Source organism: Pseudorca crassidens, chromosome 18 (assembly GCF_039906515.1).
Source record: "Pseudorca crassidens isolate mPseCra1 chromosome 18, mPseCra1.hap1, whole genome shotgun sequence".
In the NCBI taxonomy this organism is placed as follows: domain Eukaryota; kingdom Metazoa; phylum Chordata; class Mammalia; order Artiodactyla; family Delphinidae; genus Pseudorca; species Pseudorca crassidens.
This window is the reverse complement of record NC_090313.1, coordinates 23,945,158-24,089,336: the sequence shown is the minus strand read 5'-3', so window position 1 is coordinate 24,089,336 and position 144,179 is coordinate 23,945,158. Positions and strand designations below refer to the sequence as shown.

The 144,179-nt window shown below is 36.0% G+C and overlaps 1 long non-coding RNA gene across 1 annotated transcript; it reads left to right on the top strand.

The window, feature by feature from the left end:
- Positions 1-23,581: 23,581 nt before the first annotated feature.
- On the top strand, positions 23,582-117,850 carry LOC137211333 (uncharacterized). Its single transcript, XR_010937033.1, has 3 exons — positions 23,582-23,881; positions 51,946-52,030; positions 117,784-117,850. It is a non-coding gene; the product is annotated as an uncharacterized lncRNA (long non-coding RNA).
- The last annotated feature ends 26,329 nt before the right edge of the window (positions 117,851-144,179 follow it).

Below are 144,179 nucleotides of genomic sequence, written 5' to 3'. Positions count from 1 at the left end.
AAAAGATGAAGAATTTGATCAGCTGTGGCTGAAAAATGGCATATATGGTATATTTTAGTTTGAATAGTCTTAGCAATAGTAATTCAAGAGTTATCAATTTTAAAAAATATAAAAGAAATTCTTACCACCATAATAAGGTTATCAAAAACAAGCATTTTTAAAACCTTGCCAAATTATTTGGATTTAATGTACATTGCTATTACTAAATCTTTCAAAAGTATATTAAGCTCAAGGAAACTCTAGCTAGATGTAATCATGTGTAATGAAAATTCTTCAACCAAAAAAAAATACAACCAGAAATTTAGGGATCTGAATTTTAATAATAAAAATCAAATTAATAAAGAGCAAACAAACTCTGCTGCCATTAAATTCAAGAAGGCAAACATTGCATTCTGTATAATTAGCTATAATTTATACAGTGTTTAGAGGTAAATAGGGAACTATCATCACTGGCAGCATTAATTTTGGGCAAAAGTTTAATATAGGGTACCTCAAAATCCAGTTTCTTCATGACCAAAATTATGTCAAAGTTTGAATAGATACAATTAAAAAAATCACAACTCCTTATCAAATTCATATTAAATAAGATAATTATCCAACTTTATTAAAATTATCACATATAAATGTCTGTATTTTAACAATATTTATGAGGCCCTACTGTTCCTATAGAATATAAGTTAAAAAATCTTTCTTTATAAGAGACTGTAATATTGTTTCATAAAACTGAAATTGCTTATACCTTAACATTTTTTCTCAAAAATTTTACATATTTTACTCCAAGCATTTGTATGACCAAATTATTAGATATTTGGAGTCAATCCTTAAATACACATTCAGTTGTTCAGTAAACATGAACTATAAGCTGACTACATGGCATTGACCAAAAATGATAACAATTTAACTGTATATGCTAATAAATGATAAATTATGGTGTATCATTAAAATATGTATGTTCAAATTTCTTTAGAAGCATAGAAGATATAAAGTTCATTTCCTTAGGTACATAGTGAAGGGCATGGTGAAGAGAAGAAATCACAGTTGAAAAATTGATAGTGACTCTTGAAGGAGTTTGATTAAGTAACTCCATGGAGAATGATCAACATTTATTTCAGTTGTGAGACAACAGTGTAATGTGAACATGAATTTAGGCAATTTTTATGGTAGAGTATATCCTGAAAAATTGAACTAATAACTCTAATCTCATGACTTGACTACCTCTGAAAAATAATATTTTCTTCTGGATACTCTATTTGAAGAGAGAATATACAACCTGAAATTCATTCAGTGGCAATCAGCCATAATTATGAGTGATTTGTAATCAAGATAAATGTGGTAGTTCCTGTTATTTTAGATTTTCAACATTATTCTGAATGACAAGTAACTAATACAGAGTTCTGTTTATTCTCATGGCATGCGCTCATGCACACACACACACCTCTCTTCCTGTATCTTCCACTCATAACTATCACAGGTTTTTTGTCTACTTTTTAATACTAGAAATTCAAAGGCAAAGTCTTAATATTCCTAGTAGTTCTATTCATAGTATTTCTTGAGATACAAAGAAAATCTAAATCCCGATGCTTTATGTTAATATACTGTGTTATAAATTCACTTGCATTTTACTTAAAATTGCAAAAACTATATTGCAATTCAAGGCAATAATGAACACTTCATTTTATTATTACTATTATCATTATCAACATCTTGAGCATTCTTATATTCATAACCATCATCCTCACTGTTATCAATACCAATATTAAGAGGTCTGGGACAACAATATACAAATCTTATGTCAAAATTCTTACAGTTCTTTGATTGTTCTATTGGTTTATCTATTTCTTCCATCTTTTGATGAGTTGATTTAAGTGCTATCTCTCTAGCCTTTATTGCCAGATAGACATTCTGACTCCAGTCATTTTTAAATTTGTGTCTTTTGATTTACTGTCATTTAGATGCCTGATGGGACAACATTTGAAACAAATTTTATTAAACATTTATCAATATAGCATCTGACACATACAGGCACTGAATGAAAAAGTATTAAAATTGTTGCATGAGGGCTTCCCTGGTGGCGTAGTGGTTGGGAGTCCGCCTGCCGATGCAGGGGACACGGGTTCGTGCCCCGGTCCGGGAGGATCCCACATGCTGCTTAGCGGCTGGGCCTGTGAGCCATGGCCGCTGGGCCTGTGCGTCTGGAGCCTGTGCTCCGCAGCGGGAGAGGCCACAACAATGAGAGGCCCGTGTATCGAAAAAAAAAAAAAATTGTTGCATGTGCTACCTCATTGAATTCTCATAAAACCCTACAAATATAGCCCTACAATCGAATATTATTATATACATTTTTAAATGAAGAATATGAGGCATAAAAAGGTTATGTAACTTCCCTATAGTTACCTATCGGGTGGTGGAAACAAGATTATAACTTTACATTGATCTAATACATATCCAGAATTCTTACCCATCTGACTCCACCATCTTCATTCATGGTGCATGATGTCTGTGTGTTTCTGTATGTCCCTCAAATCTTCTTCCACGACAGGATATGAAAGGTAGATTCTCAGAATGATCTCCAAGGGAAATAGAAGGCATCCCGTCTGATGATATAAATTGTGTTTACGTATTATATTAGTCAAACAAAGAAAGGATATTATAGAAAATAATTACCAAAGGTGAGGAAAAGGACAAAGAGAAAGAGAAAACAAGAAAAGTAAATGATAAAGAGAAGATAGAGCAAAAAGCGAATGTGAGTGCATTTGTCTGTTGCTCCCACAGTTAGAGAGGTTCTTCATTAGCAAGACAACGGGTTTCAGCCCAAGCTGCCCTTCAATTGTTATCTCTGTGAATGAGCCTAAAACAGATGCCCTGCCAGATTTAAGAGCTTAATTATTTGGAACATATGCTAGTCATGTGCCTTCTTATAGGTAAATGTGCGATGTATTTCTTCAGAGAAAAATGCCATTTATAAAAATGTTCTCTAGTCTTTAGTAAAAAATGCCCTGTATAGAGTTTTTTTGCCTATTTTACCTTTTAAAAAAGAAATCACTCAATATTTAACTTTCATTAAATCTCACCTTAAGTTTTCTTTCTAAATTTTTGTTTGCTTTAAATTATTTTTGTATTGAATCTTCACTGCAGTTCTTTTTATTAGTGTTTAGGATCTGCAAAAATTTCAATATAGAGTCAAAGTGAGTATTCTACAATGTTAATTAGTTTCTACTCAAAATTAGTGTTCAAAAAAGAGCATGTTACTGAGTATATCTCAGCGTTCAAAATATAATTCATCTATGATTTACATATCATATAATCAGTGTTCAAACACACAATTTCACCTGTAGATTTTAATACCAATGGTAGGCATAATTTATTTACTCAATTTATTTTATTTGCTGATCAGTCATTTATATTAACATGACTAGGTAATTCAGTTAAAGAAGAAATGTGATTTTCATTGAATTCATCAGTTGTACCATTAATTTGATTTTAGTTTATTGCATAAAGAATCACAAAATGTTCTTACATATATATTGTTATATCAGAGGAGTCTAATATTTAGAATTTACATTTAAACTTTTCTCTTCCTCTTTCTTCTTAGTATTATCTTTGTCAATTTTATTTGCTCATGGTGCTGAGATATCCCAGATGTGGTAATAGGTTTTGAAAGGCAAGTTTATGGAAATTAGAATTTTACATTTTCTTCACTGAGAATGAAGTGAAATATATATTTATATAGGTATATGAGGGTTGTTTTTCAAATAAATCGTTCTTACCTGAACACGTTGGTAAGTGGTGGCTAAACAAAAAGCTCTAATTGTTTTATAATACCACTAATGCATGTTAGATACTTAGTTTTGGATTTCATATGAATAAAATAGATGTCTTTTTTGTTTCAATTTTAAATTACACTAAATAATAATTTCTTTTTAAAAACATTGTTAAACTTGTCATATGAATACACTCTAAAGCAGAAAAATATAGAAATTAGCCAAGTAGGTGGAGGTTTCAAAAAGATATATCAATTATGATAAACATATTTAGAATTAGGATAATTGGGGGGGAATTAAATTAGAGAAAATAATTATTCAAAGGTGTGGGTCATGATTTTAAAATTGTTGAGTGTGATGCATGAGAATAACTTTTGCTTTAAAAGGCAACAAAATTGAAGATTTCTGGGTAAGAGCAGACAAAGAATCTAAGCTGTGGTAGTTTACAGACTTTATTAAAAACAACAGACATTATCTACTTCAATAGAAACTAAAAATATTTTAAAGTCTAGTGATCACCAGGCTCTAGAAATTTCACGGTGACTGATTTTGCTCATCAGGATTCTGTTCAGGAGCTCTTGTTTTTACTTTGCTGTTGAGGTTCCATAACAAATAGTGTATGCGAATCATCCAGCATTCCTCCTAAGACTGTGCATTCTACTTTATTGACTCCAGTGCTATTGTGCAAGACATTTTCCCAGTAATTGAAATTCCCATAATCAATGTACAATGTATTTTATGGATGCTGTTCTTTTCTATTTTCCTGTGTACCCTTTGTTACCTTATTTTTCTTCACATTCTCTGAGAGATCAAAATGACTCAGTCCCACGTTATGTAAATGATAATGCCCTCTTGGGCCTGGAGAACTGTAGAGCTTTTATCATATTTGCTAGCTCAGGGTTTTCTTCCATTTGCTTTAGCGTTTTTGGAACTCACATTAATTTGACATATATGACATAAAATATCTTTATACATGTGATAAAAATGCCCTTAGTTTTTATGCTTCATTGCTTGAGCCTTGTTAGTTTTCTTCACTTTTTAATATTTCTCATAGTTTGATGATTATGCAAAATCATTTACCTGACAAATGTTTCTATTTCAAAATGTTTTTAAAATTTTGAAAATAATTCATCTGTTTCATTTGTGAAATGAGTCAAAAGGAATGTTCTATAATAAAGTTGGAGAAGTTAGGCAATTAAATTAATCTTCTATTATTAGATTTATGTTATGTCATTCTTTACATTTGACTAAGAATTTATAATATTATGTGGCTTTTGATGTCTAATAAGAAAGCATAAAAAATATTGACTAACTTAACACTTTTGAAATTACAAACATTGAAGATTTAGTATTACTTGCTTTGCTTTAATAAAACATATTATCTTGACATCACAAATTTAAGTGTTCTTTAGGTTAATTTTTCTGCTGAAATTCACTTTTTTCCAGACTAATAATTTCATCAAAACTGTTTTGGTTTAATTGTTAGTTTAAAACTAAAATCCAAAATTGGAGAGCAAAGGGCTATCATTATTAACCATAAAACAAGATTCCTCAGTAAAAGCTAATGAAATCCCCAACTTATAATCAAACTTTTATAAAAAGTGAATTACATTAGTTTTAGATGTAAATGATATACATTTTTTGAAAGAGAAAGTAGACCTTAACCAATGTTTGTTGTCTTGGAGATACAAAAATAGTGCCTTTACTCTAAGTTCCATTTTCCATTCCTTTAACTATTGCTATTTCTCTTCTCTGAGTCATTTTCAATTTCTTTAGTTTTCTCTTAAAATATAAAACTGGACTTTATATTGAAGAAAAGACTAGCATTTTGATATATTTAATTTGCAGCAACAGTCTACCATACAAATCAATGAGGCAAAGAAAAACTTTATTAGAAGCAGCTCCCAAAACTTTGCTTATTGAGCAAACAGTCACAGAATTTATCTAGGTGCTGTAGTAATTAAATGGGGCCCCAGAGACTGAAGCAACTTATTTTTATTTGACAAATCAAGCACCAAATGGATGAACTATGGTAAAGAAGAGAGATAGGCGTTTCTGTGTTTACAAATCTGAGTTATTATTCTCTTTGAATAGTAAATAAGTTCCTGTTATTAATAGATTCATTAAGCTGTAAACATGTATCTACTGTTTGGTCTGGGTCTCTTCCTGGATTCTCCTAGAAACTCAAAGCCTGAGTGGAAGCCTTGACACAAATTGTTTCTTTGGAAAGTCTAGAGACCAGGAGTGGGGGACTAGGGAAAATTAGACAGAAAATAGTCAGTATAAGAGTGTGTTATCAAGCTGGTCCATCAATGTGGGCAGCTGAGGCTCAGTCCATCTGGGATCTTTCAAGAAGCAATATAGAATGAAATTTAGAATAGTCCACCTAAAGTTCAAAAGAGCAGAACAGTTTTGAAAGAACCCTTTATCCAATGACTCCTTCTGACATTGATCAGGAGTTGCCTAATGGGGTATTAAGTCTCTATAATTCTTAATTTGTGTGAGCTCAAATCCCCAGTGTTTCCTGTAGGTGACCAACTCTGGTGCCAGAGAAGTTCTAAGACAGATAACTGGTCCATCTAGATGAGGTGCCTGTATTTCAGTTGTTGGAAGCTGATGGCCAGAACAATGTTTGAGGTAAGAGTTGTTAAGAAGATGATAGAAACATTTCTTTCAGTCTTAAAGTTTCGAAGAAATCTGGAGATTCATGGTTCCCAGGTGCATCCACTCAAACGTTCTTACCTTTGTCCCAGGGTTCCACTAGTTTTTACTCACAGTCCTGAGTTAGGCATAGGCGATATGTTAGCATTGTTCATTCAGCACCTTTGTAGTCATTTGGTCTCATAATAAATCCCAGTCTTGATTTTCAGAGTCTGTTCTGCAGCTGCAGTCAATAAGGGTCTTTTTCATACTGTCATAGGGGTATTTTGATTTTTACAGAATTCTTTTGACAGTAGCCTAGCCTGAACTTATTTTTTATGGCATCTGAAGTCATTCCCCCATACAGGTGTTCAGGTGCCACTGCTGCTATATAAATCAGTGCTTCACTTTCCACCTAAAACTCTTTCTGATTCTCAGCCAGTGAAAGTCTTAATAACTGTGATGCTACTGCATATGCTCACTTTCTTTTTGCAACTCATCCCAACCTGCCACCAGGGAATATGGTAGTAATTGTGATGTTCCTGTGTATCAGAGGTGACCACCACCCTATTTACCATCAGCAATAGATAGTATTGCTAATTAACTGTTGAGTGATCCAGTTCCAGAATTTCATACTGAAGGTGTGCTTTCAGTAGTCCCTTCTGGTACCAACTGTTTTACCCGGGGGTCTCTCAGAAAGCAGCAAATGATAAAAAGTTTGAATGTAAATAGTTTATGTAGTATTGTGTAGTTTATTTATGTAATATTTATGTCAGGGATGAAGATTGGATGACTGAATGGAAAAACAGATGATACTCAAATGAATTGAAACCTTATGTGCACAAAGAAACCTGCACATAGATGTTTATAGAAGCTTTATTCATACTGACAAAATTTGGAAGTGACCAAGTTGTTCTTCAGTAGGTGAGTGAATAAATAAATTGTAGTACATCCATGCAACAGAATATTATTCAGCACTAAAACAAAATCAGCTATCAAGCCATGGAGAGACATGGAGGAACTTAGATGCATATTACTAATTGAAAGAAGCTTATCTTTAAAATTTTATTTTATTTATTTATTTTTTATACAGCAGGTTCTTATTAGTTATCTATTTTATACATATTAGTGTATACATGTCAATCCCAATCTCCCAATTCATGCCACCGCCACCACACACCACCCCCGCCACTTTCCCCCCTTGGTGTCCATATGTTTGTTCTCTACATCTGTGTTTCTATTTCTGCCTTGCAAACAGGTCATCTGTACCATTTTTCTAGATTCCATATCTATGCGTTAATATACGATATTTGTTTTTCTCTTTCTTACTTCACTCTGTATGACAGTCTCTAGGTCCATCCACGTCTCTAGATCCATCCACGTCTCTACACATGACCCAATTTCATTCCTATTTATGGCTGAGTAATATTCCACTATACATATATGTACCACATCTTCTTTATCCATTCATCTGTTGATGGACATTTAGGTTGCTTCCATGACCTGGCTATTGTAAATAGTGCTGCAGTGAACACGGGTGCATGTTTCTTTTTGAATTACGGTTTTCTCTAGGTATATGCCCAGTAGTGGGATTGCTGGATCAAGGAAGCTTATCTTTAAAGGTACATAGTGTATGGTTTCAATGACATGACATTCTGGAAAAGACAAAACTATGGAGTCAGTAAAAAGATCAGTGGTTGCTAGGGGTTAGTGGAGAGGGGAGAATAGAAGTGGAGCACAGAGAATTTTAGGGCAGTAAAACTATTCCCTGTGTTTTCTATTGTCATTGTACATTTGTCAAAACCCATAGAATGTATGACACCAAGAGTGAACCCTAATATAAACTATTGACTTTGGGTGATGATGATACGTCAATCAATGTAGGTTCAGCAATTGTAACAAATGTGCTCTACAGTGAGAGATGTTGGTAGTCAGGACGGCTGCACCTGTGTGGGTTCAGGTAGTACTTTCTACTCAATTACTTATTTATTTATTTATTTTATTATTTTTGGCTGCGTTGGGTCTTCGTTGCTGCATGCGGGCTTTCTCTAGTTGTGGCGAGCGGGGGCTACTCTTCATTGCGGTGCGTGGGCTTCTCATTGCAGTGGCTTCTCTTGCCGTGGAGCACTGGCTCTAGGTGCATGTGTTCTAGAGCGCAGGCTCAGTAGTTGTGACGCACGGGCTCAGTAGTTGTGGCGCACGGGCTCAGTAGTTGTGGCACACGGGCTTATTTGCTCCATGGCATGTGGGATCTTCCTGGGCCACGGCTTGAACCTGTGTCCCCTGCATTGGCAGGCCGATTCTTAACCACTGCACCACCAGGGAAGTCCCTTTCCACTCAATTTTGATGTGAATCTAAAAGTGCTATAAAAAATAAAGTATATATTAAAAAAGACAATAATGGAAATTTAATACAAGTGTGCATGATCACTTTGGTCAGCAATGTGTAGGCAACTGGGGCTTAATTCCACACGGAAGTGTTAGCAGAGATCTGGGTCTGAAACTGAGAAATACATGGCACAACTTGGTGGAAGAATAGTCAGGTTACACCTGAGAAAAGCTGATTGTCATTGCAACGGCTTGAGTAAATGCTGAACTCAAAAGGAATAAGGTAAAAATAAGAAGTGCCCAATATACACCCCCCTCTCCCTTGCTTTCTTCATGTAAGATGAAATTAACTTAAATATCACATATTTTTAGGATTATTTTTGGTAATTTTAAAATATTTATTCAAGAGGGCAATTTGCTCAATTCATTGAATGGCCAAACTCACTAGCCTTTGACACTTTCCATATTTTGTAACTTTCTGAAGTTATTTTATGATCCCTAACCTTTTTTTTTTTTTTTTTTTTTTTTTTTTTTATGGTACGCAGGCCTCTCACTGTTGTGGCCTCTCCCGTTACGGAGCACAGGCTGCAAGATGCACAGGCTCAGCGGCCATGGCTCACGGGCCCAGCCGCTCTGTGGCACGTGGGATCTTCCTGGACCGGGGAACGAACCCGTGTCCCTTGCATCGGCAGGCGGACTCTCAACCACTGCGCCACCAGGGAAGCCCCGATCCCTAACCTATTAATATAGGACAGTTGGAAGATATACATGTCTAGTGTTTCAAGTATTTAAGTATATTATTAATGGAGTATAAATGAATCATAAACTATTCAGTCTTGTGCACCAAGAATATTCCCCACATGATCCATGTGAAGTTCTGAGTAACTTCAACTTATAGTTAAAACAAATGCAGTTTGTTTTAGTAAAAGAAAGAGAGGACTATAATTTTAAGCAGATAAAATTTACCAGGAAATCTCCTGAAAACATCTTCTTTATTCCTCATGAAATACCTATTTGTATGGAATCATTATCCCTTTTATACATATAGCCAGAGATCTGTGATGGGTGTGAAGGAGATTTAGCTTCCCTGTGATATCAATCACCTCATCCAAGCCACTTTTCCTTCAAAATGTAGTAAGGCTATATTAGTTCCAGTTATTTCATTTTTCATTAAAATATTCAGCAGAAAAATCAATCTGATAACTCCCTTTTTCCTTTAATAAAACTGAAAAAAAAAAAAAAAAAAGCTTTTTCTTTGTATCCAACTGGCAGGTCTTCCGTTCATTGGCGTAAATTGGTTTCCATACTTAAACCTAAAATTAATCATAGGAAAGGGTATGTTTTTACAAAAGCATATGACATTGGCTTTTGAACTGAGAGTTAGGACAAAGCTGAAAGGCCTTTGAGGGGATGGTTAATTGAAGCAGGTATGGCACTGATCAGAGTAAATACTGAAGTTTAAATGACCTAGAGGCATTATCAGTAAGGCATTAAAGAATCAGGAACTTATTGAAAGCTGTTAGAAAGGAGACCCATGTTATAGTGCCAGGAAGTGCAGCTAAACTGTGACCTGTGCTAACATGGAAAATAGAAAATATACCTAATAACTTGATGATCTTGCTCAGGACACTTCTAGGCAGAATGTTGAGGCTACCACCTAGAGGAAGTTTACAACAAAAGGAATAAGGAGAGAGGTATACTAAAGAATGAGTTATTCTGCATTGGAATGACATTTGGAGAAAATGTAAAGTGCTCTGAATAATCTTTTCAGCCAGCAAGAGTTCGAAAGTAAGAACCTTAGTATAAAAATCAAAATCAGAGTGCGATTGTAAAATCTTTTGTTAAGGTTTCAGAAAGGTTTATACAAATGACTCACATTTTCAAATAGACCAAAATCCTTCAATGGATCTTAAAGGCATGCCTTCAAGATCCTTTCACTTAAACAATGGAGATTACAAGAAACCTAAAAACATTGTTCTGTAGCAACCTCACCCAGAGCCTAAAATAGGAAAGGATTTGTCTCAAAGAGATTGTTGGTTGTTCCTTTTTTCAAATTAAATGTACTCTAATACAATGCAATAAAAAAGCCCACACATTTTTAAGATTTTTTTTTTTCCTGGTGGAGATTACCTATGGCTAGAACTATAAAGTTACAGAAAATATACAAAATGAAAAGGGGCCTTTGGATCCACACACTTTTATTGGCAGGGAGCATGGTGAGAAGTCGACTCAGTTGCAAAGTCAGTTTTCTTATGAAGAGGAAAGGATTACTTACAAGGTGCAATCAAACGTATAGATGACAGAGCCAATATTCACAGACAGAAATTATCAAATAGGACTGAGCCCTAATCAAGAAATTAGCAACGTGTGACCTGCTGGATTTCATAAGTGCTATGGACATTGCTGTGTGCTTTTCCCTTTCTACTTTTTGAATGGGTGTTATCTATAGTGGTCATCCTGTCCTGTCATACCACTGAGTGTGTGTGTGTGTGTGTGTGTGTGTGTGTGTGTGTGTGTGTGTGTGTGTGGTGGACTGGGGGAGATAACTTGTCTCTTTAGCTCCCAGATCTTCTAAATAAGAAGACTGATGTAGAAAGAACTGTACCAGAGGAGCTCATGATCCCCTGGACCTGATTTAGAAGTTGACTTCTGGACTTCAAGCTGATTCCTTAATAGAACGAGACTTGAACGGACTTGGAGTGGGGGGAGGAAAGAGTGTGTATTGCATGTGGGAAGGATATGAATTGTTGTGGCTAGAGGGTGAATGATAGAAAATCATATTTTCAAAAGATGAGTGCAACCATTATACATGGACCCACGTGGTCTTCTACAATGTGACTTTACCACTACCCTATAATAGGGAGTCTAAATCCCTTCAACGTGTATCTAGGGTGGCCTATGACTCACTTGTAACCAACAGAAGAGAACAGAAGTGAAGGTAAATATTTTTGAGGCTATATCATAAAACGTAATTCAAGTTCTGCCTGGTTTACTAGGACACTTGGTTTGGAAACCTAAGTTGGCAAAATACAAGGTCCTATGTCATTAAAGCCACTATACTGTGAGAAAGTCTAAATTAGCTCACACAGAGACACCACATGCAGAGGTCCTGAGGATGTACAAAGAAAGATGACCAACCAACTCTCATAACTGCAGAGTGCTAATTTCAAAGATAAATCCTTTATTCAGTATTACTCATAGTAATTCTACTTCTTTGACCAAACCCTAAATAATACAAACCATAATCCAACTTCTCATAGACCTCAAAAAATTCAGAAAAATAAATTAAAATGTTCTTTACAGGTTAAGGCAGTTTCCTATTAATTTATCAGGAGTATTGAACATGTACCATGTGCTCACTTTAACTGTGCTGGAGATAAAGTCTATACCTTTGTGGACTTTACAATCTATTTCAGAATACTGGTAATAAACAATAAACAAATAAATCCATATGGAATATAAGCCCAGACAGTGATAAGAGCAATGAAGAAGACAAATAAAGTAAGGTAATTTAAGAGAATGGAGAGGTTAAGGGGTGATATTTTAGATAGAGCAACTTGAAAGACTTCTTTATGGTATTATTTGAAGAAAGGATAAAATTATTTAAATAAAAGGGAGGGATCTTTCCAGAGAAAATAAAAGTGTAAATTGAGTTGTGAGCATGCTTAGAAAGTAAAAAAATTAATAAGGCGATAAGTATAATTTGAACATTATAAAATGAGCATAAAGATCAGAGATATAATAGCAGGACGTGTGAATCATGACAGAGGATTTACATTTTCTCTGAGAAATCCTACTGCGGTGTTTTGTTCAGGATGTTGATATAAACTGGTAACGTTTCAAGCAGGAACTATTGAAAAGGAGAAGGGGCATGACAACAAATTGATTTTGTAGGAGTCTTCCAAGTAAGTTTTTTTTTTTGTTTTTTTTTTTTTTTTTTGCGGTACGCGGGTCTCTCACTGTTGTGGCTTCTCTCGTTGCGGAGCATAGGCTCCGGACGCGCAGGCTCAGCGGCCGTGGCTCACGGGCCTAGTTGCTCCGCGGCATGTGGGATCTTCCGGGACCGGGGCACGAACCCGTGTCCCCTGCATCAGCAGGCGGACTCTCAACCACTGTGCCACCAGGGAAGCCCCCGAGTAAGTTTTGAGGGCTGGCTTTGACCAGAATATTAGTCACAAATTCTGTGACTAAAATCTGAATATATTATAATATTTCTTTACAGCTTGGATATGGAAGGTTAGCCAAAATGAGTAGTCTAGGTTAAGGCCAAGGTTTTTGCCTCATAAGTGACATAGAAAGCACAGGTTTGGGTGGGGAGAGGAATCACTGAATGATGAGAACTGAGATTAGAATGCTGAGAATGGAAAGGTTTTAGGGGCAAGAAATCAAGAGTTCAGTTTTGAATACGCTATGCGTGAGATGTCTGCTATACCTAACATGTAAAGATATTGGGAAAACATTTGGATATTCATTCTCAGATTTCTGGCATTTCTGGAAGAAGTTTGGGTTGAAAGATTTTTAAAAAATAGATTGTTCAGATTATAAGTGGAATTTCAGCACACTGTCATGATCTGGTTTACTTAGGTAATGACCATAGACATAGTGAAAGGACGAGAAGAGTTTGCAGGTCTGAGCTCTATAGTACTCAGCAACTTGGAGCAGGAAAAAGGTAGCATATCCATCAGAGAAGCCCGAAAACAGCAAGCTAGGTAGAAAAATAAGTACTGAGAAATTGTGATTTCCCAGAATCTAGATGAAAAAAGTGCTTCAGGGAGGATGGTGAGATCAATCGAAGCAAAAATGGCTCAGAAATCAACAAAGAAAAAGGTAAAGACCATTTGGCCTGACAATATAGATATCAGTAAACTCAATGGGAGTATTTTCAGTAAAGACATGGGGTCACTGCTGTATAACATAGGGAACTCTACTTTGCTGTACAGTAGAAACTAACACAACATTGTAAAACAACTATAACCCAATTAAAAATAAATAAATAAATAAATTTTTTTTTAAAAGACATGGGTTCATAAGACTTTTTGAAGTAGAGTAAAGAAATAACAGATAAGGTGGGACCAGTAGTGTAGGTTTGACATTTCTGGGTGTTTTCCTATACAATAATTGAAGAAATTGACAGCAGATTTTTTTTTATTTTTTATTTTATTTTATTTTTTTTCCCGGAAGCCCCCAGATTTTTTTTTAATAAAAAAATAAAAAAAGCTTTGGCAGCAGCTTTTTATTTTGATGAACATGCTCCAGTAGAGATGAACATTAATGCCATAGTAGAGGATGGGAATAATTTCCAGAGCAGTGTCTTTGAGTAGAAATCGATTGTGCCAGAGAAGAGATTGCCTAATATAGAAACTGTTGAACCAAGAGGGAAGACAGAGTATGTGGTAGTAGGTGGAGAGAGTTTTAGAGGGAAATTAAAATCCTCTTCTGATTGATTATATTCTCTTAGTGAAATAAAAGGTAATCAAGAGAGGGTGAAGGTGGAGAAAGGCTCAAGGAGGAAGAGCGGGTGTGAAATACATACTTGCAAGTGAGATAATGAATTCACAAGGGAAGTATAGCAGGTGGGGCAGCAGAGATACTTCCCATTTAAGATTTGTGGTTAAAACCTTAGAGTAAATCCAGTCAGCATCGCTATGTGAATTCCTTCAGCTTTGAGAAACCTCTCTGGTGCAGAAATAAAGTAGGCTTAGTTGAATTTAAATACAGTTTAAGTAGGGTTTTGCTGGTAATCTGGGGAAGAAGGAAGGCAAGAGAGTTGATGATATATACAATCAATTAATTCTGTTGCTGGATCATGGATTCAGTTGTACTAGGAAGTAATGAGAAATACAAGGTCGTGAGTTACAGAGATTAAAAAGGTATCAGCCCCACAGGATTGGAAATCTTGGTGGGGTTGGATAATTTTACTAAGAAGAATACTTAAAGAAATGAATACAATGGAACAGAATACTTGATATTGGGATTTGGTATTGAGGTAATTATTAGTTAGGAAAAGATTGTGACATACAACCATAGTAGTGGATGGCTGAGGCAAAGTATAGGACACAGTTTTTGGAGGTTAATAACCTGAGACATCTACCTGAAGCCCAAGCCATCCTAATTTTTACAATTTTGAATTTGTCAATTCATATTTATCAGCTGGTCCAGGTTTAATCAACAGCAGAGGAAATAAACATTATTAGAGAATCTATATTTTCTTATGTAGTAAGGCAGTTACTAGAGATAAAAAGAAGTGTAAAACTCTTTTTATTCAAGGAATTTTATCTCTTTGAGATAAAAATAAAGATGTAAGAGTAATGGTGAAGAAGCAAGACAAACAGGAAATTGATGATTTAGTATTTTTATTATCTGTTCGTAATGACCATCTTTGCTGGTTGCCTAATAAATTTTATTTTGATTTCTGTTTGTAAGTTATCTCTTCTAGTAAGTTACACACAGTCACAGAGTATCTATTCTTTAAATAGCATTGCAGGTAAAAAGCAAGATACACATATTGGAAATAATAGCCATTGACAAAAAGCTGATCATATAGTGTGCATTGTTAACACATTTTTCTAGACGTTTCAACAGAACTGCTAAAAAATGTCAGCGTTAATATAGTTTGTTATTTTTATGTAGTTCAGTGTCTTGATCCATTAATCTCTGATTTTAAATTTTTATTATTGTGTTAATAATATTTATTATTGACAGTGGAAGAACATCAATGTATATAAACTTTTGATTATAGACCCAGAATATTATCTTAGAGAGAAGGACTTCTGTTGCATCTTCAGAATATTGATGTTTAAATGTTGCACAATAGAAGGTAATAATATGCAATGTGTGTATGTATAATACAGATTAACACATACTACATTAATTCAAAATCAAGGGTATATTGTGAGCAAATGTGAGAAAATTTAAATTGTATTTAACCAAAGAAAAATCATACTATACTTTATGCATAACATGGTTCTATTTCCGGTACCAATGAACAGAAAATGACTGTTCCCATATGGAAAATAATTGGAAAAATTTAAACACTGGAATTTTTTTTTAGCAAATAATTATATGACAAAGACATGGTAAATTAATTAAAGAAAAATAATTACTCAGATACTACTATAAGAAAGAAAGTTGCCTCAATTACCTGTTTTTTTAAAATTATTTTCCACCTGAGTTATTTCACTGATATTCAGGCCTTCTCTTACTTTGCAGATGATAGCATTTCTAAAAATTTATAACCTCTATTTTATTCCCCAAGCCTGTGTTTCCACATTTATTTCTATATTCAAGAGCTACTCATTGAGCAGTTTCTAAGGTGTATGGCATAAATTTGAAATAACCTCAAATTTAAAAGGCATTGCTCTTTCATAGTGAATATTTTACAAAAAATATATGTATGTAAATTCTATAATACTGTACTGTGAGTTCCAAACCTGCCCCCACCCCCATCAAAGAAAATCCTGGTCATCACAAATGAGGCTGTGATGATCTTTGCTTCCGGTGTGGTAGGTACTGGTTTCAGGAAGGACTTGAGAGAGGAGGTCGTGCTAGAGCTCATTCGGCAGACAACATTAGAGTGCAGACAGCTTTAGAACTGGAGGATAAGGTTATTAAATTTTTCCTCTCACGCTCTTGTTTGTTGGTTCTTTTTGCCGTACGCGGGCCTCTCACTGTTGCGGCCTCTCATTGTTGTGGCCTCTCCCGTTGCGGAGCACAGGCTCCGGACGCGCAGGCTCAGCGGTCATGGTTCACGGGCCCAGCCGCTCCGCGGCATGTGGGATCTTCCCAGACCGGGGCACGAACCTGTGTCCCCTGCATCGGTAGGCGGACTCTCAACCACTGCGCCACCAGGGAAGCCCCCTCTCACTCTCTTAATCCCATTACTATTTGGCTTTGCCTCTCACCATTGTGCCAAATTGTTTTATCGACATTTTAATTAAGCTCCAAGCCAAGGTGGATTTACTGTGAACCGTATTACACTTAAGGTTGGGGACCACTCACTTTCATGGGCCACTTCTATTTCTGTAATTTGGAGGGTCCTAATTAAAATATGTTTAAATAAAATTTGGAAAAGTAGAATATTTTACCTCAAATTGCTAAGACCAGTCCCTCTTCCCCTTCCATATTTCTTCTTCATACTTCTCCTTGAGTTGGAGAACAGTGGTCCTGGGCATTTTAGGAATCCAGCCAAGGGCAAGTTACTTTGGAGACATTGAATTTTGGCTTATTAGGACATAATCATATTATCTATAGTCACTTCTGTATGTATTTGGTTATTACTGGCCAAAGTGCGATAGGAATACCTTCTAGGAATACTTTCTTACTTAGTTTGCAAATTCACCTGCAATTGTGACATAAAGGTGCAGGTGAATATAGCCTGTGCCTCTGAAATTTGGAAGTATGTAGGCAGTATAGGAGTATAAATCTTGAAATATTCAGTGCTAGATGCTAGACTGTGGAAAATATATCCAGTCAACAGATGTGTAGAATTTCAAGCAATGTTTTAGTTCTTATAGATGCCTAGTCAAAATGAATGTTCTCACCTGTCAGGAATATACTTGACAATGCAGAGCAAATAAGTATATAATCACTGTACTTTTTCCTATGTGAATTGTGAAAAACAGAATTTATCAGAAATCATATGTTTGCAGGGCCATAATATAAGCAGTAAATACATCTATGTGTGAAGTAAAATTTTAATGAATCTTCACCTATTGGATTGAATCTGAGCATATATGATACATCATATCTTGAAGAGTATGGTGATTCTACTCTTATAGTAAATATGCTTAAAGAAATAAAAATTCTGTGGATAAAACGTCAAATATTTACCAATAATTCAATGTGTATTACATAAAAATAAGTCGTTTGAACATTAGGTTACTTAATAGACTATAGTTACAATTCATTTTATTTGAATTGTTATTTTTTGCCTTAATTTCAAATTAATATTCAGAATTATTGGTCCTGTACAAATTCACATGTGACTAATAAAAATAAAAAATGTAAAGTAATAGAAAGAAGGCTGGTAGAAACTTTAATGCCCAAACTCATTATATCTCCACAGAAACCTATGAATTTTATTGTCAAAATTCATGAAAGAAACTTTTCTAAATGATAATGAAAATTTAAAAAAAACAATTAGAGAAAAGACTAATGTTTTTACTTCTCTTCAGAAACAATACTGCAAAATCCTTGTCATACATATAAGACGTTAACAACGAATATGCAGACAAAAATGTACAGAAAAAAATATAGATTATGTCAGGTGGTTACTTAATAAAAACACTGTATTAGTTTTCTCTGGATTTTATAATATTTGTGGTATGTGCCACTTCCCTAAAAAAGTCTGTAATATGATGTGAACTCTTTTGTCACTCTAAATTAACATATAATATTGTACCTAATTTTAAACGCAATGATTCATATTATAAAACATGAACTTCAAGGCCCATTCCTGGAAGTGACTCTGGCTCCAGGCAGCTGCAGCCACTGACGATTCTCAGTCCTCACAACAGCATTTGTTCTGTTGATAACGACTTTCTCCTGAATATACTTTCTTCATTTAGTTCAGGGCACAACACTCTCATGGTTTTCTTCCTATCATACTCTTGATACTTTTACTTCTCTATTTAAACCCACTCCCTTTTGAAATGTGATATTTCATCTCAGAGCTGGATTGATGCCAACAAAATGCAACACAGTTGGTATTTCAACCCCCAAAGTTTCACTGCCAACCGGACCTCTCCAAGAACTCCAGACTTTTCTACTCAACTCTTCTCTACTCCTACTTTGCCTTTCTATGTGGGTATCTACTGAGCATCACAAACATACCCCAAACTGAATTTCTGATCTTTTCTCCAAAGCCTACTCCTTCTACAGACATCTAATCTCACTTAACAGCAACTCCTCACTAGCCATATTTTGCCTTGTATTGATATCTTTGCATCAACCTTGATTTTTTTGTTGTAGTATCTCAAACACATCAGGCATTCTTCTCCCTCAGAATACCAGTGTTTTCACTCTCTTTTCTGGGGATATGCTTCCCCCAAATTTACAGATTACTCAATACCTCGCAAAATTCAGGTCTTTATTAAAAATGCCACCTTCTCAATGAAGCTTACCCTGGCTATTTAAAATTGAAGATCCTATCCTAACAGTACTTAATCCCTTTTTGTGATTTATTTTCCTCATCTAATATATTATGTGTTATATTTATTGATTTTGTTTATATGGTATGTCTTGTTTATATATTTGGTTTTTTACATTTATCTCCTCCCATTAGAATGAAGGTAGGAGTGTTTTTTTCTTTGACTGTTTTGTCAGCTACTGACATTGCAATGTGTAAAGTCGTGCCTTGCACATAGAACTCCTTAAATAATTTTTGACTAGATATTAGATAAGTTAAAAATATTGTTTACTTACATATTCCCCAAAAGTTTTTTCATTGTGTACCCTTGTTTTAAAGATGTATCTCAAATTTCAAAAGGTAGAAAGTCATTTAAAACCTCTATAATGCATGAATCACTGTAAATAATAAATATTCTTTTACTTAAATGATGTGATGTTGATAAATTTTCTAAGATTATGCCTGCATAAGTACTCATTATAAAATCTAAATGGCAACAGTAGAAAAATTAAACATCAGAGAACCATATGCACCTGATCAATTTATTGATATAAACATACATAAACAAAATATACATGTGTTATGATCCTAGAATCCACACAGAGATCATCATGAACTCTAGATGTCTCAGGATATAATTAAGATGAGTTTCACTTTCATTATCCCTGAAAAAAATAACTGAAAGTTTGTGTGAGTGAGGCTAACACAGGATTTGAGATCCAGTCCAGGCTTAGATCCAATCCACTTCCCCTAGATCTGAAGTGGGTCTCTTGTAGACAGCATATATATGGGTCTTGTTTTTGTATCCATTCAGCAAGCCTGTGTCTTTTGTTTGGAGCATTTATTCCATTCACGTTTAAGGTAATTATCGATATGTATGTTCCTATGACCATTTTCTTAATTGTTTTGGGTTTGTATTTGTAGGTCTTTTTCTTTTATTGTGTTTCCCACTTAGAGAAGTTCCTTTAGCACTTGTTGTAGAGCTGGTTTGGTGGTGCTGAATTCTCTTAGCTTTTGCTTGTCTGTAAAGCTTTTGAGTTCTCCATCAAATCTGAATGATATCCTTGCTGGCTAGAGTAATCTTGGTTGTAGGTTCTTCCCTTTCATCACTTTAAGTATATCTTGCCACTCTCTTCTAGCTTGTAGAGTTTCTGCTGAGAAATCAGCTGTTAACCTTATGGGAGTTCCCCTGTATGTTATTTGTCGTTTTTCCCTTGATGCTTTCAATAATTTTTCTTTGTCTTTAATTTTTGCCAATTTGATTACTATGTGTCTCGGCATGTTTCTCCTTGGGTTTATCCTATATGGGACTCTCTGTGCTTCCTGGACTTGGTGGCTATTTCCTTTCCCATGTTAGGAAAGTTTTCAACTATAATCTCTTCAAATATTTTCTCTGGTCCTTTCTCTCTCTCTTCTCCTTCTGGGACCCCTATAAAGTGAATGTTGTTGTGCTTAATGTGTCCCAGAGGTCTGTTAGGCTCTCTTCATTTCTTTTCTTTCTTTTTTGTTTATTCTGTTCCACAGCAGTGAATTCTACCATCTGTCTTCCAGGTCACTTATCCGTTCTTCTGCCTCAGTTATTCTGCTATTGATTCCTTCTAGTGTAGTTTTCATCAGTTACTGTATTGTTCATCTCTGTTTGTTTGTTCTTTAATTCTTCTAGGTCCTTGTTAAACGTTTCTTTTATTTTCTCCATTCTATTTGCAAGATTTTGGATCATCTTTGCTATCGTTATTCTGAATTCTTTTTCAGGTAGACTGCCTATTTCCTCTTCATTTATTTGGTCTGGTGGGTTTTTGCCTTGCTCCTTCATCTTCTGTGTGTTTCTCTGTCTTCTCATTTTTCTTAACTTACTGTGTTTGGGGTCTCCTTTTCACAGGCTGCAGGTTCATAGTTCCCTTTTTTTTTTTTGATGTCTTCCCCCAGTGGCTAAGGTTGGTTCAGTGAATTGTGTAGGCTTCCTGGTGGAGGGGACTGGTGCCTGTGTTCTGGTGGATGAAGCTGGATCTTGTCTTTCTGGTGGGCAGGACCCCATCCAGTGGTGTGTTTTGGGGTGTCTGTGACCTTATTATGATTTTAGGCAGCCTCTCTTTTAATGGGTGGGGTTGTGTTCCTGTCTTGCTAGTTGTTTGGCATAGGGTTTCGCACACTGTAGCTTACTGGTCGTTGAGTGGAGCTGGGTCTTAGCATTGAGATGGAGATCTCTGGGGGAGCTTTCAGCCATTTGATAATACGTGGAGCTGGGAGGTCTCTGGTGGACCAATGTCCTGAACTTGACTCTCCCACCTCACAGGCACAGACCTGACACCCAGCCAGAGCACCAAGACCCTGTCAGCCACATGGCTCAGAAGAAAAGGGAGACAAAAAAGAAAGAAAAAAATAATAAAATAAAATAAAGTTATTATTACAATAAAAAATAATTATTAAAATTAAAAAAATAAAAAGTAATAAAGAAAAGAAAAAAGAAAGAAAGAAGGAAAGAAGAGAGCAACCAAACCAAAAAACAAATGCACACATTGTAATGAGCGCTAAAAAGTATACAAAAAAAAAAAAAAAAGGACAGACAGAACCCTAGGACAAATGGTAAAAGCAAAGCTATACAGACAAAATCACACAAAGAATCATACACATACACACTCACAAAAAGAGAAAAACAAAAATATATATATATATCTTTGCTCTCAAAGTCTACCGCCTCAATTTTGGGATGATTCGTTGTCTATTCAGGTCTTCCACAGATGCAGGTTGAAGCTGATTGTGGAGCTTTAATCCTCTGCTCCTGGGGCTGCTGGGAGAGATTTCCCTTTCTCTTCTTTGTTTGCACAGCTCCTGGTGTTCAGCTTTGGATTGGCCCCGCCTCTGCGTGTAAGTCAGTGGAGAGCGTCTGTTCTTCGCTCAGACAGGACGGGGTTAAAGGAGCAGCTGATTCGGGGGCTCTGGCTCACTCAGGCCAGGGGGACGGAGGGGGACGGATGCAGGGCGAGCCTGTGGCAGCAGAGGCTGGCGTGACGTTGCACCAGCCTGAGCCCCGCCGTGTGTTCTTCCAGGAAGTTGTCCCTGGATCACGGGACCCTGGCAGTGGCGGGCTGCACAGGCTCCTGGGAGGTGAGGTGTGGATTGTGACCTGTCCTTGCACACAGGCTTCCTGGTGGCTGAAGCAGCAACGTTAGTGTCTCATGCCCGTCTCTGGAGCTCGTTTAGTCGGTGCTCTTAATCCCCACTCCTCGCACCTTGAAACAATGGTCTCGCTTCTCCGGCAGGTCCTGGCTTTTTCCCGGACTCCCTCCCGGCTAGCCGTGGCACACTAGCTCCCTTCAGGCTGTATTTACGCCGCCAACCCCAGTCCTCTCCCTGGGATCCGACCTCCGAAGCCCTAGCCTCAGCTCCCAGCCCCGCCCGCCCCGGCGGGTGAGCAGACAAGCCTCTCGGGCTGGTGAGTGCTGGTTGGCACCGATCCTCTGTGCAGGAATCTCTCCGCTTTGCCCTCCGCACCCCTGTTGCTGCGCTCTCCTCCGTGGCTCTGAAGCTTACCCCTCCGCCCCGCCATCCCCCATCTCCACCAGTGAAGGGCCTTCCTAGTGTGTGGAAACCTTTCCTCCTTCACAGCTCCCTCCTAGAGGTGCAGGTCCTGTCCCTATTCTTTTGTTTCTGTTTCTTGTTTTTTCTTTTGCCCTACCCAGGCATGTGGGGAGTTTCTTGCCTTTTGGGAAGTCTGAGGTCTTCTGCCAGCGTTCAGTAGGTGTTCTGTAAGAGTTGTTCCACATGTAGATGTATTTCTGATGTATTTGTGGGGAGGAAGTTGATCTCCATGTCTTACTCTTCTGCCATCTTGAAGGTCTCGCCCCAATCAAAAACTTCCTTTTAAAGATATTATTTATATGAATTTTTTAAAGTAATAGGTATTTGCATGTATGTGTGTGCAGCTCCAGCATTTTTATGACTTTACACAAAGCTTTAAGATTTGCCTAGATTCTTTGTTAGAAAAAGAAATAAAATGTATATTCATTTGTTATAATAGGAGTCCATGTTTTGTATCTAGATATACTCATCAAAAAAAAAAAAAAAAAGTAGTTCTTTGAAAACAACTAACAAGAATTGTGGAGGGTATGAGATGTTACCTTAATGCAACCCAACAATTTATTTCGCCACAGTTTCTTAGATGTTAGTAGAAGACTGGTGACTCCTGCATCGAAAGCAACAGCCTGACAGTGTGAATTTCACGTTTGCATCTGTTTTTGTTGTCCACCAATTCCCATAGTGGAAGATGCCGAGGAAGACCCAGGTAGATACTGCACACACAGTGGGTTTGTGTCACAGGTGAGGAACCCTGAGCATAGGAAACCCCAATCTTAAAAGGGGGTAAACTCTCCAACCTTTGCTCTGAAGGGAGCTGTTATCTTTATAATCCTGGATAGGAAGCATCTGCTTTTCATCCCAGAAGAAACACTGTCACTAACTTCTAAGGCCCTTATATTGATATATACAAATATCCTAGAAAAAGCAGTCCAGAGTATAGCTATCAGTGCTTCTTCACAAAACATATAGATACACAAGAATCTCATCAAAAATTATCTGCAGTAATCTTATACAATTATAATTGCATATAATCCAGGCATATTAGTTGCTTTCAAGACTCACAAAACCTTCAAAATTTGAATGTTAATAATTTACTCTCAGTAGATAAACCAAAGGCCACAATTTCACAAGCTAGGCCAAATGAAAGAGTCAGAATAGAACAATCTTTACTAATTAAGGTTTTAAGTGTTTTCTTCCATAATAAATTAGATTTTGAAACCTTTAGGTAAAAATTGGGCTTTAATCACTTTTGTAATTCTTTAAGGTAAAACAGTATACCTGGTACTTATTAGCTGCTAGTAGTAAATGTCTCTTATTTTCAATTTCTCACCGTCAATTACTTTGGATAAATGCCCACCTCTACACCGAGTGACTCTGGTAGACTGCCAACCACCAGACCCACAAGAGACCAAAAGGCTTAGAACAGTAACTGGCACAGAGCAAGCAGCATGTAAGTATTTGTTACATTAATAAAATTAAATCAAAGTACTCTACATGATGTCATGCTTAATAAAATTTTGTTAAATTTTATCAAATCTTTATTTTCTCTATATTTGTAATAGACAATTTGCAATTAATATTCAAAATATACAAAATAAAGCAATTCTTTTACATATCCTGGTCCCTCAACCACCCAGGTTTCCTCATTATAAGCCAACGATATTATTAATGATTTTATCTTCTGGAGAAATTTTATGCATATATAATAAAAAAATGCATATTCACGACTATACAAACTGCTGTTTTTCATTTTAAAAGAAATGATAGCAAGCCATACCCAGTATTCTGGTCTTGCTTTTTTCTCTTACATATGCATCTAGGAGATCATTTTACATTCAACACATATGGAAATTTCTTATTTTGTTTTACAGACCTGTGTTATACCATTTTATGGATTTATAGTGGCTTGTTAAACCATTTTTTATTGATAGACGTTAAAATAATTTCCAATATTTTGCTATTATAAACAAAATCATAATGATAAATTTACAAGCAACTCAATTTGGATCTGTGCAAGAAGAGCTGTAATTTCAGAAATTAAAGCACAATTTACAATAAAAAAAGTAGAATAAATTTTTGGAAGTGGAATTTCTTGATCAAATTACTTGGATTTTTTGGGGGGGAGACACAAATTGCCATTGATGATATATGTAGATTTGTATTATTTAAACTTTCTTGAAGAATCCATGAGAATGCCTGTTTCCCTGTACCCTTGCCAACAAAGCATGCTATAATATGTTGAGTTCTTTCAGTTCAGAAAGTAAAAAATGGGATGGTAATGCAATTCCATTTTGCATTTTTCTTACTATGAATGAAATGGATCATATTAATTTATATAATTAAGAGATATTTGTACTTTCTCTTTGGATAATTATTTATGTACTACTTTTGAACATATTTCTACTTTCTTTTCAATGTGGAAAAGCTCTTTGCATATTGGAGAAATTAAAACTGAGTTATACGTGTTTAACTTAGTTATACATGTTTCTTTTTATTTTTGCCATTTACTTTCTGTGTTAGTTTTCTAGGGCTATTATAACAGTACTATAAACGGGGTGACTCAAAACAACAGAATTTTTTTTTTTTTTTTTTTTTTTTTTTGCAGTTCTGGAAGCTAGAAGCCCAAAATTAAAGTTTATTCCTTATACTTGCTTTGGATAATTTTCCACAAGTTAAGGGTGGAATTCTTACAATATGCCACCGTGTTTATTCTGTTTATATTACATTTTAGCAAATAAATTTAAATCAATTTTTAAAATTTACTGCATATTCTATATACTCCAGTATATCTGATAGAGTTAATTGGATACCATCATGCTTGACATTACTATGCCAGTTTCCGTTTTCCTTCCTATTATTTTTTTAAGATTCTTTCAAAGCTTTCACTGACTTCTAAGCCTACCTATTGAGATTTTCTATTGAAAGCACCTTTATGTTTCAGTTGTAATGAAGGTATATTAACAAAGCAAAATAATATATATGTGAGCATCATGCCTCTTGTGATAGGCTGAAAAAATGGGCTCCCAAAGCTATCCACACACTAATTTCCGTGTGACTGTCTTACCTTACATAATGAAAAGGACTTTACAGATGAAATTAAGTTAAAAATCTTGAGATGGGATGATTATTCCAGATTATCCAGGTGGGCTCAATATAATCACAATGGTCATTACAAGAGGGAGGCAAAAGTATCAAAAGTAGAAGGAGATGAGACAATAGAAGCAGAGGCTCGAGTGATGCCCTTAGAAGATAGAGGAAGTAGCCAGGAACCAAAAAATGCAGGTGGCATCTAGAATCTGGAATAGAGAAAGAAATTCTCCCCCAAAGCCTCTAGAAGGAACATAACACTGCCAACACCATGAGTAAATGTCTGACCTCCAGAACTGTAAGAGAATAAATTTGTGTTTTTTTAAGTCACTGTGTTTGTTGTAATTACAACAGTGACAGAAAACTAATGCATCACTTAAGATATAAAATTGGAAATATAAATACACTTAAAATAACATGTGTATCCATCTCCACTCTTACTTCTCTCCATATGTTCTGTATATATATGTAAAACAACTTTCCTAATTTTGAAATGTATTATTTCCATAATTTCTATAAATTTACGATATACATGTGTCACAGAGTGATACTTATTCCCTTCGTTCACAGTAAGAGTAGTAAGTCCACGTATAGTTGTCCAGCTAGACTGTAGTTTCCTAGTTCTTTTGCTCTAAGTTGTTGCAGGTGACTGAGTTCTCACAAACGGCATATGTACAGAACCAGTGGGCTCCATTTTTGTGTCTGAACATTAAGATGTTAGGCAGATGATTCTTCATGGTCTATTTTTTCCTCTTGCAGCTAGAAAATTCACATGTGGAATTATTCTGAGGGTTCCATATATTCAGTGCAAACTAAATTCTCACGCTTCCCTGGTTTTCCATGGTAAGGAGGTATGCTGGTGGAGAAGAAGTGGGACCTGATGTATGGGATAGAGATATCTAAGTAGATACTGAGAAGCAGAAAAATTGTGACCACAAATCTACATGAAATTCTACAAACTAAGGGGAGAAGCTCCTCCAAATTTATCTAAGGGAAACTACAGTTGTCTGCCTAAAGTCTTTTAAGCATTATACTCAGGGCACTGGTGATACTGATTCTCTTCAGGATAGATCGTACCAACACATTTCCTCTGTGTCCATGACTTAAGTTGGATACCCAGTATTTTAGTCCTTTAGGGGACTGTAACAAAGAACCATAGGCTGTGTGTCTTACAAACAACAGAAATTTATTTCTCAGAGTTCTAGAGGCTGGAAGTCTGAGATCAGGGTGCCAGCATGGTCAGGGGTCTCTGCTAAGGAGTCTCTTCTGGGTGGCAGACTACCTTTTTCTCACTGGGTCTTCACATGGTGGAAGGAGCAAGAGAGCTCTCTGGGGTCTCTTCTATAAAGGGTATCCATCTCATTCATGAGATTCATGAGGGCTCTGCCCTCATGACTTCATCATCACCCAAAGATTCCACTTCCTAATACCATCACATTAGTGGTTAGGGTTTTAACACATAAATCTGGGGGGACACAAATACTGAGTCTATGACATCCAACATAGTCTATTGGGAATTATAAGGAAAGCTCATGGACCTGATAACTATACATGGAAAGAATGACATACTTTCACAGGCTGTGTCAGCAGAGTACACATGGGATTAGATACTAAAGGTGTTATACCAAGGAAGAGTGATACAAGGCTCAATAAGATTATTGTATTAATGTGGAAGAAGTTACTGTGGATTAGAATTTTAGTACCTTGTCTGAATCCCAGAGGGGAACAGTTTTAATAATCTGATGAAGAGAAATTGAACTTGGAGTCAATGATGGCCTATAGTAAATAAGCTTGAAATGTCAGCTTCTCCCTGGCACACAATAGATGGTGGCCCAGAGAAATGAGAATGTTAGAATGGATATATTATATAGAACCTGCTTAGCCATCTCCTAAAAATACTGTCAAAAGAACTCACCAATTTTTAAACAAGTTAATTGGTGCAGAGAATGCAGCATTCTTATACTGCTAATTCTCTGTAGCTCAGAGATGATGTTAGGAATCCTGAAATGGAAATAGATTCTTTGCTATCAATAGAAAAAGGAGGGTCACAGAAGAAGTAGAGGCCAAGTTGTAATGAAGTATGAGGGGTTTATATTCTACATTATATTTGAAGTGGGAGAATATTCATTGTATCTCAGATGAATACAGCATGCATGTTTTAATCCCCTGACAACATAATAAAATATTAATAAATAAAACAAAAACATGTATCTAAAATACAAATAGAAGGGATAAAGTAGACTATGAAATATAATTGATCTAATAGCAAGGTGGACAGAAGGATAAAAGGAATAAAAGACAGATGGAACAAATAAAAAATAGGATGGAATAATTGATCCTAATAATATTGATAATATGTTAAATTTAAATAAACTAAATATTAAATTAAAATGAGAGACAAAATTTTGCACTTGCACCTCCCATCCTGTAGAAAGAGAAACAGTACTTTGTAGATCGCCTTTGATTTTGGTGACAATATTTTCTATATGGCATCCTGGTCTAACCCCTTTACTGGACTACTTAATGACTGTCACTCTTGAATGTGACCTGAAACAAAAAAGGGGGTCTGCAAAAAATTCTGGTTGTGACAGAAGATATTCTCCCATTTCTTTGTTACAGTGTAGCACACTCCATGGAATAGGAGTATCTTTGTTAAAAAAAGATGTTGTAAAGAACAGGGAAGGTGGGAGGGAGAGAGATGAAAGAGGGAAGAGATAAAAAAAAAAAGAAAAAGAAAAAAGAAAAAGAACAATGGCAGGCCCCAGGAATAATTATAGTGAAGGTCTGGGTTTTAGAGTAAGGTCAGAACCTCTTCTGCTGATAATTAGTATCCACTAAAAAGTAGTTCCTGGCTTTTTCCTTCCAGTCAGAACATAAAAACTGGTACTTGACTCACCCTGCTGCCTTTCACATCGATGAAACTGGACAAAATATATGGTTCAGTTGTTTTCAAGCATTGTGTAAAGAGCAGTAAAAATCTTTGGTCCTTGAGAAAAGAAAAACAAACAATGTAAGCCACACAAACATCCCAGCCTTTCATGTGAGGAAGGTGAAGTGTAATCTGAAAAGATTGGTGCTGTGAGCTGCTGAAGATTTCAGCTGAAATTTGCTGATCAGGTAGATGAGAAGTGGCAGCTGTGCAGGTGGAGAGGAGGGAGTGGACAGAGTCTGAATGGAGATATACATAGTTTTATGGTCCAAGGTTAGAATGTCTTTGGACAAAGGTTGGGATAGAAAAATCTAAATAGAATGCTATGGAAGCAACCTAAGTGTCCATCAACAGATGAATGGATAAAGAAGTTGTGACACATAGATACAATGGAATATTACTCAGTCATAAACAGAAATGAAATTGAGTTATTTGTAGTGAGGTGGGTGGACCTAGAGACTGTCATACAGAGTGAAGTAAGTCAGAAAGAGAAAAACAAATAACGTATGCTAACACATATACATGGAATCTAAAAGAAAAAAAAAAGGTTCTGAAGAACCTAGGAGCAGGACAGGAACAAAGACGCAGATATAGAGAATGGACTTGAGGACACAGGGAGGGGGAAGGGTAAGCTGGGATGAAGTGAGAGAGTGGCATGGACATATATACACTACCAAATGTAAAATAGATAGCAAGTGAGAAGCAGCTGCATAGCACAGGGAGATCAGCTCGGTGCTTTGTGATCAGCTAGAGAGGTGGGATAGGGAGGGTGGGAGAGAGACATAAAAGGGAAGAGATATGGGGATATATGTATATGTATAGCTGATAAACTTTGTTATAAAGCAGAAACTAACACACCATTGTAAAGCAATTATACTCCAATAAAGATGTTAAAAGATACATAAATAGAATGCTAAAGATATTTCAATAATTTAAAAGAAATAATTACAAAGAAGAAAGATGGATTTAAAAACAAATAGAACAAAAAGAAAATAAAAAGCCATTATATGGAAATTACATTAAATATAAATGTACTAAGCACTCTAAAAAAAGGTAAAAGTTGTCAAACTGAATAAAAGAGCGAGATCCAATTTTATTCTGTTTCAGAGGCAAAAAGATAGGAGAAAAGTAAAAGTATAAGGAAAACATAGTTCATGGAAAGAGTCAACAGAAGAAAGGTGATGTAGCTATAAACAGTAGTATCAGAGACAGAGAAGGATATGATGACAATGCCTCAGTGCACCCGGAAAATATAACACTCCTAAATATAGGTACATAATATCAGAGCTGTAAAAATAGAAAGACAAAAATTGACAAATCTAAATTGAGAAATAGATAAATTCACAATCACAGCTGGATACTTTAACATCACTAACTTAGTAATTCATGGAACATATAGACCAAGTATAAACAACACAGCTGAGCCCAGCCCCAAGCCTGTAGACTGATAGAATGTAGTTACATGAGTAAGTCCAAAAGTACTTCCACCTCCTTGTTCTTTCTCATTTGTAGGTTAACCGAGTTACTTAAGTGGAACAACCCTTTAAATTAAAGCATTCTTTTTTTTTAAATTATTTTATTTAATTTACTTAATTTTTAATTTAATTTTGTTAATTTTTTTATACAGCAGGTTCTTATTAGTTATCCATTTTATACATATTAGTGTATATATGTCAATCCCAATCTCCCAATTCATCACACCACCCCCACCCCCCACCCCACCACTTTCCCTCCTTGGTGTCCATATGTTTGTTCTCTACATCTGTGTCTCAACTTCTGCCCTTCAAACCGGTTCATCTGTACCATTTTTCTAGGTTCCACATATATGCATTAATATACGATATTTGTTTTTCTCTTTCTGGCTTACTCCACTCTGTATGACAGTCTCTAGATTCATCCACGTCTCTACAAATGACCCAGTTTTGTTCCTTTTTATGGCTGAGTAATATTCCATTGTATATATGTACCACATCTTCTTTATCCATTTGTCTGTTGATGGGCATTTAGGTTGCTTCCATGACCTGGATATTGTAAATAGTGCTGCAATGGATATTGTGGTGCATGTGCCTTTTTGAATTATGGTTTTCTCTGGGTATATGCCCAAGACACTGATGAAAGAAATTAATGATACAAACAGATGGAGAGGTATACCATGTTCTTGGATTGGAAGAATCAATATTGTGAAAATGACTATACTACCCAAAGCAATCTACAGACTCAATGCAATCCCTATCAAATTACTAATGGCATTTTTTACAGAACTAGAACAAAAATTCTGAAAATTTGTATGGAGACACAAAAGACCCTGAATAGCCAAAGCAGTCTTGAAGGAAAAAAACAGAGCTGGAGGAATCAGGTTCCCTGACTTCAGATTATAATACAAAGCTGCAGTAATCAAGCCAATATGGTACTGGCACAAAAACGGAAATATAGATCAATGGAACAGGATGGAAAGCCCAGAGACAAACCCACGTGTCTATGGTCAACTACTCTATGACAAAGGAGGCAAGGATATACAATGGAGAAAAGACAGTCTCTTCAATAAGTGGTGCTGGGAAAACTGGACAGCTACATGTAAAAGAATGAAATTAGAACACTCCCTAACACCATACACAAAAATAAACTCAAAATGGATTTGAGACCTAAATGTAAGACCAGACACTATAAAACTCTTAGAGGAAAACATAGGAAGAACACTCTTTGGCATAAATCACAGCAGGATCTTTTTTGATCCACCTCCTAGAGTAATGGAAATAAAAACAAAAATAAACAAATGGGACCTAATGAAACTTCAAAGCTTTTGCACAGCAAAGGAAACCATAAACAAGACGAAAAGACAACCCTCAGGAAGGGAGAAAATGTTTGCAAACGAATCAATGGACAAAGGATTAATCTCCAAAATACATAAACAGCTTAAGCAGCTCAATATTAAAAAAACAGACAACCCAATCCAAAAATAGGCAGAAGACCTAAATAGACATTTCTCCAAAGGAGACATACAGATGGCCAAGAAGCACATGAAAAGTTGCTTGACATCACTTATTATTAGTGAAATGCAAATCAAAATTACAATGAGGTATCACCTCACACAAGTTAGAATGGGCATCATCAGAAAATCTACAAACAACAAATGCTGGAGAGAGTGTGGAGAAAAGGGAACCCTCTTGCACTGTTGGTGGGAATGTAAATTGATACAGCCACTATGGAGAACAGTATGGAGGTTCCTTAAAAAACTAAAAATAGAATTACCATAAAACATTCTTAATAAACTGCAAAACATTGCTGGATCCCATATTCTAAAATATAAACATAATAGTATATATTAAAATTTTGAATGACAAACAAACAAAAGCATACGTTTCAACACTACTAATTTGATCTAAATAATTTTTTTTTGCAAAATAATTAATTTTTATAGCACAACAGGCACAACCACTACAGAATACACATTATTTTCAAGTGTATATTGATGACTCACCAAGACAGACTGCCTTATGGGAAAGATAACAAATCTTAAAAAAGTTCTTAAACTTTCAATCTTACCAAGTATGTTTTCTGTTGACAATCATATTAATTTAGACTTATCCTTCAAGAGTAAAGGTTACCTGTGGTGATTAGACCCACTAAAAATCTGTTTTATCCAGATGGTTTTGGTAGATGGTAAGGTGAACATAGACTGGATTTCAAATCCAAGGAGCTATAATTTAAAACTTAAGCTTCATGACTATTTGCAGAATACGAGTATTTAAAAGTATTGTGGTTTTAATTTGCATTTCTATGAGTTTTAGTAAGTTTTGGCAACATTTGTATAATTTTTAATAGTTTATTTCTTTCTCATATTCATTGTCAATTGCATCCTGGGTGTTTATTTTACTTTTAAATACGTAGGAAAGTTTACATATTTTAGCTTATTTTGAAGTTCTTTATATTGAAAATATCTTCTATTCATATTGTAGGCTGACTTTTAATGCCTCTCCCGTGGCGGAGCACAGGCTCCAGACGCGCAGGCTCAGTGGCCATGGCTTACGGGCCCAGCCGCTCTGCGGCATGTGGGATCTTCCCAGACCGGGGCACAAACCCGTGTCCCCTGCATCGGCAGGCGGACTCTCAACCACTGCACCACTAGGGAAGCCCCAGAAATATTCAGTTTTAATGTAGTTGCATATGTAATATTCTTTATGTTTGTCTATTTTGTGTCTCTTTTAAGAAATTCTAAGCTACTTAAATACAATAAGCATATTATCCTATATTATGTGCTAAAAGTTTTGCTTTTTAATTGTAAATAATTGTTATCATGTGGTATATGTGTTTGTGTCTGTGTGCACGTGTGTGTGTGTGTGTGCGTGTGTGCGTGCATGCTTGAGTATGATATAAGGTAGCCCATTCTTTCCTACACCAAATTGCAATGTCAGTGCTGCCAAATATGAAGCAACTGTACATGTTTGGCACAGTACTATTTTTGAACAATTATTGGGAATGTTATTTAAAATATTATTTTTCTAGTTACCTAATAATGAATAATTGCCTAAAATAAGGCTTTTATGATTTTTGTAATGATTCACATTCATATTCTGAGTAGTCCCTGTGCCTTTCATTTGAATTGAATTTGCTGGTTCTTCCACATTTCAAATTTTCCTCTCAGATGTGCTTATAGCTGAAAAATTCTGTGATTATAGGTTCAAATGTAAGAGATCTTGGCCAAGGGAATGGGAGAAGAGAAAATGAGAGAGGAGAGTCAGTTCCTTGTGGACAGAAAGATGCATGGTTTTTACTGTCCCTATATGTGTGTGGCATTCACAAGACCATTTGAAAGTATATTTAGAGTAGAATGTCTCTGTATGAGTTGAATATAAGTGTATCTCCAGAAAAGATCAAATTGTATAGATATTATGTTTTTTTAAAAAAACTAAGACAAAATTAGACTATCCAGGTCATTTCAGGTAGATTTCAGTTAGTAACTTGGAATGGTGTGTATTTATATCACTTTTTGGAAACTTTTTTGTGACAGATTTTAAAATAGAAAGACTTTTCTAAGAATACTGCATTGTAATAGTGTCTATAACCAGATAATGGAGAAGGAATACTAAATTCTATTATTCATGAACATTCTCTACAAGAGTAAAATTTAGAAATAACGAATTTCAACCCTTCAATACAGTCCTAAAATTAGACCACTACATTTTAGAGGTAGAGTAAAACCCAAGATAAATACAGTGTTGGTATCAAATGAAATCTTTAACAATGCCTGTTAATGGTGCCAGTAATGAAAGACAAAATTACACTTCGGGTGTGGAGGGCTGAGACACTTGGATTGAAAGAGCTAAGTTTAGATGAAAACGAAATAGCCAGATCGTTGACCCAGAAATGAACACTAAATATATTCTTTCATTCACAATAGAAAAACATGTGGTTAAAAGAATTGCAGCTCAATTGTCCTCCTCCATAAAAACTATTTCCAAAAGTAGAAAATGAAACTGCTTGGTTATTTATAATAAAAGATGTGAAGACAAAAAGATTAGCAAAGAAAAATGATTAGCCTTTTGGTGAAAGTGGCTAATGTCAATGGAATCCAGAAGGGGAGACCTTTTAACTAATTCTCAGTGTCAGTATCATACTTTCACATTATTTTTAGTGACGATTATTATTGTTGCTAACATGGATTGAGTATTTATTCAGTGCCATGTGTTAAGTATTTAGATAGACCCTTTCAATTAATTGAAAAAATTCTGTTGATCAGGTGGTATTCATATACGCATTATATCAATTAAGTCACTGAAGCTTAAACAGGGTTCTTTGGCAGTATCATATTGAGAGAGAGTGATGGATTCAGAATTCAGATCCTGGCCGAATGACTCAAGTGCCTGACTCAAGTGAGTGACTTTTAATCATGACACATTTTTGAACCTTCTTTTTCCTAACGAATCATAATGGCAAATTTAATGTGTACGACTGAACAATGGAGGAAAAGTAACCAAACTTTTCAAAGATGATTAAATACTGACTCTGAGCTAACAATAGCCCCTATGAACCCTGAATTACCACTTTGAACTGCCAATATGAGTGAGAGTTTGTGGGTGCCAGATTATAAAAGATACTCTAACAGAATTCACCTAGCAGTAGAGATTTTAAAAACACTGTGATTATTTCTCCAGCTCTTGGTATTACTTTGGAATTCAAGTGGCCAAATTCCATGTTAGCTTCCACCCTATGGCATAAGGACTATGCTAGTTGAATGTTCCAAATGGAAAGTTTCAGAGCTTCAACTTACTACACAAGTAATAAATCAAAATTAAATGTTACATCCCTGGAGATATTATGAGAAATTGTAATTCCATAAAGATTTCAAAGATGTGCATGAGATTATTCTGGTCACATATTCACATAATTTTTCAGTGTTTCAGTGAAAAAGACTAAGGTATCTTGTAGAATATGGTAGGTTAATAAATATGGTATTGATGACTCATATTTCATTTGCTGCCCCAAATCAAATCAACGGCTGCCACTGGGCTTGAGTCTATTGATGTCGTTAATAAATGTCTATACTTTTGGAGAATAGGGACCTCCAGTAGTTTTTGTGTGACAAGACCATCACTGCAAGTCTTCATACTGTTTTATTATTATGTAAGTTTCCCTGCTCTGTAATTCGCTAGATTTGTTGCAAAATTATTAACATTTTCCCCTGTCTACTGAACATTTATGTTCTCCAGGATATATATAGTAATATGTATTTAGAAAAGTGTAGGTAGCTTGGATTTCTTGATAAGACGTGTGTGAGAGGAGCAAGAGTTATATCCTATTTAAAAAACAGGAAATTTCCTGGGGATCCTGTGGCCTGAGTCATATAGAGGTAGACTCTAAAATGAAAAAGCTGCCATAATAAATACCCCTTATCTTTATTAAGCGAATGTACTCCTTTCCAGTTCTATTTTTGATTGTATGAAGTACCATTTAACACATTTAGATTTGCATTAGTAACTGTTCATCAAGTGAGTCCAAAAGTTAACAACTTTGACTGGGATTCCTGAATAACTGAAGGCTAGAAATAAGTAGGTGTGACAAGGCACTATTCTGGGGATGGTCTTCACTGAGGCAGGGGATTCAGGAAATGGACAAAATTTAAGATGAAAGATGAGTTGAGTTGAGAAATATATATTTTCAGTAAAATTGAGTAATTCAAGAAAATATATTATAGATTTAGTGTCATAAACATCAAAAAGGACAATGAAGCCATGTTTAAAAACTAGGTCTCTGGGCTTCCCTGGTGGCGCAGTGGTTGAGAGTCCGCCTGCCAATGCAGGGGACACGGGTCCGTGCCCCGGTCCGGGAAGATCCCACATGCTGCGGAGCAGCTGGGCCCGTGAGCCATGACTGCTGAGCCTGCGCGTCCAGAGCCTGTGCTCTGCAACAGGAGGGGCCACAGCGATGAGAGGTCTGCGTACCGCAAAAAAAAAAATAAAAAAAACAAACAAAACTAGGTCTCTAAGGATAAAGCATGTGAAAAAAGAATTAGTGGGGGTGAGGAAAGAGACTTCTTTTGAATAGTGTAGGGGAGGAAAAATAATTTCCCTTCTACCCTTCTGAGTTCTTAGCCAAGACCTCTGCAATAAAAGACAGGTTAACAAGAGAAAAACAAAGTTTATTAACATTTATACATTGTGTGTACATGGGAGATACCCATGGGAAAATGAGGCAGCTTAGAATTTAGATTTAAATATACTATCTTAAGAGGGACAGGGAAGGAGGGATATAGGCCTCTTAGAGGAGAGTAAATGATTTTTAGGAAAGATGAACGGGCCCTTAGAAAAATAGATGGGAGTTAGGGTAATTTATGACAAAGTCTGGTTGGATGTGATGTCCATTTCTGGTCTCCTCTCCCATGAGTCAGTCTTCCCTGGTTGATGAAATTCCCCAAGAGGGGATTTATGACAGTTGACTTCTTTTTGGAAGATCTGTCTTTAGACAGATAAGGGGAGTTCAGAGAAATCCTCTCCCTGCATATGCTGTTTCCAAGTGCCTACAGCTCAAATAATCAATATACCAAAGCAGCATATTTTTGGGAAGCGTGTTCTCAACTCCTGCAGCCATATTTTGGGGTGGCTATAGACTGCTATACTTCAGTAAGTAAAAGTAGACAACTAGTCATAAGGGTGAAAAAAAGGACCTTGAAGAAATAGAGGCATCACTGGAACAAGGCAGGTTTCCAGGTGGAAACATAGTATCAAATACTATAGAGAGAAAGATCAATGAAATTCCACTGGGTTGTTCTAGTTAACACATCAGTAAATTTTTGCTCCTGAGTAGAGGTAGTAGGTTACGACAGACTGACATTTCCACTAAAGACAGCTGAAAAAGATAGATAAAACACTAAGATCATGTAATGAAAGTCATCAGGTAACTATGTATGCAAAGAGAATCAGCTTGACTAAAATTCCAGAGAGAGAATGCTTCTCAGAAGTGAGCTGAGGACTGCAGATACTTTTCTCCAGGAGCTTTCTGATTATGGTTGCAGGCTAGAACTGAGGTTTGGCACAGGCAGGACTCCCTCCTGGCAGAAAGAGTTCCCAGAAAATCTTGTATTGGCTGTGCAGGGCTGGAGTGACAGAATTGGAGATTTGACAATCTTCAAACACATGGTGGGTTTCCCCCTACAAGATATTTTCTTAAGTGGCTGAGAGGAGGTTAGAAGCTGAGTTGAAAAGCTTCTCTAAATTATCATGTAATAGTCCACATCTCAAGGGATTTAGGAAACAATGAGCCAAGGACAAGGACAAGAATTGCCAAGGACAAGGATCTGAAAATAAAAGACATGAGTTGAAAATCAGAGAAGGAAGGTCGAATTCACAATGAGGATCTATAGTCACTTGCCACTTTCCCACCCAGAATCCCTTACAGCTAGAGGCTTAGACTTCAGAGCTGGACCTGCAGGACACAAGAACTCAACACAGACTTCAGCGTTTGCACAGGACTGGAATGAGGAACCTTGACCCCTGGGGCCAGCTTCTCCCTCATGGCCTGTGTAAGTTTTGAAGCTGAATGGGGCAAAAATGCTAGATGATTAATCCTAAAATCTCTGAAGAGCAGAAATGAGTCTCCTTCAGTCATTTAGGTCTAAGTGGATAAGACGTGCCAGGCTCTCAGTTAAAAGCCTTGCATAAACATACTGCAGTAAGGACAACAAACTAGAGCAGAAACTAAACCTTATTAAAATTGCAGCCCAGCTCCCACCCAGGTCAGTTCCTGATTAGACTTAGAAATAAATTCTCTCTCTCTTTCTCCTGAAGATAGCAGAACAAAGTCTCTTTTAAAATACATAGTCACCTCTTTTCAGTTACTTAATGAGTATATGTTTTTTCCTGGTATTTTTGCTTTGTACCTTGGAATTTTATAGTTGGACAAATAATGTCTTAGTGGTCTGGGCATAATATAGAAGATTTGGTTTAAAAGTCTAAGGGGAAAAATCAATTGGGAGGCTACAACAATGGTGATCCCCATGATTTTGAAGGAGCACCTAATCTCCTGCTTAAGTTTGTTGATGAAATTTTGATCTATACCCCCTCTATCAAGCCTTACTAAAACTTATTGTAAATTTGCTACATGATATTTGGTATCTATTGAAGTTCGTGGGGTGGACAATATCCAGAACAAACAGGACAGGTAGACAGAAGGGACCTATAGAAGGGTTGAAGTAGGCCATTGTTTTTAGGACAGCCGGGATTACCAAAAGAGGGTGGAGGAACCGTTGAAAGATGAAATTTTGTATTCTACGTTTTGTTTCCAGAGATATTATAGATTTAGGGGAGGATGGAAAAGAGTCTCTTAGTTCTTCAAGGCTGCTCTTTGGTTTGAGAGCAGTTTCATGAGAAGTGGCTTACCAGAGATGTCACATCTGATAGGAAGGAACCAAGATGCTCTGTGGACTTTAATGGTTTAAATGGACCGTGATGGCCAGTCAGGTTTATATTATTTTACTGGAAACCTCTGGAATTGTATATTAAATTAACTTCTGGGTAGAATATAACCTCTTGCCCAAGACTTCTTATGAGACACCACTGACTTAACTTTGAAGTATAGCCAGGACTTTGCAGAAAATAAGCTGCAGTATATAATGTTATAAGTGACCATGGTACTTCTTCGAAGCCAGATTCCATTTACCAACTTCCTAATTCAAGGGATATATTTATAGTGACCTGGAGTAACCCAGAAATTTGGGATAAATTAGTGTTGGTGTGTGTCAATGAGAGTTCTAGACATGGCAATATATGGACTTTTCAGACTTCTCTGTTATGGTGATTAAGATGGAAGGAGCAGCTCTGATGGAAGGTACCGGCAAGTAGCAAGGCATGCTTCTGTCTCAACGTTTGGAAAGGCTTCTCTCCATCAATTTGAAAAGGCTGCAAGCATAGGAACTTGGCCAGTTTGTCAGTCAAGGTTCCCTGAGGTCTTCCCAGAGCTACAACCAGAAGACTAGGGCATTTCACTCCATCTCCAAGTCAGAGAAACTGAAGAGGGTGGTGCTAATCATCACAGAGAGTTGATGCCCAAGTGATCCTTGCTGCAGGGAGACTCTAAGAATAGGTTTTCTTAGAGTTGGAGGAGGACAACTTGCATTTTCTCCTCCTCTTCTCAAAGCAAAAATGGAAAATACTTCACGCACTTGCTGTGAGCCCAGAGCTGAGAGGTTCCTATGCTGCTGTTGCTGTTGCTGTGAGGAAAAAAGAGGGCAGAGTGTTTGGGGCTGAAAATCCCATCTCCCCAGAACCACATCCATCAGCACTTCTAATCCAGCCTCATCTCCCTACCTCCTTCACAGATGTCACAGGGCTAGACTGGCTCTTTTCAATTCCCAAATTGGGCTTCTATATATGCTTAATTGTAATAAAAATGAATGAGGTTGCAAAAAGTTACAGAAATAAAACCGTAAACATTACACTTTCTGTCTAAAGGTAACATCTGGGTAAGGAGAAAACTTATTACGATAGTAATATTTAAGCTTTGGTATGTTAAAATATGAAAAACTACATTGTCCAGTTTTACTGAAGAGAAGAGAAAGAATTATTCTTAGGACAAATTTGGATGAACTGAAATTGGGATAACTAGTGATTGGTGATGAAATCTGTTCCAAAGTTTATCACACTTCCGTACTCTGTGCTGCTTTTTTTTTTTTTTTTTTTCCGCGGGCCTCTCACTGTCGCAGCCTCTCCCGTTGTGGAGCACAGGCTCCGGACGCGCAGGCTCAGCGGCCATGGCTCACGGGCCCAGCCGCTCCGCAGCATGTGGGATCTTCCCGGACCGGGGCACGAATCCGTGTCCCCTGCATCGGCAGGCGGACTCTCAACCACTGAGCCACCAGGGAAGCCCTGTGCTTCTTTATGTCTACATTTTATCTTGACATTGATTTGTTAAAGAACTATGATCTCATTAATTAATTAACCACAATTAATTAGTAACTGTACATAAATTCACAATTAATTGCCATAAATATGGATATACCCTTACTTTAATAAAGATGAGAGTGGCATTAAATTGTAAACCATATTTTTGTTTAGTAAATATAATTGCATGGGATTGTATTAGTTATCCATACTTGAGTTGTTTCCTGGGTTGGTTTCATTATTTGTATTAATAATAAATAAAAGCTGGACATCAATGTGCACATGATTCAAATACATCAAGAACCTGATTCCTGGAAGGAAATATAATTATCTTTTTATAAATTCAAGTATTTGGTGACAAATGTCACACAAAGGCTTTAAAGTCATTTTATTCTTTGCCAACTTAAAATTGATGATGTTTTACTTAACATATTTGAAGAGACATGTTTATGTTGTTATTTTTCTTAAAACAGCTAATGTGTCTATATCAAAGAATAACTTATATTTATATATAAAGTACCACCTCTTTATTTGTCTCTAAATATAAAAATAATAATATTATAGTGCTTCTATATAAATTCTTGTTTATTATTCATAATAATGTTGAGAAAGAGGTGATGTACCCATTTCACACCTGTCAAAAAAATAGAGAGGTTAATTAACTTGCCTGTGGTTAAGCAGATGGTAAACAGCTGGGATTTAACCCTAGTTCCCAATAGTCCTGATCATGTTAAGGATAGGAGGTTGCCTCTCTGGCTTAGATAATTATTATTCAAAGGATGAGAATTGTTTGTTTTTAATGCCTTCAGAATATTTTTAAAACTGTAGGACATGCATATTTTGGAATCAAATAAATAATGAACTCTCAAGCCTAACTTTAAATAAAATGGTTATATAAACAATGTAGACATTTCAAAAATTCTAACCTCATGAAAAAGATCATCTCAGATCCATTCTGTTTGTTGTCCCGAATATTAATTATTATGGAACTAGCTCAAAGGAGGAGCTGAACCATTTCTATCAGCAATCTGTAATGGATGTTTTTCACACTGCGCATAGGGCAGTTAGGGTGCTGGTTTGGATAATGACTTTGCTTCCTATCAAGGTGTAAGGGAAATTGTCAAGAAACTAGTCCTCGAAGTTCAAAGTGAGAACCAGATAGTGAGAAGAGGGGAAGGATCAAGGGAGCAGAGGGAATTATCATGGTTAGTGGTGCACTAGGATATTGGTGGGAGATGAAGAAAAGAGGGAAGAATGAAGGAGGACAAAATTTTAAGTCTCTGGTGTCTTAATGCTGGAAGCAATTAAATCTGAAGACCACATAAAAATGCCTGTCACTTTCTATCACACTTACTGGGATTTTCAAATCCAAAGTAACTCGAAGCAACTTTACTCTAGAACAGTGTTCCAAACCTGGATGCCCCACAGTGTTATCTGGGAAGTGAAAGCTAAAAAAAAATACTAATGCCATTCCTCCCTGTTATGAGTCAGTCCAATTTGGGAGGGGGCAGAGGACCCAGTTCCTGATTGTAATTAGAAGCCAATTCCACAAGGTATGTACATATGTATGTATATTTATTTATTTATTTTCTGCTGGCCTGTGAAGTTTCATCTGTGTGTTTGGGGGATTGAGAATGCAATCATTTTATTATCCCAAGATACTCTCTTTAATAGTCTATCATCACAGGATTCTGTCCAGTCTTTATTATGGAAGTAGGGCAGATTTGAGGCACTGTTTGTAGGTCAAAATTATATCTTAATGCTTTCATATTTAATACCTAAACACTTTAGATTTAAATTAATGACATTTGCCAAATGTGGCAAAATAATATTGATCAGCAACAGCCATTTTCCCCTCTTCTGCTTTGCTAACAGGAACTCTGTTTTGTTTCGTGGTGATAATGTTCTCTGGGAAATTAGGGGCAGCCATTGACTCCTGAATAAACCAATTATGTAATCAATTATGGTAATCCTTTTACCCTTTTACCAGTGATTGGTTTACAGTGTGCACCTAATTTCTGACCAATAGGATATAAGGGGGTGGGACTCATCTGGCGTTTCTGAAAAAGGTTTTCCTCCATGTTACGAAGTTGGGATCTCTGATGGTCTCTTTTTACCGATTTTGGTTGCTGTTTTCTGAGTTTTATGATGCTTGGAGTTTGTGATATTTGGAAGTACCGTCACCATCTTAAAATTATAGAAGAGGACGTGGCCAAGACAATGAAGGCACAAAGGAGAAATACGCCAAGAGCCATGGTCCTGTGGCTCACAGGAGGAACCAGTCCTGCCTCTGCCCATCTCTGAAGGTATCATAAGGGAACCAGTCCTGCCGGGAACCAGTCCTGCCTCTGCCCATCTCTGAAGGTATCATAAGGGATCACACATCTTTTCCCTGTTCAAGTCACTTTTGGCCATGCATGATTTTGTTGCCTCTGGTACATTGATTTACATTTTCCCCTTCCTAGCAAGATATATTTTACTTAATCTTGTTCAGAATTTTGAAGCTATAGGATACTGCTCGGCTCACCCCAGTACCCCATGAGTCCCTTTGTCTTTATTTTAGCTGCAGCAGCATCACGCTGACCTCACAGACATTTCCCCCAGGGCTTTCAGACACCTCCAACTGATGACTTCAGCACAGGTTACTTGCATTTTGTTCAAGATGACTAGATTTTAAAAAATAAGAATCCTGGTGTTTTCCATATGTGCTGATTAAAATGAGCAGCAGACCAAAGTGAGTTTATTAAAAACAGCAAGGATTGTAGCATGGAAGAGAAAAGCCAGCAGTAGGGAAGACCACAAAATTAAAATTACAACGTGACCAAGCTGTGCTGTGAAAATCCAGTGAGTTCTGTCTCTTAACTCCAGTGTGGAAATGTGAGGAGGCTGCGGTGAAAAATATTTCTGGGTCTGGAGACCAAAAGGCAAAGTAATTCCTAGCTAGAGGAAATTAGTTGAGTTCAGTGGGGCCTGCATGCAAGACGCTGGAGGTGGCAAGAGAGGAGAGAGCTGATTAAGAAGATCCATCATTCCGTGCTGTCCGAGCTGGGTCTTGGGGAGGAAGGCTCAGGTGCAATCAGTAAAACTCAAAGCAGAAGTGTAGCCAACCCTTAAATAGTTCTGGCGTTGAGAAGCTGGGATAACTCAGAGATGATTCATTTCAGGGGGTTAGCTGCATACCCTACTAGAGGAAATATGATCTAACAAATAGGAATATGGAGAAGCTTAAATGTAACACGTAAACTGCTTAGCACACTTCCTAACCCATAATAAGTATGCAATAAATGTTATGTATTTTAAGTAAAAAAAACCCATAAAAATGTGCATCTTTCTCTAGAGTTATATCTGAAGGAGGATAGCTATTTGGGTATCAAAAGTGGCAGAATAATTAATACTTAGGTATTTTAAAAAGTGATGAAACACTCTATGATTTGGTCATGCTTAGTTCGGTAAAACAGAAAATACATAACCGGAAAGAAAAAGGACAGTAAGGTTGTTCACAGAAAATATTTTAAAAATTTTGTGTAATTATAATACAAGGATAATGCTTAAAGTATTTTTTATCTGCGTCAGAATGTGACTAATTTTTCTTCTTAGAGCAAAGGATTTTATAGAGCAGAATATTTTACAGACACTACTCTTAAATCAGGGATTGATCTTCCTCCCCAGGTGACATTTGGCAATATCTAAAGACATTTCTGGGGAATTCCCTGGTGGTCCAGTGGTTAAGACTCCGTGCTTCCACGGCAGGGGCAGCGGGTTGGATCCCTAGTCAGAGAACTAAGATCCCGCATGCCACGGGGTACACCCAAAAAAAAAAAAAAAGGAGAGACATTTTTGGTTGTCACAACTGGCCAGGGATTGGCACTTGTACCTGGTGGGCAGAGGTCAGAGATGTTGCTCAACATCCTACATAGCACAGGACGGCCTCCCCACTGCCCCCAGCAGAGAATTATCCAGCCTCAAATATCAATAGTGATAAGTTTAATAAACTCACCTTAAAGTGATTGAGTTTGTTTTTATTTATTTTTTTAAATTGAAGTATTGTTGATTTACAATATTAGTTTCAGGTGTACAACATAGTGATTCAATTTTTATAGATTATAATCCATTTAAAGTTATTACAAAGTAATGACTATATTTCCCTGTGCTGTACAATATATCTTTGTTGCTTATCTATTTTATACATAGTTTTTATCTCTTAATCCCCTAACCCTATCTCCCCCTCCCTCCTCTCTCTCCCAATTGGTAACGACTAGTTCTCTATATCTCTGTGTCTGTTTGTTTTGTTATATACATTCCTTTGTTTTATTTTTTAGATCCCACATACAAGTGATAACAGAATATTTGTCTTTCTCTGACTTATTTCACTAAGCATAATATGTGCTTAGTGAAATAGCTAGGTCCATCCATGTTGCAAATGGCAGAATTTCACTTTTTTTTATGGCTGAGTAATTTCCCATTTTTTATATATTTATACACGCTCACACACACACACACACACCGCAGCTTCTTTATCCATTCATCTGTTGATGGGCACTTGGGTTGCTTCCATATTTTGGCTATTGTAAATAGTGCTGCTATGAACATTGTGTGCATGTATCTTTTCAAATTAGTGTTTTCATTTTCTTCGGATATATACCCAGGAGTGGAATTGGTGGATCATATGGTAGTTCTATTTTTAGTTTTTTGAGAAACCTCCACACTGTTTTCCATAGTGGCTGCACCAATTTACAATCCCACAGTGACTAGGGTTCCCTTTTCTCAGCATCCTAGCCAACTTTTGTTATTTGTAGACTTTCTGATGATAGGCATTTTGACAGGTGTGAGGTGACGTCTCACTCTGTTTTGATATGCATTTCTCTGATTAGTGATGTAGAACATTTTCTCAAGTGCCTGTTAGCCATCTGTATATCTTCTTTGGAAAAATGTCTATTCATTTTTTCTGCCCATTTTTAATTGGGCTGTTTGGGTTTTTTTTGATATTGAGTTATATGAACTGTTTATATATATTGGATGGTACACATAAAGAAGCACATAAAGGAGCAAGTTTGTGTAACATATCTCTCTTGCCCTTTTCAATCATCCTCATTTTGATATGGTCTTCCGAGTAGGCCATTTACATTTTTGGTTTCTTTCCCTGAATGCTGTGTACAGGTAATTCCATATACCATTATTGAAAAGAAAAGAACAAAACAAAAACGACTTTTTAGATTGGTGCTGGTATTAGTAGCCACTTTTCTCTCTTGGCTATGTATTTTAAAACTTTTTTGTTTTTTTTAAAACTAATGCCCAGAAGAAAAAGCATTATAATTTTAGACTCAATTATATGATATGTCTTGCGTCTTATTAGCTTAGCAGTTGGAAACATTTAGTCTTTAGGTGCAAGACTGTTATAGTACCAAGAAAAACATGTTGAGTGTGTTATGAGACTTGTTTTTTCAAATAGAAATATGCAATAAAAAGAATTCATTTAAAAATATGACCCTTACTGGTCATATCATTTGCAAATTTTAACATTTTAACAATAATTCTTCCAATCCAAGACATGGGGTAAGTGTTACTGTGGGGGGTGTGTGTGTGTGTGTGTGTGTGTGTGTGTGTGTGTGTGTGTGCATGGCAAGAATAAAGACATGCAACAAATAGATAGGTATTCCATAGGCAAGCAGTGGGAAAAAGGAGAAAAAAAGGAGCCTTGATAATCACCAAGTAGTCTGTGTCACAAAGCCTATTACTTGCATTCTGGAACTCACTGGATTTAAATGGCATAATCAGGACTAAAATATAGAGCTTACTGCTCCTAAATAAAGGCATATTCCCTGGGATCATATTTCAGATATTGGTATCAGAATTGGCTATTTTTGTTTCATTAAGGCTATGGTAAACTCATTCAACTTTTAATGATGTTTTCTAAAATGGTGGTGATGATATTTCTTTATGTTGTAGCACATCAAAAGCAGTTGTTTCTGTTTCATTGTACATGTTTTTATAGACTTTGGGATTCCTGATGAGATAGAAATACATTCATGAATATTCTAGAATCTAGCTGCTGTTGGATTTATAAGATAAATGCAGCAATATATCACAAACATAACAAAACCTCTTCTTCATGTCCTTTCTACTAGTATAATATAATGAAAGTTTGTGTGATAACTCTTTAGACCTTACATGTTGACTGTTTGCAATTATGATCACTCTGAAAGAAAATATTTCCTTTGTTAACTGTAATTTCTGACTCAGAAGCAAAATTAATCACTACAATAAATACAACCTTCACCTTTTTTTAAAATCTGTATTTGTAAGGTATGTTGTTTCCCATGGTATAATAGGGTTAGAGAGTGCCTACACTTCACAGTGAGACATAGCCTTAATAATTCAAGCTGCTTGTACTTCAGGGAAAGAACGCCCACTCCTGAACTGCTCTGCAGTCTCCTCTTGAACCAGAGCAAAGATTTACAGGACTAGAGCTGGTGGTCCCACAGCCTCTTAGTGACCCCATGTTTCTCACTGGCTGCTGGGGGCTGCAGTCTGCTGGGTCTGTGGGAAATTGAATACAAGCATAGAAAGTAGAAGTTCCTTTCTCCATTTGTCAGCAAAGATTGCAAACCATGAAAGCCACAGAAGCTGAGCCATGAGGGCGTTCTTGGATGCCCACAGGTTTGGATATCAATTAAACTCACTGATGATGAGATCTCCATCAGTGGAAGTTTTCAAATATATAATAATATGGATGTATGTCTTGGAAGGGACTGAAGCATTGCACGAGTGACAAGAAAATCTCTGGCATTTTTTCTATGCCTGACATTTTTAATCAACATTTTATGCTACATACTTTCAATATTATATAAGGAAAACAAATATCACTAGCAAAAAATGCATAGGAATACAGAAAAAAGTACCTAAGGCTTTTATTTATAAAATTAGTAGGTAATGTGAATTTGCATAATTACTTTTATAAGAATTCATTATAATTTTTTATGATTTTCATAAATATTGGTAGTAAGGAAAACTAAATTTATATAAATCATGTTTTATATTACTTTCTATTGTTTTGAAGTTATTACTTTCTATTGTTTTGAAGTTACCTGCTTGTGGTAAGCAGGATAATGATCTCCAGAAAATTTCAATGTCCTAATCCCTGGAACCTGTGACTATCTTATAGTGCATGCAAAGAGGAATTAAGGTAGCTGATGAAATTAAGGTTGATAATCAGGTAACCTTGAGATGGAGAGATTATCCTGGATTATCTGGGCCATACCATGTAATCACAAGGGTCCTTAAGTGTGGAAGAGGAAGGCAAAAGAGAGTGATGCAACGTGAGAGAGTCAGCCACTGGTGGCTTTGACGATGAAAGAGGGCAACAAACCAAAGAATGTGAGCAGCTTCTAGAAGCTGGAAGGGCAGGAAAACAAACTTTCCCTAGAGCATTCAGAAAGGAATGCAGCATTGCCAACACTGTTTTTAGCCCCTGTGAGACCAGATTGCTGACTTTTGACTTGTAGAACTGAGAGAACTGATTTGTGTTAAGCCACTTCTTTCGTGTTACTTTGTAATGGCAGAATAGGAACCTAATGCAATGCTAAATAAGAACAACCTGTTGTATGTTTCTGGTTGTCATTTTGGTTGCAGGTAAAATACAACTCAAACTAACACAGGTGGAGCCTCAGAAAGAACAAGGGCTCTTGGGCCTGAGAAAATCATGGATTCAAGCACCACCATGGTGATTTTGTCTCCATCTCTACTCTTACTGCTCTGTGTTGTCTTCATTTTCTCAAGTAGCTGCCTTCTCCACACCTAGAAATGTGACCACAGGCAGATGCCAGGCATAAATAGCTTCAACTCCAAATAGAATTTCCAACTGAAAAAAAAAAAAATTCCCAGATAAGAGCCCACCTAGCCCATATGTTCCCTTGTCCAACTCACTAGTAAGGTAATGTGAGTCATCATTTTTTAAGGTCTTCAGTAGAAGAACAAAGATAGAGTGGGGTAGCTCCCTGAATGTTTATAATAGAGAATGGACTTGAGGTCACGGGGAGGGGGAAGGGTAACCTGGGACGAAGTGAGAGTGGCATGGACATACATACACTACCAAATGTAAAATAGATAGCTAGTGGGAAGCAGCCGCATAGCACAGGGAGATCAGCTCGGTGCTTTGTGACCACCTAGAGGAGTGGGATAGGGAGGGTGGGAGGGAGAGGCAAGAGGGACGGGATATGGGGATATATGTATACGTATAGCTGATTCACTTTGTTATATAGCAGAAACTAACACACCATTGTAAAGCAATTATACTCCAATAAAGATGTTAAAAAAAAATAAGGGGAAATGGTGCATGCAGGTAAAAGTAGAATGTACAACACAAGGTTTCATGAATCCTCTGTATACTGAATAAAAACCAGATCAGTACTATCCAAATTGTAGCAGTGGTAGAAAGAAACAAGTGATTACATAAAACTGCTAGAAATAAGAGAAGAAATATATATGTTGGTTCCAGACACTCTAATTGTCTTCAAAAATTGATTTAAGTGTTGGAGGAACTAGAGGTAATTGGAAAGTCAAGTTGTAACATTTTGAGCTTTAGGCTATTATGGGGTTTGTGTTTTAAAGTGTCTCCTGTAATGAGTAACTAGTTTTTTGGAAACATTAGGTTACCTAGTTTTAGTGCCATTTGATACAGGACTGATTGCAAAATAGCAAATGTAATTTAGAGAGGCTAATGTGCTCCATTCCATTTATTTACCAAAATGAATTTCATTAGATTTGTATTTGTAACCTTCAGTTTTATATTTTTTATTCTGTGAACCGTTCCTATGATTGGGGTCTTCCAAGAAGAGACTCGTACATTTGAAAGCTTTGTTTTTCAAGACCTTATTTTGAAGTGATAATCCCCCCACTTGGCAGTTGTTCTACTTTATCTGTCAAATAGCCCCTAGGGTGTTATGCCATTTCAGCGTTTGAAGGTTTATCTTGAAGATAGGTACAGAAAGACAGTCTTTCTTAGTAGATTTTTAAGGTTTCTTTTTAAGATTCTTAGCAGTTCATTCTTAACTTATGTAACCTTGAACCACAAAGAGAATTATAGGAACCCCATGTACTGACAATGAGTATTTATGTAAAACTTTCTATAGAATAATTAGTTTAACACCATTGTAAAAACATGATAAACTGAAGTGTCTTCTGCAAAATTTCTGAAAATGCTTACTACTCCAGATATTAAAAAGCTCTTTAGTAATTTCAAATGTGTTTTACACAGGATTATCCTTTAGAAGCAAATATTAGGTTGGCCAAAAAGTTCGCTTGGGTTTTTGTAGGCTGTGGGAACACCGAACGAACTTTTTGGCCAACCCACTATCACATCTCAGCACAGTTTTTATGACCAATAAGTATATATTCTGTTTATTTTCAGAAATAAATATCTCTTTGCTATTTATAATACTACATTTAAAGTTTGATTTATAAGTTGATATTAACCCTCCTAAATCTATGGAACATCAGTTCTTACATAATGCTTGACTTTTATGTTGTAAAATTAGTAATGAAATTCATAATTTTTAAAAATGAAAGCAGTATCAGCTTGAAAAAACAGTGTATTCTCTAGTAATATGAACTTAATAACATAATCACACTATGGAGAGCCTTAATATACCTTGGAGTTTTTTTTAAAGACACTATGTTTTAATCTCAGTGTACTGAATTTAAATCCCAGAGCTTTTCATGAATTTAAGAGCTAAATTGATACCTCTATAGTAAGAAAAAGTGAAGAAAGTGTGAGAACTTTCTCTCACAAGAACGCAAATTCTTTGGGGCCTGTTACAGACTACTAGATCGAAAACTCAGGTTTGGGGCTCAGAAATCTGTCCTTTAAAAAGCCATCCAGATGATCCTGTTTCATGCTACAGTTTGAGAACCACTGTTCTTAAGGAAAAAATTGTACAACTCTTGCATGATTTACCCAATCTGCCCTGAAGAGAACTGTGCCCATTTATGGAGGTGACGGTGTACCAGAAAACGAATATACTCACATATTTTGGAGATTTTTAGATATTCTTTTTAAACGCTCCCCACTACTTGGGCAGCCAAAATACCAAGTTTGGGTCCAAGTTTATCTCATAGAAGCCCCAGTAAGTCTGAAGTTACCTCTTTCCTGAAGTTACCTCTTGGGTCATTAAAGGAAAAGTTAAATTAGACATGCTCATCAAATGGCATAATCTATACTTGGCTCTCTGATCCAAGAAGTGAGCCCTGCTATTGCAGAAAAAAAGTAGAAACCCCTGGGACTGTCATTTGCAATAGCCTCAAGGACTTGAGAGATAAAGAGCTGATATTCTTATTACACAGCCTTTTATATCATCGGTCTGATGATCTGAGACCAAAGAGATTGCAGTCAGGTAGTGACTGTAATAACAGTTGAGGCCAGTGTTATGGCATTTTTGCTGAAGTAAAATCAACAGTCTCTGGCACCTGGTAGCTACTGGATCTGGCAAAGTCATTCTTTTCATGACAGTCAAAAAAAAAAAAAAAAAAGATATCACAAGCAGTAACAGGGGACAGAACTCCAATTTAATTCTCACTCCCCAGTACTAGCTCGACTTTGCTGCTCTGTGTCTTACATAGCCTTCAAGGACCTTGGTTATTTAGACATCCCATATTAAATCACATTAGCCTACTATATTAATGACGTCATGACATTCACATAGAGGGATCTGGTGAGCAGGAGGTATCAGGTACCTTAGAAGCCTAAGAAAAGTGCATGTGCTAGAGCTGAAGTGCAGAGAAAAATCATGACAAATACCCAGCAATGTGTTCACTGCAGTGAATTTTTTAGGATTTTAATGTGGAGACTGTTGAACTAGGAAAGGTGCTTTTTTAGATTTTGGAGGCAACATATTTAGGTGTGCTGTTCTAACCCATATACTATGTGACCTATATTAGGAATCTTAGTAAATTGTAAGGCAAACCAAGTTTTCCTTGTATAAGCGAATGCTCTACAGTAGTTACATTACAAGAAAATGTGCCATTTTTGTCTTAATGACATTGCAGATATAGCACTGCTCGAAGTATCACTGATAAGAATCCTGTATGGGGTCTTTGGACAGCCCCAAAGGAGATTCACAGACCAGATGCCTGCGAAAAGCCAGGCCTTTTCCTGCTGATAGCCATTCTTCTTTTGAGAAAGAAATGGTCTGAAAGAATGGTGGAATGGCCAACAAAATCCTCAGTTATGGTGCTGTTAGGGAGAAAACACACCATGACTGAGTTGTTCACTGGTTCATTCATATATTATAAGATGCTGTTACTAGAAGAGCAGAATATGTAAGTCAAGGGACCAAGGGGTAGAAATGTTAGTGGCCCCTCTTTCTACCTCAGTGTTGTATCTAGTAACACATTCAACTTTGGACTATACTGTACAAGATTTATTAGTTCCCGAGGAAGAAATCTTTCTTACATTGGTCCTATTAAACTTGAAGTTGAAGTCTTTCTATCTATTTGGGGCACCTCTGTGTCACTCAAAAAATACAGAGAAGAGGGTTTCTTTGCTGGCTAGGGTGATTGGTCTCTATTACGAGCATAACTAGTATTTAAGAGAGCTTCATGACCCGTTAGAAAAATAAGACTGTGGCTTCTATGCATAACTTTGTAGTGTAGCTATACATACATACATATATTAATCAATTTTGATTATGACTTTTCCTCCTTTTACTTTCTCCTATTACTTTGGATGAGGTGTGTTGGAAGTGATTAACTTACAAGTGGTGAATTTATAAATTCAGAGATTATGAAAATAAATGGAACCACATCTGGACTTCATGGGGAAGATTGCCTGTTACATGAGCTCTTGAAGTTGAGTTTGTTGTAAAGACTAGTGGAGTTTTGTGGCTCTCACTGAAAGAAAAAGGGAAGGGAAAAGGAGTGAGAGAAGGACATCTTTAATGTGATAAGAGAGTTGACTCACGTCAGGTGAAAGCATGTTGTTAAGTATGGGTAAAACGTGAAAATGGATGCCAACGAGTGAAAGAGGAGTATTCTGTGGTTAGATTTTCCCTCCCCCTCCCCTGATCTGCTTTGTATCTTGGCAGGAACTTGGAAGAATAGGTGGAGTAACTATTGCTTTATTTTATTTTCCAGACTCCAGTATCAACCAGATTCTTATTGGGAAGTACCAGCAAGATATTGGAAGCCAAGGTATCTCCATGCTTCTTCTCTACATCAGGTAACTTCCCTGGGCAACAGTTTTCATTTATGTTCCCACTCCCACCAAGCAGACAAACGTACAGGGGTTTTGCTGTTTTCTATTGACCAAGACTCATGAATATAGGAAAACCATTACCTCTGTTTACCTTTCGTGAAGGGACAAAGGTAGTAGCCTCTTGCTGTTTTTTAGTTCTGGATGATGTCATAAGCCTTTTGTAGCTTTCAGATTTTCCACTGTTTACAGCAATAATTCCTTCCCTCTATTCAAAATTTTTAGAGGCTTCTCTATTCCTCGCTAAATCATGACTGGTAGAGATCTTGAAAATTGCCATCCTATTGCAAAGCAACAGCTTCAGGTGGGGTCAATACAGGATTTTCAGACCAGCAGAAGCTACCTTATGCAGAAGGAGACAAACAGTAAGAGGGACTTGGTGATCATTAAGTCTTCATGGCATAGGCTTCTTTGAGCTACTACATATGATTACTGCTTTCATTCTGGTGATGGTTATTTGAGGAGTTCATGTAATCTTTCTGGCCAGGATATGATTTTAGTGTGTCATGCTTTGCCATTCAAAATTGAATTTTTATAAAATTGGAATGTCTGAACAATATATATATGTGTGTATATTTTGAAATATGTATATTTGATGTACTTGGAAACTTCCCTTCTTTCCTTTAGAATAGGGATGTAACTGTTCTCATTGTAATCAATACATATACTTATTCTGATTATTGTCATGCCTCCTGTATGCAGTGGTGTACTAGTTTGCCAGAGTTGCCATAGCAAAATACTGCAGACTGGGTGGCGAACAACAAATTTATTCTCTCACAGTTCTGCTGGCTAGAAGTCTGAGATCAAGGCGTCAGCAGGGTTGGTTCCTTCTCTCCTTGGCTTGAGGTAGATGGCTGTCTTCACATCATCTTCCATGTGTGTCTATGTCTGTATCCAATTTTCCTCCTCTTATAAGGACACCAGTCATACTGGATTAAGGATTGCCCTAATGACCTCATTTTACCTCAACTCTCTCTTTAAAGATCCTGTCTCCAAATATGGTCACATTATGAGGTACTGGGAATTAAGAGTCAATATATGAATTTTGGGGGGACAAAATTCAGCTCATAACAAATGGAGACAGTATTTGTTCCCCAGAATCATATCCTTTTCTATAGCAAAGACCCAGTCAGGGCCTTTGTCATCTCACCCAACACCTCCTTACCCCATGTATGGCGTTATTACTAGTTTCTGGCAAAGGAATACAACTCAAAGTGATGAGTTACTCATTGCATTAAGAAAAATTAGTGGATCTATAACCAGTTACACAGGCATTGAAATTTTCTGTATCTATGAGATAGTTTTGTAAGCTGTTATGCTTCTATACTGTTGGTATTTAATTTCAGATAACTTTAACCTAGTTAATTCATAAATAGGTAGTAGAAGTTGAGTGCTGCCGTTGGCATAGCAGTCACGATGCAGATGATTAGATAATAGTAACTACTGGTTAAAAAATTGAAGCTCTCTATTGTGCAGTGGCCAAATATTTGAGAAAATGGTTACTATCTGCAGTAATTCAGAAGGCAAACCATACCTTGAGGAAGTGGTTGGAAAAGGTGAGAAGGCTCATGTTTGTTAGCTTTTATTTGATGTTTCCGGAAGGGGTTAAAGAAGAAGAAAAGGCAGAAATTGACTAACTTCCGAGTAGAGGTGGGAAGAAATAATGGTGAGAAATGTGGCGCCACACCTATTTGAAAAGCGCAAAGGCTTAAATAGTAAGAGATGATACTCTAAAAAGGATTTGCATGACAAGGAGCCACTCAGATTTCTTAGTTAGAGAGTTTCAATCTTCCTACCAAAATTATAGTAGGGGAGTTTTCTTACCATCTAAGCTAATTATTTCAGAGGTATGATGAAAGGAAAAAAAAAATCCAGGCTTAAAAATTATGACTAGGAAAGAGCTTTGGTGTGTTTAGTGACTAGTAGCAAATAAATTAGAAGACTACTAAGCTTTTTAAGAATAATATTACCAAGGTTAAAAAAAAAGCCTCATTTAATTATCTTGCAGTTCTAAAACAACCCTTCGGCTTTATAACTTTGCAACAGAAGGAATCGCCCATCTCCCAAGGAGGACATACTCTTCCTAGACCTGAGTAATGTGTTCCAAGAGAGCTGGTGAACTTTGAGATACAAACAGTACCTTATATGGACATTGAGTTTTCTCCTTTGAGTTAGGGGGAGAATATAGTACGTTGAGTTGGAATAAGGCTGCAAATGAATTCTTATTGACCAGGAGGACAGACTGGAAGATGTGACTAACTGTTCCTCCTAAAACCCACCTCCTCTCTCTTGAGTGCATAGCGAGATTACATCTCCCAGAATCCCTTGCAGTTAGGGAGTTCATATCATGGGTTTCCAGCCAATGAAATTTTGGTAGAATTGTTATGTGTAACTTCCAGGTTTTGATCAAAAAACTGCTCACACAAGATGATCCAGTATCTCTCTCATTCCATAACTTGGATGTTGATTCCTAATGCTTCTTTCAGCTGGGTCCCTGAATTTTTTGTAGCAGTGTCTCCCTTCCCAACTTCCCGCTGACTGGAAATAGCCACATTGGACTTTGATATGAGTGAGAATAACTTCTATTTTGTTAAGACATTAAAATGCAGAGATTCACTAGAATGGCTAGCGTATTGTCCTCATTATCTTCCGTTCATTTTGTGCAACACCCTGTATTACCAGTAGAAAAGTAGGGTTCCAGGAGCAAATTTGTTGATTTCTTCAATATTTGTTATTTTTATAATTTTTATTTTAAAAATCTTTCATTGATAAAAATCCAGTCTTTAATGTGAATTTGATGATTAACAATGGCTTTTGGTGATGAAAATATAAAGAGGGCAGAAAACTTGGGAAAAAATAGGATTAGTAGTCTAGAAAATGAATTCTGTGTTCTTTAGGGTTTGTCTTATCACTAGCTACACACCTGCACACCAACAGAGAATTCACTCTAGTTACCTCGTTTCAATTTTATGTTTACCGTAGTGTGTCTGACTGATAACATGACTAGATTGGAAGCAGTAGCCATCTACACTTTTCTTGTGTGGCCACCATAAAAGGCTATGTGGGATATGTGTGGTTCTCTGTGTAAATAGAGAAACAGATTCCAGTTGGGAATAGGACTGTTTTTCTTTTGTGTCTCTGGCTTTCACACTTCTGGAAGGTAAATAGTCACAGTTATACTAAAAGAAAAGAGTTCAGTGGTTACGATGTATAAGAAATGCAGTCTCCCTCTTTTTTTCAGTTAGTTTTATTCTTCAGTTAATCATGATGTTAGATTATCTTTAATATTCCCTTTCCCAATGTTTCCTTATATTGCTTTTGCACCTGAAGTCTCCACTGTTGGGGAATAATTTAAGTCATAGGTCTAAGAAATAATAACAACAACAACTGCATGAGTTTTAAATGTGAAATTTTTGCTTCTACCTGTGATGCAGGAATCTAGCCTTGTTTAATTCCCTTTGGGTATGTATGGGATGCCTCATTGTGTGTCTGACCTGTTATCATGAAAAAGTGAGCTCTTCTTACATTTCTTTCTTCTATCATTACCTGAGCTACAAGTTTTCCTGGGTGCTTTTGCTCTGTAAGGCATCAGCAATTATGCTGCAGCTGATGAATTGTAATCTTTGCAGTAACACAGTAGTGCTGTGTGGTCTGGACAGAGTCTGTATACAGACACATGTTGGGATCCACAGAGAATTAGGGGAATATCACAATAATCAAGGCAAGTGTTACATTTTCCAAAGGAGAACACAGTATATATGCATGTGTTCCTAACACAGAGACTTTAAAGGAACATTTCTGTAAATGTTTATTTATTTTCATCTTTGTTTTTCCAATCAGCTGACTCCTAGCTAAAAGAAAAAGAATACCTCTACTTTTTTTACCTTGTTAATATTGCAAAATATTGATCCACTCGTGTTAAAGTGTTTATGAAGTATTGCTGTTTTGTCGTAGACCCGTGTGTAGTAAACTATACTTTGTATTTCAAAGATTAAAACATTAAGGCCAGAGAATTTGTATGGCTTACCTACAACAACTGTATGAATTAGTGGCAGAAAGAAAATTAGAACCCAAGGCATCTGCATCCATGCTTACAGGCCTGCAGACAGAAAGCTTATAAAGTGAGCTATTTAGGCAATGGCTATAAAAAACAAATTTCAAATGTGACTTCTTTCAGTGATCTTTTCTCTTCTCAGTGTTAATGCAATTAAATGTAGTTTAATAATGGTTGCCTTTTCTCTGTAAGTAGCAGAATGCTGTTAGAATGAGTCTAGCATAAATCTCTGTTCAAGAGCATGTGCCAACACAAAGCCTTTCACACAAGGGAAAAACTCTCCGGAGCTTAGGCTGACACATCAAAGAATAGATCGAAACAGAAATTGCTTAAATGAAAGAGCTTCAGGCTTTTATAAGATTAAATGTTTTTGACTATCTTTACATTGTATATGGATGTAAATGTTTATTTTAATGTAATATTTTAGGTATTTTTATTCACTGCTAGTAAATGGGGCCAAATTATAATCAGAATGTTGAAATTCATTCTTTATACTTCATTTGAGGGTTTGAATTTATACTCTTGTTTATGCTGTGGAAATTTGGCTATCCAATGTTTTATTGTGAACAAACTAAATGTAAGCAATATACTTCTGAGTAGAAAGAACTAAGTCCCTGTAGCATTCTGCTTTTCCACATGTAAACTTAGCACCAATGATAAACTCATTTAACTTTAGAGAATCTTATAATAACACCAATAAATTCTTAGCTTCTCATAGGCACAATCAATTCACCTTGTTAACTTTTCCTAATGCCAACAGTAAAATTCAATAAAGTTCTATTTTCTTTCCTGTAAACTAAAGGTAGATAGGTCTTCAAATTTTATTTATAGATATTGAGAGAACAATAATAAAAAAATTGTAGATTAGGTGTAGAAAATACAAAGCAGTTAATGAAATTTAAAAATAAGACTAAGCCACAGTTCTTGGGGTATTTAGACTTCATGTATTCAGTGTTTCAGAGAGTAAAATAGTGAAAAACAGAAATGTTACCATGGAGATAAGATACTTATATAGTATGTGTATGAGGTGAGGTGTGTGTGTGCATGTACGTGCACATAGGTAGATGTGCAGTATGGGTAAGCATTCTGCTCAGAAGTTATTTCGGATATATTTAAAAAATAACTTCCACTTTCAATGAGGGGCCCACAAAAATTACTGTGAAATATGGTACTTTAATTTTCAGTGAAAAATATTGTAAAGGACGTCTTATGTTTACAATAATGTTAAGGCTTTATTTGGTATAGTGTACATAATACAAAGGGAATTACAATGCAAAGTTCATTTCTAACCTCTCATAGTACTTTGAATAGCTTTTCAACAGTCATCTAAGCTTTTTAATGCAGTCTCCATCTCAACGCCTTCCGTCAAGTCTCGCTCAATATAAAAGTTTAGTAAGTACCTGAGGAATTCATAAAGTTGCTATCCCTAAATAAGTCTCTTTTGTATGTAATTAATGGCATAAGGAAAGAATTATGGAGTGCATATAGGAGTTTTGGCTTGGAAGGTGTATCAGATATTATGACATGTAATACAGGGAAGTGAAGTGAATGATGAAAACATACCTAGATAATGCTGCCATTTTCCTCATCTCTAGCTGTGTCTAATAAAATTCCCTTTCTAAACCTTACATTGCTTGCTTAAAATGGTTTTCTTTCAATGTTTTCTTCAAGGGATCATAAGCCAATTCATGTCTTCTTTGCATATAAGATGTATTTACAATCTATTTGTCTGGCAAGACCCGCCACCATTTAAACTTGTGCAATATAAGAATTATTACATTTGGATGGGGAGATGGGAACATGAACTAGCTGACAAAGAGATGACTGTTCACATTTTAATCTTTGTTCTTGTTAATGAGAAATATTCTTAAAACATAACATGGTACGTAAGGCAAATCTTCTTAATGAACTTCTATGTAATTGGTTAAGTATGAAATAAAGCAAACAACAAGTTCAGGCACTGGAGCAGAGAGGAGTATTAAGTACATGGACGCTGAAGCCAGAACTCCTGGGTTTAAATCTTGCATTTGCCACTTACCAGCTCTATGCCCTTGGATAAATTGCATAACCCCCTTCTGTCTCATTTTCCTCCTATGCAGAATAGAAATAATATATCTGAAGTGCAAATAGTGTATGGTAAATCATAAGCACAGTTTAGTTGTAAGCTATAAATCTGGAAAGAATGACCTGTATAATATTTAAAGGTACATTATATAAGCCTTATTAAGTTGTATTTATTAAACCCAAGGTATATTTTAATCATAATTAAGACCTGCGTCTATGTAGATCTGTGTGGTATAGAATGTACCGGGTGTTCTAGGACAAAGAGGAAAGGTAACTAAATGTGTATTGTCTGCTGTCCAACATTTAAAAATTATATTTTTATATTATATAAGAATATTATATTTTTTAAAGTTGGGTAAATATCCTCTTAATTCAGGAAACGCAGTTCATATTTCTATATGGTATTCACAGGAAGTACAGACTTCTCTTGTATAGCACAATGTTTTGCTACTGTTTTTCTTTTCTTAGTCAGGGGTGCTTCTCCCCTGTCTTTTCATCACTCCCTACCTTCCTTTACACCTCAGTTTAAAAATCTCTTCAAAAGGATCTTCCTTATGACCTCATCTAAAACAACTACGACCCCTCGGTTTTCTTTAAAGTGCGTGTAAATACATGAAGTCATCATATGCGTTTGACTGCTAACTTGTTTTCTGCCTTTTCCACTAAGAAGATAATAATTTCTGTTTTGTATCTTTATATTCCCTAGTGCCAAGTTTAATGCCAGGCACATAGTACGTACTCAACACATATTTATTAAATGAATGAGTGAATGATGTCAGCTAGTCATGCTTGTTCTTATATTGCAGTGTTTGGTTTTGGCTGTTTGCTTCTCTTAGATTTCACCCAGGAAAACCTTCATCTATATTCAGCATTTTCATATATGCCTGAACTATTTCTCTCTCCCCTCTTTTTTTTGCCCCCAGCACTGTTTCAATGCTGCTGACCTAAGTTAATTGACTTCCCAACTTCCAAGTGACCTAGAACCAAAATGCTTTGTATGTAGTAGAGAAGAGGGTCAGGTATTTTTATCTGGAAGAATGAAAGTTATATACAAAAACAACATGCTTATTTGATGGAGAATGTAGATAATAGACTTATTATAACCCTATCTGAATTCTTTTGACAGCTTTCACTACTTTCACAAAAACTCGGCCGATGGCTGCCACTTTCCATTGAACTGTTGACTATCATAACTCAGTGTTTAATTATATACATTTTGCCAAATGATGGTTAAATAATGAATATATAATTGAACATGAGTTCTGTGCCCCCCCCCCCGCAAAGTAACATGCTCTATTTGTTGTCGTGGTGTTCTCTAAGTCTTTCCCTAGGGAGGAATATTGTCTTTCATTGTGCTTCTGTGGCTTTCTTTCTCTTACCTATTTCTGCTCAACAAGATGAAATGTGCACATCTAATTATCACCAAGTGCATGGTCGTCCCAAGGTTGCCTCAGTTATCTTCATATATATTTGTAAATATGCCACCTTTTCAGACATCCATGCTAATGTAAGTGAGCATTGATGTAGATATACCATATTTGTTTGCTAGGGCTGCTGTAAAAAGGTATCAAAAACTCAGCAGTCTAAAAAGCACACATTTATTGTTGCACAGTTCCAGAGGCTATGAGTCCAAGATCAAGGTGTCACAGTTGATTCCTTCTGAGGGAAGTAAAGGAAAATCTGTTCCACGTCTCTCTCTTAGCTTCTGGTAGTTTGCTGAATATTTGACATTACTTGGCTTATGGATGCATCAGCCCCATCCCTGCCTTAATGTTCATGTGGCATGCTCCTTCTGTACATGTCTATCTCTTCACATTTCCTATTTTTGTAAGGATACCAGTCATCTTGGATTAAGGCCCCACCCTGCTCTAGTATGACCTCAACTTACATCTGCAACAACCCTGTTTTCAGGTAAGTTCCCATTGTGAGGTACTGAGGAATAGAACTGTATCATAAGAATTTTTAGGGGACAGAATTTAACCCATAATAGCTATATGACTCCTTCATGATATTTAAACAGAAGACACCCAGATTTTCTTTATCTGACAACTGGATGTTCACTGAAGAGGGAAAGAATGTTAATCATTCATTTTAGGATTTGGCTTATTTGTTGCAAATAAATAAAAACCTGAAATTATTCAACATTGTTTACTTACTTCGTGGACACAGTTTGTCTAATTTGTAATTTGTTAATGTGCTTGCATATATCTGTGTCATATATACTTCTATTTCCCACCTACTTTTCTTACTCCATAGATGTGAAGAAGGGAAGTGTCAGAAGTTTTATTACAGTGTTGGTATATTTTTATTATAAGAGTATCCTTTAAGTTTCCGTAATTAGTATTTCTTCTACACTCCTTTAACACTACCAATTTTGCTTTAGGTTTTAACTTCTACTTCTCCAGTTTTTAACTTTGTTCTCATTTACTCTCTCCAAAGATATGTATCGATAAGTAAACACAATTAGCAAATATACTATGAAGCTACATAATTCAAGAGGTGAGGAACTCTCAAAACCCAACCACTAGAGATTACCCTTAGGTAAATGTAGGCAGTAGGCTACTTTTTCAGAAAATAAACTCATAAACAGTACCTTGACATACTTTACCTTAAGTGTACTCAGAACAACCAAGAGTAGGTTGGCCTTGATATGTGAAAGTCATTGATTGGGTATGTCAGAGAAATTCTCTTTAAAATTATAGATTCCTTTTCCAAATAAAGAACTCCAGTTATCTGATTTTAATACCAAAGAAAATATATGCCTACATTGTTAAAAATGAAAGGAAAAAAAAGGCACTTGAGTGCACTTAGAAACCAGCTAGTGAATAAAATTTTGAGATGTACAATATACTATCCTTTAATAGAAATAGGCTTTCATCCCTCACATATATTTTGAACACCATATAATATGCAACTATGGTATTTTTTTTTCTATCTGTACTGCATGTGATCTGTTTAAAGTCAATACACTGACAATGCTTTGGTGAGGCTAATTAAAATTAGAGTCTGTGCTTGTATCAACATTTCACCAATTCATTTTTTTTTTTCTTTTCTGAATATCTTCAGGAAAGTTACTGCATCAAAATCAACTTTCTTAAGGCTGGAATAATGGCAGGTTATACAGTAGTTTACTTTCAAGTCTCCAACCCTTCTTAGATTTTAAGCCTTGTTTTTATAAGTGCACCTAATGAGATCAACAATCATCAAATAGAGAATAGAAATGTCAGCATGGGCTAAATCTGACAACTTGCTCATTACTTACTGTCAAGAATAGCTTATGAACTTTTAATGGTAATTCCTAGTGAGAAAACCCCCCAAACTGAGAACAAAATAATTAGAATAAATGAGACTGGTCTATGTGACAGACTCATATATTACACCCCTATGACTTTACCATTTTATGAAATAATATGTATAAATTTTTTAATAGCTCATTTATAATAATATCTATGGCCTTTGGAATTACTGTCTCTCATAATCTATGCTTGTTTATGTTGCTAACTTCTAGGTCAAGATTAGTCATTTTTTTCCTTTCAGAACTAAAGACAGAAAGTTAAGTTTAAATAGTAGAAACCCATATTCAAAACAGCTGCTATTTATTAAATTTGCTTAATTTTCAAAATTTCTGCTGCTTTTCAACTCTGTATAACATTTCACTTACCCCTGCTGACTCTGTGTTCCAGGGGTCACACCTGTTCTTAAGGAGATGGGTGGAGGGGATTGGAATTTGAGAGAAACACCTGGGTGACCTTTGCTATAAAGGATTTTGGTATATTGCTGAGTCTTTTCACTTGCTGCCCCAATGCCCTTTCCGTGGACCGCAGCAACATGCCTCCTGCTGCCCCGTGGGTCAGAATTCTTCCTTACAGGCAAAATAACAGTGAACAGCTCTACTCTAAAGAGAATATTGAGCGGTTTTTGCTTTCAGTGAAAAACTCAACAGTGGGAGGACAAACATAAGGAAGGGGTTTTGTTATAAAATGACAAACATTGAAACATAAAGTATGTGTGTTACTAGTGTCTGAAGCATTGTAACCTTCAGCTAGTTATTTATACTATGCGTTGCGGACTTATCTTTATACATAAAATAATAAGACAGACTAGGTGATGTATAATGTTCTATCCAATTCCATTCGTCTGTGTTTTTGAATGTATGACACTGCAATATGTATGGGCAGTTATTAGCTTGCAGGTGATTCTTCTGGGCTGCTCTATCCTCACTTACCCAAAATACAGCTCTATTGCTTTTTCTTTAAAAATTTTTTCTTTGCTATTAAAGGCATTGGAAGAAGCATGGAATGATATAGTTACAGAATCAGGGGGTAGAGGTTGACAAAATTAAGAAGTAGTGATAAATTGATTAAACTTAAGTAAATGGATCCTAAGAAGCCAGAACACTGTATCACCTGCGTGATGGTGATATTTACCCAATACCTACTTTACTCTGTCTGAGATTTTTAATTCTTCTCTGGTCATCTGTCTAATTGGCATTATATCAATTAGACATGCATTTGAGTCACCTTCACTTAAAATCCTGAAAATTAGTATAACACTAAAGTGGGGAGAATGTTTGATATAATGGTTTGCTTGACCTTAGGAATGGGTGATATAATGGGTAAGAATAGTGTTTTCACCACTAGCTAACATTTGCCACGGGTGTATAACATGCCATGCACTGGACTATCTTACTGAAAACCCACAAAAATCATATGGGGTAGAAATAATGGTCTCCATTTCACAGATGGTTAAGCCAGGGATCAGCATGTTTATAGTTTGCAATGGTCACATGGTGCTAATAAGTAATAGAGAGAGGATTCAAATAAAAGTCTAATGTAAATACCATGCTCTTAACTGCTATGAAATCATAGTAGTTAGTTTTAGGTAGCGAGAGTTTACTATACTGAAGTCAGTTTGAACAGTATCATTTTTTCCTTAAGCTGTGAATAATTTTATGCAATTTTAGCTTAATATAAAACAAATATTTTCCACATCATTAAAAATCTTAAGTACACTTTAATTGATGCCTATTTTAGGTTTATATTGCTGTTGTTACAAATTGCCACGTTTTGTGGCTTAAAACAACACAGCTTTATTATCTTCTAGTTCTGAGAGTCAGAAGTTCAACACTGGTGTTATGGGGATAAAACGAAAGTGTTGGCAGGGCTACACTTTTTTTCTGAGGCTCCAGGAGATATTTTTTCTCTTGTCTTTTCCATCTTACAGGGGCTGCCTGTGGTCCTTGCCTCATGGCTATACTTCATTTTCAAATCCAACAGCAGGGGGTTAAGTCCTTCTCACATTGCATCACCCTGATCTACATTTCTGCTTCCCTCTTTTACTTTTCAGGACATTTGTAGATACAATGATAATTCAGAATAGCATTGCTGTTTTAGGGTCAGCTGATTAGCACCCTTATTTCCATCTGCAAACTTAATTCTCTTTTGCCATATCACCTAACATAATTACAGGTTCTAGTTACTGGGGTATAGACATCTTGGCGGTGGGGGGAAACTATGCTGCCTACCACAGTGTCTAATATTATATTTTAGAACAATATCCTAATGCTTTATGCTGCCAGGATCCTATCTCTCAATATGTTATCAACACTGCTATTATTAACACTGATATTGAGGAAATAGCACGCTTATGAATGCTGAGATTATATGTATCTAACTAGTAGGAAATCACACGTGTTATATATTACTTACCTACTACAGATTTCCCAATTCTTGAGTTCATAATTTTGTCTCATGGGTTAATCATTGGAATATGTTTTGTTTTATTTTTAAGATATTTTTTCAGGATGTGCGCACATCTGTGAATATATTTATGTTGATTTTACACATAAAAGATTAATTCTTGATGTGTAATTCATGGTTATAATTATTTCCCATTGAAGATCTAGAAGAATACCATTTTTCCTGTCATGCCATTTCATAGGAGAAATATGAGGCTAGAACAATAGAAATCTTGTGGGTTTGAGTCCTTAATCTGTGGGATCTGATGCTATCTTCAGGTAGATGGTGTCAGAATTGAGTTGAATTGTGGGGCACCCAGCTGGTACTGAAGTATTGTTAGGTGGTGTGTGGAACCCATCTCCCCGACCTGCACACACACATTGGAATGGGGTGCAGAATGCTTTACCATGAAACAGTCTCCAGGGTGTATTTTTGAGTAAATGCATCAAGGTGCTGAAGAGTGCTATGTTATGGTCACATTTGTATAAGGGCATGTATAATATACTATAGCGCATAGAATTTTTCTAAATCCATGTGTAAAAACTGGTCATGTTGAATATTTCTGGGAAGGGTGTCATGGTAATGGGAAGTCTAGGCTGAGAAGGAGACTGACTTTTTACTGTAATTATTTTATATTATTTGAGTTTTAACACGTACCTATATCCCTTTTCAAAGTAGTCCTTTCCAAAGGTTTTTTTCCCCTTGCTTATAATCAAACTGTCCTCCAGAAATTTTGCAACAATTTACATTCCCATGAGAAGTTTAATTTTTCTTTTCCTGGAATAATCTTCTAGAATGTGGATATCAGATCCCACTCACCTCTGTCCCCTACACCATGTGTACAAACGTACCCAAGTACTTATAACACATCTGAATACATATGTGGACATTTATGTACTCCAAACTTATATTTCTGCAAAAATTCAAAGAGTGTCTAGTATCTGGGCAATAAAGACCTAAGATCTGGGAGGGACACAAATAGTACCTTTCGTATTGTACTTACAATTTTAATGTGTAAAGCACTAGGATGGGGGCATTAACCGAATGTATTGAAAAGTAAAGTGGTGATGGGAGGCTTTCATGATAGGACATTACATTCTTTCTAATATGATTTTAATTAGAGTGGAATTAAATCAAATTCAAGTAAAATGATGCTATGAAATATTAGACTAAGTGGGCTGTGTTACAGTTCCTAGTGGTAGAATATGGGGAAAATTTAGTTTCCTTTTGATGTTTATCTCTATTTTCTATAATCAACATGAAATTCATTGTCATCAGAGAAAACTATTTTAAACAACATACACATAATCAGGGAATGGCAGTCCCATACTCTGTATTCACCATTGTTAACCTGAGTAGAGATAATAGGTGTGAGCAAGGGCTTTCCATCTTTTAGCGATGACCATTGATGGTGTTTTCCATTCTGGTTTCATAGTCCTACTTTTCTGGCGTTGCATTCATTTTTCATGTGTTTTTATAGCATGCTAGTTGGAAGTTGCTGGATACTCATGAGTTTTCGCTAACCACCCCCTGCTCTGAGTCCTTCTAATTCAAAACAGGAATATTGATTTGTGTTTTTGGATTATGTGCAACATGCAGCCTATTCAAAGTAGGGTGTGTTCTGTTATAAAGAATAATCATGGGATAATGCTCACCTTACCTGAACTGCCCACTTTTGGCTCCAGAATCAAGACAGCTGTAGTAGTCAGGTGGAGTCCATCCAGCTTATTATACTTCTCTCCTGTAATAATAACTCAGATTTATTTAACTCCATATTTTGTGATGTAAAAATATTAGTTTTAAGTGCATAGACCCTAATCAGGGAACAAGAACTAAACATGTATTTACGTAAGATTTGATGGAGTTTGCCATGAACATTCAATTATACTTTACCAACACTTATGAAAAGCATTTTAGCTAAGGGATGCCTTTTACATTTCCTTTTTCTCTTGTTTTGGTCCAGTTAAGTTTCTTTTCTTGCTTTGTTTCAGTTTTGTTGATCTTGTATACTTGTAGAATGATAATGATACCTGAGATGTCCCTTCCCTGTATGAGTATTCTTATTATTCTTTTATTACAATTCTAGATATGTATATCTCTGATTAATTAAAATTCACTTTGAGTTTTGTATCTTCAGGGAGTATTCTGTTAGAAGGATAAGCTTCCCTCCAGTGTGTGCTGTAAAATCCCTGCCTCTAGTTATGCATTAGTGAAACAAGATTCCTTCTTTACATAGTCCTGAAGCTTCCTGAGTGTCTCTTAATTTTCTCTGCTGCTAGCTCCGTGTCCTACATGTATTTTGGTGCTAAGGATGGCCTTAAACTCTTCTCCTTTTATAAGGAATAACAACTGTGTTGAAAATAAATCCCACCCTTTTGCTGAAACGTGTTCACCGTGACCCTTTAGGAAACTATCAAACTTACTGACTGTTTGCTGCAGCTTAAAATTAAAAGCTTATGTGCAATATCAGGGCTGCTATGTACAGTTGGGCCAGTTGTGCCCTATGTAATGACAGAGGAAGCTATTCATAACATAAACTTCATTGATTTGGATATTTTGGGGGACGGTTTTTGAGAGATGATGGGAAAGTGTTTTAATGCAACAAAATTAATACATTCTGACAATACTCTGATATATGAAATTGTCTTAAGGAAGAGACACCTTTTTAAAATGTGAACAAAGGATCATATGACTGAGCATTGAACCTAACCGTTGTAACAAGGAATCTGGAGATTCTATTCGCTCAAATACCTTTAGACAGACCATACAGCAAAGTGGTTATGAGAATGTTTTTTAGAGTCAGAAAGACCTGACTCAAATCCTGATTTCTTCATCTCCTAGCTGTGTAACCTTGGGGGAAATATTTAACATCTCAGAAATTTGGTTTCCTCATCTGGAAGTATGAGCATGGATAATAAAACTTTCATGAGTTAAAACATTAAATTGCTCTTGAAAAATTAGCATACATTGATAAAAATGGACAAAAAGTAGACAGATACTGGGCCAGCCAACTGGGGGACTGAGGGACAGTTTTCACATAATGAATACAAATTCATAGAAATTCAAAACATTGGCCCAAATGGCCAGAACTGCTGGAAGATCAGAGGGATAGGAGTCAATAATGGCAAAGCTATGGGTGGGAGTCTTAGTACCAGAAGCTTTGGGTGCATCATATAGAGTAAGTTGTTATAAATATGGGCAGAGTCCTCTGCTTCCTTTAGGCAGAAAATGCAGATGCTCAAGTTTTCCCCAGAGGAGTCCCTAGCAAATGATAAACTCTATGAAATCCAGGAGAAGATGCAGACTTAAGAAAAATCTAAGAAACTGCCATATGAGAAGAAAGTTTGCTAAAATAAGAAGCCCTTTGGGCTTTGTTCTCCTCTCAACCCAAGGCAGAAAATGAGTTATAAAATTCACCTCCAGTGAATTTCCCTGAAGTGAATTTTATGTCTTCTTGTGTGTGAAATAAGAGGGCATTGAAAAGATATGAGCAAGGAGTGATAGAAAGGTACAGGGAATTACCTCAGGTGGAATCATTTAAGTGGTGATGTTACATGAGGAACTGGGATCTTTTGGTGCCCAGGAGAAAATTTAGAAATATATCTAGCAAACAACATTTTAATCCCAAAATACCCACAGAAGTTCTTGAGACAGAATAGCTGATTGAGAGCAGATGTGGAAATTTGGAAAGAGAAACTGGATGAGGCATAACTTGAATGTGACTATTGTATATAAAACCGCATCTTTCAAGAAGCTTGTTTTAATTTTTTAGTGTTTGTAATACTGTGTACTTTTCTATCCCAGCTTCTCAAAACGATTTCTTTTCGTGGACCATCAGAGAAGGGATGGAAGCCAGAGAGAAATATTCAGTCACAGCCCAATGTGATTCTAGGGAAACCTTTAGAATTAGACATGTGGGAATATTTGTGTTATGGCTTGGATTTCTAGAAGCAGATACTCAGATGGATTTGGGTATAAAATCTTTATTAAGGAACAGCACCTGTGAAGGAAAGGAGGCAGGAGAAGGATTGCGCAGAGGGAGAAATTGAATAGTGATGGAGCTCTGACCAAGCCTTAACCGGCCCGATAGGGAGCCCTGCAGTGAAACCTGCCCAACGGAGTTGTGTCAAGTTGGCCTGAAGTGTCCGGGCCTTTTATAGCCCACTTTGTTCAGTCACTGGGTGGAATCTGCCTTTCTCTGCCTTGCCCTACACTCAAGGGCAAGGCCTCAGGCAAAGCAGTTTTCCGCAGCTGAGCTAGACCAGAAGCAACTGAAAACAGGAGGCTGTTTATTGACTGTACTTCTCCAGCTGGGTATCGTCTTCCCTTGATGGGCAATCTGAGTGGCACAGGTCCAGGTTCATCCCTCTTAGATAAGCATTCTAAAATGGCATTGATAGACAAAAACTCAGCCGACTTCTATAAATCTTGACTCTATCAATTCTCCATTCCCACGGAAACCTTGTTTATTGTCTTCCGTGAGATCAACAAAGATCCTATAGTATCTATCTGAATTATGCAGGCTTCTAAATGTCCACCAGGTATATATGATCCATGTTTCCCACCCAATATTTAGACAGACATGGCAGCATGTTTATTTATTTCTCTAATATCACCCTATTCATTATCTTTACAGTTTCTCATTTATTTCCTTTTATAATGTAGAGATATACATCTTGGACTCATACTTTTTCAAGTGCAACTAGGAAAGGTAATGCTCTCTGTGGCATTCTTTTTTTCAAATATTTTTGAAAGATTAACAATTTACTATATAGAATTATGATAGATAATACTGGTCCAGAAAATTCTAAGAAGTGTTATAGACTTGAAATCTAAACCTAAAGTAAACTTCAAACAATTCTATGTGTTATGCTTCATATTTTAATAAATTATTTCTCTAAATAATATCTGAAGGGCTAATTGCCCAAAATGAAGGCCTATTTCCCTGGGAAAAATAAAAGTTCTTTTTTAAAAAAATCTCTTAATAAACCAAAGTTCACACCTAATGTCCCTAATTTAATATCTCTAATTTAGCATAGTTTATTTTTTAAAAATAAAGAAATAAAGAGATCGCTGACTGCCATGATGTTGACAGCTTTTTTCTTGCCTTCAATCACAGTTCTGTTACTCCTTGACCATTCTAAACCTCGAGGAGACCCTTCAGGCAGGAGTTTTACAGGAGTAGGCAAGCATGAAATTAATTTTCTAAAGTGAGGTAGCTTACAGACGCCAGAAGCTCATAACTCAGTAATACTGGTAAATCCCTAAATTAGTTCTTTAGCTTCTAGGTTGTTTTTGTTGTTGCCGTTATTGCTCTTACGATTTAACTGGGTGAATTCCTTCAGTTTTTGTTTTCTTGTGTAGAAACGGCGGATTACACATTTTCAGGCAAGGAAGTTATTTTCCATTATTGTGTGTGTGTGTGTGTGTGTGTGTGTGTGTGTGTGTGTGAATATTCTGGCTATATTCTTTTGCTGTAAGGCCTAGTTATCCGGGCGTGCACCATTTTTTTTAATGTTAATAGGAGATGTTTCCTTTCACATTGCATTTTTCCTCTCATTCTGATTCTGTAAGAGAGAGTACTGTGTACGGTTGGTAGCTCCATAGCTGTACTCTCTAAGGAATATAGATTCTGATCTCCGTGTAAAATCATGGAGGACTTCAACTTGAGGGATTGTAATAATTTTATATACACTGCTTATTTACAGATAAACATATTTAGATGACTATATTAAAATGTGTAATTTTTAGTAATGTAACCATTCAGAATATAACTTCTACTTCGTGTGTATTGACCTGAATATACTATTACTTATACTACTGGTAAATATACTACTATGTTAACTCTTAAAATGTGATCGTTATTATTATAAATGAGTCCCAGCCAATCATCTGGAATAGTGGTTGTAGTTTGTGTGTGTGTGTGTGTGTGTGTGTGTGTGTACATACATACAGAAAATTCCCCAGTGATTTTTGGCTATAACAGCTAATTTAGAGGTTATTAGTCAGGTGTCTTGCTGTGAATTCCATCTCCTATCTTGACCTACATACAATCAGCTGTGAAGCACTGATAGATATTTTATATAATGTACTATATTTTCATGACCACAAATCAGACACAAACCAAGTTGGGAGTATGAATCTCTGCACTAATAATTTTCAATGAATCCCCTTCCACTCTCTTTAAAGCACTATCATCTCCTTTTGTACTGTAGAAGTATATGGAGCCTAGGAGATAAATGGCTATCTGGTCCAAGTCCATCTCTCAAAGAGACCAGTGGGCCATGAATGCTATGTTCATTTCTGTGGTACCTTAGTATGTAATTGGGACGGATAGACTTAGAGTTGTAAGAATATTCACATTCATCCCAAGACATGTTAAATAAGAACAAAACAGAAGATCCAAGTGGAAGCCCTAATACTATATTCTTACACCTAGGTCAAGGTAAAAAACCAGAAGCAATATTATGTCTAGGCAGATGGCAGAGATTAGCGCCATCTTTGTAGATTTACAGGATTCAGTGTTAATGGTCTCCATCATATCTCAGTTTCCAAGATAAAAACCAAGTCATTGCACCTTGCATCTGCTACAGAGAGGTACAGCACTTGTAGACTTCTTTGTGTTCTGAGGACTGCACATACCACATTTTGGAAAATGGCTTTAAACTATGTATCAGTGCTTTGAAAAGTTGTGTGTCTTGAATGGGCACAGGGGGATAAAGTGTTCTGCGACACATCTAATCTATGATATTTGTAGCCCTATCAATTAGACCACATTACCCAGGAGATCTCAAGTTGCTAGAGGTGATTATGGTAGATAGGAATGCTTTGTTGTGTGTCTTGAAACCTAGATTCCTCAAAAGTACTGGACCATAGTTAATATAAATTTGCCCATGTTCCTGAAGGAAGTCCATGCCAACAGCAGCAGAAACTATTGCTCATGTAAAAAGTAGATCCTGGCATATTACTGGACTCTAGTAGAGACTGAATGCCTAAGGGGCAAAAATTAACTGCAGTTGAAGCCTCCCATCATGAGCTGGGCAGGGCAGACCTGTCAAGTCATAAGGCTTGATTGACAGAGCATCAACTCATTACACAAGTGAAACAGTGCATACATATTTGGTCCTGAGAAGGTCTAGTGGACACAGATTAGTTTAAAAAAATGTGGCTTTATACCCATGTCACTAGCCTCTGTCACATACACTTTTTAGATCATACTATGGCCCAGTAGTGTTTTATGTATGATCAGATGATTGAGAAAAGTAGGGGAAAAATGTCCTGGTTCGTTGAAGGCATTGTTCAGTTCTATAGTACAAGAAGAAAATGGTGCATGGCTGCTCAGAGTATCACTTAGAGGGGACCCTGCAAATCTGTGTTGAGGAGAAAACTTCCCAGTAGACAGAGCTATGAGCCATGCACCCAGACATCAACTTAGTCTGGAGGGAGAGTAGCCTGAGAGAGCTCCTAAGGGGTTCTGATCATCTTGGCTTACTATTCAGGGGCCAGGAAGACTACTGTAAATTAGAGACCGCATAACCTGGCTGGGAAGCATGTGGACGAGCCTGTGGGATTGAGCACAGAGATGTGTCATCTCACATCATGGAGGATCTCTCACTGAGGAGACTCTAAAAGCTATCCATTAGAGCTCATGCAGCCAGTGTGTTCAGCTATCCAGGTACCTTAAAATGGATCAATAATGTTACAGCCATTGTGATCAGGAATGGAGATTTTGGACACCTCAGTGGAAAGGGCTTTCTCAGCAAAGCTCGTCTAGCTTCTACTTCTGTTTGCTCTTTCATGTACTTGGTGACAAGTTAATTGTGTTAAACCCATTCCTTACTGGAATTGGGAATTCATTTTGACTTATATTAATACATTTTCTGGGTTTGGTTTTGCCTTTTATGACTACAGTCCTTAAGTATAGCACCAATACCCAAGGGTTCATAGAGTGCCTAATTTATCATCATACGATCCCATATACCATTGCCTTTCCTCCACACAGCCACACACACACACAGAAAAAGAAAAAAAGAACCTTCACTGACAAGGAGGTACAACCATTGGCAAGTCAGTGTGGTCGTCACCATCATAGAATGTACCAGTTTGGGGAAGACACCCTGCAGTTTGGGCTGATGTATTTCAAGTTCATCATTTTATGGTGCTGTGTCCCATATAAGTATAACAAATGTCCAGGACCCAAAGCATGGATGTATGGCCCCCTACCACCCTAACACCTAGTGACCCAACTGGTCAATTTGTAGTTCCCACCTGCAACATTTGCTGGGCTACAATCCTTATTCCCAAGACGGAGACTTCCACCAGGAGATACAAGAAGATTTCAACTAGGCATAATATTATAATTGCTGCCTGAATCAATCTTCCCCTCCCTTCCCTTCCCCTCTTTTTCCTTTTCCTTCCTTCCTTTTTAAATGGGAGAATTGTGAGTAGTTACCACTTTGGAAGAATCAATGCCAGGATGGACTAAATTTAACATGAGGTGCTTGTGGATCTGTGCAGTGTAACAGGTGAAATCAATGCCCTTTTCTTATCCTCTCACCCTTGCCTCGTCAGTATATGCAGGTCTAACTTCCAACTCCCATCACGTGGATTTTATTGCTGAGGGTTTTTTCATGTCGCCAGAGATTGCTTTGACACTCTGAGTCCACTTTGCCACCATTATGGCACACTGGGAATGCTGAGAACTTGAAGACACCTAGGAACAGCTCTGCATCAATGACTTTCCAATGACAATGAAAGTTGGTGGATGTAGAATGCCCCACTTCTTTGCCATTCAGGAGGGATAATTTGGAATCAGGTGTCATAGACCCAGCTCCTAGTTTCACCAGTTAAATTAAGCTCAAATGGCTGATTGACAATGCTCACTTTGCAGGATCCTTTTCTGGTTTCACTTCCTCGCTCCTGTACTGGTATTCCCTTTACCTTCAGAGTAAACTGCTAAGATCCAGGTGTTTGTCTCTAGTTGTTATTCTTAAATAATTCCATTTAGATATTGCCCTCTCTGGCATCCAGCTTGGATGAAGCTTTCTATTTCTCCCAGGTTTTGTCATTGTTTATGGTAGGCTCTGCTGACATCTGCATTTGTTTCTAGCTGCTGTCGCACAATCCAATATATCCCCCAAAGGCTCTTCCTTTCCCAGCCAGAAGGCCCGCCCAGTTATACTGACTCTCGTGCCCATCCACATCACTCTCAACCATATGGGAAAACATTTTAACAAGCTGGGGCTCACAGGTGATGCCGTTCTTGTTATTTATGCATCATTCTCTGTCTCTATTGTCTGTGGAACTAGCTGCTTATCAAAAAATTTGTGGCCTGAAAATATGCACAGCTTGCCCCCTAATTCCGTATCCTCAGACTGAATCTCTATCCTCATCCTCCTTTTCACACAGAACTTGACTCTAAATGTTTCCAATAATTTTCCTTTTACTCTGGTCTAGAGAGAGTGTTTATTTTCTAACCTCTGTAGTAGAAATAATAGTTTGGCAAGTATATATCAAACTTAAGCATTTTAGCTTTAATCATTCAAAGAGACTAATACAGTCACCTCTGGGTATCTGCAGGGGTTTGGTTCCAGGACGCCCCCCTCGAATATCAAAATCTGCAGATACTCGTCTGTTATATAAAATGGCATAGCATTTACATTAAACCTACACACCCTCTTGTATACCTTAAATCATCTCTAGATTACTTATAATACCTAATACAATGTAAATGCTATGTAAATAGTTGCTAGCGCACAGAAAATTTGTTTTGCTTTTGGAACTTTCTGGAATTTTTTCTAATATTTTTAATGTGTGGTTGAATTCATGGATGCGGAACCTGTGAATACAGAGGGCCTGCTGTAATTCAGTTCTTTAATTTCTTGTTGTAATTATGCTGTGGCTTCTTTAACAAGGATATCACGGTCCAGCCTCAGAAGAGTGAAGTAAATAGAGTGAACACACCCGTGCATGCACACACACGCAGTAGTTAACACTTCTGTTACCTACCGTCACCGCATGTGCAACTATAGTAGTCTTAACAAGACAGTGGTCATAATGATGTGGTGCTGTGGGTAGGAAATCATGAGAGAGCAAATGTTTACTTTCAGGTTAGCAAGGGTACAGGATTTTTTAAAACTATAGAGCAAATAAAATATCCGATAAATCATTGTCATATGACATGAAAGGGGCATGTATCTGTATGTATGTGGTGGGAGAAGTGTCACTGAGCTGTGGAGTGATGCATAAAAAAAACTTCCATACAGTTACAGAAGTTTAATCGGATGCTAATGGTTAACTGTGTTTCCAAATGACTTTATGCTAAGATTTCTTTAAAATATACTTTTTATATGATGACCTTTGAGAAATAGATCCATAATAATTTATATCCATTGCCTCTTCACATGTTAGTTTCATCATTTCCTTCAGGATATTTACCCTCCAGTATTTCTATATATGAATATGGTATTATATCATTATTATATATTCTTATATGCGATAATATGCTTATAGGATATACAATAATGGATAATTATTACATGTATAAACTATAAATAGGTATGTAACATAAGTAATTATATACACAGGTATTTATCATTATGCCTAATATATAATGTTTAATCAATTGTATCTAATATCTGACTATATTATGGATTCCTAATTTATTAAGGGAGAACAAATTATATATATATGTTGCTAATTTAATTATTTTGAATATTTTTATATGTCCTTAATTTTTTGAGAACTGAAGAATTCTTGAGATTTCTTAAGAATGTCTTTTAATATATTCCTAAGTATGTAAAACCCCTATTCCTATGATGTATTTCCCCAATATCATTATTTAATAAGGGAGAACAAGAATTTTTTTGTTGTCTGTAGTTTTCTGAACAACATCCCAACTGGTTTACTGCACATGACAGTTAATAAACCTTAGTTAACTAACTGAAGTCTAATCTCCAAATGTGCTAGTGTCTTCATCCCTGTCAGTCTCCTGAATTTATTGCAGCAGGTGTCCAAACAGACAGGTTAATCACTGTTGCTGAAATAAACCAGATTCTGTCACAACTGAATGCTTCAGCTAGTTTAGGTGAAGAGGAATATAGGATGTCAGATTATGATACAGGCAAAGGAGTTAAGAACCTATTGTATTGCATAAACCTTGCTTTCCAACATTTATGTGTCTTTGTTTTCTTCTCATATAAGATAGACCTGAAATATCAAATGTGATTTCTCTAGAAATAGGTTTCCTAGTGTTGCAGGTGGAAAGTGTGTGTCAATGCCCTTTTAAATTTTAGACAGTGACTTAATTTAGTGCTAATCAGTAATTTAAGCATAAAATGATTTTCAACCGATGCTTTTCTTCCATAATTCTTGATTTGAAAATTAATTTACCAATTTTCTTGGTAAAGTAAAACATTGAAAAAAAAAATAGCTGCCTCTCTTTTTTAAAGAAAGGGAATTGCTGTTAAAAAAAAATGAAAAAGGCAATAGGAAAAAGAACTCTATGTAAAGTTACATAGACTAGTAAAAGTCATGAATGCAAATGGTCTAGACTCTTCCAAAGAATATGTAAGTGCATATAGGGAGACATTACTAGCTAACAACTATTGAGAGGTTTTCCCATGTCAGGTCTGTTGTGGAGCAGAACGATTGGGTAATTTTTGGTTTCCTTAAAAATGAACAAGATAACAGCAACAACAAAACAAAGGAGTTACATACTGCTCCCATTTTACGGACTGGATCGTGCAAGATCACATAGAAAGGGAGTGGGACCATTGTTATTTAAACCCAGGTATTTCTAGTGCAGAATATGGACTCTAAATCACCAATCACCGTGTTTATTATGTCACTGTGAAGAGATACATGAAAATACAGATCTTCTGATGTGTTGTACTCCTTTATGCAAAGTGCAGTAGAATGTACCTGTCTGTGATAGAAGAAAATATACATTCAGTAGCCTTGTAGACTTGGGTACCACCAAAATTAGGCTATAGATCCTGCCTAAAGCCAGCCATAATGCATTCACAGAGCTTGTCTGCCAGACTCTGCTTCCTGATACATTTGCAGATGTGTCTGAGCTCCAGAAAGCTCTGTTTCCCCTGGATGCAATGTTAAATGGAAGACGGTGTTTGTACCATAGAGAGTACGTAAAACTCTGTAATGGCTCCTTGTACCCCCTCTGGTGAATGCATCTCTCTTTGAAGTCCACTGCTATTAAATTCAACGTGCATAGTGTTCCTGAAACTGTGAAGCTAATTAATGTCAACCAATGCCATGTATGTAGGCTGCCCTGAGGAATCTCCTTCACTTACAAAAAAGAACTAAAATAGGGTTTTTTGATCATCATCCATTCATTATTTAACAAATACAAATTAACAACTTCTACATACATTCTGCCAGGCATTGTTTTGGGAACTGGGGATGAAGCAATGAAATAATGTCCTTTCCCTGATGGAGTTTATATTTGAGTGGAAAAAGAGAAGACTGGTAGGGAATGAGACTGAAGAAATAGCAAAGAGCCATGGTACAAATTTGGATTTTACCGAAACTGTGATGGAAAGCTATTGGAAGTTTTTGAGCAGGGATGTGGTCAAATGTGGCATGTACTTTAAAGGGGTCCTTCTGGCTGTAATGTGGTAATTAGATACCTACCCCTCCATGTTCCTGTGGCTGAGATGACTCTGTTGGCCCTAAATAAACAGCCCCTTAATTGCTCTCAAGAACCCTCTGTACTGCCATTCTATTGCTGCGTGCTATGTGAACAAAGCGTCAACATTATTACCCTTATACTGCAGTCCCTAAGAACCCTGGCATATACCAGCATCAAACAGGCACTGATATTTGGGGACTCTATTCTAAAGAAAGGTGTAATTTAGTCCAGAGCCTATCTGCCATTCTAATGAGATAGGTTATCTATTTTGTGATATTGCAGTAGATTTCAAGCAGTAATTTTGCAGGGATGTGTCATTGAAGCATGCATGATAAATCTGAATTGAAAGATAAGGAATTTTTGGTTTAAAACTTTTACATAACTTAAAGGGCTTCTTCACTTCCTGTATTATATGCCACCGTATTTCCTGTTCTTAGAATAATGACTGGTACAATATAGATGTTCAATAAATATTTTTAAAACATCTTTATTGGAGTATAATTGCTTTACCATGGTGTGTTAGTTTCTGCTATATAACAAAGTGAAGCAGCTATACGTACACATATATCTCCATATCTCTTCCCTCTTGCATCTCCCTCCCTCCCTCCCTATCCCACCCCTCTAAGTGGTCACAAAGCACTGAGCTGATCTCCCTGTGCTATGTGGCTGCTTCCTACTAGCTATTCTACATTTGGTAGTGTATATATGTCCATGCCACTCTCTCACTTCGTCCCAGCTTACCCTTCCCCCTCCCCATGTCCTCACGTCCATTCTCTACGTCTGCGTCTTTATTCCTGTACTGCCCCTAGGTTCTTCAGAACCATTTTTAAAAATTTTTTAGATTCCATATATATGTGTTAGCATACGGTATTTGTTTTTCTCTGACTTACTTCACTTTGTATGACAGACTCTAGGTCCATCCACTTAACTACAAATAACTCAATTTCATTTCTTTTTATGACTGAGTAATATTCCATTGTATATATGTGCCACATCTTATCCATTCAACTGTCAATGGACACTTAGGTTGCTTCCATGTCCTGGCTATTGTAAATAGAGCTCAGTGAACATTGTGGTACATGACTCTTTTTGAATTATGGTTTTCTCAGGGTATATGCCCAGTAGTGGGATTGCTGGGTCGTATTGTAGTTCTATGTGTAGTTTTTTAAGGAATGTCCATACTGTTCTCCATAGTGGCTGTATCAATTTCCATTCCCACCAACAGTGCAAGAGGGTTCCCTTTTGTCCACACCCTCTCCAGCATATTTTTTAAAAAATAATGTTGACCATGTATGATTTTACAATTATATACTGAATGCTGTCTATATGTTAGACAGTATACTAAGTCTTAAAGGTGATATATATTGAGAGAAGACATACTCCTGTCTTCAAGGAGTTTGTGGTCTAATTTAGTTTAAGAGATTAAGCACATGCCTATTAACATAACTTAAATAAAAATTGGCATTTACTACATGATGCTCTGTACCAGGCACTGTGCTGTACATTGTTCATGTAGTTTTCTCTTTTAATTCTTGCTACAGACATAAGAAGATAGTAATGTTATCTCCATGGTGCAAAAAAAAAAAAAGAAAAAAGAAAAACTGAATCTTAGAGTTTATATAATTTGACTAAGATCCCCAGACTGAGAAATAAACCTAGACAGTCTGACTTATCTTCTTCTTTTTTTTTTTTTTTTTGACTTGTCTTCTTAACCATTAGGTGCTAATTGTCTCTGAGGAGTCAGTGGTGTCAGGCACTAACTGTGATTAGCCTTTAGCAAAGGGAAAGACATCTTATTATTGGATCCTAAGGAGAAATTTCATGGAGGAGATGGACCGATGAAGCAATATATAGAAGAGAGAGAAAGCCATCCCAGAGGGACAGTAGCAGTGCCAAACTCAAAACGGTCAAAAAATGCAGAGCATGTGGAAAAGAATATAAAAAGGCAATTACAGCTTTAAAATTTCTGTGAAGTTTTTGGTATATGTGGTGCGTGTCCTTTCATGTATATAATTAGCCTTTTATTCTTTAACTTTAATTAATTCTTTAATTTTGACTTTCAGAAGCAGAGAAGAGGTTTATCTGACTTTAAAAATTTACCTATGTAAGTTTTTTAAGCTGATAAAATTTTATGGATTCATTACTTTTCAAGATGTCAATTTTTGTAAAGGGACATTGAATGCCAGGAAACTGGAGAATTTTCAAAATTATGCTAACCCACCAGGAGGCGTGGGGAGGGATAGCGGGGAAGGGAGGAAGGGGAGAAGAAGAACGGACAGGAGAGGGAAGAGGGAGAAGGAGATGAAGCAGCAGGAGATGGAGAGTGGAGAGGGGAGAACTAGTTCTTACATTTCAACGTCAGAAAATAGTTCTCAGAGGAAAGGCTTCACATTATCTGCTTAACGGGAAGCGGGTTCTGTCTCAATTTGAGTTCTACAGCATAGTGTATTGACATACATATATATCTACCCCTTTTAAAAAATGTGTACACCTGTGCCCCGTGACTCTTCCTGTTGTACGCCACCAGAGAGGGCTTGTCTCCCTGCTGCCTCTTTTTCCTCCTCTCTCTCTAGGCCTTTCACCATCTTCTAATCTCCTATAGAGCAAGAAGAATAAACCCAATATACTGCATGCTGTAAAGATTTTAAATGACAAGATAAATGCCAAGGAATTTTACCAGTACTGGCAGGGTATTTCCAGATCTTAGGGTTTAAATGCTTTAACCTTTAGATGCAAGTAGTTCTTTATCTCTTGATTGACGTGTGTTCTTTAGTCTTGTTGGCTTCTAACAGTAGTTTAGTAAGCATGTTATATTTGTCCCTGAAAGTGTATATGATATTATCTTACTGCATGTCCCCTTTTTAATGCAAATTCCTTTTTCAAGTTGGAGCTAGACTTACATAGAGGAAAACACTGAGGAGAGAAGGCATACCAATAGCTATTTGTAACTGAAATTGGTCCTTATTCCTTTCTGATTTTTGACATCTTTATTTATACTAACCTTAATTTGTTATTTCCTAAAAATTACTTTGTCAGTTATAAATTACATTTTGCTGCTGTAATAGACACCACACTACAAAGATTAGACACAACATAGTTTCTTCTTTCACATAAAAGTACCCCAAAGGTAAGCAGCTGATCGTTGGCTTGGTAGCTCTGAGCAGTCAACTAAGTCCAAGGCTCCTTCTGTCTTTCTGCACCGTCATCCATAATGAGTCATTTCCACCCGCAGGTTTATAAGATAGCTGCTGCACCTTCATCTATAGTTTAGAATTTCCAAAAAGGAGAGGAGAGGAAGGGGAGAAAAGCTAAAGAAGGTGCATTACAGAATTCCTGTCCCACATTTTATTGAGGGATATTCTCAATGGAACCACTCAACACTTTTACATAGATTTCTTTGGCCAGAATTAGATATATGGCCATACCAACCTGCCAGGGGAACTTGAAAAGTGTAATCGTTTTCATGGGCGTATTGCCACCCTGAATAAAACTAGGAATCTTTGATTAAGAAAGAAAAGGAGAATGAAAATAGTGTTGGCAGCGCCGAGTCCCTGACATAATCATGTAACCTTTTATCCTTAACTTAGAGTCATGATTGTCCTAGCTGAAAATGACTTTACAGATAACTTCAACTAATTCCCTAATATTAGAAATGAGGTCATTTACTTGTTAACATTTAATAAGTACTAACTTACGTGACAGGCAATGTGCTAAGGGCTTTATATGCAGTATCTTACTTTGTGTCCTTACTATGTCTATGAAGACAGCATAACTACTTAATAGCTGTGATTTTGGTTAAGGCACTTAACACCAGTCTTAGTCTCCACGTAAGATTCTGGGGATAGTAAATACGAAATATTCATCAGCCTTTAAGCTCCATGTGAGTAAGGATCATGTACTCCTAATACATACCATGTCAAGGATGGTGTTTGATGCATGGGAGGTAGGTACCCAGTTAAATGTTTAGATTAATGAATGAAAGGTCACACTGCTGTTAGGGTTTGAAGCAGTCATATCTGACTTCAGAGGCTGGGCTTTGAATTGTACTGCATTGCCTCATTTGTTTTTCTTCTTTTGGTCAAATGTTTTGCTTTGCTTTTAATTTATGCATTACATAGCAGTTTTCCATGGTACCTTTTTTCTCCCAAATAAAAGTTTGTTCTAAAACCTCATGAAATTAGAATATATTTTTTATTGCAAGTGACAGAAACCCAATGCAAGTGAGCTTAAACAAAAGAGAAATGTATCACAGGGATAGTGGAAGTTGTCAAGGAATCCAAGGATATGAATGTGCTTGGTCCTCGGGACCAACCAGAAACTGCTCCAGCAGAGTCAGCGCTTTCTGCTTATCTATACATCTGTTCCTCTCTTTGCATCTTTATTTTCCTCTGTCACTCTCAATGATTCTTTTGTCACTTTATGCTTTGCTGTTCCCAAAGCAGAGACTATCACATTTGCAGCAAGCAGACTGCATGTTGTATCTTCAGCGATGAGAAAGAAACAGAGTCTCACAGTTACGTTTACAAAGTTCTCACGGGGGAGCATTCTGAGTGGCTGAGATTGGGTGAGGTGCCTACCTCTGGTGAATACACAGAGAGGAAGGGAATGGCGATGACCAGGTTTATGCGTGTCAACTTGGCGAGACTATAATTCCCAGTTACCCACTCAAACACTGATTTAGGTCTGCTATGAAGTGATTTTGTAGATATGATTAAAGTTTGTAATCAATTGACTTTAAGTAAGGGAGATTATGCTAGTGAGCCTGAGTGGTCCGAAGCTAGTTGACTTGCAAACCACTGACGAGTCGCCTTGAGACCAACACCCACAACCCATCTTTGCTTCTAGACCTACAACTAGACTCAAGTCTTAGGGGGCCCTGAAGGGTGAGGTACAGACTATAATCCATATGGCTGTGCGCTACACGCCAAAAGGATTGTATAATTTTTCCAATGTATACTGACAGAAATCTGGAATATTTGTGTGGGAATGGATCATAAGAATTTGAGATCATGGTGGAAGGAACATACGTTGGATCAGGTTAAATTTTTTGATATGGGCTCACTATGCAGGCATTCTGGACTCAGTGCTTTAGCTTGAGGGATTAGAAATAGCTCTAACAGTTGGCTAGTTTTAGCACTGGAATTCTACGGTATTCTACACCAGAATGGCCTTGTCATACTATAAAGGGAGGTGTCTGCAGGCTTAGGGAGCTTGAAATGTTAGAGTGAATTTATCATGTGAGATCTGCTCATGCACCCTGGATGGTCCAGAAGAGACACATTTCACCAAAACTGAGAAAAAAAATTGTAAGGAAAGCCTCAAAATGGTTGAAAAGCTTGAGGCTGCTGTTCTCTGTAGATCATAACTTACAGTGAGAACTGCTACCATCTAACCGGGTTTCCTGCATGCAGTGGGGATAATGTGATCCTAGAATAGCACAGGCCATATGGTGGCATTTAAGTGGCAATGACAAGGTAGATATGTTTAACTTAACAGACAGTGGAGTCAAAGCAGATAGAATAATCTGACTCACAGAGAGATATGGTGATGTTTAGTTGAATATGGTGACCTTAAACAAGAAATAAAAGGGAAGGCTACTAAATTCTTATTTGATCTGTATGAGGAGAAGAGCTCTAGGTCAACTGCATAGAAGTCTAACTTAAACACTGAAACCCTGAGTCATGGCCCCTCAATCAACTCCCAGACTTGAGCCAGTTTATAGACATAGAACTCCTCTTGAGGAAGGACCCTGCTATGCTGCCCAAAGTAGGTACTATTCACCTTTCTCCCAGCTGTCCGCAAAGGACTTATGGCCACTTTTTTGGGAAGAGAGAAATATTACTTTTGGGGGATTACTGGACACTGTTTTTGATCTGAAATTAATTCCTGGAGACAAAAAACATCATTGTGTCCACCATTCAGAGAAGGAGGCTGTGGAGGTCAGATGATCAATGGAGTTTTAGCTCAGATAAATCTTACAGTTGGTCCAGTTTTTTAATAAACATACTCTGTGGTGATTTCCCCAGTTCCAGAAGGCATAATTGCAATAGACCTACTCAGCAACTGACAGAATTTCCACATTGATCCCCCAAATTATAGAGTGAGGTCTATTAGGGTGGGAAAGACCACGTGGAAACCACTAGAACTGTCTTTACCTAGGAAAAAAGTAAACCAGAAGCAATATGCCTCCCTGGAGGGACTGCAGGGTTGGCCGTCATCAAGGACTTGGATGCACTGCAGTGATTCCCACCATACCCTTTCAACTTACCTATTTGGTCTGTGCAGAAAGCAGATCTTGGAGAATGATAGTAGATTATCATAAGCTTACCCAGGTGATAGATTCCAGTTGTAGCTGTTCTTCTGCATGTGGTTTCATTGCTTGAACAAATCAGCATATCCCCTAAAAGTGGTACGCAGCTATTGATGTGGCAAGTGTTCTTTTCTGAATACATATTAGTAAATACCGCTTCTAGCTGGCAAGACCGGCAATACTAATACCTTTACTGGTCTATCTGAGAGGTATGTCAACTCTCCAGCCCTGAATCGTAATTTCCTCCACGAGTACCTTGATTGCCTTTTCCTTCCACGAGATATCAAGCTGGTTTCTTATATTGATATTATGCTGATTGGAACCTGGTGAGCAGGAAGTAGCAATTATACTTGATTTATTAGTGAGACATCTGTGTGTCAGACAGTGGGAAATATATACAAAAAAACTCAGGAGCCTGTTATCTTAGTAATATTTCTAGGGGTCCATTGGTGTGGGGCATATTAAAATATCCCTCCCAAGGTGAACTTGCAAGTAGCTGCATCTGGCCTCTCCTACAACAAAAGAAGGACAATACAGAATGGGCCTCCATAAAATATGGAGACAGTATAATTCTAATTTTTTTTATGCTACTGTGACTCATTTACCAAGTGACCAAAAAAGCTGTTTTGAATGGGACACAAGAATAAGAGAAGACTCTGTTACAGGTCTGGCCTGCCATGCAAGCTGCTCTAACTCTTGGACCATATGATCCAGTAAATCCAATAATGCTGAAAGTTTGATGCCTTTGGCAGGCTTCTTTAAGTTAATCACAGCATGATATTAGGTGTTTGGAACAAAGTCCTGATACCCTGTACACGTGACTACTCTCAATTTGAGAACAGCTTTTGGTTTACTAATGGACTTTTTTAGACACACTGGATGCTTACCCATGGCTCACCAAGTTACCAGGCAATCTGAGGTACCCACTGTGAATGCTCACAGCATGGTGACTTCAGCAGAAGATTTTACTAATCAGATATATCGGATTACTCATTCTGTGGCTACCAGTCAGCCTTTTCCTACTCTTCTCCATGCCCCATGGGCTCATGAACAGAGTGATCAGGGTGCTAGGTATGGAGATTTTGCATGGATGTAGCATTCATGAATCGAGTGTTGTCTGACTCTTCAAGCCATAGGTTTGGGCATGCCAAGTAGTAGTCTGTCATCCAGTGGAAGTAGAAGTCCATCATCCAATGGAAGTAGTATATACGAGATTAGGCTTGAGCAGGGCCTGGAGGCACAAGTTAGTCGCATGAAGAAGTAGCCCAAATGCCTTTGGTCCCCACTCCTGCTACATTACCTTTACTTTTGAAGCCCACACCAACGATCTTATAGAGACGTTTCTATGAACAGTTGACTGAAGAAGAGAAATGTTTCTCTTTTGGATGGTTCTGTAAGATATCCAGGCACCACCTGAAAGTGGACTGTTGTAGTACTGCAGCCCCTTTCTGGGACATCCCGAAGGACAATAGTGAAGGGAAATCCTTCCTGATGGCAGAACTTTAGGGGGTGCATCTGGTTGTTCATTTTGCCTGAAGGAGAAATGATCAGAGGAGGAAGTCTATAGCAACTCATTGGCTGTGGTTAATAATTTGGCTGGATGGTCAGGGTTTGGAGGGAACATGACTGATAAAACTGGTGACAAGAAGGTCTGAGGAAGAGGCATGTGGATATACCACTATTCATGGGCAAAGAATGTGAAGACTTTTGTGTCCTACATGACTGCCATGAAATGGTGACCTCAATAGAGGAAGATTTTAAAAATCAAGTGGATAAGAGTACCCATCCCTTGAATACAAGTCAGTCTCTTCCCCTAGCCACTCCTGTCATTGTCCGGTGGGCTCATGACCAGATTGACCATGGTGGCAAGGAATGGAGATTATACATAAGCTTAGCAATATAGACATTTACTCATCAAGGACAACCTGACTACAGCCTCTGGTGATTCTCTGCCAGATGCAGAGAATAAAACTAAGTCCCCTAGAATAAAACTGGATCCCCAAGTTGATCAGCTACATTAGATAGCTTCCATTGTAGAAAAAGCAGAACTTTACTCCTGCTTGAATGGACACTTACTCTGGATAGTGAGTACAGGAAACGTAACTCCATCTCTCTGCCAAAGCTACCACCCGTGGACCTACAGAACGCCTTGTCCTCTGTCAAGGTGTTCCACATAGCACTGCTTCTGATCAAGGAATTTACCTGACAGCAAATAAAATATGACAATGGACCCAGGCTCATTAAATTCACCCATCTTACCAGGTTTGCATCATCCTGAAATGAACGGTAAAAAAGCCTTCTTAAGACACAGTTATAGTGCCAGATAGATGGCAGTACCTTATAGGACCTAGGCAGTATCCGCCAGGAGGCTGTATAAGATCTAAATTAGCATTTATTCGAGGAGGCAGTTTCTTCCACAGCTAGCATTCATCGATCCAGGAATCAAGGATTGTAAATGGGAGTAGTCTCATTCACTGTTACACCAACTAACCTACTAGCAAAATTTTTATGTCCCATCCCCATGACCTTAGGCTTCGTCGGCTTTAGAGGCCTTAGTTCCAAAGGGAAGAATGTGTCCATAAGGAGATGTAACAATAATTCCACTGCAGAGGAAGCTGAGAGTGCCACTTGGCCACATTAGGCTCTACATGCCTCTGAATTACCAGGCAAAGATGAGAGTTATGCTCTCTGGGTTGCTGATCGTGATTACCAAGGGGGAATTGTGTCATTACTACACAGTGGGAGTGAGGAAGAGTATGCCTGGAATACAGAATATTCCCTAGGGTGCCTCTTAATATAATCATGTTCTAGACTAAAGTCAATGGAAAATTATAATAACTCAATTCAGACAGGACTGCCATTGGCCCAGACCCTTGAGGAATGAAATTTTGGGTAATTCCACTAGGGAAATAACCACGACCTGCTGAAGTGTTTCTTGAAGGTAAAGGGCATTTGGAATTGGTAGGAAAGAAAGTAGTTTTAAATACATCTGTAACCATGAGACCAGTTGTAGAAATGAGGATTATAATAGTTATGTGTATTACTTATTTTATTATTTTTTTTAAATGTGGGTTTATTGCTTGGAAATAGACAAAGCTTCATGCCACCAAATGCTGTTTTCAGAGCGAATTTTTTTTTTTAAAGCTGAGATTTCTTTTTTTTCTTTAATTATTTTTTAAAATTTATTTATTTTTGTCTACACTGGGTCTTCGTTCCTGCGCATGGGCCCTCTCTTGCGGGCCTCTCACTGCGGTGGTTTCTCTTGCTGCAGAGCACGGGCTCTAGGCGCACGGGCTCAGTAGTTGTGGCTCGCAGGCTCTAGAGCGCAGGCTCAGTAGTTGTGGCGCACGGGCTTAGTTGCTCCTTGGCATGTGGGATCGTCCCTGACCAGGGCTCGAACCCGTGTCCCCTGCACTGGCAGGCGGATTCCTAACCACTGCACCACCAGGGAAGCCCTACTTATTTTATTATAAATGTATATATATGTGTGTATATATATACACACACATATATATATTATACATGCACACTAGGTGTTTGTTTTCTTCCATATTTTATCCCCTTGTTATCTAAGGTAAGAGTTACTAATAATAGTTAAGTATCACAGTATTTAATTTAATATTTAATTTAAAAGCATATTAAAGGAGAAGTGTGAGAATCACCTCAAGGCTTTGCATCCTCCTCTCGGGAAAGGATTAGTCTATTTTTGGACTAACGCAGGATAGTTTTATCGTGTTTTGTGGAAGTATGACTTTGTCATTGTCTTTTATTTAAGAAAGAAATTCAGTTTAAAGAGATGTGTATGCGTGCCCAAGCTGACAAGGGGTAGACTGTGACTGTTTTATGTTTTAACTTGTTAGGCTGTTGCCCTCAGTTAATCAATCAAACATTAATCTTAAGTGTTGCAGTGAAGGCATTTGATAGGTGTGATTAAATTCCACAGTCAGTTGACTTTAAGTAAGTGAGATTATCCGAATTAATCTGGGTGAGCCTGGTTGGAAGGCCGTAAGAGCAGAACCGAGGTTTTCTTGAAGAAGAAGAAACTGGCTATAGACAACAGCTTTGGTTATGCCTGAGAGGGCCATCCTCTGTTTCCTGTTGCCTGTGGATTTGGGGACTTTCCTTGCCGGTCGCCACAAGCATATAAGAAAATTTCTTGCAATAAATCTCTTAAGATATATTTCCTATTGCTCTGTTTCATTGGTTGTACTTTGAACAGAGTTACATTTCATGTAATAGACACTGCAATGCGAACAAGGGATAGAAAGGAGCAGGGAGCAATTTAAGGTGAGTGAGTCCAGGTGGAGGGGGGTGGGGGTGGGGTTAGCATGGAGGGAGGTTGGAAAGATAAACCAGTGAATGGTCTATAGGTTTTATTATGACCTCTGTGCTAAGCCAGGGATCAATATTTTTGCTGCTTTATGCTGTGTAGAAGATTCTGCATAGATCTGATCCTTTCACTATATTTGCATGTATGTATCCATGTTTTTCTATAAGATTTCCAAATTGTCCACATAGCTGTTTAATTTAACAGAGTGCGAATAATGCTCAAATTTTAAAATTATTTTTTGGTTTACCCTTTCACTGATGTTCATAAACTGAGAATTTTAGTTTTCCAACTGATCATTGAAAATGTAACTGTAGTTTCTATAGACATCTAGGGACATATCTAGAGAATTATGTTATTTAATATATAAACATTTAAATTGGGACTATATGTTCTTTAAATCTTTACCATCTATGTTTTTGAGTCAGGGCATTCCAATACATATTATAACCATTCACCCTTTATTTCCTAAGCTTTTTACTCTTCATGTATTCCTTTTTTCTTTACTTTTGCTATAGCAAAATTGCTGCTGAATTATCCATTAACTTTCTTCAGCAATTGCACTTCCTTAAAAAAAATCCCATGCTAGCTCAAGGCGAAATGAGCAGAGATTGCCAGTGTTTTCAGAAGCTCCATTACAAAATGAACAGGGAAACAAAATTAGGCTTAAAGAAAATTAAAGCACTAGCAAAACAAGGTCTTTGGCAGGAATATTTCTGCTGAAAGCTAATGTGTTCTGAAATGCAAAGTGAGTTTGCTATACTGATGAGGCTCTTCCTTATAATTAAACATCAACCAAACAATTAGAATATATTATTTTTGTTTTAAGTACATATTTTTAGGAAGGTGGCTGAGGAAAAAAGAGAATGAGGTAAGAGAAGAAAGAAAACTGGTAGGAAGGAAGGGGTGAAATAAGAAAGAGGAAACCTTAAATTCTTTCTGTATATCAGCGCCTATTTTCAAAAGTACTGGAGGAAAAAAAACGTTCTTGAAATAGTTTTATTTAATCCTTGGCAACTCAATGCATAATTCAGTCTGTCTCACAGTAGACTATCTGATTCACAGAAATCATTTTGGATGTTATCTTCTCAAACAGCAATTTTGCCTTTTGGAAAGCTAATTTCAAATAGATTAGGATGCCTTTGCAGTCTGTCAACAACAATAGCAGATAACAAAAGAAAGAAAGAGGGAGTGAGAAATGGGGGTAGGGAGGAGGGAAGGTGAAGGAATTTACAGAGCCTAGGTATTTAGGCCAAATACTCAATTCTACTTGAATTATTTTCTCTCCTTGTATATGTGTCATCAAGTTTGACACACTTGTGCCATCTATCTTCTATGTTTATTCCTAATTTAAATGGCTTTTGAAAGATTCATATAAAGCATTTTGAAGTTTAGGTTTAGATTCATGATAATGTTCATACCTTCAGATTCCTTAATATCTCTCTTGGAAGATGAACTTAAAGGAATATTAAAGACTTTGAAAACTATATACCCATTAAACCAGCTATTACTGTAGAATTATTTTTAATAGGGAAAACTTGGAAGAAAAATGGCTAGGAATCAGGGAACAGTAAATTGTACAGCATTGATTCAAGGGAATAGTATGCCCTTACTAAAATGGTTGTTATAATCACAAGGTAGGAAAACATTTATGCTAAGTTGAGTGAAAAAGTCAGAAGACAAATAAACCTCTACCTCACTTATAATTATTTAAAAAGCCATATACATTTAGGAATGAACATAGGGGCAATGAAGACTTTAAAGCAACTGTTGTGTTTGAGTAGTGGAATAGTGAGTAATATTTCAAAATGTATCTTTTAGGCAATATCGACGAAAAAAAAAAAAAAAAGGACAACATGAGAGTTGTGCGTTAAGTTTTATTTGGGGCCAAATAAGGACTGTAGCGCAGGAGACAGCGTCTCAGATAGCTCTGAGGAACTGCTCCAAAGAGGTAGGGGGGAGGTCGGTATATATGTGATTTTGATGAAGGGGGATACATTCAATCCAGTGCACACTTTGATAGAAGGTTGCTGCAAGTCCCTAGCAGCAGACGTCTCTGTTAACGATTTTTAGTACTTTTCTAGATATGAGAAGATGCAAGAAATTGAGCTCATAAAATCTTCTCCTGAAAATATCTATCTGAAGGCCTGTTCTCCCAGCTCTTCCCAGAGCGCAGAGCGCCTCATTCCTGGTCTCCACCCTGCACTCCTTTCAGGGTGTTCGGAAGGTCAGCAGCTGCAGCAGCTTGTGGCTTCATCCTTGTAGAGGCAGATGGCGATTTTTACTTGGCAATAATAAATGAAAATGAAAAGAAAGTTTTAACCCATGTGGATTTTTCAAAATTTTAATTTCTGAAAAGATTATTGATACTTTTTTTGATAGTTTACCAGATCTCTCTCTCCTCTGCTTCCACTTCTCTTACACTTTAGTCACGTATTTTCATCTTTTGGCTTACTTGTCAGTTGTTACCCTTTTGAGTTTTGATGATATTTATTCTCAAACTCTCTGATTCCTTATGTTCCTCAACTGTCGTTTTATAACATGTATTTCTTTAGGTCCAAATAATATATTAAGGAGGAAAGAAAAATGACTGGAAGAAAGGAAAGAAAAAGAGAAAAGACTGCTATGATGCAGGCTGTTGATGGTACAAAATTAAATTAAGATGGACGCAGTCCCTTTCCAAAATAAAATTGTGATCAAGCAGTATAAGATAGACAAAAAATAATTACACACATACTTACTTATAGTAGATAAGCACCATGAAAAATTAGGATACAGGGAGTACACAAACACACCCACATACACACACATACACACACACACAGACACTAGGGAAGCATAATTTGAGTTTGGGTTCAGAGAAGGCACCCACAAATATCTGATATTTAAGGTCATTTTTAAGAGATATATAGAAATGATCCAAGGTGAAAGAAAGGACGTGATTGTTAAAGGCTAAAAGAAACTTCTTGTGTGGCAGAGGTATAAAAAAAAAAAAGTGATGAAATGATTCCCTAGTAACTTAGGAAGTATGAGAAACTCAAAAACTGAGACTGATTAAGGCAAAGGAGTAAGGGAGAGAGAGTAATGTTCTTAGATGATCGTATATGCCATAGTAAGAATTTAAGATATTTAACAAGGAAAAGCACTGGAATATTTTATGCAAGAAAACAAGAAGAGAGAAAACTGATGTAGTCAAAGGCTGTCTGGAAGGTTTGTGGAGAACCACCTGGAAGGAGGCAAGAGTGAGTGGACAGATCCACTAGAAAGATATTGCATGACACCAAGGAATCATAGCGGCTTAGACCAGGTGCTGGCACTGAGGTAGAGAAATTTTGTACTGAAGAAATATATATATATATATATATATATTTTTTTTTTTTTTTTTTTTTTTTTTCTGTACGCGGGCGTCTCACTGTTGTGGCCTCTCCCGTTGCGGAGCACAGGCTCCGGCCGTGCAGGCTCAGCGGCCATGGTTCACGGGCCCAGCCGCTCCGCGGCATGTGGGATCTTCCCGGACCGGGGCACGAACCTGTGTCCACTGCATCGGCAGGCGGACTCCCAACCACTGTGCCACCAGGGAAGTCCTGAAGAAATATTTCTGAGACAGAATTCATCAGACTCGTTGATTGACTAATGTGAAAGCAAAGGAATTTGAACCTAAACTGAGAAACTTTAACATTTAAAAGTTTTGGCTAATAAATACAAATCAAGGGAGAATGGGGAGAAGTGGCTGAGGTGTAGAAATCATTCTTTAAAGGCATCCATGAAGAAGGAAGTTATCAGTTCGGTGTAACCCAGGAACTTCTGTCTACTTTCTTCTGAGAGGATATCCCTAACTAACTTAGAGTGCTATCAAATTTGGTTTTACTTTCTGTCCTGTGATTGTAGAGACCAATTTTTCCAGAACAGCAGGTGTCTTTGCTGCCTCCTCCTGCCTCAGGGACTCCTCACGAAAGTCCCCTCAGGAGGATCTATGGTCCTTACTTCTGTGGAGGCAGAAAGAGAGGGGGATGCATCAGACTTCCATTCCCTTTGTCATTCTGTCCCAGTTAGCCTTCATGAGAAGAGCTCCCCAGAATGCAAAGTTCTGCCTGGAAGGCCCGGGGAAATCTCTAAGTGGAATTAAAACAAAAAAGTACTAAGATTAAAGTTCTACGTAACTTGACTCTGACTGCACAGCACTGTAGAAAACCCCTTAGACTTCAGCTTTAGGATGGTGTGTGACGATGGGGGTGCTTCTCCACAGCAAAACCGACTCTCCTGGCTGCACGTCAGTCCTCACTTAGCCCTCCTCCCCTCCCCCTCTTTCAATTCTGCGGCCTCACTCCTTTCCTGAAAGCCCAAGATCTCTTTTGTACATTAATCTCCCCTTTCCTTCAGGCTTCAAACAGGGGATGGGCTCCAATCCGTAAGCGAAATCAAGCAAAACTCCCTTTCTAGCTTGTTCTCCTTACTGTCAAGAAGTCTTGGCCTGTCATTTCTCTTACTACCACTCCTACTCAGAAGCAGGACCCCAACAATCAGGAATTCCCCCTTAGAGGAAACGTATGCTGCATCCATTCTAAAGAAAGAATGGTTTCCTAATCAACACGCCCTGGCCTCTCCCCTTTTAAATTCATTTGCTCTTGTTTAGAGCTGAAGAGAATTGTTATCTCCACAAACAAATAATTGAAAACATGTAATGACTGCTTTTTGCTGCATTGGTATCCCATTAGTTTCTGTAGAAATATTTTGCTTAATGTAAAGATGTCCTTTAACAGAAATAGAGAAGACTAACAAATATTTACTCAGCTAAGTTCTTGACAATCTTGGATAGTTTATCCAATACTGTGAAGAATAAAGTATTTTCACTGGATGGAAATTCCTGCTAAACCGACCGGGAGTTCTCTGGCTGTGTGGTGGGGTAGATGGTAGATGGGAGTGAATCGGGAGTTAAGGAGAGACGGGAAGGTAGAAATAGAGATTGTAGTCAGCACAGATCACATATGGCCATGACAAGGAGGAAAGCGAACTGTTGTCAGATGGTGAAATCTCAATTCTGGGAGGATTTTAAAATTTTAATAGAAGTCACTAGATTAAATATAAATGAATAGAAGAATAAAATTCATAGGGACAGATGATGACATACAAAGAGGGCATAATAAGTAGACCAGAGAAACTGGAAATCAAGAGGGTAAGGAAAGAGACTAGGATTCAGGGCAAAAGTGAAAGATTTCCTGGATAGGAAGAGGGACACAATCTTGATGAAAGTGTGTGTAAAATTGAAGGTGGCAGGTGCTGCAGAGGTAGGTTTGGATGATGTGTGCCAGGAGTTGGAAGGTTTTTTTGTTTTATGTATTTTATTTACTTTAGTGAAATATGATGAAATGGCAAGCGCTCAGAATGGATAAAATTAGAAAATGTTGTTGTAGATGTTATTCAAGAAAGCCAATTAGAAAACTGATAAAATACTATAATGGACTGAGCGTTTATGCCTTGCACACCTCGCTCCCCACCCCCCGCCCCATTCATGTGTTGAAACCTAATGCCCAGTGTGATGGTGTTAGGAGGTGACTAGGTCATGAAGGCAGAGTTCTCATGAATGGAATTAGTGTTCTTATAAAAGAGACCCCAGAGAGAAACCTTGTCCCTTCTGACATGTGAGGTTTGAGTGAAAAGGTAGCCATCAACGTGCAAACAGGCCCTTGCTGGACTCTGAACCTGCTGGTGCCATGATCTTGAACTTCAAATCCAGCTTCTGGAACTTTGAGAAATAAATGTTTATAGTTTATAAGCCATTCAGTTTATGGTAATTTTGGTATAGCATCCCGAACAGACTAAGATAGATACTAAAGGGTTACTAAAGGCCACATTGAGATTGGTGACCATGAAGTTTCAGGTTTTAACAGAATATCTGTCTGTTTGTGTGAGATTCTACAGCAGCCTGCAGCTACCCTATGCAATGCAGAGCGGAGAAAAATGTATTAACTGTTAATGCTAGTGCAGGAGTGAATTTGCCTTGTGCCAACGACTAAATATACTCCCTACCTTAACACATTTTTCTGTAATCTAACATATTTATATTATACAATGTAATACATGACCTTTTTAAAAAAATTTATTATTTTAACATCTTTATTGGAGTGTAATTGCTTTACATTGTTGTGTTAGTTTCTGCTGTATAACAAAGTGAATCACCTGTATGTATGCATATATCCCCATATCTCCTCCCTCTTGCGTCTCCCTCCCACCCTCCCTATCCCACCCCACTAGGTGGTCACAAAGCACCGAGCTGATCTCCCTGTGCTCTGTGGCTGCTTCCCACTAGCTATCTATTTTATATTTGGTAGTGTATATATGTCCATGCTACTGTCTCACTTCATCCCAGCTTACCCTTCCCTGTCCCCGTGTCCTCAAGTCCATTCTTTACGTCTGTGTCTTTATTCCTGTCCTGCCCCTAGGTTCTTCAGAACCATTTTTTTTTTTTTTTTAGATTCCATATATATGTGTTAGCATACTGTATTTGTTTTTCTCTTTCTGACTTACTTCACTCTGTATGACAGTCTCTAGGCCCATCTACCCACTACAAATAACTCAATTTCGTTTCTCTTTATGGCTGAGTGATATTCCATTGTATATATGTGCCACACCTTCTTTATCCATTCATCTGTCGATGGACACTTAGGTTGCTTCCATGTCCTGGCTATTGTAAATAGTGTTGCAATGAACATTGTGGTACATGACTCTTTTTGAATTATGGTTTTCTCAGGGTATATGCCCAGTAATGGGATTGCTGGGTCATATGGTAGTTCTATTTGTAGTTTTTTAAGGAACGTCCATACAGTTCTCCATAGTGGCTGTATCAATTTCCATTCCCACCAACAGTGCAAGAGGGTTCTCTTTTCGCCACACCCTCTCCAGTATTTATTGTTTGTAGATTTTTTGATGATGGCCATTCTGACTGGTGTGAGGGGATACCTCACTGTAGTTTTGATTTGCATTTCTCTAATGATTAGTGATGTTGAGCATCCTTTTATGTGTTTGTTGGCAATCTGTGTATCTTCTTTGGAGAAATGTCTGTTTAGGTCTTCTGCCCATTTTTGGATTGGGTTGTTTGTGTTTTTGATATTGAGCTGCATGTATAATTTAAAGATTAATCTTTTGTCAGCTGCTTACTTTACAAATATTTTCTCCCATTCTGAGGGTTGTCTTGACCTTTTAAAAAATGGTAAAATATGTCTGCTTTATCGCACATCTCTGAGACTTAACACTGACAGCATTCTCTTTGCCACCTCTTTATGACTAAGTGCCTACCTTTGTGGTTTCTGAGCATATACTTTGCATACTTTTATTATAGGACTTATCATTACACATTAAAATTATCTCTTTTATTTGCTTCACTTTCTATTAGATAGTTCATTTCTTAGTCAGGAACCTCTTCTTCCAATTTTGTATTCTTAGTACAGAGCACTGGGCCTAAGCTTTTAAGAAATGCTTGTTCAACAGAAGTGAATGAGTCTGTGCTCTATAATTGAAATACCTAAATCAGAAACTCTTAAAAGAGTTTATCCAAGCTTCTATATTTAAAACTTACTTATTGCCAATTATTTGACTAAAAATAATTTTAAGTAGTGTTTTTATTGTGATATTGCAATGCATATGGGCATATATTCTGGCAAATAAAACATTTATTCTCTGCTATCATAATTTTTATTTCTGAACATAAGTATAAACTATTATAAATAATGTAGCAATTGCTACCATAATATCAGCCCCATTGACAATGTAAAACTATTGTAAGTCTGAAGTAGTGTTTGCAGATATATATGAATTTATTTTAACCTAGTTGTGAAAATGCAAACTATCTTGTCCTAATTCTGACAAGAAGTCTATGTTTCTATTTAGGGTGGAAATTGTATATATTGCCAGCAAAGCAAGTAAGATACTGTCTGCTGAATGCAACTACATGCAAATAATACTGATTGACTCACATTCTCTAAAATTAGTACAGAAACTCTCTGTATTTTTTTCATAATATTTTACTGTTCTTTTTTTAAAAAATATATGCATGGCAGCAATGACTGGGGGATACTGATAAACAGATTCATTTGTTGAAAGGCAGAGGAAATAATGAAGTGAAACAGTTCTTATATTCAGGTGAATTTTCATAAGAGTTATATATACCTCTGGCACTGAGCCCCAATGTGGTTTTTTCTCTTCCTGCTTCTGTTTTTCATAGGTTCCTATCTAAAAATATTGCTTTAAAGGCAGCATATTTATTTTATATTTTGAGAAGAATAATTATTTTTATATATTCCACCTCCTGTGGGATCTTCTTAAACAGAGAAATTTTGACTGTGGATGACCTATTAGGATCATTTCTCAGGAAAAGAATAATTTTAGGTAGTCAGAAAATGGAAGTTATGCATCCCTTCCCTGGAGCAGACTTCATAGCTTCTACATTAACAGGAGGAAGGAAACTGCAGCTGCACCCTCAGGCTAGCTGTCACAGTTTTTTTAATGTCATGATCTGGAAGTTCAGAAGGGTCATCTGAGAATGGTTCTTGGGCTAATCCTAAGAAATGGCTAGACGATGTATAAAAATTGATGCTGTGGCTGATATGTTATAGCCTCTCTGTCACAGGATTTTGGAGCTGCTTGGAGAAGTTAGAAGAGAATGTTTCTGAATGTTCACTACAAGCAATTTCAGTATTTAAGAATGGAAAGGTGTTTGTGTTAGGCCCTTTCCTTATCTGCTCTGGGTGTAAACACATATGGTAATCCAAAGAGGAGTAGGATTATACGTTTAGATGTTTTAAAAAATATATTATGGTCTGAATATTTTTATTTCTTTGTACATTTTCCTAATGAGATTGATTTGTACTGTTATATCTTGTGACTTCTTATTTTTTCCTTAATTCATAACGACTTTACTATTACCTATAATATTATAGGATAAACTATTTGAGGGAAAACTCGTTTCAATTTATTTTCAGGTAAGGCAAGTTTTTAAAATTAAAAAAAATTTTTCAGAATATTTGAGAGTACCCCAAACTCTTGAGTATATTAAAAACTCAATTGTCAGAAAGCTTGATAAATTCAATTTTTTACACTTGAAACTACAAGATGCCATCGTTGATTTGTTATAAAATGGTAGAGTAAGAACAGTGACACTTAGCAAAATTTTAAATATAATGTGTACATGTTTTTTCAAAATGCTCACTATTACTTAATTGACAATAGGATAGGAGATTAGGGGGGAAAGTATGATTTGGGCTTGTTACTGTTTTCTTTGGTGATTTCGCTCAGAGATTTTAACCTGGTTTGGAAATAAAAGTTCTTAAAGAAAAAAAAAGTTCTATAATTATTTTCTAAAAGATTTCTTCTCAAGGAGTTAGATCCTAAAACATTCACTGTGAAACATATTTTAACAAACCAGAAGACTTCTTATAAAAGAATGGAAGAATGTTTTTCCAATATCTTTGTTTAAAGTTGGGTATTTGTAGGAAAAAATAGTTGCTCGTATTGAAAAGTTTATTAAGAGACAAAAGCATAATTTAAAATAAATGTCAAGTGTAACTCTTATAAAAGAATAAGAGTAAGGAAAATGAGTTATTTGAAGCACTTAAGTATTAGAATTTTACGTAAGTTATTTGTAATTCTCATTAGAATGCTTTAAGTATAATTTGTTGTTTTCCAAAAGAATAAGCAAAGAAATATTGTTCAATTATTTGCCCATTTTCACATAGGTGAAGGATGTATGAGAGCTGAGATTTCAACCCCCAAATGTTGAGCTTCCAGGTCAATTCCACTGCACATATATTTTTTCTTGACTCCAAATGGAAACTTTTCTGACTGAGTCATTTATAAACAGCAGATTCCAAACAAATAATTTGTTATATAATTTTTGTAGAAAACCTAAAAATATAGTAAGATAATTATGTCACCTGTAATCATAACATCCCTGTTTTAGTGTCTTATCTGCATTCTGTGCAGCATGGTTTGTTTATGTTGCGTGTGTGAGTGTGTTTCTGGGCATACGTGACTGGGTAACATCATCTTTGTACATAGTCGAAATGTGTTATCTGTTCCTTCCCTTGTGATACCATTGAATTGTGTTCAATTGTAATAGAAGAAATTTTCATTTATAGAAGTTCATTCTTAATTCTTCCATAAAGAAAGCAATTATTCTTCAGTTTGGATTTTTATCAGTTGAGTTTTGTGAGAATGAAGGACAAGAGCACATCCATTATCAAAACTAGGAAATCAATTCTTGCAATTATTTTTTCTTCTTGTTCTTCAGTAGACTGGTTAATTTTTAATGATTCTATTTTACTCATTTCACCTGTTATATAATAAATCATTTATCAGGTTTTCATAAAAAGAATGTTTCTCAAACTTTACTAATCCTTTTTTTTTTTTAAATAACAACATGGACTCCTCTTCTGGGTAAAGTTGGTCATTGCCTTAATCAGGATTCTACCTTATATAATAGCTGCTCAATTGGTCAAAAAATAAGTTAATATTTATCTCATTTTCCTTCACATGCCAAAACTGAGTATAGAAATATTGCAAGAAAAAAGTATCATTGTTTAGAAAGAACAGTAATATGAAAGAAAAATATTCTATATTAAGTACTTTTGCTTTAAAGTAAAATTTAAACATTGCTTGTGAATTTATTCTGTGTGCTCTGTGCCTTTAAAAATTATTTTGTATATACATATCAAGATCATGTAAATTATACCTTACAACCAAACTCTGTAATCTCCATACAGTAAAACTGGAAAGGTCAGAATATTATTTAATGTTTTACAGTTTATGTAAAAATAAACTGAATTTTCCCACTTGGCCTTGACAGGTAATATGGTGATGACAAAAGCTTCTACACTCTTCCTTAACTCACACTGTAATCTGACATTACCTTCAGTTCCTAATTTGCCTTTTAGTTTGCTAACACTTTCAGAACTACTGGTACATAAAGCTCTTATTCACACCGGGCTTCTATCATTACCAAAACCGTTCTGCCTCTCTACTCACTTACCAAAGAAAATCTGTCCTACATATAATAGCAACGCAGTTAATGAAATAATTGGTTTAAAATGTTGTACTCTGATGGTGTACATTATAAAGACTTTTGCAGGCACTATAGCTTTTAGGAATATCATTTTGGATGTCATTTGTGAAGTGCACTGTTATTTAGAATGAATTGCATGACAAATTTAATGCATTTGGTATTTCTCCTTGACACCAGCACTATACATACCTTTTCCCTCATAATTTTTGGTATTGAAAAATCTTCCATTCTTCTTTTTTTTTAACCTGTAGAACCTAAATTATTATTTTTTTTCACACACACACACACTGTATTTTATTGTTACAAGAGATAAATAAACTGACACCAAGCATTGTAAATGGATGACCACAACAAAAGCAACAATGATTGCAATTAGCAAACATGAAACACACTCATACTATGTCATAATATTGACACTCAGTCCAGGAATCCTCCACTGTAACAGCTCCTTTACTTTGCAGTGAAAAATGATTTGTATATTTTTTGCCTCTGAGTCCTTGTGGAATTTTTTTTTTTATTCAAACAGAGAGTCACAAAAATTATAATCATCCTCATCAGTTCACTCAGTCCCATGTAATTAATTTTTTTTATCTTGATCTTTTGTTAGCACTTTTATGAATTCATCAGTTTTCCATTAGAGTTCTGAAAATGCTTATTCACTCAGTTCAGCAGTATAGTCAGTTACCAGAAACCTGTACTTGTCAGTCTTTTCCATGAATTCCTTGAAGATGAAACTTTTTATAGGAACATTTTTGCGAAAGCATCAGAGTACACCCAGAACTGTCTGTAAGTGACAAAAGACTTAAAAATGACCACAGTTAAAGATTTGATGAAAATTCATAATAATGCAATTGACAAGGAAATTTAGTTATTTCTGAGATATACATTTTAAAGTAATAACTAGAATTATGACTTATAACATTATACCAGAAACATATAAGATTTTTAGAAATTTCATGTAATGTCTGAAACATTTATATAAACATATTTCCATACAAATAACCCAAAGAAAGTTTAGTATTGTTTTTTGTTTGCTTTTTTATACTGCAGATTCTTATTCATCGTCAATTTTATACACATCAGTGTATATGTGTCAATCCCAATTGCCCAATTCAGCACACAACCATCCCCACCCCACCACAGTTTTCCCCCCTTGGTGTCCGTATGGTTTGGTCTCTACGTATGTGTCTCAACTTCTGCCCTGCAAACCGGTTCATCTGTACCATTTTTCTAGGTTACACGTACATGAGTTAATATAGGATATTTATTTTTCGCTTTCTGACTTACTTCACTCTGTATGACAGTCTCTAGATCCATCCACGTCTCAACAAATGACTCAATTTCGTTCCTTTCTGTGACTGAGTAATATTCCATTGTATATATGTACCACAACTTCTTTATCCATTCGTCTGTCAATGGGCATTTAGGTTGCTTCCATGACCTGGCTATTGTAAATAGTGCTGCAATGAACATTGGGGTGCATGTGGCTTTTTGAATTATGGTTTTCTCTGGGTATATGCCCAGTAGTGGGATTGCTGGGTCATATGGTAATTCTATCTTTAGTTTTTTAAGGAACCGCCATACTGTTCTCCATAGTGGCTGTATCAATTTACATTCCTACCAACAGTGCAAGAGGGTTCCCTTTTCTCCACACCCTCTCCAGCATTTGTTGTTTGTAGATTGTCTGATGATGCCCATTCTAACTGGTGTGAGGTGATACCTCATTGTAGTTTTGATTTGCATTTCTCTAATAATTAGTGATGTTGAGCAGATTTTCATGTGCCTCTTGGCCATCTGTATGTCTTCTGTGGAGAAATGTCTATTTAGGTCTTTTGCCCATTTTCGGATTAGGTTGTTTGTTTCTTTAATATTGAGCTGAATGAGCTGTTTATATATTTTGGAGATTAATCCTTTGTCCGTTGATTCATTTGCGAATATTTTCTCCCATTCTGAGGGTTGTCTTTTGGTCTTGTTTATGGTTTCCTTTGCTGTGCAAAAGCTTTGAAGTTTCATTAGGTCCCATTTGTTTATTTTTGTTTTTATTTCCATTACTCTAGGAGGTGGATCAAAAAAGATATTGCTGTGATTTATGTCAAAGAGTGTCCTTCCTATGTTTTCCTCTAAGAGTTTTATAGTGTCTGGTCTTACATTTAGGTCTCAAATCTATTTTGAGTTTATTTTTGTATATGGTGTTAGGGAGGGTTCTAATTTCATTCTTTTACATGTAGCTGTCCAGTTTTCCCAGCACCACTTATTGAAGAGACTGTCTTTTCTCCATTGTATATTCTTGTCTCCTTTGTCATAGATTAGTTGACCATATGTGCATGGGTCTCTCTCTGGGCTTTCTATCTTGTTCCATTCTTCTTCCTTTCTTCTTATGTAGAACAGCCATATGACACTGTGAAAAGAGCCTAAGCATTGGATGGAGAGCAAGTGGCTTGGTAAGAGGAAGCCCTTGTTTTACAGTCTCAGTTCTTTCACTTCCGGGCAGAGTTTGTAACACCAGCTACCGGCAGTGCTCACTGGAGCATCAGATATATTCATGGAAATTTGTTCCATGCAGCATGATTTGTTTAATTTGATCTTACTCTATGTAATGTTCTATTTCTTTTCATATTTGTTCTATAAGGGGGAAAAAGGCAATTTACGTTATGCTTATGCATCGAGTTGGCAGCTTGAACACTTTTGCAATTAGGAAATCTTTGGTATAAAATTTTAAGAATTACTACAGGAGAAATTAAACAGACTTTGGAGTCCAGTCTTAATTCTACCAGTTAGTGGTTGTTTGTCCTCTGACAGGTCACTTAACCTTCTGAATTTCAGTTTAATCCATGCATAAAATTGGCATTATTATAATATTAATTCATTTAGGTGAAGTAAAGTTTGTATAGTTGAAATACGTAAAGTTTCCAGGGTGTTAACCAGGCACAGGGTACAATAAAAGAATTACTATGTCCCCTTCCTCTTAATTATCAGGACACCTGAAGTGGGTCAATGTCATAATTAATGTCATCTTAGTATATATGTGTATGACTGCATGCAGCTAGAGCAATGCCAGAAACATAGTGGTTGCTTAAAAATGTCTTTCATTTATTGGTTAGCAGCTGATAATTAGTTGATACATACCTGGACAGTGGCTAAATGTGGGATCTGAACCAGTCCATTAAGGAAGGAAAGAGTATTTAATCATAGATATTATTTAGAATTGTTGGCACCTGGTATACCCACTTTTATTCTATTTCATCATGGTTTATGAATTCTGTACAGAGGATATAATTACCACCACCCGCTTATTGAATTCCCTTCTTGATACATTGTGGGGTTTTTTGTTTGTTTTTGGGTTTTTTTGTGGTACGCGGGCGTCTCACTGTTGTGGCCTCTCCCATTGAGGAGCACAGGCTCCGGACGCGCAGACTCAGCAGCCATGGCTCACGGGCCCAGCTGCTCCGCAGCATGTGGGATCTTCCCGGACCGGGGCATGAACCTGTGTCCCCTGCATCAGCAGGAGGACTCTCAACCACTGCGCCACCAGGGAAGACCCTTGATACACTGTTGACTGAACTGGTTGGTTGTTTTTTGCTGTTGTCCAATCAGACTTGGTTACTTCCCATGTCTTTCTGGTTAGTGCCTATTACTGATGGTTGATGCCAATTTGCTGCCCTGGGGTCAAATATTGTTAATATAATTCCTGGGTATTAAGAAACTAGATATTAAGTGAATTATAAGGGTATTGAGGAATCTAGTTAATTCCTACACATCTTCCAAAATCTTTTAAGATGCTATATTTCTGATTCAGTTGAATATATATTTAATATAAGTAGATTTATAACTGTAAGCAAGAATCACAGGATTAAAAGAGTCTTATCAAAGACCTTGATTTTTCAAAAACAGGCTAATCCTTACCATGTTTCAACTTTTACCAACATCCAGACTATTAAAAATACTTTAAGGTGAATCTTTAGACAGAAGATAAAAATGACTTTGATATGCTAGCACAGACATTTCTTTCTTTCAGCTACTTCAAAGCTGCTGTTTTCCATTTCTTCAAGATTTTCAAAGAAAAAGCCTTGACTCTCTTTGTCCACTTCTGAACCTCCTATTCACTATTCAACCCACTGCAGTCTGGCTTCAGTCTGGCTTCCGTTCTCAGCACTCAGTTAAGAGTGCTATTATGATGAAGGTCACCAAGGAGTTCCCAATTCCCAAACCTAATGAATATTACTTCGTTTGACACTATTGAATCACTATTCCATTCATTTCTATGTTTCCTTATTCTTATTCTCACCTTCTTTGTATGAGCATATTTCTCTCTTCTCACATTCTTTATATTTGTTGTTTTACAGAATTCCCTAGACCCACTGCTCTTCTCACTTCAAAAATTCACCTATTCTTATGGCATCAATGACCTTGTACATGTTGATTCTTAAACTTGTTATTTTAAGATCAGACCTTGAGGACAACACTTGAGGTTGAGATTTGTGTATATAACCATGAGTTAGCTTTTCTTCACCTTTCCATCTAGCTATCCTACAGGTCTCTCAAATTGAACAAACTCCAAAACTGAATCAGTTGCGTCTATGCTTAAACAATTCTGTATTTTCTGAGTTTGTACTACAACTATCCATCTATTTTCAAATCCTAAGAAAGTGGTTGATGTTTTAAATCATCTTTCACTTATATGCAATGAATAATCTATTCCTAAATCCCCTTAATTTTCATTTCTATTTTAGCTGTTCAAGGTCAAGTCTTCCCTCTCTATAATTAGATATAACTATTATGGAAATATTCTAGGTGGTTCTCCTGTTTTTGGTCTTATCTCATTACATCCATTCTCCAGAGTCAACATAAAGTACTATAAGCCAAATATGAACGTGTGATTTCATGTAAATGTTCAGGCACATTTTTATAGCCTGCCTAAAAATACAGTCACAGTATTATATTTCTAATCTCCCATTTTGCCTACCTATAGAGAATATTCTTCTTGTATGGTGTCTACTCCATTGACAAATTAAAAAACAAATGCAAAAACAAAACCCTGGTACTTACTGAGTCCAAGGAGTCAGTGGTTTTATTAGGTCCAGTTGATAAAACTTGAAGATATGACCATTCAGCAATCAGGCTTCATTCTCTTCTTCCATTGTTGCTTTTACTACCACACAACCTTGCTATTGCAAATGGGCAATTTCTCTTTGATGTTCTTCCTTATATGTTGATATGACCAATAGACATTGCTGCTAAAGTTTCAACTTTGGTTTCTTGGAACAAAAAAGATTTCTCTCTCCCCAGTGGTAATCTAAACCATACTTGATACAATGTCTGTGTATACCCATATATAAATATGACATCCTTATTAACAAATTTTCTTATATGGGGTATTTATTGTAAAATGTTTTTGTTTTTAAAATTTTCGTAAATACCTTTGGGAATATAATATCTTTGTTCTGTGAATATTCCCTTGGAATAAATTTTCTCCACTGAAGCTGCAAGAATATTTCCAAGATTTTTATAAAAATAGTCAATTTTGTATATGATTATAAAAGCTTATATTCATTTCAACAGTTCACGGGAGTGCCAATTTCTCATATGTTTAACAAGATCGCATTAGCAGTTTTAATGGCAAAATAATATCTCACATTTTAATTTTATGATTCCTTATCATCAGTACCTCATGCTTCTTTCCCCACATGTGATATTTAGAAGGTCTCATTGGATGTCCCAAATGAACTGACAAAGCATTTTTTCCACTGTTTACCAAATTCCATCTTCCCTAATCTGGTCCCTCTGGTAGTTTATTATTGAGATTTCTGATGTTCAAATGACACCACAGCTATTGTTATATGCCAAAGGAGTGATTTCTGTTTGCTCATCTTAAAGATGCTGATATCCACTAAGAATTCTTTTGTTTTCTGCCACATTTAAAGCTTCATGTTGTGTTATGCACAAATAAGGAAATCAATTCTATTTCTTTCTAAACTTAATTTTATTATTATATACTATTGTAATTCTGTCCACCTCTGAGATATTTTCCCTTGTGTTCTGACTCTCCTGTCTCTGAGCAACAGTGCTTTACTTGTTCAAAATGACCCGCAAGCAACCTCCCTCTAAGGCCACTTAGAAACGTTCAAACCATCTAAATTCTAGACCACGTCAGCCTGTAACAACTCTATTAAGCAGTGGACTTTCCCACCCCCACTGGACAATTGTGGCTGTTATAACATATTATGAGGCCAGTTATCTAAATATACCAGAAATCAGGTGCACTGTGGAATCCTTCAAACTGATACATTGATGTCATCAACTCTGTATATTTAAGCCAGAGTATAAGAGAACCAAAAGTAAAGAAAAAGAATCCTTTCATTCCATGGTAAACTCTTTTGATTCAGGGGTTTTTACATAGGTCAGTGATGTCCACAGTCCACCTGAATTTATATGGAACATTTTTTGAATTGCATATTTTTCCCTAGCTTTTACAAAAGCCATGAGAATTCTGTGACTCAGAATTATGTTTAATAATAAAACCACACAGAGGCAGCCTTCAGTAGCACTTCTACCTTTCTGGTTACAAGACGACAGAAGCCATGTGAGGAGAGAGAGATTACCTATGCCAAAGAGTTTATAGCAAAATCTTAGCTCTGTGTTTGTTTGTTTTGTTTTGTGGCTACTTTTTGTCCTTGTATGCAGTGATGAATTAAGATAAAATGATTGGGGTTTTTTCAGTTAAAAAAAACATGCTGAGAGTAAAGTCTTCTCTCTTTGATACTACCAAGCAATTTTTAATTGAAAAGTTTTACCTTTTTTCGAAAACAGTAGGGAATCAACTTTGATTGACCTTTCTGATGAGGACATTATTGAAAATTCCTATCATCTGATCTTTTTTTCCCTATCTACTTCTCACTGACCTTTATTGAATAATTCTGAATTAGATTTCAATTTCCTTTGGTCTTTGTGATATTTACTATTGAAATACCATTTGCTTTGTGGATCGTTGTTAAGAGGTTCCTTTATGCAAATAGCATTACTATAAATGAAGCACAGATACATGGTCTTCTCTGCTTCTCTTCTCTTTGTATCCTGTTAGCCAAATTTCTTTTCCACATATATACTCTAACTCTGAAATACACTGACTTTTATTATTAACAATGAATATCTTAATGTATTTACTATAACAAGTAATGATCTATTTTAATAGATGACTTTAAGATAAGCTAATGCTGACAAGATAAAAAATCAATTTAATAAACAAAAGCTTACATTTTTTTTTTTTTCCAGGGAGAATTATTTTTCAGTGTAATGCAACTTAACAAAGATATTTTGAACACCTAGTGTCTACAAGGCCCTGTGCTAGGTACAGGAGAGATAGAGAAAAAAGCAGCCAATAGACAATTTCTACACTCAAGTTTTAGAGAAAATTACATTAGTGTATTAGTTAGGACATAGAGTCTAGGTTGCTGTAGAATCATTTTTGTGTTTCTCAGTCATAGCAATGAGATAGACTGGTGGTGCAGGTTAGGCAGGCCGATTCGTTCCACAAGATCATCCAGGGTTCAGGGCTCTTGTCTCTTGCCTCTCTTCTCCCTCAACTATTGACCTTATCTGAATAGTCAAAGCTGGTTGGCCAGCACCAAGTCCAAGTCCTAGACCACAGGAAGGAGAACCAAAGGCTAACTTTATAAGGGAAAAGCCTATCCTTAAAACAATTGGCAAGGACTTTATTACACATCCAAATCTAGATACAAAAGGGATAGACAGTGATCCTGTCTGTGTAGGCATGTGCTAGAGTAAAACTTAGGGAGTACTAATGATTAAAGGAGGTAAGATTGGACACTGTAGGATTATTATATTATATATATGCTTTTATACAAATAAAACATACAACACATGAATGTGCTATAAGAGAGAAATGCAAATATAAGAGCGTGAGCCATTACTTTTGGACGTGGGTAGATGGGAATATTTCATGCATGCTTTTTAAACTGGGTCTTAATATTTGATTTGAACTTCAGTATGTATAAATAAATGGAAGGGGCTTTCAAACAGGGATCAATATGGTCAAAGGTTTGAGGCTGTGTGGGAAATACTAGGTAAGAGAGTGTAATCTAGTTTGTTAAGTAGAATGAAATTTTGAGATTTGAACCGAGAATGTTTGCATAGAATATAGGGATTTACTCTCTAGAGAATAAAAAGCTAGGTTCTATGCATAAATATATTTATTTACTTTAGAGGTATATTTCTGGAGTAATATGTCTAGAAAAGGAAGATAATAGCAAAATCACTTAGAATGCCAAAACACTACTGACAGATAATCAGTACTTGAAACAGTGATGTTAGAAAGCAGATTTAATATTTTGATTTGTGATTTTATTTTTTTTACTAGTACCAGATTTTTAAATAATTTAATGTAATCTTGAAAATGCCTACAATTATTAACACTCTAAGTTGTTAACAACATGATTCTCTCTTGATTCTTTTGCTTTATACAATTCCAAAAGAAATTATATTTTTAGATATACTAATAAGGAAGATATCCTACATTGCCTTATGGTTAATTTTTTATGCTACTATAATTTACTTAGAGTTATTCATATATTCAGCTTCTTGCCAATGCTTCCAATATTATTCTTCTTGGTATTTGCAGTAGTCAGCACATAACAAACAAAATAGATATCAGTGTTAAACACATAACAATGACCAATGACTTGACTTCCAAATATTATGCTTATTACACAGAATAAGCATACAATCAGAAAAGGAAGCCAATTATTATATACTCCTAAAACATCAACTCAGAATGCCAACACTGATTTCACAATAGTGACTTTGAAAGAATCTGTCAAATACTATTGGAAAAACAATAGTTAAATCACTAGTTTTTGCTAGTTTTCCTCTACATTCTTCAGGATATGATATATATTTCCTTTTTTCACTACTGTCATGGGGGAATTAAAGTAAGGAGTAGCATGATATTTGGCTACTTTCAAGTTGTGTTTTTGTAATTGCAGTTATCTATTGTTTTATTATGAGCCACCCCAAAATATAGTGGCTTAAAATCAAAACACTTGTCTTTCTCACAGATCTGCAATTTGGGCTGGGCTTATGGGAGCAGCTCATCTCTGTTCTTTGTGTTGTCAGCTAGGGATGGATTGACTACAGCTGAAGGATCCAGCTTAAGGTAGCTGGCAAGTTAATGCAAGCTATCAAGTGGTAGCCTCAGTTCTTGTTCATGTGGGCCTCTTCACTAACTGCTTGGGCATTTTCCAAGACCAAATGTTCTAAGAGGCAGAAAGTGGAGGCCAATCTCTGAAGAACTAGTTCAGGAAACTGGCATAGCATCACTTATGCCAAAATCTATCAGTAAAAGCAGTCTCAGAGCCCACACTGATTCAAAAGAGGGCACCCCCAGTGGTCTGCTCGTAAACTGACTCTCAAAAAAAGTGTCCTGATTTGTAGTGTTTACCAATTTCTATGGTGTAAATATCCTCACTCCAGCAGAATTAGAGCTGCCAAATTGCACCACTGAACCCAGAGTTAGAAAGAGATGAGCAAAAGCTATTCTTGTGAGCTAGTGCAAGCACATCCAGCACCCCACTTTATACACCCAACGTTGTAATGGCAGTTAATGTGTGGCCACATTCAACCGGCCACACGCTGGGAATATCAATAACTTGTGAATTCCTTCATTTGCAAGATAGGAATGATGGCTGCACTTGCCTCACAGATTTGTGTTAGGCACAAGATAAGTTGTAAATGAAGCACTTTGAAATTTAATGGGTAACAACTTCATTCTTAGAAGCTATCCTGAAATTATGTCCTTAATAATGATGATGATGTTTCTCTAGAAGATAACATGTGTTACTTCACTATCTGATTTTTCATACTAAAATGATATAATGAACATTGTACAACTGTTTTATTTGCTATATAGCTCACATACTGGTGAAAATAGTGTATTTTATTTACAGACAGTTCTAAAAACCATATATTGTTTCGAATATAGGAACTCTATTTGTATCTGAATAAACCTCCAGATTTTAGTCCCCTCTTTTAAATATTGGGAAGAGGCCCAGAATCTACGTCTCCTAATTTGCATAGCAGAGTTTTTTCCACTTAAATACACTGATAAAACTGGCCTTTTGATTTAAAAGAATAGGGGCAACGAGAAAACATTTTATTTCAGTGTGGTATAAAAAAAAGGAAAATCTTTTTTCTACAGACTGATAATATTACAATTCACATTTCATGTGCTGAAAATTCAGGTTGGCTATTAATATTAACCCTGCTTCACACACAGCACTTTGTTCTAAAGTTAAGCAAGTATTTAAAAAGCGTATTTCAGTATATTTTATGTTGTGTTAAATCCACCATCACATAGGAACTTTTGAAACAGGGGTTTCTCATAAAATGTTTATTAAAATATAGCATCCTCATTTAAATCTGAGCTTTCAAGAAAAATCCATTTTGTAAATTACATTTCATAAATATATTTCTAACATTGCTTACAGAGTCATTTCAGTAGAGATTTTTGTTATTAATTTCATTTGCATTTCTTCATCTCAAAGAGTATTTTATCGACTCTTTCAAAATTAAAGACTAACCTAGAATGCTGGTACTTGAAATTAGACTACCTTGCCTAGATTTTAAAGAATGAATTATTATGCTATGATTTTTTTTGTCAGTCACCTGTCTATGTGGCAAGTGTTCTGCGATTTAATCATTCTGTTTAAAGTGTAAAACTCTTTATGTTATTTATAGGATATGACCTAATGTGTCATTCATAGAAAAAACATCAGAATTTAATTTAGAGGTAAAGGTCTAAAAGTTAAAGAAAACTATAGAAATGCTTAGTGACTGAGATATTTTCTCTCATTGAATTGAATTATATATTAATATTTTTGCCGCTAGATCATTGATTTAAGCATACAGACTTTCTGTTCTGTAAGTTAAAAATTTAGGAAATTGTAGCATCTTTAAACATTGACTAGAAATATATTTTTCTCCACTACATTTTAAAGCTACTCTGAATGACAATATGCCATAAAACAATTACATATGAATGAACCTTATGTGTATGTATCACCATGGATTGATCTCAAAAACAATGTGAATGACAAAAACATGCTTCACAATGATATACAGAGTATGATATAATTTCTGTACAAGTCCATCAACACAAACATTTACATATTATTGAATGCCTATTTATTCAATTCATCCAGGAACTAGTTGTCTTACCATATTAGCGGGCCAGGGACTGTTCAAAGATCTAAAAATTCAGAGAAAATTCCTGACTGCAGTTATAGGAGACAGTAAATAAGCAAGTGTTATCCATAAAATATGTTGTACTTTTTAGGTTGATAACTACAGTGGAGAAAACAAAGATGGGAAGAGAGAGAGACTGTGTGTGTTGGGGGTGGGGAATATTATTGCATTTTAAGATGGGGCCTCCCTGGGAGCTATAATTTGGGAAAAGACATAATAGGAGTGAAACACTGAGACATACAGATATCTGAAGGAAGTGTATTCCAGGCAAGGGGCCTAAGGAGGCAACATGTCTACTATGATGGAAGAAAAGCAAAAGGGTAAAGAATCTGGAGCTGAGAAAATGAGGGGTAATGTAGCAGGAGATGCGACCAAAGAGGTAACTGGAATATATCCAAGAGGGTTGTCTTGGGCTTGGGTCAAACTCTGAGACTAGACATACCCATGTGTTATTTATTATGGAAATGCTCCCAGAAGAACCTGATAAAAGAATGGTATAATCAAGAAAGGAAGGGGAAGGAGCAAAGCAAGACTATGATTTCAGTCTGAGTCCTAGACTCAGTCTGATCCCTCAGGGGAGTTCTAGAGTACAAATTACCCTCAGATCCAATCCCAACTGCAGGCAACGTAGCTGGTGTTCAGATCCCAGCTCAAGTTAGCCCTTAAGCCAAAGGCTGCTTGAGAGAATGTAAATTCCCAGGGACTCTGAGCTCTCTGCGGGCAAAGTGGCTACAGCTGTTCAGGAAGTCCTCAGAAGAGACTTGAAATCCTGTTCTATTAGAAGTAGAGAGTGGAAGGCAAGCAAAACATCCAGAATGTACCTACAGGGTTGAAGGTTGTGTAGAACTTTGTCAACCTTGTAAAGGATTCAAGACTTACTCTAAGCAAGGTGAGAAGCCATTGGAGGATTTTGAGCTGAGGTGACGTGATCTGTCCATTGTTCTAAAAAGAATGGACTATAATAGAAAGTCAAGGGCAGGAGCAGAGATAATAGCTGGGAAGTTATAGCTGTATTTCCTTTGATTTATTTTGGCGTCTTGGACCAGAGTGGTAACAGCAGAAGTATTGAGAAATGTTTGGATTCCCGTTAATTGTAGTTATCTTTACATTCAAAAAGAGTTATGGGGGCTTCCCTGGTGGCGCAGTGGTTGAGAGTCCGCCTGCCGATGCAAGGGACACGGGTTCGTGCCCCGGTCCGCGAAGATCCCACATGCCGTGGAGCGGCTGGGCCCGTGAGCCATGGCCGCTGAGCCTGCGCGTCTGGAGCCTGTGCTCCGCAACGGGAGAGGCCACAACAGTGAGAGGCCCGCGTACCGCAAAAAAAAAAAAAAAAAAAAAAAAAAAGAGTTATGGAATGTGAGAGAAAAAGAAAAAAGTCAAGGAGAGAACTCTTAAGAGGTTTGGCCTAACCTACTAGAATAGAAAGAAGGAATTTGTAAGCTAGTATGGTGTAAAAAAAAAAGAATATTTTCTTTTTATGGTGGGAGAACATATCAAGTGCTCAGTTTCTGTTGAATGTCTAATAGCTATTTCTAAATTAAATGAAGTGGAGATAATCAAATAGGCCTTTAGAGAAGCAAGACAAATTTGGAGGAGAGACTCTGGCTGCAGATGTAAATTTGTAACTCTTCAGGGTTTGGAAATAAGAACATGAAATTCCTGAGAATGTGGTTTTATATAGTAAGTATAGATCTAATAGCAAGAAAGAAAAAAAAAAGATACTGGAAACAAAGGGAGAAATGCTGGAGCAATGACTTGAGGCAGCACTGAGGACATGGAATTGAATGCATACGTGAAAATGGTGGATCTAGATAGGCGTCTGGCAATTCATCAATGGTGATATAAGAGAATATAAGGTATAGTGCGTGGACACGTTTGGGGGTAGGTACAATTATGGGAATTTGCGGATATTCTCTTCTCTATTCTTCTAGTCTGTCAGCAAAATATAAAGCCAGGGGCAGTAGTTGAGTGTAAATATAGGCAGGAAATGTTGAACATTTGAAGTCAGAAAAACATTTAAATGTCATATTTCACACTGGGAGAATGGACGGATTAGAGAAATAGAACGTGATTGTGGAATAACAGCATTCAATTGAAATCTTTGATCATGAATTTAAATTGGAAGACGCAAAAAGGTTAGTTATCCTTTAACTAAGCAACATATTCAGCATGTTGGTAGGTTTGTTCTGGCCAGGGTTGTAGTTTAGCCAATTGAGTATGAAAAAATAAGAGAGTTGAAAGGGAATGAGGGTGTTTTCGAGCGATTACAGTGATTAAATATGGAATTTAATCAGGTTATGGGGGAAAAAGAAGACTTAAGGGTATTTTGAGACAGGAAAAAGATGAAAGTATTGATTGTAGATTATGGTGGGTTAGCAAGAGTGATGTAATTGGAGTACCACACACACACTTAGTGAGCTAGAAAACAGAAGGTATTAATCAGATAGTGACATACTTGAAAGTTAGGTTAATTTAAGGAGGAGGTAGCTGTTACTGATTATGAAAAGATCTCGAGAATAGACGTATGATGGAGTGTCTGAAGTTGAGTGGTATATAAGATTGACTCTTGAACGGATCAAGGAAATTAGAGGCAATAAACATGTAAGTGCCAAGACAGCAAAAACTGTTTTATAGGCTGCTGGATGTGCATACATGTCTAAATCATTGTCAGGCACATATTAGACACTAGAAAAATATTTATTGGGTAAATTAATATAATGAATGATAAAAATGTTAACATACCAACTTGAAGTACATTCAATTGCTTCAGATTTGATTCTATAATGGTGTCTTAGTTCATGTGGGCAGACTGGGTGGCTTATAAACAACAGAAATTCCTCACAGTCCTGGAGGCTGGAAGGCTGAGATCAGGGTGCCAGCAGCATCGTTGGGTGGGGGACTTCTTCAAGGTCTTGGTACAAGGTGCAAAGGAACTCTCTGGAGCCTCTTTTTAGGCCATTAATCTCATACATGAGGACTCCACCCTCTAGACTTAATCACCTCCCAAAGGCCCCACCTCCTAATACCACCACATTGGGCATAGATTTCAACATACACATTTTGGGGGGATACAAACACTAAGACCCTAGCAAATGGGAAGCAAAGGAATAAAAAGCTGGCATGTTAACTTTATCAGTGATGTTTCCTTACTCATATCTTAGAAAAAAGCAAATATACTATTTTGTCATAATTCTTGTGTGAGATACATATATGTTATTATTTTCTGAACATTTTTATACAAAAAAATGAATGCAATTTAAAAAACACAAAGGAAATGGAATGCAACACATAAAACAGTGATCATTTACTTTTGCACATACAAGTGGTAGAGAACTATATTTCTATAACAAGACAAAGTTTGGTTTTTATAAAATAAAGCATAATGATTAATGTTGAAATGTAGCAATGAAAATTTAGAACCTGAAGACTGAAAGAATTCACATTCCAAATGAGGACTTTTCCCAGAGTAACTGCAGAATAATATCAAAAACTGAGGGAACAGGCACTGTAAGAAGAACTGAATTAATTAGCCAGTCAGTCAAGTATTTAAAGTAGTTTCATTCTCAAAATGTAGCAGAAAAATCTGAAGAGATTTTTAAAAAAGATAAATTGAAAAATAATTTAATGATCAACTAAAGGGACTAAAGTCAAATATATTCTGGAAAGAACTCTGCTAAACTGCCAAACAATAAGTAATTTACAGATTATCTTAAAACTGTCAAGGTGGGTTGGAGGGAAGGGTTAATGAAAAACTTTAATTCATTCTATAGTACTACGATGAGAATTATACTCAATCCAGACAAGTATAACAAAAAGGAAAAGGACGAACTTTAAACAAATGTTGCTTTTGTACATGAAAGCATGCATTTTTATATCACAAATTCAATATCATTAAATAAAACCCAGCTTTCACCAGGGGAAACAGCAGTGGTTTCAAATAATTGAAAATTGAGTCTACCACGTGACCCCTCTGAGCTACTCATGAAAACAAATAAATAAGCAAGAAAGGGGTCCATGTATTAGCTGAAGTGACTGGTTCTAAGTATAAAAGAGAAAATGTGATGCTACTAGAAAAGAAGGTATAAGGAGGAGAATGGCTTTCTGGGGCTCCTGTGGATACTCCAATGTCCTGTGCTTAATGTCCATAGGAAATCACATCAACCCGATATAGTCAGGATGTCTAAGGACCCAAACACTTTCGAAATAAAGGTTTTTCTCATTCAACCAGGCAAGAAACTACAACCAGCTGAGGCAATTGCCGAGGACAAAGGGAATACAGAATGGTAGTGGGAAAAGGGAGTAAAAAATACCAATGGTGACCTCATGACTAATTGCTGAATTGAGGTCTTAATAGTTATGATTGTTTGATCCTTATTTCAATAAGGGATGCATTGTGTATAGTTTAAGCATTTTCCTCCCCCTTTCCCGTTCTCTTATCAACAAATATATGTCAATAATACCTAACCTTATATTTCAATATTTAGGTTATAGAACATTAAAGAGAAAGTGGTTCATCCCAAATAGGAATGAGTATCAGACAAAGACAAATGTAAGGACTTTGTAAATTTTCTTAGGAAGATGGTTAGTGTGTTTTCAGTTGTACAAGGGGCAATTGAATCACGTTAGGAAGAAGCATGATTTTAGAACTTATCTGTGGTTAATAGGGATGCATGTGGATTCCAAGTTATCAAGAGATGAGCCTTGATAACCTTCTACTGTGTCAAATTAGTAGCTCAGAATTTCTTTCCCTCTATGTTCTGGGCTAAGGTTGGCCATAAGAGAAAATTATGTGTAAAATTTAGAAAGTGGGAGTGAACAACAGCTAGATGGAGGCTCAGGGGGTCAGCGTAGGATAAGACAAATTAGTGCTCATACATGGTGTCTTGAATCTGCTGATTCACCTTGTTGATGTGAAGCAGTAACTGGGCTTCCACATCCTCCACTTTTTGCTAGATCTCCTTCTCCTGCTCCTTTGGGCCAGGTATGTATTCATACCCTCGACAAATAACACTAGCCTCTTCTGCAAGTCATCCATGTCATTGAAGTTGGATAATTGGAGATGTTGAAAGGTTAACATGGTTTCCAGCTCATCCTCATAGGTTCCAGTTCATTCTTACAAGTTCTAGTGTGCACTTGCTCTCCCTCACGCTATGTCCATATTTCTTATGTACACTTGCCCTCTTCACTTCCAATCCAGCACCAGACACAGAAGCAGCAGCTGTAGTTGAACTGTTTAACCACTCCCACAATTGCACAAACAAATCTTTATAACAATTTGTTATAAATCGTTATTAGTGGCCAATCTCTAATTCATCTCTGACTGGTACAAATACCTACAAAATTGAGCACACATCCTCAAACTTCTCTTTTCTAGGGAATCTATTTGGTTTAAATATGTAATTTAAAGAATCTCTCTAAGAATGTTCCATATTGTTTAGTCATTTTGACATATTATATAATAAGAAAATATTTTTAGCAAAGCATTTTATTTTAAATATTTTGCCTGTTTAACCAAAGGTTACGATATTTAATCTACATTATATTAGAAAAAAATTGATCCATGAATTTAAAAATGTATCTTGGTAGGTTTAGAGACAAAATATACCCTGCTTGGTATTTACCAGGAGTTTAAGATAACTAAAACTTGATAAACTTTCATTATGAAAACAATTACCACAACTTTATTCTAAATGATTAATTCTTAAAGCCTTCACTTATACTCTTTTAAATCAAACCTTTATTAATAACAAATGTTGCTTGAAAGGGTATGCATTTTCAAGCCCTTTGTATTTTGTGGTGGTTTGAGTTGTATCACTTCAAAACTGCAAACTCTGTGTTTTTAAATTAGCAGATAGATACCTGAAGTACTGTTTTTGCAGGCTTTGCACAGGCCCCTGTCTACTACTTTGATATAGTCTATACATAGTCTGTATACATCCTGTATTCTGAGCTGGTAAAATACATTGGAACTAACATATTAAATATTTTATGTGCTTTTACAAGTGCAAAGTGCAAAAACACATACATTAGGCTCATTGATGACTCTAAAGTGGATTGACATTTTGTGATAATGCCTAAACCTTTTGACTCTTGTATAAAGAACATAGCCTCCCTTCACTTTTGCCTTAACTTGGAGGTGGCATGTTTAAATTTTCACATATACTTAAAGAGTTCATCTGATCTTGTTTCCTACTGTGTAGTTTTATTTAAATCTTAGTAATTTTTATGCTGTAGCCTTTAATGATGTTTGTGACTAAGAGTAAAGCCAAATTAAAATTGAAAACCCTTCAAAATACTTACAAATGAAATGGGTTGATGTCTAGGATTTGCTTCAAAATAATGTGAGGTAGGAGAAAGGAGCGTAGATGAAGAAAGGAGTGTAGATGAAGAAGAAAGGAGTGTAGATGAAACAATATCAGTCAACTTTTGATAAAGGTAGAAACCTCTTCATGAGGTCACTTGTGGTAGGCCCTTATATAGCTTCAGGATGGGGGCTGGTTATCAGAAAGAGCAACCACATGATTAGTGGGTTGGAACTTTGAGCTAGCATAAATTCCAGGGAGAGGAGGGTGGCTAGAGTTTAAGTTCAAATACATGGCCAGTGATTTAATCAGTCATGCCTACATGATGAAATCCCAAATAATTCTCTGTACACCTGAACCAATAGAACTTCCTAACTGGTAAACAACATTGATGTGCCAGGAGGGTAACACTTCCTGATTCCTGAGGAGAAGGCACAGAAGCTCTGTGTTCCCTCCCTGAATCCATCCTACGTGTATCCTGTGTAATAAAATATAATTTAAGTATAGCACTTTCCTGTATGCTGTGAATCATCCTAAGAAGATTCACAAATAATCAAACCTGAGGAGATCTATCATGGGAACCCCCATCTTTGTAGCTAAGTTTTCAGAAGAGGGATAGCCTAAGGATACCCCCAGGACTTGCAGCTGACATCTGAAGCGAGAGCAGTCTTACGGAGAACTTTTCCCTTGACCTGTGAGTTCTAACTCAGGTGGTTAGTGTCAGAATTTAACTGTAGTGTACCCAGTTGGTCAGACCAGTTGGAGTAAACATAATTGTCTTTTGAATAAAGTTTACATTTATTTTGACACAAATTTTCCTTTTATATAGCTTTTTATTTTCCCATCTGTCCCTATTCTCTAATTCAAATTGGTGTCATAGAAACACCAAAATGAGTATATTTCCTAACATACATAGCACTTATCTTCATGTGAATGCTCATGGCACTCCCTTTGTCTAGAATGTCTTTCTTATAGCACATAAATATCATCCAGCATGATCGAGTGATTCTTTTATACTCAGTTTAGTAATCATTTCTGCAGGGTGTTTTCCCAACTACTATCCACCAACCTCTTCCCACTCCAATACCCATAACCACTGCTTAAAAAAACTTGAAGTACTTCTTTTTAGTATTTTTATCAAACCTTGTGTTTATCTCTATTATTGTACTTGTACATCATTTCATAATGCTCATGTATCTGTTTTCCACAGGATGCTGTTAGCACCTCAAGAATATGACTCTATTTTGCTGTTTTGTTTTTGTTTTTATCCCCAGGACCTAGCTCAATGGTTGCAACAAAGTATGGGCAATAAATATTTGTTGTGGGAATTATTTGAATGAAGTGAATACATTTGTGTATGTCTTTCATAATGTGCTTTTGTTGTTCTCTAGATCTAGGCTTATTATGGGATTTATTCTATGGAAGTTATTTTGTAATTAACTTTAAATAAGCTTTTCTGTTGGGGAGCACTGTTAACCTTGTAACTTTTTCTATAAATTTCCTTCATGTTCAAATTAATCTATTCCATTTGCTTTGCGCACTTTTTCCTCTCTCAATTTGAAATGTCCTTGTACGTTTTCATAGAAATATTTTGTAATTACATTGTGATTTGGACATCTGAAATCTAAATAATAACGATATTAATTTTGAAAACATGTCATACTGACCTAACGTTAGATCTTAAGCTTGAGGATTATACAAATATTTATCACTCAAGGTTATCAACTGTTGAGTAGTGAAATCCTTGATTATTCTATTAGACTGCGTCTTCATTACGCTGATTTGATTATTTTTTCCTATCGTGTATGTAGAGCAGACTTCCTTTGGTCCAACAAACATTAAGACTGTGCCTCTATAACATCGCTTATTTAGATGATGATTGAAATTTCAATTACTCTAGATGCATGATCTGTGTGTAATTAAAAGACTGAAACAAGAAATTTGCTTTTTTTCCCTTAAAATTGCAGCTGAAACTATGTAGGCGCCTGGACTCCCACTGTAAGATAGTTGAGAATGATTATCGGAATCTTCCAGGAGAAAAATTTCCGTAAGTACTCTTGTCATCAAAAAATTTTCAAATCTTATATACAGAGAATGGAAAATAATACATTTATATCTATATATACCATTTTATTTTCTCCTAAGCTATTTCTTTGTAATTATGTAGAGGTGGATTAAATTTGTTTATGTTTGAGATTCTCCCTTCCATCCAAGTTACTATGTCCATTTGTAGGCATTGTTACGGTTGAAAAGTTAAAAATAATATCTATAATTTCTATCTTAAGAGTTTGACATTACCATTAGAAAAGGAAGTAAAAGTCAAATCTTTCAGCAGCTGCAAAAAACATGCCCTGCTCAGGACCCTGAACAAATGCTATCACTCAACAATATTTCTGAATGAATAAACATATACATGGGGTGAGAATCACTCCATATTACTGAAAACTGCCTGGAAATTAACACCAGATCCATTCCATTTATCTATTTCCATATACGTCATCCTAGATTAAAACATTTTCATATAATTTTCTACTATATTCCAGAAAACGTCATCCCGTTTCTCTGATTTTAAAGTCCCAACCACCTTAAATATTGAGCTCAAGTCGCATCTCCTTATTGATGCCTCTGGCTTAAAATTAATTTCCCTTTTCTTTCGTACTAGTGCACAGTGTATCACAAATTAGTACTTTCTTGCCCTCTAACTTTAATCTGTGTAAACTGTGCCCATCTAGTTAGATAAAAAGCTCTTTCAGATCACCAAGAAGGTCTTAGTTTTCTGTGCTATTTCCCTCTTTCAACAAACAACCCAGAAAATATAGTGCCAAACACTGAGTGGATGTACTATACGTAATGACTGATTGATTAGAAGAATGACTATACTTTCTACTCAATGTGACCTTTTCTAAGAAGCCTTCCAAAATGAAAAGAAAGCCTTAGGCTAATATATTTAAACAATTTGCATAATAATGTATTTTCCCTTGTGGGTTTGGCTTTATTCATTTATATGTAAATGATCGCATATATGTGACCATATCAATTTAATAAGGAAGGAGACAAAAGGCACAGACAGAGAGACAAACAATATGAATATCACTGCTGTAGTGTTAGCTCTGGAATACTGTAGTGTTAGCTCTGGAATAAATACGTCTGGATTCTTAGCTCTGTCAGATGTCAGCTCTTTTATCTTGAGCAAATTACCTAACTCGGGTGTCTTATGATTTCATCCAAAAAATGGTGATAATTTGTAACCACTTCACACTTTTTTTTGGAAAATAAATGGAGGATATATGAGAAATAGACAAAACTTAAGTGTGTGTGTATATATACATATATATCATAACATAGGTTATGAACTGTAGTATAAGCATATACATATATGCACATACAGTTCAGAACTTACTCTATACTGTGATCACCATAATATTATATCATTCTGAGACAGTCTTTCAAGACTAGTTGTTTTGGGGATATAGTTAAAGAAAATACCGAGTCAACCTCTGGGAAAGAACGCACTCGAAATAGAAATGTAGCTGTAGTACTTAGTATGACCTAGTAAAAATCCTCAAGGTCAGGAAAAGGATAATTTGAGTACCAAAGAGCATGTGTCATTTAGATCACCTTCTGACTCAGCCTGCAGGGACCGATGCCTGAATCCTAGGAGAAAATGTCTCTAAAATATATGTCTGACGTTTAGAGGAAAAGCCACATGGTCCTGTAGCCTAAGTCAGAGAGCCCATAATGAGGATTATTGTTGGCAAATGATGACACAGATACAACCACTTAAGAGACATCCACAATGAAGAGCAGCTGGTAAGGCTTATTCGTTTTTGAGGCACTAGTTAAATAGGCAAATGAGAAATACAGTTTTGCTGTGGTTTAGAGCTCTTTGTGGTTTTGGGGTGTTTTTCTAGCATTTTGGTAGTATTAGCAGCATCCTGCCATCAGCTGCAAGAGCTATGCATGCTGGGAAACAAATCATTAAATGCTATGACTTCTCTAAAAATTTTAAATAGCAGAATAGAAATAAAACAGACTTTCCTTCTGATTCAGCGCTCTTTGTCCTACTTGGCTGCCATCTTTACCTAGAGTTTCATATAGTCACTTGGCAGATATTTTTAAAATCCATAATATTGAGTCATTGAAAATTTGATTCAACATGTTGATGGCAGGTCCAGGAAGCATAGTTCTTCAGGTGTCCTTTCTTAATCTGAGACAGTCGGCTTTGGAAGCCACTGACCTAGACTATGAATAATCCTTTTTTTGGTTTAAAGTTGTATTATTCATTCAGCTTTGGAATCAGCTAGCCTCAGTAAGTATTCTATTTCAACCATGTAATTAGTAGTCTGGGACAACTTTTCAGAACCTCATACTACTCTTCCTTGATTAGACCTATTTAACAACAGTGTTGTGAAGATTACAAATGATATGATATGGCATATTATAGGTACTCAACAAATGACATCTCTTATAAGGTGAATAATGATGATCTAAATAATATTGCCCAGCGTGTTATAAATGTTAATTTATACACCTTTTAAAATCATTACATTAATGATTTGTAAATGTACCATATACAATGACTTATTTTCTAATAACATTTTTTATATAATTAGGTAAATATCATTGCAACCCACAACAAATTATAACAAGTTCTAAAAAATTAACATTGAAATTGATGAAATTTTACAGAACTGAAATTCTTTCTATTCTGAGTAATAAAAATAAATTATTAAACATATAAAATATAATATTTTTCATAGCAAACTAGTTTGTTGAATTACATACCAAGGAAGTATTACTATTTTAATTCTAAGAACAGCCTAGTTAGCGATTTTTTATAATAACTTGTTTTGGGTGGTTGTGAGTTAGTTGTGCTTGTTTTTATTGCTACTTAGAAAATTAAATCCAAATATTTTCAGGAATAGATAAGTTTGAGTTATCCAATTGATTTTCCAATTGATTTTCCCAGTCTTTAGGATTTTGAGAAGTAATAAAATCTAAGTGACTTAGCTTCTCAGCAAAAAAAAAACTATTTACTGGTTTTATTTTTTTCTATGTTGTATAAAATTCACAATTTTACCACTCACCTTTTAAAATATTCTAATAAGAGAAATATAGTATGTTTATGAAGTTCAGTGATTAATTATATGAAAAAGTTTATAATATATACTTAGTCCAGTTTTATATCTTCCTGTAAATCAATATAAAGATGAAAGTAGTAGATATTGGAGTTTTATTGGATACTTCTGATATCTTTTTAAACCTGTGCAATACTTTGAATTCTTTTTACCATACACATGTGACAAAATATTCTTTACTGATGGTATAAATAGATTCAACTGCTTTGTCATTGCAATCAAGTTGACCAATTCATAGAGAATATTACAAAGTGGCATTTTTATTTTATAAATATATGTCATAAGCATATGTATTTTAATATAGAAACTACTATAGAAATAATGACATATGTTTTAGTGCTGTTTTTGAAGACACAAATGAACATTTTTATGTCTTCTAAAATTTAGATAAGAGTTTAAAGAAAAAATTCTTTACTAAAGAGAATTTAAATACTTTCAATTCTTCATGGTCCTAATTTATAATGTTCCTGGTCAAGATTTAAAATGTAACCGGTGTTAGGATTCTGACAATCAGCAGATATTTTCCTAATATATCAAATTTTAGAAATCCATTCTTTCTAATACAAAGACTCCAAAATACAATAATGTATTAGAGAGCTGTCATTAAATTTCTATTGTATAAAATAACAATAAAAAGTAATTACAACACATATACTGAATTTGCTTGACATTCAAATTATGTATGGATAATGTTTCTGAATGTTTCCATTCTGACTGGAAACATGGAAGGAGAAAGAAGACAAGACATAATCCTTGTAGTCAAGGTGCCTTCAGTCAGATACAGAAGCTAGTTCCTAATTTAATAGAAAGCAGACTAACTTATCACTGTACTACATGTACAAATAATTCAAATTGATTATAGGCAATGGAAGTATTCATTCCGGTAAGGAACTAGAAGCCATTCCGGTAAGGAACTAGAAGCAATGATAAAAAGATTTGAATTCAAACTTAGAAGATAACAGGTTTTTAATAGGTAGTGAAGGAGGGAAAAGACGGGAAGAGTTTTAGAAAAGGCACAGTTTTGGAAAGTACCATATGCACATCTCTTCAGAGAATGGCAAATTGGTCTCTGGCTGAAGTATAAGACATTTCTGGGGATAAAAATAAGAAAGAGGGAAAGATACACTGACATATTCTAGAAGGTCCTGTATATAAATTTAAGGAACTTGGTTTTTAATGCTCACTAAACAATTATGGAAAAGAACAATGGTTTAAACTGTGTATTAGGATAACAACTAAACAGTATGAAGAATATATAAAGTAAAAGGTTGGATTTTGAGTGAACAGTTAGACCACTGCTAGGCAAGGGCTTATGAAATCTTGAACGGGCTATGGAGTAGGGTGGGAATAAGGAAATGTTACAAAATAATTTAGTGCATTCTTTAAGATGAGGGTTAAAGGAAAGAGAGGTGACTATGAGATTCAGTCTTAGTGGTTGAGAGCATATTACAACTCAAAATACTAATTTACGGCAATGAAAATTTAAGAATTGTACTAAAATATGTGATTTTCTAAAAATCTACCAACAATCACTAAAGTATTTGATTTTACATGAGTTTTCTTTAGAAAATCAAAACCTGTATAAGTTTTAACATATTAGAGGTCTAAGCACAATCAGAATGATTGATTGTAATTAATGAAGGAAGGAGCTTTACATGTAACAATGCACAAAATACCACCTTCACTGTTAAATCTTTTAAATATGATTGTGATATTTCCCCATGATAAAAGTTATTAATTCTCAGGGGTAATATTAGATGACATGATTCACTTTGTTATGATCAGAAATGTTCTCACCCTAACATTTATTTTTCCCTAACAGAAAATAATGGAGTTATGTATAATATGTGTTATATGTATAAATATTTCAAAATTAGGAAATTATTCATTCTATATTTGCAGACAAGTAGAATAGCGCTTCTTATGTCTGGACAATGATATATGAGAATAAGAGCAATTCACAGAAAATCCCCAATGTCGACTGTACTTAATGTCTTCAATCTCCCCATACTAAAATTTAATCAAGTAACAATATAAGCTAAATTTTCTCTGCTTCAATATGGTATCTGACATGGATACCGTGAAGATATCAAATGGACAAACCCTTGCAAAATTAAGAAAAAGATGTAGGAGCTGCTCTGTCAAAACTAATTTATAAACTCAAGGATGATAAGTTTATGGCTTCATTGAGCTATTTACCAATTCCTAACATAATAGTCATTTCAGTCATATGAAGTGCATGCATGCATAATACTGGTTTTTATGGCTCTATTAATTTTTATGACTTTGTGTAGGTTATTTACCTCTTTCTCTATATGCCTACAGGCTTTATGTCATAAAGATATGAACTTGAAAGCAATGAGTAAAACGTGAGTTTACATGCCTATGTTGGCCTTGAAAATTATTAATGAGAATAATTGGAAAGGAGTAACAAAATGGTGAATCCTAGTTTCCTAAAAATTGCTATTATCCTTAATTAACTTAAAAGCCTTCTGCAAACATTTTTTTAAGCTTTCATCATTGTATAGTTGATTTACAGTATTGTGCTAGTTTCAGATATACAGCAGTGATTCAGTTTTATTATACACAAACCTACATATATATACATATATATAATTTTTTCAGGTTATTTTCTATATAGTTAATTATGAGGTATTGAATATTGTTCCTTGTGTTATACAGTAAATTCTTGTTGCTTATCTGTTCTATACATAGCAGTGTGTATCTGTTAATCCCATACCCTTCCTCCCCACTCCCTCTCCCCTTTGGTAATCGTAAGTTTGTTTTCTATGGAAGACATGAACTTTTGAAACATACTCTAAAAGTTTCTATTGATAGGGTAAGAATTCAGTGCATATGCAGTTTTCTGATTTTAGGTAATCTGTTCCCCATTTTACTAGGCTTAGCTTTAAAAGCTAGAGTATAAAAAAAATTAATAGGCTAAATTAATTGGACTACAAAAACATCAGGTGGGAAAAATTCACAAAATTATGGTATTATAATAATAGTTACTATTTGCTAAGAGCCAATCATATGCCCAGTGATGGACCAGGCCCTTAACTCATTATTTACAATATTTTCTAATAAATGCTATTAACTGTTTCTTTTTATAGATGCAGAATTTGAGACCCAGCAAGTATCATTAGTTAATATAAAAAGTTACCTAGTTAGGACATGGAAAGTCAGGGTTCTAATGTAGAAATGTCTGACTTGTAGAATATTTTTATGTGCATGTAAGTCAGTTTTGATCTGTAACTTCAAGATTCTTTTTCTAACAGGTGGGATGTCTGTTGACTGCCCAGCATTTCCTCCTATTTTTGAATCTCAGCTAATTAATTATTCAGCAAGTATAATATCACTTTCACATGACAAATTAAATTTAGAATCAGTGCCCGCACATTCAAATTAATCAGTTGTCAAAGTAACATCTTTCTCTGTTGCCTTTCTATTTAATCCTGATAAAGGATCAAAGTGAATAGCTCAATTCCTACACTATTAACAATAACTTGAACTTTCAAGATTTTACATTTCACAGTCTTCATCGTTTTATCTTCTCAGCCATTAGCAACACATTTTTAAAAGGTGGATATGAACTAGGTCACAACTGTACAAATTATATTTCAGTATGTGTTCTTTTCTGGGTATCTATTCTTGCCTGTCATCATTATTGGTTTGCATGATTTAAAAACGGCCTGTGCATGCTAAAATATGATACTTGTAACTTCTTCAAGTACCTACTTGAAGAGATTTTCAAGTTCCTACTCTGCTCTTATCTGGCTCTTTGATTTATCTTTGATGCATTCCACTATTTATATAAAATTTGGAGATTGATTTATCTATCAAAATTCTAAAATTCTGAAGGAGGTAAATGTAGCTCATCATTTTTCTTCTGCTCAAAGTGTTAGATCTACATTAAGATCATTTTCCATTGCTCTTGGGCCTTTTAAAATTGTGTTCTAAGGTGAGAACAATGAATTACCTGACAGAAGAAGGTTTTACCTGCCCTGCCAACCTTCCAGCTCATGATGAAATCACTTTAGGTAGTTTTTACGCAGCCTGTAATGGCTGCTGGCATGCAACTGTGACAGACAAGGGCCAGACATCACCTGTATTTCACAGATCACACAAAACCAGTGTATCAGGGGAGGAAGGAAGTGAAGGATGAGAACTTGAACTCACTTCATTTTGAAGAGACATGGCTTACATAGGTCTGTCTTCTACCTTTGGGGAAAACAAAAATGGCAAGGTTGCAATAAACCAAACTTTCCAAAAGGTGAAATGGTTCAAAAGATTACTCGAACCAGTAAGAACTGCATTGCAAAATATTACCGTATAAAATGGGTCTAGGATGAACCTTGAAAACATGAAACTAAGAAGCCCAATAAAAGTCCAATTATATAATTCCATATATATAGAATGTCCAGAAAGTAGGTAAATGGTTGCCAGAAAGGCATGGGGTTGGGGGCACAGTAGGGAGGGGCTGCCAATGAGTATAGGTTTCTTTTGGGGTGATGAAATTTTTCTAGAAATAAATAGTGATGGAGATTGCACAACTTCAGTAAAAGCAGAATAACTGGATATTTTGAAAGACCGATTATTATAATATGATGGACCAGCTCAGTTTATACCCATGTTGTTCAAGGGTCAACTATATTTCAGAAAATGGGAAAGGCAAGAAGTCCTAAAGTTTTCAAAAATATTTTTATAGAGAGCATGATATTTGAAATTATTTGAAATCCAGGAGTCCCTAAACTCTTAGCCTAGAAGTACTGAAGAATTTGTCTTCACAAGATGGGTGTATAAATTAGCCAGATAGTAAAAAATAGAAAAGCAAAGTGAACCCAGGTCAATGTTAGTATTTCTATTATTTATTCAAATTTTACTTTCTAGTATGGATATATGCTTCTATGTCTTAATGCTGATTCTGAAGGAGAAAGTTCTGTGATAAAAAGAATCTAGCTTGCTGTCTTCTCTATGCCTCTTTTAGAGATGTGTAGTCTGAGAAGCTTTGTTTTAATAAAAATGGCACATTAAAATTGATTTTTTCCAAATAAAACCATTAACTTTATATGCTAATATTATAGAAACTTAGATGTGCTGTAGTTAAGTTTTGAGTAAGCCATAAACACAATTGCTTTTCAATAAGCATTACACTTAATTTTTTTCCTCAAACACATTCAAAGCATCTGAAAGCACACCACAATTTTGGCAATGTAGAACTCCGGCCCAAAATATATATTTACACAAATCCCTGCTTTATATAATTCTCAGTAGAAAAGCTAAATTCAAACAAAGCATCTTATTTTCTGTACCTGCATAGTACACAAGTTGAATTGCATATGAAAACAAATGTTTCATGTTTTGATTTGCAGTTATTTTTATTTGCTAAACTATCTCTTTAACTTACAGTGGAAATGGGATTCAGTATGACACAGTTAACACTTTAAAACTCATACTGAAATAACTAAAAGGAGAAACATTAAAGTAGAGTAGCAGAAAGAATAAGACTTTTTACCTTGAAAATATGGAAATGGTTTTAGGTACCATTTACTGAGCATGTTTTAAAAAGCCTCACACCATACACAAAAGTAAACTCAAAATGGCTTAAAGACTTAAATCTAAGACATGACACTAAGACTCCTAGAAGAGAACAGAGGCAAAACATTCTCTGACATAAATTGTACCAACGTTTTCTTAGGTCAGTCTCCCAAGGCAATAGAAATGAAAGCAAAAATAAACAAATGGGACCTAATCAAACTTACAAGCTTTCACACAGCAAAGGAAACCAAAACAAACTGAAAAGACTACTTACAGAATGGAAGAAAATCTTTACAAACAAGTGACCAAGGGCATAACTTCCAAAATATACAAACAGCTCATACAACTCAATAACAACAAAAAAACAACCCAATCAAAAAATGGGCAGAAGACCTAAGTAGACATCTCTCCAAAGCAGACGTACTGATGGCCAAGAAGCACATGAAAAGATGCTCAACATCACTAATCAGTAGAGAAATGTAAACTACAATGAGGTACCACTTCACACCAGTCAGAATGGCCATCATTTAAAAACCTACAAATAGTAAATGCTGGAGAGGGTGTGGAGAAAAGGGAGCCCTCCCACACCATTGGTGGGAATGTAAATTTGTGCAGCCACTATGGAAAACAGTATGGAGGTTCCTTAAAAAAATAAAAATAGAGTTACCATACGATCTAGCAATCCCACTTCTGGGCATATATCTGAAAAAAACTCCAATTCAAAAAGATACACGTACGTACCCCAATGTTCATAGCAGTACTATTTGCAATAGCCAAGACATAGAAGCAATCTAAATGTCCATCAACAGAGGAATGGATAAAGAAGATATAGTACATATATACAATGGAATAGTATTCAGCCATTAAAAAGAATGAAGTAATGCCATTTGAAGCAACATGGATGGACCTAGAGATTATCATATTAAGTGAACACAGAGAAAGACAAATATTACATATCACTTATATGTGGAATCTAAAAAAATGCTACAAATGAACTTATTTACAAAACAGAAACAGGCTCACAGGTACAGAAAACAAACTTATGGTTGCCAAAAGGGAAAGGGAGGAGGGTTAAATTAGGAGTTTTGGATTAGCAGCTATAAACCACTATATATAAAATAGATAAGTAACAAGGTCCTATTGTATAGCACAGTATATATGTGTGTGTGTGTATGTGTGTGTATATATATATAGATAGATAGATAGATATAAAGCTGAATCACCTTGTTGTATACCAGAAACTAACACAACATCGTAAATCAACTCTACTTCAATAAAAAATTTTTTTAAGTTCTGCTTATTTACAATGTGAAGTAATAGCAAGTGTAAATGATAAGCCCAAAGGTACTACATCAAATGTAGTCAAGAAATATTCTAACACTTTTTATTGTTTTGTTATTTTTATTTGCCTCCAATATCTTCAAGCCTGTATCTACAAGATGAAACCTTTGTCCAAAGAAAGCAACTGAAATATGGAGTGGAAAAGCATTTCCCAGTTTATTTCCTTTTCTAATTCCAACCCCTTGTTTCTCATCTTTTAGTTATCTTAGTCACTAGGAAGGAACTACATGTGAAAGGGTTGTCATTGATGGTGAAGCAGTCATCGGTACCGAGATGGACCATGACATCAATGCCTTTAATCATGGACTGCAAAGGGCACTTCTCCTTAAATTAATGTGAAATAAGTCCTGGGATTCCTTATCAAATTTCAGTACACTGTAGTCAAATTATATTTGTATAATTCAGTCATTCACTTAACATAATTTTGTAAAAATACAGTATATGTATAGGCATACATTTTAATATTTAAACAGTAGTGGAATTTCAAATTCAGTTATATATATTTTTTGTTAGGTATTTATACTTTTTAATTTCCATTTTGAAGCAAGATGGACATATTTTAAATATACCTAGACATACTATCATTTTATAGTTTCAATTAAAATATTCTTTTTATTTTTGTACCTTCTGTTCAGTTGAACAGAATTGTCTATTATTGTCAAACCACGAATTTATCTAAAATGAGAAGGTTATTTTTAGTTTGTTACTAGCACTATTTTTGTTTCCTTTCTGTATTTGGTCATTTCTTTTCCATCTTACTTTATCTTAGAAATTCTCATTTAACACAGTGTGGCCTTGATCTTCAAACAAACACTGAACATGATGCTCCTCACATACTCACACCCTTTACAGGCTGGCCTCAAGAAAATTCCACATCGTTTAGAGCTGGTTCAGTTGCTAATGGAATCTCAGAGCGTGATATGAATTCTCTAGATAACATGATGTCAGGAATACTGACTTTTATACTTTAAGAATACCTATCTTTGAAATCACACACACACATTTTATTATAATCATGTGCACAGTGTATTTATTATTTGTAATATTTGAGTAATTTCATTGCTTCCCTTGAGATGCGTGACTCTATGGGCGATCAGAATATTTTTCACAAGAGGAAGAGAGGTGGCATGGAAGCTGGATAGACAACAGTCACCACTATAGGCACCTTCCTAACCAGAGCTATTGAGGAAGCAGCTATTGATTGATCTTTATGTATTTGCATAACTGTCATTACAGCTCGGCTTTACCATAATTAAAGCAAATAAAAACATTAATATTGTACTTTATAAATTGTTAACTTGTCCACTAACTCAGTTAATTGTCATCAGCTACCTATGTTTGATTAACTTTATAAACGCTTATTTTATTACATTCAGAATCATTTACTATTTAAGACAATTCCTAATAGTAAGTGATTTTTTCCCCCTAACTAGACAAGTATTTGAAATGACAGATCTTGATGAGATCATTCAACATTTTCCACCATCGTTATTGAGGTTGGAAAGTGGGGGCTCATGACATTAAAGGTAAAACTGTTACTTCTTTCAATTTGTTTTTTAAAATATATAATTTTAGTAATATAAAAGATTCTAAAGTTTTTGGGTGCTTATTGAAAAATTAATTGTGTAGAAAATATGAGCATAATAAATATTCATACAGTTAGTTTTTCATTCAGTATTCATTTCAGGTAGTTAAAACTTTACTGTTTCTAGTTGTTTGACAATTTAGTCACATATTTTTATACATGTACTTCTTATGGGCCATTAGTTATTGGCAGAAAATATTCAAAACCAATTTTGGTATAGATATTTACAGGTGTAGCAAACAGCAATGGAAATGAAACAACTACTGCTTTCTGTAAAAAGATGTATGAGTTTCACATGAATGATGTGTTATATGAAAATATGTCATGATTCCATTTAGATCAAGCTCAAAAACAAGTGAAACTAATCTATGGTACTGGAAGTTATGTTAATGGCTGATGCCTAGAACTCGACATGAAGGTGCTTCTGGAGAGCTGGTGATGTTCTATTTCTTGAACAGGTGTGAAAAGTCAATGCTATACACTTATGGACGTTAAACTTAATTTTAAAATATTTAATAAAATTATTAGAAGCAGAGTGCTCTAGCTTTTTAAAAAATCTTACCCAAAGTGAGGTATAATGAATTTTTGAACTTCTTTGTAAAAGATATAAAAACACATTGTCTTCTTATGTTGTGAAAACCACTTGATCAAAATTAAAAACAATGGACTTTACCACATGGGATATTAGGCATAATAAAAACATATAAATGCCACCTCCAATTACTATTATTAAAGTGATATTTATGAAGAATTAAGAATTTTTGTTTAAAATTTTAAGTAAAATAAAGGGATACTTAACATTACACAATAAAATAAAAAATAAATACAGTAAATCATTAAGTTACTGCATTAAGATGGCTGATTTTTTTCTACCTTATGCTTTTTTATATCTTTAAATTTTCCAAAATTAACATGAGTTATAACCTAAAGCTATATCATAAAAATGCTCATTTCCATTTACCCAGTGATTCTAAAACTGGACTTTATTCTGTGCAAAAAAATCTAACAGGAAAAATATACAATTATTTTTTACTGTTGTATTTATAATAGAGGAATTTATATGACTAACGAATATATGATATGCATCTAAAATATACTATTATGCTCTTCAGCAAGTGGTGCTGGGAAAGTTGGACAGCCACATGTAAGTCAATGAAGTTAGAACACACCCTTACGCCATGTACAAAAATAAACTCAAAATGGCTTAAAGACTTAAACATAAGACATGACACCATAAAACTCCTAGAAGAGATCATAGGCAAAACATTCTCTGACATAAATTGTACCAATGTTTTCTTAGGGCAGTGTCCCAAAGCAATAGAAATAAAAACAAAATAAACAAATGGGATCTAATCAAACTTAGCATAGCAAAGGAAACCATAAACAAAATGAAAAGACAACCCACAGAATGGGAGAAAATATTTGCAAGTGATGTGACCAGCAAGGGCATAATTTCCAAAATACACAAACAGCTCATGCAACTCAATAACAACAAAAAAACAACCCATTCAAAAAATGGACAGAAGACCTAAGTAGACATTTCTCCAAAGCAGACATATACATGACCAAGAGGCACATGAAAAGATGCTCAACATCACTAGTTATTAGAGAAACGCAAATAAAAACTACAATAAGGTATCACCTCACACCAATCAGAATGGCCATCATTACGAAGTCTACAAACAACATGCTGGAAAGGGTGTGGAGAAAATGGAACCCTCTTACACTGCCAGTGGGAATGTAAGTTGGTACAGCCACTATGCAAAACAGTATGGCAGTTCCTCAGAAAACTAAAAATAGAGTTACCATATGATCCAGCAATCCTGCTCCTGGGCACATATCTGGACAAAACTCTAATTCAAAAAGATACATGCACCCCAATGTTCATAGCAGCACTATTCACAATAGCCAGGACATGGAAGCAACCTAAATCTCCATCGACAGAGGAATGGATAAAGAAGATGTGGTGTATATATATATATACAATGGAATATTACTCAGCCATATAAAAGAACAAAATAATGCCATTTGCAGCAATGTGGATGCAATTAGAGCTTATCATACTAAGTGACGTAAATCAGAAAGAGAAAAATACCATGATATCATTTATATGTGGAATCTAAAATATGACACAAATGAACTTACAGAAATAGAGTCATAGACATAGAGAATAAGCTTGTGGTTGTCAAGGGGGAGCAGGGCTGGGAGAGGGAGGGAGTGGGAGTTTGGTGTTAGTAGATGCAAAGTATAACACGGAATGGATGGACAGCAAGTTCCTACTGTATAGCACAGAGAACAATATTCAATATCCTGAGATAAACCATAATGGAAAAGAATATAGAAAACTATAGATATGTATATATATGTGTATATGTATGTGTATATATAACCGAGTCTCTGCTATACAGCAGAAATTAACATTGTAAATCAACTGTACTTCAATTAAAAGAATAAAATGAAACAAAATATACTATTATGGTGATTATCATCTATTTTTAAAGTATTTTATGATACTTTAAAACAGTATCATAAGCTAAAATTATCTTAGAAATTGTAATTCTGCTTTCAGCATACTTTTTACTGCTGTGTACCCTGAAATAATGTCTTTTATTAAATGAACATTTAAATGCATAATATGTACTTTTTTAAATTAAGACGCATTCATGAAATATCAACTAGCTCTCAAATGCTGATGGTCTGTAATAGCCAGTGTCAGAAATAATGTACTCGTAGTTCCATAATGAAGGCCTATAATTAAAGCTTTGTTTTTAGGGTAAGTATGTGTAGGAAAGGTAAAGACATTTCAAAGTCTCAAGCTGGAAAAAAGTGGGGATTAAAGGATCTTGTGTTACTTAATGCAGATGCCTCCAAACCACTTGTAATTATTCTTTTTCTGGTAGGTAACAAATTCCTGAATTTTATCTCTATCACAAAGAAATGGAGCCTGAGAGAGTTACTTCTTGTGCTTAGTTAGCTAACAGTGCCCTTGAACTGGGTTTCTCTTGACTCTCTAATAGACTTGAGATCAGTCCTAATTGTGTTTCCCAACTCTTCTTTGACATAAGTAGTCATGCAATTGCCAGGTGGATAGCATTGGTCTGGAGTCCTGGTATACGAGCTGCTGTTTCTGCAACAAAACAATCACCATGTGGGAGACTTTTTTAATAAGCAAACTCTCATGCTTGAATACAGGGAAGGAGAAAAATCTATACCTCTTTGATCTCTGTACTCCAAGACTTCTGTTTGTAACAGCTCACAGAAATATTGGGATGGTCCTGATAAGCAGCACTTGTTAGTTATGCAAATAGTTTTTTTTCGGTTGAACGATGAAAGTGTCTGAGTTGGATATTTGGTTGGATGACAGAGCACAGAGGCCACAGGTGAAAATATGTAATCCCTGTCCTCTTGCCTTTCAAATCTGATTCAGTCGACTTTGGTTTTGGCAAGGGGATTTGGTAAACACTAATTCTAAAACAGTGAATCTCAACTCTTACTTTTTAAAATAAGGATACCAAGGCATACCTTGGAGCAATGAAACAATTGTCAAAGGATAAAGCCAGGAGATTACTATGAATGTTAAAATCCAAGAAGCCCTGCTAGAATAGTGGTTTTCAATGTGTGGCCACTGGAATAGCAACACAGACATCACCTAGTAACTTGTAAGAAATACAGAAAAAGGGGGAGGGGTACTTATTCCATCAGAAACTCTGGAGGTGGGACCCAGTAATCTGTGTGACAGCAAGCTCTGGAGCTGAGTTTGATCTGTGGCAAAGTTTGAGAACTACAGGTATAGACTAGAATGTAAAGAAGTGACTCAATGTAGTTGATGTGTATATTGGATTTAAATTTACCGCAGCAGTAAATAACAGTGAGCAATTGACTAGGGAATTGTTAAGTTCCCTGTAAAAATTTGCCTAGGAAAATTGTCTAAATATAAGTAACTAGGAACAGGTCCTTACAGGATTCTCCCCAATTTATCACAGTCTACAACACTGCTATGAGTAGGCGAATGTAGAAAAAAAAGAGAAACAAATAAGTTAAATTATTTTAAATTTATGTAATGTTTTTCATATTACTTAAGCTTTTCTGCAATCACTAATTTTATCCTCAAGTTCACCAAGAAACTGATACAGAAATTTCATATACACTTTTTATGGACTAGAAAGGATACTGAGTCTTAAGGTAAGATTACTTGCTTAAAATACCCTGGCTAAGAATAAGCAGAACCAGAACTTTTGGCTTTGGACCCTGTGTTCTAACCTATGTATTTTAAGAAAAAGATGGAAGGAGAAAGCAATCTTTGTTTGACAGGCGTAACCACTCATGAAATTTATCCTGTGTATGTATGTGTGTGTGCCCTTGGATTCCCTTACCCCACCTCCATTACAGAAAAGGCAACTGAGCTTTTGCACAAAGCTCAGAGTTATAATTAAAACAATCAAATCCAAGATCTCTAAAAAGATTCTGAATAGATTGCAGATTGCTAAAATGCAGAATATAATCAAGCAAATCCAGAGAGGATTTAACAGAAACTTCTTCTGTGTTAATTACATGTACCGGGTTAATAGAGAGCCTGTAATAAAGAGGGATCATTTTGTTTTGTTTTTAGCAGAGACCCATTATCATGCCATTTGTCATAACAAATACTTATCTGAAAATCAGTATGTGAACAACCTTATAACTTTTCTCTCTGTGAACTATTTGCATCTGAACTTCCCTTCAACAATAAAAAAGGTTATTCAAAGCCCTTTGAGCTTCCTCATTATACACATTGAGGTCTGTACACGAGAGCAAATGATATAGACTGCTTCCTCAATTACCACCACCCCGCCCCCATCAAAAATAAATCCAATTTGTTTCAGCTCTAAAGAAATAGAAATATGTGAGCCAGGTTATAAAGTAAATTGACAGCATACATCATACATTATTCATCCTTCTCTTCGCCTGTTACCTTGCATATACTAAGTTCGATTTTTTATATTTGGCTTCAGTGCCCACATCAATGTATATTGTTGTCATGACAGAAAAATAAATTCAATTGAACTGGGTATCTATTACATACCAGACATCAGGCTAGGTCCTAGGAAGTTAGTGGTGAATAACAAAATTATTGCCCTGCTTGGGAAAGACAGTAAACAAATAATTTTGAGTGCAATAGGTGTTACGAATGTGGAAATAAAAGGACTGTAGATCTAGCCTATATGAGAAGAAGCAGTAAGTCTTCCCAGGGCAAGATGCATTGCAGCTGAGACCTAAAAGTGATTTTGTTAGATAAGCAAATGGGGTTGTTACAGAGTAGAATTTTTATTCAAAAAGAGCATGTTCAAAAGCATGGAGCACAAGGCTCATTCTCAGAACAGATAGAAGAAAAGCAGGGGTGGGAGTGGAGGGAAAGTAGCGTTAAGAGAATAGAAAGAAGTTGAGAGGTTCTGTGAGTTAGGAATAAAAACAAGAAATATCAAAGCTTGAGGAGGAAGATTATTAGACAGCCCTGGGGAAAGAGGGGTATGTAGAGACATGTGGGAGAACTAGCTCTTAGGAATCTAGAAGCTATGACAATAATGTGATGCATGTAACCTAATGACCACCTAATATGCAAGGAAGAACTGTACATGTACTTCCCTTTTTACATTAAATATTATAAAATTATCTGCAAATGCACCTTCAAACTTTATACCTGATCTTGGAGGAACACCTTCGTTTTTTCCCTTTGCTTCTACTCTCTTCTCTCCTCTCAGCTCACATAAGATATTGTCTCTTTCTACCCTTTGTAAAAATAGGATTAGTCTTGATGGACAGGTGTTTTCAATTTGCTGGGGTTTTTTTTCTACTTGTGAATGCTTGACACAAATCATAATTTTGATAGAATTGAAAGTGGCTTTCTTGATGAAGTCAATTAATACCATACATGTTGGAATTGTTTCCAATGCATTTAGAAACCTTTTTTTTTTTTTAAATTGGAGTATATTTGATTTACAATGTATTACTTTCTGCTGTACAGCATGGTGAATCAGTTATACATATACGTATCCACTCTTTTTTAGATTCTTTTCCCATACAGGTCATTACATAGTGTTGAGTAGAGTTCCCCGTGCTATAAAAGTAGGTCCTTATCATCTATTTTATATATAGTAGTGTGTATATGTCAATCCCAATCTCCCAATTTATTCCCACCCCTCCATTTCACCACTGGTAACCATAAGATTGTTTTCTACATCTGTGACTCTCTTTTGATCTGAATCACACAAATAAGATTTAAAGGGATATATGGGGCATTCTAACTTATTATCCTGCACCTGTACAACTACAGACTGCAGTGTTGCATGGTATATAGGACTTTGAAGTCAAAGAAACCTAAGCCTAAATTCCAGCCCTATAAAACCTGGGCAAGTTATTTAAAATTCTAAAGCCTCAGTGACTCTCTGAAAAATAAAGAAAACAATACTTGCTTTTAAAATAACACATATAAAGTATTTATCTCACAATGCTCAATAAATGTTAAATTTTTCTATACAAGGTATTTTTGAACCAGAATTTTGTCATTGTTGTCCTTTGTTCAATACTGTTGAGAAAATATTAAATTTAGAAGACCACATCACCAAATCATTAATGTTAATTATTTATTATTATTAATTAATAAAGAAGGATCACCAGATTCAAGGTCAGAATACAGTAGCAAACATCTGGGTTATTCTGTAGCCACGGTTGTCTATAGTTAAATTTAATGACCTGCAATATATGCACACTGTGCTAGATACACAATCTGTGTTCACTATCTTCTCTAAATCTGGAACCACCGATATCAGAGCAAGCCACAGAGAAGTAACTGAGGCCTCTAGGGGTTTGAGGCACTATTCCAAGCTCACTCATCAAATACTTACTGGAAAGGAGTTTTATACCAAGGCCTATTTGGTACCACACCGTCCATCTCTTTACATTTCACAACATCACAAATCAAGAAAGGAACTCCCACAAACTATTTCAATTCAAGAGAAGATTCAGCAATAAGAACTTCCTACCAGGAACTTGAGAGATAGCATCTCATTTCTCCTGGAAGGGTAAGTTATTTGGCCTACAGTCAAGTAAACCAGACTCTGTTGTCCAAATCCTCAAGGTCCTTGTGATTAACTTCTATCTCATCAGTAGAAAATGAATTTATTTACATGCCTAAGTCCAATCTCTTTTTTTTCCTGGAGAATTATACATATATATTATTTATATATATATATAAAGAAGCTGTGTGTTGTGGTGATTTTCCCCACTGCCTTCTGTGGGAATTGGACTCAGATGCCTAGGCTGCGGGGTGCATATTTCATAGAATACTCAAGAATATCAAAATATTAATTTACCACCTCCCGAGTTAACACTCTGCAGTGGTAGGGGACTGCCTACACATGACACATTGGCTCTGACTAGATTACCTGTAATACTCAAAACCCAGTATTCAAGGTGTTAAATATTCCAGATGGTTCTCGGACGTCACTAGCAAGTTACAAAATCCCTTTATATGTTGAGCCAATCTAAAATATTCCCGACACACTGAACATAGATGAAAGGAGTTTCCATCCCATGGTTATCTCTCTGGGAACTGTCAAAATAATAAAATGTAACTGCCATCTAAATTATTCTGTGACCTATTTGCTTTAGGCAATGAAAAAGTATAAAAATCATTACGTATATTTTATATTCTTTCTAATTTTTAGACACAGTTGCAACAACATCAAAATAGCAGGCTGAAGTACATTGGAAAATCTAGAGAAACTTCCACATTTTCCCTCTCATTTGGGACTATGTCTACATAATGCATGGTAGAAGCAGGTGTTTGCAAGATATAAGTTCACATACACACAAATTTATATTGGTGCTAAATAATTAAATGGTTTCATTTGCTATGCAGTACATAGAACAGTAGCACAGATGAGTTTGCAACATTCAAGTCTTTGGGGCTGTGGAATTGTATCCTAGTTTTCAGATTGTTGATGGATTTTTTTTTTAGTTTGGGAACAGGAACAAGTTGATTCTACTGATGATTTTGAGATTGCACACCCCCGCTATTTCTCATCTGCTTGAGTGAAAATCATAATATTGCACTGAAGTATTAAATCCATCAGTTCATTTGCATTCACTTCTCCCTTGGTAGCTACTGTCCTCTCTCTCTTTTTATGTTAGAGCACATGATTAATTTATTCACTCACAATTACACTTGAAACAAAGCTTAAATTTGAGGTAACAGTTGTTTTAAAAAGAGGTGAAGAGACCGACTCTAGATGATGTTTTCAGCCTGAGATTTAGTTAACAGTAAAACCTTACAGCATTAGAGTCATTGCATATTATAAAATACATGCAAGACCATTTGGTGACTATGTTTGTCTGTGTATTTTTGTAAAGATATGATACAATCATATTTGTACATTTAAAGCAAATAAAATATGTATATGCACAGGGATAATTTGATTTTTTCAAAGCTTTAGTACTTTACCCATATTTCCAATAAAGTATTTGCTATTAATTTGAAGATTCTGGCTCCTATATTATTACTTAATTGTTGAAATCTCATTCAAGATGTATAGTTTACAAGTGAAAATAAATTAGCATATAAAAGTTAAATCATTTTATCATTATATAATTTTTAGAAAATAAATCGAATACATGAACTTTTGCCATAGCAAAATAATTCAAAAATCATATTTGAATTTGATGATGAATGACAAAATTAGCCTAAGATTAGTGTCTTCATATAGTCCTGAGTGTTTTATGAACTTCATGTGGGACTCAAAGTTAACAGATTGTTATTGACGATGTTTATCATTCTTCATTCCTTATATATGTATATGAACATAGACATACTTATACATACATATATATTTATATTATGTATATATGCATAGTCTAACATATACATATATTATGTTTATTTTATATATATATATTATTTCTTAATGCCTCCCACAAAATGCATAGTCCTATAGCAATCACACATGAAACACAGCCAAATAAAACCAAAATGAGTACCTTGATCATCACTTTTATCTACTTAGTTATTCCTTGCTATGTTTTCTGTTCTCTTTCAGATCATATAGATCCTGGGAATATCGAGTTATTCCAAGAGGTATTTCTTAGTGGAGTTTTATGCTCTACTGACATTCATCTCTAATAAAGTCTACCATTTTTTGCTTTCTGGGTAATTTTTTAAGCTATAGTGACTCACCATTCCTCTACCATTTCAAATAGCACCCAAAGTTGCCAGGTCTATTGGCATCTTTCTGTTAGTGTGGTCTACGTTCTGAATTCCATGGTTTTACTGGCAAATCTTGAAATATCAATGTTGTGTTGTGTTGTGTTGTGTTGTGTGGTAAAGCATTTTGATTTCCATCATAACACAGCATTTTTCTCCTACTGTCACTCCTCTGGACCACTACTTACTGTTACTCATCTCTGCTTGCAGTCATTACACACAGATATGAAGATTAAATATATTTGTTACTGAATAATTGTCACTCTCCTCAAATCAATTCATTTGTAAAAAAAAAAAAAAAAACCACGTAGTTTCTAAATAACCACTATGTTAGTAAGTGAGTGGAGCAAACATCTTTTGAGTGCCTTTAAATGTCAGTATGAACCTGTGCAGGTGTTAGGGTGGTTCAGGGCAAGGCAGAGAATTTTCCTTTAAATCAGGCCTATTTGTCCCTTTGAATGATCTTCCTTTTGTGTTCGCTCCTTTTTGGGTTTTGTTTCTAAAAATGTGTTAGATATTTGTTTTCCCCCTGAAGTCCTACAGAATTAAAGGGGATTCTCATAATTTAGAACTACAAAAGCAAAAATAGATAATTTGTGTTTTAGAGAAATCTGAAATCCTAGAAAAATCATTGAAGGTAGTAAATTTCCCCCAAATGGGACTTTTTTCCCTTTTGCTTTCCCAGTTCAAGCAACACTTGACCATGCTATAATTTTCCAGATTTTCTGCAAGACTATTTTTTTTTGCCTGTTTTAGTTTATTTCCACTGTTGTTTTGAGCATGGTGCTGCTTGTTTGATGTATGTAAGAGCTGTAGCTGATTACAGATTTAAATTGGAACACAAAACAACATCACAAAAAAATTAGATACTTTTAAGCAGGAAAGACCAATGTGTGGTCTTATTCTAATGTTACTTTTTGATAACAGTGTACTGATTTTGTAGCTGAGAGAATTTGTCTTATTTGAAGTGTCTCTCTATTGATAGGCATTTTAGTAGAGAAGGCACATACCTCCTAACTTATTCATTTATATGCAAATAGAATTATATAACATAGATTCAATATGTCCACAAAATACATAAGTTTTTTTGATGGAGTAAACGAAGAATTTCTGTGCATGACAAACAAAGCCCCTATGTTTCTTTTCCTCATTTATGGTATCACTGGGTTCAGGCTTAGTGCCAAGGACGACTTGGATCAGATTAGTCTCATGAACACATTTGACCGTTACCTACCGATTCCCTTCTTTAGAGAAGACAAGATTTCATGACATTTTATCCATTCGTGTAATCAGTATGTGTATTGCTTCTATTCTGTTCCAGGTACACTGCTAGCTACTAGTTATCCAGAGATAAGCTCCTCTCCTCATGGTATTTGGTGAACGTTCCCTATGGACTCCAGAGGGTGTTCTCTGCCAGGACAGTGAACTCTCTGTGATTCTAGCAGAACCTTCTTTATCCTCTTGCTCCAAACCTCTTGCATTTTAGTGATATTTTTCACTATATTTTTTCTATAATAAATAATTTCAAAAGTAATAGAAAGTGTGAGATTGAAAAATGTGCCTTCTTATTATCTATTCTCACCACATTATATTTAACCTAGAAAATTGAGCTGAAGACTGAAAGGATATGTATCAAAGTAAGAGAAATGGACAATTCACCTTGTAGCCATTGATAACCACTTACATAATTTTCCCAGGTTGATTTATAATATAACAATAAACTATAAAGAAAACTTACCTAGGCATTTTTAAGTTTCATTTTCTCTTTTGACAGCAAATGCTACTGGCATTTGCAATTTAGCTTAACGACTAGCAAATATCAGTCCAAATGGAAGTCTTATTCCAACTCCACTGAAATCCATACATCTCTTAATAGTAAAGTTATTCCATCTTTATTTAAAAATCTTAAATTGCACCATTTTCATCAGCAACTTATTGCTCAGAAGCAATTTTCACAGCAGTCTCTTTTTACCACCTATCAATCAACATGATTAGACCTGCCAAATACTCAAAGGTAAGAAATAAAAGGGCAAAAATAAGACAGACCTGCCAGGTATAACTTTGCAGATCAAATAATTGGAAATCTCTGTATGTGTGATCATTGTAACCCTAGGAGTATTTAGAGAGATGTAGCCTTAAAGCTAAATTTATTTTTTTTAATTTTAAAATAAAAATCTACTTTCATTTTTTGAATACTCTTTTTTTTTTTTTTTAACAATTAGTAAATAGTCTAAGACTCTAACGTGTAGCTCATCCTCTTTGCCACTTATTGCTTCAAAACCCCAGGTTAAGGCAATCAGCATATAGGATTCTGATGGTGAGAGGAATGAGTACAATTCAAGCCAGTGAGAGTTTACCACTGACTTCCCAGAAAAGTTTTTCACTTTTAAAATCTAGGCAATGGTCATCCCTTTCCTGCTGAGTAAAATTGCTATTGCTTCAGCAATCATTCTAAATCTACCATGACTGCCAAAGGATGACCGAGTAAAACCATAGGAAATATATGAATAAATGGTGATATCACTGTGCCATTAAATCATCAGACCCTGAATCCTATGCTAACTGTAGCTTTTCTGTTACATAATTAAATATATATTAATATTGTTCAAAGCAGTTTGAGTTGGATTTTCTGCACCTTGCTGCTGAAAGCATTTTAAATAAAACATGGTCTCTAGGTTTGATTGAATGGTAGCTTGATCTTCAGTCAATATTTGATTCACCCTTTGGACATTTATTAAATATCTACTATCTCAGTAAAGACTATATTTGGCTACAAAAAAGGTGTCTTAAACAGGATATATGTTTATTTCTCTATTGTATAAACACTCCAGAGGTAAGTGGTTCAGAACTGGTTACTGGCTCTGCTCTATGAACTCCCCAAGGAACCAAGGAATTTCCCGTTCAGAACTCTGCCACCCTCCAAAAGGGTCTGTCCCTCGCCACCTGCCAAATTCACGTTCCAAAATGAAGCACACACATCCCAAGGAGTGACGAGGAGGAAAGGATGAAAATAAAGTCAAAATGTATCTGCTAGCTCTCTCTTAAGGAAGGTCTCTGGAAACCTCCAGATGACATTTCTGTCCATATCCCATCTGACCTGAACTTATCCACAGAGCCACACTTGCCTCTTTAAAAAGCCATGTGTATTCTGAATTAGCATGCATAATTCTGGAAAAACAGGAGTATAGATGTTGAGGACAACAAACAATCTCTGCCACTACTACTATGTGTCAGAAATTATGTTAACTACTGGATGCGAACAAAATGCATAATTTACAATAATATTATGACAAAGATATTACCAATGGATAGGATAACCCTGAAATTTCTGATATAAACCAGAACAATTTTAAGTGTAAAAGATAGCACCATTAAAAATTATACTGGGTAATCAATATAAATTGAAACTGACCATGGACATGACATATATAGGGAATCTCATATAGGTATCAGAGACCTTTCTGTACTTTTCCTACTTAATTAAAACAATTGATATCTGTTATGTAATTTTTCCTGCACAACTGTTTACTCCTGGTGTTTTAAAATTTAAAAGCTGAAATAAAGTATTATATATTAATGACTAAATGTCACAGAAAAATGGAGACTTTTACACATTTGGAGACATTTTGAAAGCTGTAAATAAATGTGTCTCTATACATTTTATTCTGTATGATTATACTTTAAGAGTTCTCATGTTTCTGTTTTTTGAGTATTTCTCTTTCCTGTATTGTTAATCTGACAATTAATAACCTTGGTTTTCATCACTGTGCTTCTAAGAGTAATTCTAACACCCCCATATAAAATTGTTGTTCCAAGGTAGTTTACATTGGGCTGAACAAAGAGATAAAATGGCTTGTTAGAATAGTGTGTAAAGTAAAATGCCAAGATGTACCCAAGAGACTAACGTGCATGGATTTTAGGGCATGAAACTTTAGACAGCTATCTCAGTTTATCTAGATGTTTGTGTGATTATTTCAATTTTCATGTTGGTTCAGGAGATCTCAGATTACTAGAGGAATCTGTGCATATAAAATATACGATGTATATAATCGTATATAAAATACACGATTTGCTATGCATTATATGACATTCACTCATTTGTATTGCAAAAAGAGTTTTAGACAAATTGCTAATTCCCTCATCTTTGCCTTCCTGTAATATGTCAAATATATTTTCACTGTGTCTTCCACAGTCCGGTCAGGAGAATAGAAATCAATCTATGTTGTTCAAACAGGCTGAGTGGTTACACAGGTGGCAGAGAGCTGAATGGTCAAAACAAAGGTGGCAGGGACTGAAGGAATAAAAAAAGAAGAGGGGATAATATCAAGAAACCTAAGTTGCTAGTGCCTCTGGGCAGGAGGCTACCAGGATGCATCAGGTACCGCACCCAAGAAGAGGATATAGTAGTAGTTCTGGGGACACTGATAGGTGATCATCATTGAAACATCAAACAAATGCTCAAGTCCAATAGCACCTCACTGCTACCACTGCTCCAAGTAATTCTAGTAGCTGCCAGTAACTGCTCTACCAGAATCAGAAAGCTCCTCTTTTCCTCCCGCCTTCTGATCTAGCAACAATTCTTCCTATTGGCAGAACCTATTAGAAAGCCAACCAACTATACATGGAAAAAATGTAGTTTGTAAATTTCCAGTGTCCTAAAGTACATAGCAAAGCAGAGAAAGACATATGTGGACGCCAACATTAAACAGGCAAAAGATAAGAATAAAGACTAAAATTTGAGCTTGAGAAGTTTAACCATATAAATAAAAAGTGACAATTGATCTTATTGGTTCTTGGGTATGTCTATAATGTTTGCTCCTTACCCTCATAACTGCATTGTAGGTTCTTATGCCTGGAAATTTTAGAGTAACTCAGGCAGAACCTCTTATTACTAGATTCAGTTTGGTTTTTACTTTAGTTAATTAGCGACTACTAAGTACAATGGGTCACATAGACATATGAAGAAATGCATACAGTTAGACTGAAATCTTCCATAATTCTCTGGAAGGTTGACATGACTCAATAAATTCACTTGTGTTTTGTAATGAAATTATTTTGCTACATTTAGGATTATTCTCAATGGACTAAATATATTTTCTTCATTTTGCTTTACCCATTTATCTAAAATATGTATATACAATATTAATTTGTACACGCTGTATTGATCAGCAATGTTTTAATGTGCTAACAGATGACACCAAAATTTCATAGACACAAAATTTTATTTGTTATCCCTATGGCTGCTGTAGGCACAGGCATCTGTCTAGACAATACTGTCAGCCTTCCATATGGCAAATCAGTCATCTAGGTTGCTCAGATCTCAACATCCCTCCTCTACCTTCAAACAAGGTCTTCTTACATTTTGCGTTAGGCTATAATGTGAGTGGAACGGCTCACAACAGGTTTCCTGTTCCCATGCCTGGAATTCATACATTAATTCTGGTAGCAAATCACAGGGCCAACTAAAATGTAAAGGGGCAGGACAAATGGGAGATTTGTTTCTTTTACACTTATTTGTCCACAGAA